The sequence below is a fragment of the Rattus norvegicus genome, chromosome 9 (assembly GCF_036323735.1).
Source record: "Rattus norvegicus strain BN/NHsdMcwi chromosome 9, GRCr8, whole genome shotgun sequence".
NCBI lineage: Eukaryota > Metazoa > Chordata > Mammalia > Rodentia > Muridae > Rattus > Rattus norvegicus.
The window spans coordinates 20541098-20653638 of NC_086027.1; the positions used below are offsets into that span (position 1 = coordinate 20541098).

Below are 112541 nucleotides of genomic sequence, written 5' to 3' on the forward strand. Positions count from 1 at the left end.
GCAGGCCTTGACCACGGTCATAGGCCTGACTGCAGGTGACTTCACCCCCTGAAACATCTCGTTGCCCAAAGACTTCAGAGCATCTCTGTGGTCTAACACATTCAGACTAGCCAGGCCACCTCAGCCATCCAACCTGGGGACAGCATAATAGTCTCACCACAAAGCCCGTGTCATGTCCAAAGCCTATGTCTCCAAATCCTCAGTAGTATCCCACACGATCTTGGGATCTTGGAATCCTTTCCTCTGAAAAGGGCTCAGCTACCCTTGCCTCTCCAACTTCACAGTGATGTGTCACCATGAAGGAGCCCCATGGCAACGGACTTCCTTTTCTAAAAACGAAATACCTTGGGCTGTCGGGGTGCTTGGGAGGTAAAGGTGCTTGCCTCTACATCTTGAATCTGGTGCCCAGGATCTACGTGGTGACAGGAAAGCATGGACCCTGGAAGTTCCAGAAATGAAGTAACAGATTCTGATTGCTACACTCACACCATGGCAAACACACACACACACACACACACACACACACACACACACCCGGACACCCCCCACCCACACACAAAATAAATAAAACTTTAAGAAGTCTTATAGACTGTCTGGCTTATGGGCTCTGACACCAACACCTCACCAAGACAGTCCCTTGCACTAAGACCCAGAGCTGCTGGGCCATCTGCATCACCAGAGAGATTTTCTTCACCCTTCCCCAGCTTCCACAGTGTCTTGCCTTATTCGGGGGTCTGCGGCCCCACAAACCGACTGTTTTTGTGTTTTATAGTTTGCCAGCTAAGCATTCACATTTAAGAGTTTTTATTTTACATATATACGTGCACATACACATGTGCACCACATATGGTGGTGCCTTCAGAGGCTAAAAGAGGGTGTCAGATCCCCTGAAACTGGAGTCACACACAGTCGTGAGCCACCATGTGGATGCTGTAAGCCAAACCTGAGTCCTCTGCAAAAGCAGCAAGTCCTTTCAGCTCCTGTGGCATCTCCCCAAGCCCCTAAGTGCATTCTGTGCCTGTCTGTGTTATGGCTGTGGGGACAAACCCAATGCCTCATGCATCCTGAGCAGACAGGGCTAAGACTACAGCCCCAGACCAGTTCTGTCTTCCTTAGCCCAGGTTAGCTTTGAACTCACTATAGAGCCGCACATGATACTGAACTCCTGAGTCTCCAGCATTTACTATCCCAAATGCTAGGATGGTCCGGATGAGCCACCAGGGTGTGTGTGTGTGAGAGTGTGTGTGTGTGTGTGTGTGTTCGCGCACGCGCGCATGTGTGCTCAAGTGCATGTGTGTTTTTTTTTTTCCTTTTCTTTTTTTTCGGAGCTGGGGACCGAACCCAGGGCCTTGCGCTTGCTAGGCAAGCGCTCTACCACTGAGCTAAATCCCCAACTCACATGTGTGTTTTGAAACAGTCTCCTATAACCCAGGCTTCTTCTGTAACTCGAGCTTCGGGACGGGGTTTCTTGGTGATGAGCTCAAACCTATCACCACACACTTACGAGGCAGGAGCTCTATCTATTGAGCTCCATGCCCAGTCCCAGCCTGGCTTTAATTGTAATAGGTAATTATTTACCATTGTTTTGATTATAGGAAGTTTAAGGTGTGAATCCAACTATGTGTTTCCTTTCCTCCCCCTCCTCTCTCTCTCCCTCCCCCTTCCCTCCTTCTCCCCTCCCCCTCCCTCCCTCCTTCTTTTTCTCTCTCTTTCCCTCTCCCCCCCCCCGCCCTTTTCTCTATTTGTTTGTTTAGACTAGATCTCTCTATGTAGCCCTGGCTGACCTAGAACTCCCCAAGTGTAGATCAGGCTGGCCTTGAAGTCACAGAGATCCACCTGTCTCTGCTGCCTGAGTGTTAGTATTAAAGGTGTGTGTCACTGTGTCTAGCTATCTGTGTTACTTTTGCAGTTCCCGGACCAGTTCTGGTAAAGGACAAAGCAGGGGCAGGGAGCTAAGATGGGAGTGCTGGGAGGGACAAAAGCAGGGGTTAATGTGGGCGGGGAAGGGGTGGGGTTAATGTGGGCGGGAATGGGTGGGGTTTAGGGGTAGGGGTAGGGGAAGGGGTGGGGTTAAGGTGGGCGGAGCAGGGGTGGATCACAGTTTCAGAGAGTCCATCATAGAGAAACAGACATGGAGGAACAGCCTAGACAATGGTGTCAAGAGCATGTGACAAATATTCTTTATACCATGGCCAACTAGGGAGCAGAGAACAAGACAGGAGGCAGGTCCAACCATCAAACAACCACCTGCCCCTACTGACCTACTTCCTCAAACCAGGCCCCACCTCTCCAAGGTTCCCAGAACTTTCCAAAATAGTGAACCCAGCTAGGGCCAAGCATTCAACTCATGAAAGGTCACTTCCGGTTCAAACCATATCATCATTTAAGAGACATGTTGGGACTGGTAAGATGGCAGACCAAACAGAGACAGGTGCCTGCCACCAAACCTGATGACCTCAGTTTGAAACCTGGGGTTCACACTGTGGAAAGGGAACAGAAGCCAGGCAATGTTGATGTGTGCCTTAATCCCAGATTTAGGAGGCAGAGGCAGGAGGATCTCTGTGAATTTCAAGGCCAGCCTCTAGCGAGAATTTTGGTTTCTTTAAAAACTGAGTTATGCTATGTGGATGGGATGTTTTGTTTTAACCCCGGGTACGAGTCACTGTCCATGGCCACAGCTATGATTCATCTCGTGTTCTAGGGAGGGTGTGACTTCTGCCAGCTGCAGACAGTTTGCGTTTGGAGTTCTGAGGACTCTGGAGAGGGTATAAAAGTGAGCGTCCCGGGAGGGCCTGTAGTGGCTGCTGCTCCTGGAGAGATTCCTGTGCTGCTTGGGGAGATTCCGCTGAGGAGAATCGGACTCGCCACAAGGAACTCAATGTTCCTCAGTAGCAGGAAGTAGTCTAAAGAGGTCTTCGCCTCCTCTCCCCCATAACCAACCTTCCTCTCCTACGTAGTGTCGTGGGGTTGGAAGGGATCGGGGTGAAGAAGTGTGGTATATACAAGAACCCAATAGAGTAGCCAAAAAATACAGCTACACCAGCCTGGGTTTTTCTAAGGCGGCAAAGACTGCACATTAAGGTCCCATCTCAAAAAACAAGAACAAAACAAGACAACAACAACAGCAAAAACCCAAAGGGCATTGCGTGTCTCTTTGATAGACCACTGCTACCAAAGAAATGGCTAATTATCCCCTTAATTTTTTCATCAATGACACATTTTATGAGTCCCTACATAACATCCTTAGTTTAACCTCTCAGGCTGCAAAGCCTAAAATATTTATTCTCTCTCACTACAGGGAGAAAAAAGTGTTCAGTCTCTGCTTCTGCGACTTGCCACTGTGTCACCCCTAAACAGCCCTGAGCTGCATAAACAGATGGGTGTGGTCAAGTCCCAGTGCAACTTTGCTTACAGAGAAGATAGTGGGCAGGATTCAGTCTTTCCAGCAGGACTCGGGAACCCTTGGCCATCTTGACTGTGTGATGGGCCGAGGTAAAGCCTCCATAAGGACCAGACGAGCTGGTGCTTACTTGAACAATTAATTCCCCTGGACCAAACTGGGCAGGGTGAGAACCTGGAGCCTACTGGAAGCCAGGACCTCTGAGAGGTAAGCAATAGGAGGGCCTACTGTGTTATTTTAAGCCCCAGAGCACACAGCAACTGCAGCAAACCTCAACCCTGGGTCCAGCAGTTCCAGGAACACTGCTGATCCGTTTCTATTGTTATTTAAGCCCCTTTGAAGTGGCTTTTCTGCTGCTTGCACAGATACAAGCTCACAAAAGGAGAGCGTGTAATCCAGCCCGGGGCATTCAGGGAAGACTTCCAAGGAGAGGTGTGTCAAGATGGGTCTTAGAGTCGTCAACAAAAGCAAACAGGAGAAAGGACATTCTGGATGGAAGACAGGGGTTGGTGGAAACGAAAGTGTCAGGTGACACAGCTGGGGGTGAACAGGATGGGATGGGAGGTTTTGAGAAAGCACACCCCACACCTTGGGTGTCTGGCCAGGGTGCTGAATTAAAAATACATCTATGAAATTATTAGTGTGTGTGTGTGTGTACGCGTGTGCACATGGGTGTACATGTGTGTGTGTGCGTGAGTATGAGTGTGTATAATGGGTATGACTGTGATACGGGTGCCCCAGTGCTATGGAACATGTGTGGAATGTGTGGGGGTCAGAGGACAGCTTTCAGGAGTTTCTTTTCTTTCTGCTATGGGTTCTAAGGATCCAATTCACATCATCAGGGTCACGTGGAAAGGTCTTTTACTCCCTGGAATGGGCCTTGGGCAGTACATGTTAAGTTCAGTCCGGCACTCTGAACTGAACCCATGGCTTCACGAAGGCGGGACAGTTAAACGTGAACTCACTTTTAAAAGGGTTTTTCCCCGGGCTGCAGGGAAGGCTCAGCAGCCAAGTGCATGCACTGTTCTTGAAGAGAAACGGAGTTCGACTGCAGCAGCCACATCAGGCAGGTACAACTGTTTGTAACCCCAACAATTAAGGGATGCCCCTAACTGTGGCACATGCACATACACACACACACACACACACACACACACACACACACATACATGTAAGTCAATAATAATAAAATATTTTTTAAAGTTTCTTGAACATATAACTCGTTTGTTTGTTTGTTTGTTTGTTTGTTTGTTTTTCGAGGCCGGTTTTCTGTGTAGCCCTAGCTGCCCCAGAACTTTCTCTGTAGACCAGGCTGGCCTCAAACTCACCTCTGCCTCCCAAGCGCTAGAATTAAAGGAGTTGGCCACCACCACCCGGCCCGACTTTTTCTTTTTTCTACAGGGTCAGATATATAACCCAGGCTGGCCTCAAACTCATTAAGGATGGCCTTGGACTTCTGATCTTCCAGCCTCTGCTTGAATACCAGGCTTATGGAGGTGCCATGATGCCTGTTCGCTCGGCACCGGGATTAAACCCAGAGTTTCACAAGTCTTAGACAAGGCTTCTTTCAACCACGCTCTATTCTCACCTGCTCAGTCCTCACTGTCCTTTAAGACGGGGTCTCGCCGTGTAGCCCCGGCTGAACTTCCGTCTATGGTGCACCTGCCTCAGCCTCCAGCTTGCCAGGGTTACGGGTGGTTACTATGGCTGTCCTAGAGCCTTTGCTTTTAAAATATCATCTACTTTTATGTGCATTGGTGTTCCGCTTGCGTATGTCTGTGAGGGCGTCAGATGGTTGTGAGCTGCCGTGTGGGTGCTAGGATTGAACCCAGGTCCTCTGGAAGAGTAGCCAGTGCCCTCAACTGCTGAGACATTTCCCCAGCCCTCGCCTAGAGCTCTTTGACCACTGCGGATGATGGATGCATTTGGCGGGGAGGTTCTCAGAGGGAGTCAGACGGGAAATACGGGTCCAGTTCAGAAACCACAGCGTTCCAAGTCACAAGTAACGAAGGTCCCGGAGGCAAGCAGTGTGAGGGCGGAGAGGCGGGAACGAATGGCTCCGAAAGCCACGCGGCAGGACAGGTGGCTGACTGGATGTGGAGAGGGAGAGCTGGGAGAACCCAGTGGCTCTCAGTGGACCCATGGGAGAAACGTGTTTGGAATGAAATCAGTGACTGTGAGGCTCGGGGCGTGCCTCAAACGGTGACGTGGTGACATGGTCACGCAGTACGCACAACCACATAAACCAGGCTTGGGGGTCCACACCTGTAATCGGAGCATTCAGAGGGTGGAGGCAGGAGGATCAGAAGTTCGGTGATGATGACCAGGGTTGGAGACATTTTGAGTGTGATAGCCTTCAAGGCCCACAGGAATGGGTGTCGAATAGAAATCCAAGGCAGGAAGGTACCGGAAGCCACCAACATAGGGTGTTAGCTAAATTCAAGAAAGTAAGGGGATGGAGAGATGGCTGGGTAGTTTAGAGCACTTGCTGCTCTCCCAAAGGACCAGATCTCAGTTCTTAGCACCCACACCAGACCACAGCCATCTGCATCTCCAGCTCCAGGAGATCTGAAGGCCTCGTCTGACCTCTGCGGGTGCGAGGTAAGCATGTACATACATATGTACATGTGCATACACGCAGGCAGGCAGGCAACATGCCCACACACATGAAACAAAAATAAACCTAGAGAGCCAGGCCAGGCTAGGTGGCATGGGGGTCAAAGGTGCTTGCGGACCAATGACACAAAGGAGCTGAGTTCAGTGCCCAGAACTCACAGAAGGTGGGAGGGGAGGAAGCCTCCACAAAGTTCTCTTCTCACCCCACATGCACCATAGCATGTATGGCCACTTACACACATACAGTATTGATAAGCAATATACAGTAACTTTAAACTAAAGCAAGCTATGCGAGTAGATGGGATTGCCCAAGAAGAGAAGTGTGAGCATAGCTCTGGGCTCAGCTCGGAAGTGTGAAAACCCCAAGTGCAGAGGAGGGGTCAGTGGGATGAAGTCACCGAACCCACACAAAGGCAGAGCTAAGGAGGGCAGAGTGTGGCAGGTGCCAGAACCCTTCCCTCGTCTCTCAGACTTTGATTATGAACTTAGAATGCCACACCTGTTCTCTGCTGGGGTGGGGAGGGTGGGTCTGGTCAAGGAAATACTCATTTCCCCAGCCTAGGCTAACATGGACCTGTGGGAAAGACAAGACATCTGCAAGCGTCTGCCTCAGTACCTGAGTGATGAAGGCTCCATCTCCCTGGCCCTCTGTGCAGGGACTTGGGGTGCATTCCACAAGGCTCCCTACATTAACACTGCGATCTCTCCTTCCTCTCAATCCCACTTCCCACCAATATTTTCTGACACTACGTCCTGAACAAAACATTGGAATTCTTATGGCTGCCCTGCCTCTGGGAGGATGTAAGACAAGAAGGTTCTATCACATTCTCTCCAGCTTTGAAGGCATCGCGTCATCCTGTCTGCAGTGCCAGCCTACACACCCATATTAATAAAAGGGGCTGACGGTGGGGGCTGGAGAGATGGCTCAGTGGTAAGAGCACTCATTTGCTCTTGCAGAGGTCCTGGACTTGGTTCCCAGAATCCACATGGCACTGTCTATACCTCTAGTTTCTGGGATACCATACCATCGTCTGACCACCATGGGCTGTTGTATGTGGTACACGTGTGTGCACGCATGTGCACACACACACACACACACACACACACACACATGCTCATGCATGTGAAAGAAATACGATTTGAAAGAAGCAGACTAAAGTCTCTTGTCCTAAGGTCTCAGCAGGGGCATCCCACATTCTGAGAATCCCACATTCAGTGAGAAATTCCTTCCTGGCCTGGGCATGTTGCACAGAGGTAGAACACTCACCCCGGCAGGTAAAAAGGGTTCTTGGTTCAATCCCTGGCACCACAAAGCAGCAAAATCTCCCTCTCCTCTATCAGACGCCCTTTTGTAGAGAATGCTGTTTAAGCAAAAACTTGGGAAGATGCTTCAGCTATCGTTCCTGGGTCCCAAACTCAGCCATCATCTGCCCCACCCTCCAGGTGACTTTCTTCTCCTCGTTTGCCCAGTCTCTGGCCCTGTAAGACTTTACTGTCCCTAGCTCTCAGCCTACGAGCCCAATTCTGACTAGAACTGACAGCCAGTGGCACCACAGGGAGGCACAGGTGATCAAATAGCTCAGAAATACGTTCTACACCCGGCCAGTGTCCACTGGACCTACCTTCTCCTCACGTTCTACCTTCGAGATGTGAATGCCAAGGGAGACTGAGCAATGGCAGTAGTAAGGGTTCCTACTGCTCTTCCAGAGGACATCCCAACACCCACATCAGGTGCTTCATAACCATCAGCACCAGAGGACCCAACACCCTCTTCTGACTTCCTTGCCCACCTGTACACACGTGGCACATGCTCACACATAAAAAAAAAAAAAAACATTTTCCAGCTGGAGAGATGGTTCAGTGGTTAAGAGCACTGACTGCTCTTCCAGAGGTCCTGAGTTCAAATCCCAGCAACCACATGGTGGCTCACAACCATCTGTAATGGGATCTGATGCCCTCTTCTGCTGTGTCTGACAGCTATGGTATACTCATAAAAATAAATAAATCTTTAAAAAATACATCTTCAAAATATCTTTATTTATTTGTATGTGTGTGTTTACTTTTATGTATGTATGTATGTGTGTGTGTCTGTGCACATGTATACAGGGGCCTTTGGAGATCGGAAAGAACATAGGATCCCCTGGAACTGGGGTTACAGGAGGTTGTGAAGCATCTGATATGTGTGCTGGGAACTGAACTCTGGTCCTCTTCAAGAACAGCAAGTGTTCCTAACCATTGAGCCCCAAGCTCAACATAATTTTTATCTCCCCCAGCCCAACATAATTTTTAAAATTTCTATTTTATGGTATGTATGAGTATTTTAGTTGGATGTATGTGTGCCACACGTGTGCTGGTGCCTTCAAAGGTCAGAAGAGGGCACCCGAAACCCCTCGGAACTGGAATACAAATAGGACCCCCCATGTGGGTACTGGGACCCACCGTTGAGTCATTTGCAAGAGCTGCCAGTGCTCTTACCTGCTGAGTCCCCCAAATAAAACCTAAAAGACTGGGAAACAGCCTTGAACCCCAACTCTCCGAGGGAAACACAGGAGACAGATGAGGAGGTCCCTGTTGTGTCAGAAGCCACCAACTGAACCCAGGCCATGCTCTTTGCAATCCTGAGACTGAGGTCAAGGTCCGCCGACCTTCTCGTCCTCATCCTGTCCAAAACTATCATGGCAGTGCCCACAGAAGCAGCCAGAGAGGACTGATCCCTTGCGCAGAGGGGACTTGCCGGAACCCCAGCAGAGGAGCAGGGAGATAAGACATGAATCGGGAGGAACGAAATGAATGATGTGCTTTCAAGTCAGCTGCCCATGGTGGTCCCAGTGCCACCAGCAACCCCTGGGTACAAGTAGTGCCCGTGCCTGAGAGTTACCTTTGTGGTGGTGGTCATTTCACTGAGACGGGGTCTTACTCTAGCCCAGGCTAACCTAATATTCACTCTGTAGCCCAGGCTGGCCTCTGATTCGCAGTGACCCTCCTACCTACCTCAGCATCTTTAGTGCTTTAACTACAAGTGTGAACTGCTATATACCACACTTCTGTGAGTCCTTCCTTCCTTTTCTCCTTCTCTTCTGAGGTGCTGGGAATCTGACCCAAGGCTGTACCCAGACTAAGCAAGTGGCCCACCACTGAGTGGCATCTCTGATCCATGCACTGCACGAGCAGATTTAAAAAACAAAACAGTATTTATACATCCAATGCTGTTACTGACAGAGGGGATTAACTCCCCACATTTATGTACTCCTCCCTGTGGAGCAGTCGGCCCTGATACTTGGAGGGAACCCTCAGGGAAGGGAGAAGCAGGCACTGGTTTATGGGAAGCTAAAGGGTGCGAATGGTCAGGGTGAGGACATAACAAGACAGCATCCGCACCATGCCCTGGGCGATGAAGTTGTGTGCAGAAGGCTTAGCACTCGGTCAGGGTGGTCAGGGTATCCGTCTGCTCCACGGACATCCAGCCTCGCCCAAGCCTTCGGCTGCTGACTCTAGGAATCTCCAGCTACCTGGCAACTAAGAGAATCATGGGTAAAAAGGCCAGAGGTCAAATGAAGACGAGACTGGGAAAGAATGGGTCCTAAGTGATAAGAGGGAGGCCAGAAAGAAGAGGGAATCAATGAACTAGGGAGGGGATCCTGGGGTTCAGGCCTGCCATAGAATATGGCTCAGGGCAGTGTAAGGAAACCTAAGCGACAGGTCAGCTCATACACCATATCCAATAGGGAGGTAGAAAGGCTCTTCTTCTCTTTTCTTATGTCTACTTTACATCCACTGCCTATTTGGGTGGGTGGATAGGGCTGGTGAGACAGCTCAGTGATACGGACTCATATAGCACACACGAGGCCTTGTTTACCATTTTCACTGCTATATGTGATAGGATGTGAGAGTCAGGAAGGCTGGTTACGTCACAGTGGGTAGATGGTATGGTGGAACACTGAGGAAAGAGGGCTGTCATAATCCCGGCCCTGGGCCAGCCTGGGCAAAGGCAATAGTGAGCTATTCTCTCTCTCTCTCTCTCTCTCTCTCTCTCTCTCTCTCTCTCTCTCTCTCTCTCTCCCCCCCCCCCAACATGGTGTCCCTACATAGCCCTATGCACTTGAATCTCACTACATAGACCAGGCTAGCCTCAAAACCACAGAGATCTGCCTGCCCCTGCCACCTGAGTGTTGGAACTAAAGACGCATACTGAGATTGCCTCTCAACTTCACCAGCCTCACTCGGGACTGAGAGAGAGGAAAAGCTTAGGTACCAGGGCTGCTCTCCTGGGTCCTGCTCTGCCCCACTCACTTTCCCCACACAGAAACCTCTCTGTGCTGGAGCTCTCATGTGACCCATTGATGCTGTTCTCTAATTAATGGAAATGCTCACGGCTTGCTGTGCTAGTGTTCATTTCCTGATCTTTAATGAGAGATTTCCCACCAATCAGCCCAAAGTCCCCGTGTCCACCGCCACCGCAGACACAAATCTAAGTGTCTGTGTTCTTTAAAGTAACTTTCAGGGCTGCTACAAGCCTCTTCCAGGGCTCTGGCACATAGATCCGTGGCCTCAATTCCACCACCGTGCCAGGGACCTAGCCCCTCAGCCTGGTCTTCTATTCGGGCCAATATGGTAAACTGATAAGCTTTCTGCAGGGGCTGGAGCCCCCTCTTAGTGTAAGGGGGAGTCTACAGAGTGCCTGGAAGGATCCTGGCACAGCTCATTAAGATATCAACCCTTAATGAAATATTTCTTTGTTTAAATTGTCATTTATCTTGGGGAACAGAGGCCTTTGTGGGAAGAAAAAAAGCTGCCCTCGCATCCCTCCCCCACCTCAAGCAGCACAGATCTTTCTGAAAGACAGCAAATGGTAGATGGGGAGGGGAGAAAATTCCAGAGAAGGAGGGACCCGGGGGTGAGGAAAGACAGGAGGAACAACTCTGCACAAGGGAAATGGGGGTCACAAAAAGAAAGGAGCTGAAGTGAGACCATGCTGGGCAAACCTCCAGAGTCTAACTGTCTGTCAGTGACAGGGAGGCGGGAAAGAAACAGACACATATACGGTGGAACGGTATCCAGAGACCAACGTGTCTTAGAGATTCATGTGTATAGCAGGCTAGCTTTGAATTTGCTGTCAGGACACTGGATGCATGCTTCTGCCTCAGCCTCCCGTGTGCTGGGGAAAAGGAGGAACCAGAGAGGTGACAGTCGTGAGCAGATGATGCTCTTTCAGAGAATCAGAGTTAGGTTCTAAGTGACCACACCAGGTGAGTCACAACTACCTGTAACTCCAGCTTCAGGGCATTTGACACCCTCTTCTGTCTTTCTCAGGCACCCAATGGCACTTGTGTGTCACACACACACACACACACACACACACACACACACACACATGTATATATTTTTTAAAAATCTTTCAGAAACAAGTAGAGACTTGAGAAATGGTTCAGGCTTTAGGAACATCTCTTGCAGAGGACCTGGGATCAGTTCCCAGCACACAAAAGGAGGCTCCCAACCATCTGTAACTCCACTTTTAGGGGGATGGATCTGACGCCCTCTTCTGTCTCCCTTGAGCACTGCACTTATGTGGTGCACAGATACAGATGCAGGCGAAGCACTCCTATACACACAAAAATAAATCTAAAAAGATAAAATTATTGAAAACTTTTGAGGAGAAAAAGAAAGATAAGTTCCCTAGCAGCCAGATGAGTTGAAACAAAATATCTGGGTGTGTTTGCAGTGTGGGATTAGATACACTGTTTCTAAATTCATACTCACCATCATGGCCTCTAAAGTGATTTCAGGCCTCCTGCTGGCCAGCTCGATTGGCCAACTCATGCCCTGGAAAGTCTGTTTCCCCGCTCAAAGGAGACTTGATAGCAAGCACTTGTTGGGCAACCTCTTTCGCTAATCCGAAACAAATTATTCAACCTCTAGGAGCCATCTTTGCTTGAAGAATGGGGAGAAGATTCCTTCTGCTGCAGATGGCCTAGCAGACTCCAGGATTTCCGAACTGGCAGGCAGCTCTCATGATTTGGTCCTTCTGAGGTCACCTTAAGAAAACTGAGGCTGGCACCAGGCAGGTGTGTTGGCTCATGCCTTTAATCCCAGCACTCAGGAGGCAGAGACAAGCAGATCTCTGTGAGTTTGAGATTAACCTAGTCTACAAATCAAATCCAGGACAACCAGAGCTAGTATACAGAGAAACTCTGCCTCAAAAAACAAACGAACAAACAATGAAAGGGAGGAAAAAAGGAAAGGAAAACCAGGTCTCACAAAAGAAAAGTTAAGGGTTTAAGGAAAACGCTTTGGCCACAGGTCACTAAGTTTTGTACAAACTTTCTTCATGCTATCCCCCCTAAAGAAGGCATCCTTACGATTTTGTGACTGAAGTGAAGGAGGCTGAGACCTATAATCTGCCCAGGTCAAACATCTGTAGATAACCAGGATACCACTCAACCTAAGACTGCCTGACTCCAGCCCTCATGGTCCTAACTTTGCCTCTGTCTTCCAGTCAGGCCTGCAGGTACCACTTGGGCTTTTTCTGCACTTGCCTTGCATGCTGGGATAGGAGGAGGCACAGTGATTCCCTCGGGGAACTTAGAGCTCCTGTAGGAACCCTTCAAACTCTGACACTGATAGAAAGGACTCTGAACTGGCTCCTGTGACTAAGACATTGTCTGTTCTGTTGCCTTCTTTCAAGAGGTCTGTTTTCTCCCCTGAATTGCCTCAATTAGGACAAGATGGGGTCTTCTGACTCCCTTGGGCTTCCCACTGTGACTCACAAGTCCCACAGTCCCACAGGGGACTGACTGGGCCCAAGTTAGAGGGGTAAACTGAAACGAAAGAAAAACAAAAGTCATTTTCCCAGCATGCCCTGGGGGAGTGAGGAAGGGGCTGTTGTCACAAGGCAAGGGGGCAGAGTTCTGTAACAGCCCACACCTCCTCCACAGAAATACCTTGTCTTTCCTATTCAGTTTCCCATTGCTATTTCACCCTTAGCCTCTATTGTAGACAGGATAGGAAGGGAAAGGTGGAGCAGGGTCACCAGACCAGCAGTCGTCTGGACACCATGATGCCCACCCAGCTACTTCTCCTCAAAAGGTAATACAAAGACCCTCAGGTTAAAGAGCTCCAGCGTGACGCCCTGTCCAAGACAAACTGCTGTATCCCTAGTTCCCTGTGTAAACTTATACATGGTGAGTGCCCTCCTCTCTAAACCAGAGCTACTGAAGTATCTTCCCCATGGGACAATCAAAAAGATTCAAAGTCAGCATACCTCACCCTCATTCGAGGCGACATTCATTCATTAGTTATCATCAAATCCTTGACTTTTACTGTTTGTTTTTGGATTAAAAAAGACATTTTAAAAATAAAAATAATTTATTTTATATGTGTGAAGTCAGAAGAACACTTTCAAGATGTGGGTCCCAGGGTCCAACTTGGGGAAGTCATCGGAGGTGTCTCTACCCACTGAGCAATCTGGCCAGCACTTTTTCCGGATTTTTGAAACAGGGTCTCTTGTAGCCCCAGCTGGCCTGGAACCCCATCTGTAGGTGAGGACCTTGAACTGCTGAACCTTCTGCCCTTACCACCCAAGAGCTGGCCACTACACCTACTGTCATTTGAGTCTCATTTCTACTAGAAAGGTCCCTGTGAAGTCCAAATATAAATGAGCTGGGCTGTGGGTGTGGCTAAGTGGGAGAGCATGCGTTTAGCATTTATGAGGCCCGGTTTCCTCTCTAACAGCACAAATATCTAAACAATGGCATAGCAGCCCTCTTCAACCTAACACCTTGCAAAACTTTAGCGGGTTCTCTGTGTATCTGCTGTGTCTGTCCACTTGGGCAAACAGATGCTTCAGACCTGGGTTGCTACTACCACCCTTCAACTCCTGGCTGCCTCGCCCAAAGGGGCAAAATAGGTGAGCGGAAACCGCTTAAGCTAACTGTAATCTCAAAGGCCCATGGTGTTTGTTTGTTTGTCTGTTTTGTAAGTTTTCTCCAAAATATGTTTTCCCCACTTAACCAGTTCATCCTCCATGGGGTCTGCCTGCCCTTGGTCACCTGTCTCAAGGTAGCCCGAAACCAAGGGTTACTGCCTTCCTGTGCTCAACCCATAGCAGGGGTCTGGGTACCTGGCTTCGCTGGGGCGAGTGGGCCAAACACGGAGGGTCCCTGAGGCGCCCTTCACCTTCACGCACCCACAAAGGGAAGATGTTTGGGGTAGAGAGTGGGAGGATTTTTTTTTTCAGCTCTTCACCAGTCTGAGCCTGGCTCCTGTTACCCAACTTAGCCCTCCCCCTCGGAACGTGGGCCTTTCCGTGCCCGGACTTCCCCCTCCCAACCCAAACACACACCAGCGTCCCCAACCCCAACCTCCCATCCTCCCAGTCCCCTTGGGCACAAGTGGTATTCAGGGACGCGAGTTTTGTTTACAATCTAATTTGTTCAGATAATTGCCTCGATTTTGCTCTGTGCTTGGCCCGCGTGGATCCAGCCTGAAGCCCCTTCTCCATTGGTTCTCACAGCACTTTATAGGAAATTCCCCTTTGCAGACCGAGGCGGCAGCGCGTGCGCGCCGGGTTGGGAGAAAGACTGTTCACAAAGCCCAGAAAGAGCCTCCCCAGCCCCAGCCCCCACACAGTGGGGAGTCAGAGGGAGGCGCGGCAGGGCCCGCGCTGGACGTCGGCTTCGGACTCGGGGGGCCCCCTGACCACTCCCCGCGCCAGGCGCAGCCCGCCCGAAACCAGTGAACCGTGTGCCAGCAGGACTTGGCCGTACCTCCAGGCTCTTGGAAAAGGCCAGAGTTAATAAAGCGTCCCATCGGATGGGTCCCCAGTCCACCGAGAACCTCTACGGCCTATCGACTCTGGCAGATCTGTAGCCCCACGTCCCCATTTTTTCCTTCCCCAAAGTTTGGTCCACGTGGTCCTCTTCGGCTTGCCGCTGGCCGTCTCGCAGGGGGGGGAAAAGTGGCTGCACCTGCTTTAGGCGAATTATGGTAGCACTAGAAGTTAGTCTCCCCTCCCTCCGCCGCTCGCTGGTTCGCTCCCTCCTCCCCGTCGCTCGGCGCGCTCCCTCCTTCCCTCCACCCCTCCGGTCCCCCGCCCGGTGCGCCCCGCCCGCGCGCCGATCGCTCGCAGCCACTCGCAGCCGGGGCTCAGTCGCAGCCCCTCGGAGTCCGGAGCCGGTCGCCCCTGCGGACCGGACAGTGCCACCGGCTGCCGGGACGGAGCCCCCCAGCACGCGATCAGGGCGCGGCGCAGGCGGCCGCGGCGCGGCGGGGAGGAGCCCGGGCCGGAACCAGGGCTGGGCCGGGGGCGGGGACGCCGGGGTCCCGGAGCCCCGGAGCCGGAGCGAGCTCAGGAGCGTCGCCGGAGCCCGGGGAAGGGCGATCGGAAGCCGGAGAGAGCTAAGCCATCCTACAAAGTGCGATGCCCCCAAGGGGCTGAGGCGCGCGGCGATCGGCGCTAGAAAGATCGCTTCGGAGCGGCGCGGCGCGCAGGGGCAGCCCCGGCGAGTGGCGGCGGGCCCGGGCTGCGACCCGAGCGAGCCCCATGCCCCGTGCTGGCTGACGGGCCGGAGCCCGCACTGAGCGGCCGGGCCGGACAGGTAGGTGGCCGATTCAGGGACCCCAGGGACCCGGATGGGGGCTGGGCCAGCGACTCGTCCAACTCCCCAGCTCGCTCACTCTCTCGCCTGTTCCCTGGCTCACTTTGTGTTTGCAAACTGCCCGCCCGAGGCGCGTCGGGCGCCGGGAGGAGCCGGGCCCGGGGCCGGAGCACTTTGTTCCAGCTGGGCCGGCCGCGGCGCACTGACCCTGGTGAGTTGCGAGACCCTGCCCCCGGCCCGGGCCCCTAGCGGATCGGAGCTGTCTGGGGAACAGGTGGGGGCTGCGGAGCCGGGCTGGGGGGCAGCGGGAAGCCGGCCGGGAGTGGGGGACAGCTTGGAGAGGCCACTGAGGCCCGCCCTGCCCCAAGAATCTGGGCTCCGCCCCCTCCTGGCCTCGCTGCTGGGAATGGGGTGTTAGGGGGCGCGACCCCCCCTCCCGGAGTGAGACAAAGAATACTTCCCGGCCCGGACTTTCCTGAGCCGGGAAGGGAAGTGGTGAACTGGGATCCCCCCCAAGTCCAGTCTGCCCGGGACTCCCCAGGACAAACAGAAAGACGAGTGTGTGTGTTGGGGGGGTGGGAAACAATCTCAAACACCTCGTCGCCTTGGTTTGCGGAGGTCACACTTCGGAAGTGCCGAGACTAGTCAACCCCCTTTCCTCGCATCCCTTAATCAGATCTGAGATAAAGCGGAAAACTTCTTGGGGGACTTGTGAGAGACTGGTAATGGCCCCTGTGATTTTTTTTTTTTTTTTTTTTTTTTTTGTGCGCCGGAGCTGGTCTGTGGGGGACTGATCTAGTGGATACCCTCCTCATTCGGACACAGCTCCTGCGGGAATAAGGGAATAAGGTAACAGAGAGTGGGCCCAAGGCCAACAGAGATGAGGCTGCCGGAGTGACCAATCTGGACTCCATTCCCCCAGACCGAGGACTCTAGTGCCTCGCTAGACGTCTGTCTCTCCAGCACCCCTCTGGCCCGCGGCCATCCTCCGCGGCGCTCAAACCTTGCACTTTGCTTCTCCGTAAAACTTCTACTTCTTGGGCTTCACCGGAGCAGAACCCGGTGGCGCCCGGTGGTGAGGTGTCCTAAGAAACCTGGGGCCGAGGCCACCTGTGTGAAGGAACGTGTGATTTCGTGGGACGCGGATTCGAGGCTCTAACCATCACGGATTACCCCCCCCACACACACACACACACACACACTCCCCAATACTGAAGCGACCTCGTGAACGCTCTGATATTGCATCCGGCGACTCTAGGTTGGGAGGGCGGGATATTAGCGGGGATCCTTTCTCTCAGACAGTGACCCTATTTTTTGCACCCTGAGCCTCTTGCGCCAACACTGCCCCGTGGGTTTCCACGTTCCCTTGTTTCGCACCTGAGATCTCAGCTATCTGGAGATCAGCGCTTGTGGCGTGCCCCCTTGCACCGGTCTCCTTACCCGGAGGACCGCGGCGCTCTGATTCGACCTGGGTAGATTTGGGGGCCGGGAGGAACAAACCTGAGTCCGGAGCCATCCGTTTGGCGGTTCCGGAGCAATCCCAGAATTTTGGCTAATGCGGGATTTTTACCTCGAACTTAAAGCGTCGTTGCCCGAGTTGGAGAGCACCCGCCTAGACTGGCAACCGACGGCGTTGGGTCTGTAATTCAGGGTCGGGAGAGAGAACGCAGTTTCAGCGACAGTCGCTGTGGTTTGCTCGAGTGTCCCACGAATAAAGGAAAGAGTGGTCCTCGCTGTTCCACCGCTACCTGGAGAAGCTTAACCCTCCACCATCCCCTTCCCATCCCCACCCACGTGAACCTCAGTGGGTTGGCCCCTTGGCCTAGGTACCCTGCGGCACCGGCATTTTAAGTCCCTGGTTGATTTCTACAGAGAAGCCAGGAGGAGCCTCCTGAAGGGGAGCGGTCGGCCTCAGACGACCTCTGCCCGCCCCCGCGGAAAACCGCTGTGGGGAAGTCTGCAAGCTTTTCTTCTTTCTTTCTTTCTTTCTTTCTTTCTTTCTTTCTTTCTTTCCTTCCTTCTTTCTTTCTTTCTTTCTTTCTTTCTTTCTTTCATTTCCTTTCTTTTTCTTTTTCTTTCTTTTTCTCTCTCTCCTTAAACTTAAGAAACTTCTCCCTTGCTGGCTCTGAGGTGCCCTGAGAACAGAGAGTGTGAAGACTGCAGTGGACCACCAGTCTAGGCTGTTGGGCAAGGTGGCCTGGAGTATCGGGGATGTTGTGCCCCCCACTCCCCACTTGCTGCAGATCCTGTGATATCCGAATCTCAGCTTGTGGAGATCCTTAAGTGCCTCACTGGTTTCTTGTCCTTCCTGTTGTGTTGTTTTATTTGTTTTCTGGGCCTGGAGGGGAGACTTGAGACAGTGTCTCTTATGTTGCCTAGGCTGGCCTCACACCCAGTGTGCTTCTTTCCAAGTAGCCTCTGGGATGCTGGGATTACAGGTGTGCCACACACACCCCACCAAGGCGCCTACTTCATTTTATCCTAGTTCAACCTTGGCAATGAGACGGAGGAGACTGTGGCTACAGTCTCTTCTGGCGCTAAGGCTGGGCCCCTGGAAGGGGATTGGAACTGAGGAACCTCTGAACATAGGGGAGCCTGACTGGTCAGGCTAAACTTGCTGGAGAACCTGCTCTCTTTCCTTCCTAGATTGCCCACCCCTTTCCTCTACCTTTGGATAGAAACTTCCTTTCTGTCTGTCTGGCAGGCCGTTCCCTTTTGGCCAGGAATGTGTATATCCTGCTGGGCCCTGGCTCCAAACACACCTTTTCTTAGCAGGGCAGGGCCCCCAGAGGAGTGGAAGACGGTGGCTTTCTTTGATCTGGTGATCTGGACTCAGTGTTTGCTGAGTCCCTACCCTGTCTAGGCAGATCCCAGGCTGGGTACTAGGGTCCCCTTGTGCTGCCATCAGAATCCTGGAAGAGAAAAAGATATGATTGGGGGGTGGTGGCATGGAAGGGGTTTGGTTTCAGAGGACTGGAAGGACTCAGAAGGACTGAGGCAACGAAAGGGCATCTCCCCCTGAAGCCATCCTTTCTGCTCTGCATTTTAACCCTTTACTGCCCGTGGTACTTTTTGGAAGGTCTCCTTTCCGAACACAATATGCTCCAGCCTGAGCCTTTATTCTTATTCCCTAAACAACACAAAATACTTCCTTCCATTCACGGGGCTTCTCGGTTTCTCTGCCCCCCATCCGCCCTCTCAGCTGCTCTCAGCCTCCCCAGGCCCAAGGCAGCCATGGGCCCATCTTTTTTTGGTCAGGCTTCTGTGCCTCCATTGGCCAAAATAGCTTCCTCTGAGGTGGTTCCAGAGCCCTAGAACCCAAGGCACAGAACTCATGCGTCCCTAGGGCCATCCGTGTGTCAGAGTGAAAAGGGCTTTGGAACTTGGCACTAGAGATAGGGCTCTAGGGAACTTCATTGAGCTGCTGGAACCTCTATTTTCTTAGCTTATAAGTAGGTCAGCGGTGCCTGGAGTAAAAGCAGCTTTAGAGTTGAAGCAGAGGTAAAGTGTCTGGCCAGCCTAGTGCCGTCACCGATGGTCCTTGATACATTTTCTTTCTTTTTAAAATTAGTTTGCCAGCACTGCCAGGCCACTTGTTGGGCCGAATGCTGGAAACGTTGGAGTATAAAACCTTCATTTTACAGGCTGGGAAATGGAGTTAGAGAGAGGTGGCAACATCTGTGAAGTTTTCTCCTGCACCGGCACAGAGCTGGGACTAAATTGCCCGGCTCCAGAGAAACCAGAGGCTGGAGCCTCTGCTGTGGGTAAGGGAGAAGTGTGGGAATCGAGGGGCTGGCCACTCCTTTCTGCAGCCTTCTCTCTCCCTGGTGTGTCTGGGCTGTATTTCCTGCTTGCTTTTAGTAAAGGTCTGCACTCCCTACATCCACCTACCCTGGCTTGTGCCTTAGGCCTTCTTAAGTCTCTAATAGAAGCAGATTTTGGAGATAGACTTCTCCAGAAAGCTGAAAAGGAAAAAATTACTGGAAGCCTGGTGTCTTTTCTTTTCAAGAGGGAGATTCCTAGTGTTTGGGAGTAGATGCTCCTGTTCTCGTAGAAAACTGTCAGGCTGGGAGTCTCAGATTTAGGAACTACCACTGAAGGGTTGGGGATTTAGCTCAGTGGTAGAGCACTTGCCTAGGAAGCGCAAGGCCCTGGGTTCGGTCCCCAGGAACCAAAAAAAAAAAAAAAAAAAAAAAAGGAACTACCACTGAATGGTCATCTCAAAGAGGCAAGAACCTTTCTTGCTAGGAACCTGAACTTGTTGGCTGTCCTTCCCGTCCTCTGTGGAAATGAAAACACCTTTGCTTGCTCCTGGGGGAACCCTGCTTCCATGGCCTCTGACTCTGTGCTTACTCAGAGGGATTGGGGGACGCTGATGGGCTGGAAAAGGAGCACTCTACACAAAAGGTCTTCTGCATAGAACCACAGGACCGCAAGTCATTCAGTCTTCCTTGTTGGGTGGCCCTCCTTGGTTCCAGGACAGATGGACACACACACACACACACACACACACACACACACACACACACACGTATCCACTTACCTGCAGTAAATCTATGAATTACCCGCCCCCTACCCCCAGCCCTATTAGGCCTGTGTCTTCATCCCCAGAGGTCACCTCATCACCTGAGTTCCTTCTTTACCACTGCCTCAGCCTCAGGATAGCTGGGCTGCATGTGTGATGCCAGATAGCAGTGAGGGGGATTTGCTCCCACTGTGGTTGGTTCTGACGGATCTGACCCCAAGCACTACTGTGAAAATAAATGTGCAGGGAAGTCCATGGTGGGTTTCCACATAATAGTAGGCCAGTGTGCAGAGAAACTGAAGTAGGGAGTGGGGCAAAAGAAACCCAAATTTATCTGTCTGTCTGTCTGTCTATCTATCTATCTATCTATCTATCTATCTATCTATCTATCTATCATGATGTGGAGCATGGCACATCTCAGAATTCTGAGAGGCAGCAGGCAGAGAGGGAGAAGTGATGGCTGCCCGGCTTGGACAGGACTCCAGAAATACAGATAGACTTTGCAGCATGTCCGGTCTCTGAACCCATCCATCCTGTGTGCTACAGACACACTGGAAAGACCCAGAGAAGAGAGGAAATGAGAGGGGCTCTCTTGCAACTCAGAAAACCCAAAATTGAGCAAGTAGGGGAATGTGGATCATGGAGATGATTGCTAGGGACAAGAGAGGCCAGCTGGGGTTCTGACGGGGTGCATGTGTGGGGGTAGAGTTCTTGCCTTACTCCTATCCCACCCCAGCGTGAGGGGCTAAGTGGAGGGGTGGGCAGGTAAGGAAGCTTCGTTCTGCTTTTTTCAACCCTGCTCAAATGGAGCTGGTTCCTGGGATACAGTTCTAGCTGGCCTGCATTTCTGGGAGTTCGTACTTCTGGTAGACCTTAGCCTAAAGAAGTCACTCCCAAGAGAGTGACTTTCTCCTTTTCTGCAGGAATTCCCTGAGTGAGGAAAGGAAAAGGCCCTGCCATGGAGAGTTTAAGGGGAATAATGAAACATCAAGATATACCCAGGGTCCACTGAAGGGCAGCTGCTGGAAATGCTGGGGGCGAGGGGAGCCAGGGGCTAATGGCACTCAGGGGCAGTAGGCTGTGTTCAGGGTCTTATCTTTGGTCCCCTGGGACAGTCTCTCCTGCTTTACTCCAGAGACCACAGCTACCTGCCCTTCCCAATTGGAATACAATGGAGGTTCTGAATGCCTTCCGCAGACCCCACCCCATCTTCTCCCATCCCCAAGAGCATCAAGCATCCTTGCCCCTTGATGGGAGGTCACATATAACTAAGACCTACCTGGGCCTAGGGACGGAACTGTGCATTGTGGGTGCTCAGACTTTACCACATACACTTTGCTCTGGAGCGCCGCTCAGCGCCATGCTCCGAGTGCTGAAGGGTGATTTTGTGGCTCCTTCAGGTACTCCCCGGAGGGTCCCGCAAGGCATTGTTACAGAGTTTCTAACTCACAGCCTGGACTTTGGCCTGCTGTTCTCTGCCGATATCAGGTTTCCTACTGTGCAGTTGGTGATCGGACAGCCTCCTGTCTCTGGCCTAACCTTCTTAAGGATGTGCACAATGTTTGTCCCAACCGTGTATCCCTGGCCTACTGCCCTTGAAGGGACTTCCTGAAGGGGGCGCTGTGGAGTTCAGGGCAAGAAACCCTGTGACTCTTGAAAGCCTCCTTTTTGCCAGTTAGGCAGAGCCTGACTCAAAGGAGTTCTGTCCGCCTCCTCCTGCCTGATCCCCATCGACGAGATTTCCCTTCATCAGAATCTCACATCCTCCAGAAATTAATTTGATGTCTCTTGTTATCAATTAATTGAATCTCGTTGGGAGAGAGAGCTCCAAGAGGCAGGCTACAGCTTGGCCCTTATGTGTTTCTGTCCCCCCACCCCCAACACCCACCACTTAACAGGTCAGCCTAACCCTCCCTCCCCCAAACTCTTTCTTTCTGCTCTTAATTTCATATATATATATATATATATATATATATATATATATATATATATATATATATTTTTTTTTTTAAATGAAAGCGCTGCTGTGAGCCTCTCAGCCAGGTTTGACTTGAACGGCTCCCTCCGGCGGGGTCCTAGTTGGACCCACCTTTACAGACAGTCTTTCTCTCTCTTTGGTTTCTCCTTAAACAAACAAAGTCTCACCCTTCCGGGTTTGTCTCTGACCCTGATCCTGAGTGCTCCACGGGCTAGAACTTGGGAGGGGTTGGGACAGCTACATCCTAGTTAGGGAAAGAGACACTTTAAAAAAAAAACATTTTGTGTGTGTACACATGATCATGTGCCATGGCAAACATGTAGAAGTCCAAGGACAACTTTCGGGAGTCAGTTCTCTCCTACGACACGGGTTCTGGGACTCAAAACTCAGGTTGTTAGGCTTGGTGACATCCTTTACCTGCCGAGCCACCTCACTAACCCATCCTCCCGCCATCTTGTTCCAGCCCCTTTAGGAGTCATTTAGAGGTTGTTGCCCTTAGTAGGGCAAAAGGCACCGGTATGGACCCCCTCCCCCAGCTTCCTAATAGCCAGGGTAACCATTGGCAGGAACCAGATCTCAACTTCATTCAGAAACATGTGGAATGACTGGATCCATCCCTTGAATGAAAGATGGTGGAGGGAAGGCTCCATAAGATGCTCCCCGTTCTCGAACTTACAAGGAAAGACGTGCTTTTCGGGAGTTCTCAACCGGACACCCTGCACATGAGATATTTACCTTACTGTTCACAGCAGTAGCAAAATCACAGTCACGAAGTAGGAAGAAAATGATGTTACAGTTGGGATTGCCACAGCACGAGGCGCTGTATGGTGCGGGTCGCCACAACATGGGTTTGCAGCTTCGGGAAGGTCGAGAAGCTCTGCTTTCCAGGTTCATCCTGATCTGCCCCACATCCTGGAATGACCCCCAAGGTGTGGTTATTATTGTCATGACAGCTCAAGGACCCAGGTCCAGAGAGGTGCTCTGACGTAGCTGGAATCTCCCGTCCCCTGGGACGCATCTCTTGAAATGCTTCATTATTGCAGGGGGAGGGGGGTATCACCTGGTGACCCCTGGCGACTTCCGTGGATTCCCACATAATCCAACCCATTGTAAGTGTCACATGAAATATTCCCCGCTTGGGCTTCCTTGGGACAATCACAACCTGCCTTTCTGTGCAGGGAGGACATGTTGAAATTGAGTGACAGATGCTTCTCCCCTGGCCTCTTCAGAAGCCATCATAGCTACTGGGGGCATATCACTTAGCATCTTTTTTTTCTTTTTCTTTTATGTGTATGGGTGTTTTGCCTGCATATATGTCTGTATACCACATGTGTGCCTGGCTCCAACAGGATCCCTTGAAAGAGAGGCCATTGCTCTTAACCACTAAGCCATCTCTCCAACCTGGACCCCACCCCCACCCCCCTCCTTCCCTCTCTCTCCTTCCCTCCCTCCCCCTCTCTCTTTCCTTTATTCCTTCCTTTCTTTTTTTAAAAGATTTTATTTATTTTATGTATGTGAGTATACTGTCACTGTCTTCAGACACACCAGAAAAGGGCATTGGATCCCATTACAGATGGTTGTGAGCCACCATGTGGTTGCTGGGAATTGAACTCAGGACCTCTGGGAGAGCAGTAAGAGCTCTTAACCACTGAGCCATCTCTCCAGCCCCTTTTCCTTCCTTTCTTTTTCCTTCCTTTCTTTTTTTTTTTTTTTTTCCAAAACAGGCTCTTTCTGTGTATCTGGGGCTGGCCTTTTTTTATAAATTTATTTTTTTTAAGATTTTATTTTATTGTATGTGAGTACACTGTAGCTGTCTTCAGACACACCAGAAGAGGGCATCGGATCTCATTACAGATGGTTGTGAGCCACCGTGTGGTTGCTGGGATTTGAACTCAGGACCTCAGGAAGAGCAGTCAGTGCTCTTAACCGCTGAGCCATCTCTCCAGCCCCCGGGGCTGGTCTTTAAGTTCATATATATTCTGTCTCTGCCTCCCAATCCCAATTCTGAGATTCTAGAAATTAAAGCTGGCTAGCATCTTCCACATGGATGTAATTAGCTGCTCTCCGTATTCTTTAAGGAGTCTTGGGGTCAGGGCTGGTTAGGGAGAAGCTGCCTCGAAGACTCAAAAGAGATGTGTCAGAGAAGATGATAAAGACCCTCTGACCAGATCAAACTCCCCATGCTGCTGCCTAAGAATTGACGATGGCGTGCAATTCTTGTTGGATTTTGGCGGTACTAGGGGTTGAACCAGAAACCATTAAACTGAATCATTTCAAGTAAGTCTATCCCCCCTTTCTCCTGTGAAGTGAATTGTAAGGCTCATGCCTCCAGAGGCTGTGCAAGTTCAAAAGGAGCCACCAATCCCTGTCCGGGTAAGGCTCTCCACTGCAGAAATTCTTAGCATTTCTCTTCTTCCCACCCAAAACGTATCCTTCTTGTGTGGGCAGGAGCCCCCACCTCCTACCATTCCCCAGGGTTGAGATTTCCCCCTCACCAGAATCTCACATCCTCATGAAAATAATCTGATGTCTCGTTATCACTTAATGGAATGGGGGGAGCAGTCCTCTAAGAATGGGACCACGAGTGGGTTCTGGCCTATGGAGGCCTAGGGAGAACCGAGCACTTCTGAAACCAATTGGCACGGGGACAGAGAGGTGGTGCAGGGGCGTCGAGCCTTTGTGTGTTTGCATGTTGCTGTTATAGATGTCTTTGAATTGATGCCTAAGATCCTTCTGAATGCCGTGCTTAGAAATCTTCTGGGGAGAGAGAGAGGGGCCAGGGCCAGGTCAAGGGTCCATGGAGCACCAGACCAGGTGGTCTGCTGCAGGCCTACAGGAGCCCTTGGTGCCAAGGGCACCACCAGAACCAGACTCCAGACAGGTTCCAGATGGTCACTTGGGCCCTGAATGAGTTGCCCCTACCCCTGAACCGGCAGGCCCCCCACGTAAGACGTCACTATTTAATTAGCTGTGTCTGATTAACCAAACTTGGCATTAGACTCCTCTTGCCCTCATCTTTCCCAGCTCCGAATCAATGGCTTTGATATGCTAATTAGGGAGTAATTTAATTTCAAAAGGCCGCAATTAACAAGGGTGTTGTGGACATGCTGTAGTTAAGCGGAGTAATCTAATTTGCATTAGTAACAAGCAGGGACTAATTAGAAGCTTAATTAGACACTTAGATGGCTCTTATGTTTACCTTCTTAATGAGATGGAGTGGGCTCTTTGGTTCTCTCCGTCTCTCTGTCTCTGCCTCTCTGTTAATCCTTCCTTTTGGTCATGGTAATAGGAAGGCGCATTGAATGAGGCTTCCTTGCCAGGGCCTGGTGGAAGCATTGTGATGTCCCCATTCTCCTGGTAAAAGGTGAAATGGAGAAAAAGTGTCGTGCGTAGTGTCTCAGGTCTGTGGATTTGTCACCGCTGGGGTGGGATGCTGGGAAAGGTCTGGGGCTAGACGACCCTGTCTAGTTTGCTGTCTTTGAAGACTGGTTCCTCTTTCAGAGTAAGCCCCAGGCGTGTGGGGAAGAGAAAAGGATCTGAGTGAGGTGGAGGCGGGCAGGGACTGGGAGTGGAATGGCTGTCGTTAAGAAGCACAAGATGCACTTGGAGGTCTAGACCTATAATCAAGGCTAGTCAGGAGGCTGGGGCAGGACAGGCACACATTTAAGATCTGTCTAGTTATAGAGTGGGTTCAAGGCTAGTCTTGGCTCCCTTGGGGAAACCCTGTCTCCTACTTTAGGGGGGAAATGTGTTTTGAAGGGTTGATGTGGTAATAATACCCTTGTCTGACATACATAAGAATCAAGACTCAGTCTCCAGTACCGTATGGAAAGGAAAAGAGACACACAGAATGACAGACACACAGAGGAGGTCTTTCCAGAACACCACACCCTGTTGGGGCACCCATCCTTCTTCCTTTCAGTGCCTAACATAACATTTGCAGAATGGAGGGTGTGTGTGTGTGTGTGTGTGTGTGTGTGTGTGTGTGTGTGTGTGTGTGTGAGAGAGAGAGAGAGAGAGAGAGAGAGAGAGAGAGAGAGAGAGTATGCTTTTCCACCCTGGCTGCAAAACTGTTGGAGGTACCCACTCGTGCCTGCATCCCACTCTGCAGGGTCTGATTTAACTGACCATGGGTAAAGAGGAGGAGCGGTTTATTTTTAAGGCACCATCCGTCCCTCGGAAGAGCCTTAAACACCTTTGTTTGCTTAGGATTCTTTTCACTCTGCCAGAAGCCAGGGCTGTGTTTTCTTCACCTCTGTTTGCCAAGATTACCACTGCAGAACAAGGCCCACTCCCACCTCTGTTCTGGGGTTTGAGCACGCTGCACAGACTTAGGGTTGGGTCCTTATGTGGGGCTGAGACTGTCTGGCAGAATGAGCTGTAAGGATTGGAGGGAAATGGCCCCAGACGTTTCCGAGCCTTCAGGATGAAAGGTCAAATCAGTGGACACATGAAATCAAGAGCTTTAAAGATACACAGTTAAAGAAGCTGGGCGGGGACGCCACAGGTGGGAGATCTGAACACCTGGGCAGTGGAAGCAGAAGAATCAAGGGTTCAAGGTCATCCTCGGCAGAATCGCCAGTTTGAGGTCAGTAGGATTTTGCAGGACTGTGTCTTTGTAGTCAGGAGATTCTCGGGAGTTCCAGGCCATCCTGGTCTATCCAATAAGATCATGTCTCAGGAAACAACAAAACCAAAATGAAGGACAGAGAAGGTGAAGAAGAAGAAGTGATTGTACCTTCTTCTAAGCGAACTGTAGCGGATCCTGTTTTCCTAAGTGAAGGTAGGTGATGTTCAGGTCTCAGACTCTGGGGCTAACGAAATAAACTCTGAGGGCTTGAGAGATAGAACTTGTTAGGTAGACCGGGCTGACCCCAAGTTCCCAGTGACCCTCTTGCCTCTGCCTTCTAAGGGCTTGGATTACAGGCTTATGAAGCCAGACCTGGGTTTTTGCTTTTTTTAAGACAGGATCTAACTGTGCAGCCTGAAACCTCATCCTCTGGCTCAGCCTCCCCAGAGCTGTGATTATAGGCATGGACTACCATACCCAGCATGCATCCTTCCCTCCCAGAATACTATACCAAGATGTATGTCTGTTGCTTTTAGCATTAGAAAATAAAAGTTTCAAAACTTAGTGGAGGACCCTCCTCCAGGAGATAGACCCTCCTCCCCCTCAATGCTTCCCAGTCAAAGGCTGTGTGGGTAAGGTAAACTTTTTAATGGGTCATCCTTGCCCTGCCCCTGAGAGGCCTAGAGTTGGGGGCAGGTAGCTCTTAAAGTGCCACACATCATTTAGGGAGGGTCTTTGGATTGGTGCTCAGCCATAGGCGAATGGAGAAGCTGAGATGTGGGCCTCTGATCCACAGATGGGAAGGTTCCCGTGTTCCAGGAAGAAAGGAACTTGGGGACAGGTTTGTTTTGGAGATGAAACCCAGGGCTTTGCTCACTGTGGACAACTGCTATGTACTGAGCTGGGTCCTCAGCCCTGAGTGGCATTATACTTGTGGGTCCTACCTTAACTTTTCTCAAAAGCTGAACAGAGAGCTGGAAGAAAGGGACCGGGCGAACCTTTAAACTGCTACAGGCCCTTTGGGAGTCTGGAACTGCTTTTCTCTGATGGTCTCCTTTGTGCTCGACGTCTTATTTGATCCTTGGAGGGGAAAGTTTACCCGTCCCAAATTGAAGATCTGGACACCAAGGTTCAGACTGGTGACCGCTCTGTCCCATGTCATGAATCGTGCCAGGAAAGGGTTAGCAGTAGGATGGCTGCTTGTTGAGGTGGCTGTCCTGCTGAATCCTCCCTACTCCTGGTAGCCTGCAGCCTGTGAAGGTCAGAGCTGCACTGAGAGAGGCCGTGCCTGGGTCCTTGACTTGAGATGCACACTCAACTGCCTGTAGGACCAAGGTCGATGGCTCCGAAGAGCTATTTGCTGTCTGTTTCTTACTAAAGATCCGTTAGCGGGATACTCGGAAAGGACTAGACCGCTAAGGGCTCCACACGTCACCCCATGTCGTGCGCATGCGTGTCTTTGTATGTGCCTAGGAAATGTCACCGCGTCAGAGACCCGTAGCGCTAGAAAGGTCTGAACCCAGTAGGCTCTCTTTTGGGAGATGAAGGCCTTTGCGTGTGCTTTTGGAGCAGACAAGCTAGAGTGTGCCTGACCAGGCCTAGTCATCCATCACCGTTTAGCCTACGCATGGTTCAGCAAACGAAGCTTGCCCTTACATTTGAGGCAGAGCCCCACAAGCGGTTTTATATGCTCCAAAGACACTGTGCGTATATATGAAAGTCTCGAGGATTAAAACCATCATGTGTCTATTTAAATTAGAGCCCCATTTATTCTGTGTACTCACGTCAGACAGAATTCATCTCAGGTGAGAAGGGCTATGTATCATTTCTCTCCCCCTCTGGGAATGTGAGCTCCAGAACTGCAGGTTGAAGCCTACTCTAGGCATACCCAGCCCGGTACACTGTCATGGCCTAAATGCTGTTTGAGACTATGGGTGAAGTACCATTGTTAGTCCAACACCCTTACTTCTGGCTGGCTAGCCGAACACAAGGAGAGACACCCCACACACACACACACACACACAAGCGGCCACACTTCAGAGACAGACACTCAGGAAGACAGGAGAGGTCTTGTTGCCACCAGTTGCCTTGGCTGAGCTGAGTCCTTTCGGACTGTTCAGAAAGAACTGCCCTTCAGGCTCTTGTGGCTAGATCTAAGTTTTTAGCTTAATTGGACCCTAAGTGCTTGTTGAGTGAATTCATGACCTTAGTGGCCCATCAGATTGGACCACGGGAAATCTCTTCGCTGAAGTTTGCTCTGGTCCTCGGAGCTCTACTGCCTTAGACAAGCAGGTCAGCATCACTGGGGATATTCAGGCAATACAGATTAACCATCGTATTCAGACCAATAGAATTAGCCTCTCTGATGGAGTTCAATACAAGCACGCTGAAGTTGTGGCTGATTCCCGGGCTCCTTCTCCTCTATGGCATTAGGTTTTAGGACCGTCTCTGTACCCTTGGCAATCAGTTTCCTCGGCTCCTTTTGGAGTTTTAAGTAGACAACATTCACTTTTACTGACCTCAAGTGCGTTCAGCAAGTTTTTGTGACCCACAGGGCTGCAGCTAGACTTAAGTATCAGGCTATCCTCAGGGCCACGATCTGCTTCGGGGGGGGGGGGGCACCAGGACTCCGGGTACAGGTGACTCATGGCCACGCCCCCATCTGCCCCCTCGCCAGCTGCCCGTGCGCGCGCTGCTTCCCCGCGGACGTGCGCCCCGAGAGCGCGCTGAAGCTGCGCGGTTCCCTCCCTCCTTCCCTCCCCCGCGGGTAAACTCCGGGCATCCATCAGTCTGTTAATTGCACTAATTAGAGATCGCGGAGGTGTTAATTGGAAAACCCTGGTATTGTGCCTGTTTGGGGGACGAAAACGTCAATAAAAATTAATTGATGAGTTGGCAGGGCGGGCGGCGCGGGTTCGCGGCGAGGCGCAGTGTGTCGTGGCAAATGTTACGGCTCAGATTAAGCGACTGTTAATTAAAACGCGGTGGTAATTAATACTCCCCACGCCATATGGGCCCGCGAAAAGGCACAAAAGGTTTGTCCACGTGTGGGGCTCTGGTGTCTTCCTCTCCTCTTCCTCAAAGCACCTCAGTGCCCGGAGTGCCCTTTTGGCCCCTAGCTAGGTGCAACTCGTCACTTCCGGCAGGGAGGGGACAGGGCGGACCCTGGCTGGTTCAGAGAAGGCATTGCTGTCTTCGTTCCCGCTGGGGTGCGTCACAGAGGCAAAAGCCTCAGGGAAAGTGGGAGCCTCAGATGGCCACAGAGTTCCCCAAAGTGAACGAAGGGTCTGTGGCTTTGACCTAGCTTTCGGACGATGCCTGCTGGAGCCTCGGCCTGGCTATGGCTCCTTACGTGGCCGGACTTTACCAAGGGAATCTGAAAAATGGGAGACTAGGGGGCCTCCAATTCCTGGAGCACACCCACACCATCTAAATTGTCCTCCACTACCCAAAACGACGTATAGTGGGAGAGTAATCTGGGAATGCTCTGGTGAGAGAGCCTAGTCTTAGCAAACTTTAGGGAAATTTTAAAAGATTTGGTGTCCACTCCTTATTGGCTTTTTGAGGGAGGGAAAGGCAGAGCCTGTTGGCTGCTAACTTACCATTCAGCTGGGGTTGGACTTGAACTCCTGATCCTCCCTGCTGACCCTTCTTGAGTGCTGAGATTTGGTAGCACACACCAAGCTCTGGGGGTGGGTGTGTGATTATTGTATGAGGAGTAGCACAGTGGTGTGTGTGTGTGATTATTGTATGAGGAGTAGCCCAGTGACTTGCCCAGGCCACACAACTGGGGCTAAATAATTTAGTCTCGTCTTTACTTTCTCTTCAGCTGCAGATGTTGAGTTACGGATTGTTGCGGGAAGGGATGACTGTGTATTTAGAGGGAACAGGAATATGTAAGGTGGGAGTGTAGGAATGAAGGGGTGGCCAGAGCAGCCAACTAGGATCCATGTTGGGTGGAGCCTTTAGGATAAGGGACTGCGTCTGTGCACTTAGTGGCATCCTGGTGGCTCCCAGCAGCACCCAAATACCACTAGTTTCATATCCACCAATTGCCCTAGGGACTTTTGCCACTCCCCTACCCCCAAATCTTAGGAGCTTCCGAAACCACTTTCTTAAGGAGAGAAGGGAAACTGAGGTCCAGAGATGTAGGAAGGCAAAGGGCTCTTGGCTGACTTGTGACTGAGTTTAGGCTGCCATCTCTCCTAGTTCCTAGGCATTGTAACAAGTCACATCCCAGCACCCCATCCCACTGAACCCTCTAGTTGGCTGGGCCCCAGACACCAGTGCCTGTTCACCCACAGAACAGCCAACTTTGTTACAGCATCCTGCAGAGAGGTGGGTAGGAGGCCTGAGGCTGTTGGCTGTCCGCCTCAGCCTTAGAGAGCAGGTGAGGATTCCTAGAGGGGCTGGTGCTCGTGGGTGGGTGGAAACCTGGAAGCAGGTACATTAGGTGTGTGTCAGCAGGCAAAGGCCACGAGAGAAGGCAGAGCCCTCCATAGGAATGGCTGCTATTCATCCACAGCGCAGAAATGACTTTTTCAAATGCATATAATCTCAAGCATGCAAATGAGAGGTTTGCTTCACCCTGTTCAATTCGAATGATCGGCCCTTGAATAGCTATTATTACACGGTACACGGCCACCATTATGTTGTTCACTTGGTTTTGCTATAGTCCTCCTGCTCCCAGAAACAACGGGCTGGAGGGGACAGGTCTGTTGGCATCCTCTCTTGCAGTCTCCCTTTTCAAAACTTGCTGTTAGAGCTACAACTTCGCTGTGTTCCTGCGAAGGTTGGAAGGGGACCACTTTCCCTTCCCTGGGGGAAGTAGCTGCCAGATTCTCTTTGCTTTCTCCTCTGCGTGCTTACACCCCTGAGGCGCTAGTCTTTGTCCCCTGGGGCCCAGGAGTTCTCAGATCTCAGAGCAGCTAGTCTGGGATGCTGAGCTGGCAGCTGCTTTCTACCCCAGCAGGGCTGGAATCAGAGGAGCCGGAGAGCTGAGTGGGCAGTGGGCTCCCTGCTGTCTTCCTATTTCCTCACACCCAGCTGAGGCACAGGCCTGAGTGGGGGAAGTTGCTCCTGTAGTTTGAGGGGTGGGTGGTTTCAGGGGAGGGGGCTGAAGCCCTGGGCTGTGGTGGGTGGAGGCCAGAGCCCACCCCATCCATCAATTGGTAGCTACCAGCCCTGGGGCTGACACTGCCATTAAAGGCTTGGAACCAAGTGCTTAATCTCTTCCAAACCATCGCCCCCATACCCTAACCCTGCTCTAGCTCCCCTCAGAACTCAGGAGTGGGAGCCACTGACAGGAGAACACAGTGAGACTAAGGCCACTTCAGCTGTATGAGGATTCCCTCTCCCAACCCTTACAAGAGACAGTTCAGAGTCAGAAACTGAGAAGACACCCAGAGCAGTGGCGTGGCCTCTCTGCACCCCCAACCCCCTCCCACTCTGCCTCCAGCAGGGATAAAGACTGAGCAAGTGGTCCAGGGGGGCAAAAGAAAGGCTTAAATGTAGGGACGAGAGGCAGAAGCTACTGGGAGGCAGAAGCTACCCTGGGAAGAGGAGTAATTCAGCTCCCTCCTACAGGTTCCCTAATTTGAAGGGCCTCCTCCAATTGGCTGAGAGAGACAGTGGGCTCAAGGGGCTTGATTGCTGTGTGATGTCAGACAGACCTTTAACTTCTCTGAACTCATCATCTCTGCCCTCACAATTAGGTAGATGGAGAGTGGTTTGGGGGGGGGGGGGTTAGGGAGGGTGTTCCTTAGGCAGGTGCTCTGAGTGTCTTGAAAGAACTCCAAGAGACTAGGACTAAATACTTTTGACAGACAAGGAAACTGAGATTTAGAGAATTTGAGACGTATGTTAAACCAGAATCCATAGTGGGTACCAACTGTTCCCTTTAGGGTGATTATTCATGGGGTAATAGAATATAGAACTGGAGAAGTGCTTTGTGTCTGTGTGCCCGTGTACGTACGTACGTACGTGTGTGTGTGTGTGTGTGTGTGTGTGTGTGTCTGTCTGTCTGTCTGTCTGTGTGTGTGTGAATGTGTGTGTGTGTCACTAGTTGTGTGTCACTAGTTAGTGCTGGTTAGGGGTGTAGCTGAGGCAGTCTTACTGTAGAGCTCTGGCTAGTTAGGAATTTGTAATGCTTCTGGGTCGGTTGCAGGCATGCACCTGGGGTCAAAGGTATACACACTTCTAGCCTCAGAGTGGCTTTTTATGCTAAACGTCCCCCATCTGAGGTCTGTATGTCGAGCTGGTGAGAGGTTAGACTTCTACAACTAAGGGAAGGGAACTGAGCTCTCCCTGTGCCTCCCTGCTCCAAGCACACCTCTCTGGAGAATTCACAGCCACTCCATGTCACCCATACCTCAGGAGAGGGATTTAGGCCTTCACACTCAAGCTTTGAGTAAAGGGATGATGGCTTTTAATTAATTCATTTGGACTTTTTATTTTTCAGATTGTGTGTGTGTGTGTGTGTGTATGTGTGTGTATGAGTGTGTGTGTGTGTGTGTGTGTGTGTGTGTGTGTAGATGCTCACTTGTGTGGGTGTCTGAGGAGGCCAGAGAGGTCGTCAGATGGCCTGAAGCTGGAGTGATGACAGGCAGTTATGAACACTCCTTTGTGGGTGCTGGGAACTGAAAGCAAGAGCTGTTACCCTCTAAGCCATCTTTCCAGCCCTGTGTTTCTATGTTTGAGGCACAGTCTACAGTAGCCCAGGTTGGCCTGGAAATCCTCCCACCACACCTCCCAAACTGAGATTATACACAGGTTTTTTTTTTCCTTCTTTCTTCTCCCCCAACCCCACTTATATAGACCGCTGGATGGGAATGGAAGGCAAACCCATACTCTATCCTTAAATTACATGGGGCAGGGCTTGCTAGGACTTGATCTAGGGAATCCAGCCTGCCGAGCCTTTACCTAAGCCTATACCCTCAGCCTCCGTTTTCCCATCCGTGAAATGGGTGTTAAGTACAGACCTCACTGCGCTGGCGAGGACGACTCCCGTGCTGTGTGTAGTAAGAAATAAGATAGAACAGCTGCTTTGGTAGCTAGGCTAAGGGCTTAAGACTTGATGGAAGGTGAGAGCTGGCGCTGAGGACAGCTGGTCTCCTGTGTCGTCTATGTCTAGGGACTTCTGTGACCTGGGGAAAGCAGTTCCTGCCCCCAGGGGACTCCATATCTATGTAGGAACAGAAGCAAGGGCCATTTACTGGTGGAAAAGGAAGAGATTTGTTAGGTCCCAGCTATGAGGAGAGACTGAAACAGGTTTAGGACCCCGAGGGAAGAAACAAGGGCTCACCTCCTACCCTCCCCCATTTAGTCTTACTGGAAAGGGGAAATGGGAGATTGCAGGGAAGAAGCCTCGGCTTCAGTGTGTTGCTGGCTGCCCCTCATCCAGGTTCCTAAGGAAGGGATGGCACTAAGAGGGTCTCAGGAGGAGCTCCTGGGAAGTTGAGGAAGAGACACCCCAGAACGGGAGTGGGGGAGGTGGCTGGTGGTGGTGGGGCAGCTTTCAGTTGCAGTCCCAGGTAGAACCTGCTCTGCCCAGCTCTTCTTGAGCCTCAGCCCCTCCCCCATGTCTCCACTCCAGGTCCCGATAGAGCGGCAATGATGGTGGAGTCTGCATCGGAGACAATCAGGTCGGCTCCGTCTGGTCAGAACGGCGTGGGCAGCCTCTCTGCGCAGGCTGATGGCGGCGGTGGGGCCGGGACCGCAGGCACGGCCCCGGCTGCGGGCAGGGACGCCTCAGGCAGGGAAGCGGCCAGCGGAGCTGACAGCAACGGCGAGATGAGCCCCGCGGAGCTTCTGCACTTCCAACAGCAACAGGTAGGAGCAGGCTGACCTCCCCAGGCCTTTATCCCCGCACCCTCTGGGGTCAATCATTGCTCTGTCTCGCCCAGCAGCCTGGCTTTCGTAAGAAGGGCCAGCCTCCAGGGCCTTCCCTATGTGTTTCCTGTTCTGATGGCTAGCCTGGGCCTGAGGAGCTCTAAGTGGTACTGGGAGCCCAAGTTTATGGAGTTTGAAATAGTCCCAGCAAAGCCATAAGGACCGACAGCCGCCTGGCCAGCAGGCTTTGAAAGTCTGTTTTGAGTGTGTGGGTGTCTTGGCTCTTGTAGGCGTGTGGCTGGGAAAGTGGCTATATTAGCAGGGTTGGGAGAGGTGCTGTGCACACTGGAATGTCTTTATTTCTACTTTGAGCCATCCGCTATTCCGAGTCTACTTAGGTCCCTGAACCGTGCTGTGAAGAGGTTGAACTTAAGGCACCGATGGCCAAAGCATCTAGAAGAGGTACTAGGAAAGCAGGAGAGAGGCAGTCGCATGCATACATACATGCATGCATGCATACATACATGTGTATATACTACATACATACATACTACATACTATATACATGCATACATACATACATTCTTATTAAGATTTATTTTTATATCTTTAATTATGTGTATGTCTGCATTTTGCACACTTGTGAGTTTGGATGCCTGCAAAGGCCTGAAGTGTCAGGTATCAAGAAGCTGGAGTTATAAATGGTTGTGAGCAACCTGATAGGGGTTCTGGGAATCGAACTCAGGTCTGCTGGTTGAACAACAAATATTCTTAATATTTGTTGCCACCTCTGCGGCCTGGGCTTGTTTTAAAGGCTCACACTAGGACCCCAGTGTGTGTTCCCTTTCCTCTTCTATGACTGAAATGTCCGCCCTGAAGGGCAGCCCCGAGAGTTCAGGCCCGGCCTCTCTGAAGCTGTGGGGGCATTAGGTGGAGAACACAGTTATGGATGAACATGGCCCCTTGGTCCCAGCTCCACCCAGGGGTTAGAGTGGAAGGGGTCACACTTAAAGAGTTCAGAAGAACCAGCCCAGCCAGCCCAGCCTTGGGGTCTTTTCTGATTTTGCCCTGGCACTTAGGGGCTCAGGGGGGAGGGTGGAACAGGAGAACCCCAGATGTACCTCACACCACCCTTCTCTGCTCTGTAACCAGGGCCTTCATGCCTCCTCCAGCCTTCTCTCCAACCCAGGCTCCTAAACCACACCACACCACATCCCCATAACACCCAAGGCTTCAGGCTTTAACTGAAGGTTACTGGTACTGCAACTGATGAGAGGGCTTCAAAGCAGGGACAGAAAGAACCCGTCCTCGGTCTCAGCAGGATCAGAAGCAGACAGGTATGACACTCATTCAAGTAGGTGTGAACAGGTTGAGGACTTACAGGGTTCTGTGAGGGTTGCTTGCATATGTGCGTTCCTGCGTGTGGAGGTCAGCGATGGATTTAGGGTGCCTGTGGGGTTTTTGGTTTGTTTCTGTTTGTTGGTTTTGTTTTGAGACAAGGTCTCACTCTGTAGCATGGCTGGCCTGGAACTCAGAATTCCTGCCTCTGCTGAGATTAAAGGAGTAAGCCACCGTACCTGGCATCTTTTTTTTTTTTATGTTACATTTGTGAGTATGTGTGTGTGTCTGTCTCTGTGTGTGTGTCTGTCTGTGTGTGTGTGTGTGTTTGTGTGTGTGTCTGTGTGTGTGTTCATGAGTGTGTGTCCATGTGTGTGTGTATTTGTGAGTGTGTGTGAGTGTGTGTATATCTGTGTGTGTCCGTGAGTGTGTGTCTGTGTGTGTGTCTGTGTGTGTGTGAGTGTGTGTATATCTGTGTGTGTCCGTGAGTGTGTGTGTATCTGTGTGTGTGTATATCTGTGTGTGTGTCCGTGAGTGTGTGTGTGTCTGTGTGTGTGTGTCTCTGTATGTGTGAGTGTGTGTATCTGTGTGTGTGTCCGTGTATGTGTGTCTGTGTGTGTATATTTGTGTGTGTGTCTCTGTGTGTGTGTGTCTGTGTTTGTGTGTGTGTGTCTGTCTGTGTGTCTTTGTGTCCGTGAGTGTGTCCGTGTGTGTCTGTGTGTCTGTGTGTGTCTGTGTCCGTGACTGTGTCCGTGTGTGTGTGTGTCCATGTGTGTGTCTGTGTGTGTGTCTCTGTGTGTGTGTATATTTGTGAGTGTGTGTCTGTATGTGTGTCTGTGTGTGTCTGTCTGTGTGTGTCTGTGTGTGTGTGTCTCTGTGTGTGTCTGTGTGTGTCTGTGTGTGTGTCTGTGTGTGTGTCTGTCTGTGTGTGTCTGTGTGTGTGTGTGTCTGTGTGTGTGTCCATGTGTGTATGTCTGTGTGTGTCTGTGTGTGTCCGTGAGTGTGTCCGTGTGTGTGTTCGTGTGTGTGTGTGTGTGTGTGTGTGTGTGTGTGTGTGTGTGTGGTGTTCACATGCCACAGTGCATTTATGAAGCTTTGGAGAGTTCTTTTCTACCATGTGCGACCGAGGGATCAAACAGTCTTCAGGGATCTATGGTCCTTGGGAGTTGGTGGTCAATCTCCTCTCCCTTCCTAAGCAGTCTCTGTGGGAAGAGACCCACTGAGTCTGTGCTTTCTGATGGAGCAGAATCCTATTTTTTTAAATATCAAAACCTAACCAAACCTGGGCTGGAGCAGTGACCCAACAGTTAACACCACTTGTTGCTCCTGCAGAGGCCTTAGGCTTGGTTCACAGTACCCATGTGCAGCTCAACTCCAGCCTCGGGGATTTGGTGCCCTCTTCTGGCCTCTGTAGGTACCTGCACTCATAATTTAAAATAGACATAATTAAAAATAATTCTTAAAAACTGTACTCCTAGAAGTTTCCAGAGGCCACGTGTTTCATATGACTGTTTTGGGCCCCACTACATCTCTTTGCAAAGAGAACTATTCAAAATTTCAGTTGTGGCCAGGGGTCAGAGCATCCGCCTAAAATAAAAACAACATAGGACCAGCAAAATGACTCAGAGGCTTGCCACCAAGCCTGACAACCTGAGTTCAATCTGTAGGACCCACAAGGTAGAAGGAACTCACTGATTCCAACAGGCTGCCTCCTGACCTCCACATATGCACTGTGGCTCCTGTATGCATATACATCCTCACAAAATAAATAAATGAAATGTAATTTTCAAAAGCAAAATAGAAGGCTTGCCACGAGGCATAAACACAGGCCTCTGGGTAATGGGGGAGATGTTTGGGTGGGAGAAGGAAGGACCATCTGTGCCAATCAAGTTTCTGGGCTCTGCCCTATACACAGGCCACGACTTCCCATCACAATTCCATGGTCCAGTTGTTCCCGTTTGTTTTAAGTACCATCCCAAAGTCCTGGAAAATCCTGTATCGCCTTCACAAATAAACCGGGATGGGGATATGGAGGCGGGCAGAGACCTGTTTTATCCATTTGGGCTCACCCTGGGGGAAGTGCCCAGGGCCAAGGAAAATATGTGAGACTTAAAAAAGGAAGGTTTCATTGGCTCTAAGACTGACATTTTTAACCAAAGTGAAACCACAGTGTGAGGGTCGTTCTCCCACTTCTAACAGACAAATGGGGGCTGTGTCCCTACCCACCCCTCCACACACACAGATGTTATGTTATTATTGGTAGGGTAAGCAAGATGGAGAAAAGGAAGTTGCTCTGTTGGGTCTACCCGCCTTTCAGCCACAAGCAGGAAGTCTGCAGAAGACAGCTTTTGGATTTGCCCTGTGTTAAAATGTCATTAAGTTACCTTGCCCTCCCTGGGGCGGGGGCCATGTCATTCCCACATCACAGAAGAGGCAGCACAGACAGCTCCCGGCTGCCTCCTGGCTCAGCACTCCCTCCTTGTGGCTCCCACTACAGGTACCCAGTCACCTACATGATGTGGAAGGAAGAGCTCCTCACACACAGTAGGTGCTAAACCAGCGTGTGCGTGCTTGGCGAGTGTGAATACTTCTTGCCTGACTGTAAGGGTCTCTCTCTTTTTTTTTTTTTTTTTCTGGAGCTGAGGACCGAACCCAGGGCCTTGTGCTTGCTAGGCAAGTGCTCTACCACTGAGCTAAATCCCCAAACCCTAAGGGCCTCTTAAAACAAGAAAAAGAGACAAGACCCACTGGGTCATTAGCTGAGTGAACGCAAGCTCCTGAGGGCCATAGTGGATGAAGAAACGCAGCAGTGGAAAGTTGTCCCCAGGCTCACAGCGTAGCGCTGGGGCACCGGTGTGCACCTACATACACACTAATAAAAACATTAACTAAAGAATGCAGAGGGTTGGGGATTTAGCTCAGTGGTAGAGCGCTTGCCTAGCAAGCGCAAGGCCCTGGGTTCGGTCCCCAGCTCCGAAAAAAAGAAAAGAAAAAAAAAAAAAGAATGCAGGAAACAAAAGCAAATTTAAAGCCAAGTGTAGTTACACACGCCAGTAATCCCAGCACCAGGAAGCTGAGGCCAGAGCACCTCAAGTTTAAGAACCGTCTGGGCTACTTGGTGAGACCCTGATCAAACCTCAGTGGTCCTGGGGCTCTGGAGATGGCTGAGTGAAGACGGTGCGTACGTGAGAACCTGAGCTTGGATCCCTGGCACCCACATAAAAGTTGGATGTCATGGGACAAACCTATAATCCCAGCATAGCGTGTCTGGGTGACAGGGAGAGAGAGGAATCCCCCGATATGGCTGGCCACTTAGTCTAGTTTAAACTCTAAGCCCCAGGTTCAGTGAGAGACACTGTCTCAGTAAGGTGGGAATCTGCGCCTGCAGGGCGAGGTGTGTGTGTGTGTGTGTGTGTGTGTGTGTGTGTGTGTTACAATTTAAATACATTGCACACATGTCCATAACCCTTGAAGCGTAAATAATTAAAAAAACAGTAATGTGATAAAGCAACGGAGGAAGATATCCCACTGTCAGTTGCTGACCTCGACACATGCACCTGCACAGGTGAGCATGCTGGCACACACGTGTGAACATACACACACACGTGTGAACACACATGCACACACATGCATCCCTGCGGAACATGGTAGTACAAGAAAACACAGAGGCTGGATGCCAAGAAAGTCAAGTTCGTCCTCAGGCACCCAGAGTTGGAGGCTTACATGAATCCCTATGTCAGAAAAAGGGACACAGGGAGGACTCTGCCCGCTGCCCTAAGTGGCCACTCTTGGTGCCTGCTTAGAGGCAGAGAGGTTTGACAGAATAAGTCTGCAGGTCACATTTTGCCCTCTTGCCTTCCAGGGTGTCCCAGCCCAGATCCCTTTGTCTGTGGGTCCCTGTCTGTCTGCTGTGGGTAAACAAATTGAGTCCTGGCCTTTGGGAGTAATGAGTTGAGAGACAGCTAGACAGGGCTGGTCAGACGGCAGGCAGGCAGGCGGGCGGGCGGGCGGGCGGTGACAGGACCTTAGGCTGGAGCAAACAGTAAGGAAGAGGGCAACCACATCACTTCAGAACAAGAGCGGGTGCTCCTGTTTCCATTGCAACCCCAGGCTGTGACCTTGTTTAAACAGAGGTGAAGGGACATCCCGGCTTAGCTGCCAGGTAAGTTCTGGCTGCACTGAGTCTCTTGCTGTCCCAGTTCAGTATTTCCCAGAGCCTTTATTAGTAACAGAGTCACTGGGGTGCCAAGCTCTGTTGTTAACTCTAGGGCTTTCCTCACATCAGTTGCTACACTCTCTGCGGAGACTCGATCCTCTGATGGTGGTGTGGGAGGACTTTCAGATGCTTTAGCAGAAACACTAGGGCAGGGGGTGAGGCTCAGTCGGTAGAGTGCTTGCCCTACATACACAGTGCCTCGGGTTCGAGCCCCAGCGTAAACTGGGCACGATGTCACAGGCCTGTAGCACTCATACTTGGAAGGTGGAGACAGAAACGTAAGAAGGTCAAGTTCATCCGCCACCTTATGGAGTTGGAGGCCACCCTGAGCGAGGGACAGTGGAGCCTTATTTTGCCTCTGCTACTGAAAATGCTGTGTGGACCCACAGATACCCTTTGGGTTTAGGCTGTGAGAGGTGGGCCCCTGGTTTTGGAAGAAGGTCTTAGACCTTCTTGGTTTGCTGTCAGCCAGCTGGACTTGGAGCCAGGAAGGCTGGACTGGCAGGATGGGGATATGCAGAGCCTCTGGCCATCGAGCTGAAAGGCTCCTGGGCCCCTGGACCCAGCGGTTCCCATTGTCCTTGGGTTGCAGGGGTGACAGGTCAGGGAGGGTCACCAGAGGGTTGCCTAGCGGCTGGGAACTCCCACTGCAGTTGCCACAGCAACCGGGCCAAATCCCACCCTGGTCACATCCTGTGAGGGAGATTCAAAAGGGTGGGGGGGCTCAGCACAGTAATGGGCTTTTAACTCACCCCCTCTGAAGAGAAAGAGGTGGGGGTTGGGGAGGCAGGGGGTTGGGGGAGGGGAGGAGAAGACTAGAAAGAGTCTTTCCCCCATCTGGCCCTCTTCTGCCCAAGCTACTTAGAAGGGCTGGGTGGAGAGGGAGCGTCCAGAGGGGATCAGCCCCGCCCCACTGCACACAGGCAGCCAACAGTTGTCTGAAGGCTTCCTGCTGGTCAGGGGCCCCCGTGTCTTCTGTACTCCAGCCTCATGCCCTGGATTCCTCTGTGTCAGCCTGGCCCCTGTACCCAACTTCTCTTTGTCCAACTGGGGATGGACTTCCTCCCCAGAGGAGCTGGGGTATAGGGACAGAGACTGCCCAGGGCGAGGAGCGCTTCGGAATTGTACTTCAGCGCAGAAGTATATGGGGAAAGACTGCCCTCCGTTTCCTGAATTAGTAAGCCAAAGGTCATCCTCTTGCCAAGAGGTAGCCCCTTTAGGAGAGAGGAAAGGGCCCAAGGCCTGGGTGAGGGCCCCCCTTTCACGGCAGAGGGTTTGTCCCCATTGAGGAGGATTGAGGGGCTAGAGGAGGATTTGTGGGATCTTTTTTTCACCTGAAAGCAAAGGGCTTAGGGTAGGGTTGTATCCTAGCCACCCATAGGGCTCCCCTAAAACCTTCAATGGGAGCTAGTGTTGCTCTGAGATGCTCTTATAGGAGTCCTGGGGAAGGAAGGGATCTGCCAGTTTGTAGTCTAAACCCAGCCCCCTGTAGAATTAGCTGGGGCGAGGCAGTGCAGACAGACCTGCTTCCAGAGAATTCTACAGCTAAGACAGAGAGAGGACCTGACTGTGAACTACGCTCTCCACCTCTGCACTGTCCTTGTCAGTGGCCGGATAGCATCCCTTCAAACGCTGAGAATGCTGTCCTGTCTCTCGCAATACTGCAGCACCTTGCCAAGCTGGCTGTGGCTGGCACAGGGAGCTAGGCTGTCGAAGCTCACCTGTGTTGGTGTCTGCAAGGGAAGGATGGAGGAACCTTCCAAGGACAGAGTCCTTTCTGTGCTGCAGACCCTCCTTTGCTCTGCACCTGCAGAGGCCAGCCTCTTCACGAGGAGGGAGCCCTCTGTAGAGTTGGCAGGGAGAATCTGCGACTGTACCAGGATGTCTTCCACCCTCCGGGGCCTGTCTGCGTGTGCTTCGCTGGGTTTCATTTTAATGGTTCTAATTTGAGAATGTGCCGATGTCATTTTTACGAGGTTGGTGTAAAAAAAAAATTTACAGCCTTTTCCCAAAAAGCTTTCTTGAGAGAGAGAGAGAGAGAGAGAGAGAGAGAGAGAGAGAGAGAGAGAGAGATCCAAAGGAAGAAAAGTAGAATCACTTTGGGAGTTTTATAGTCTCCCCCACCACACAGTTTTTGCCTCCCCCTTCCTGTGTGATTTCCTCTTTATGTCTCTTCATTGGAGGACAAAGCCTTACTAGTCAAGAACCTGTGTCTTTTCCTGAGGTTAGTTCCCTCCGTGCTGCTTGACACTGACCTCAGGCCTCTGACCCCCTCTCCCTGCCACCCCCTCCTATCTGTCCAAAAAGAGTTCTAAGGAGTGAATGAGTGTGTATGAACGCTTATTAGACGCCTGCTGTTTACTAGCTGGGGGTTAGGTATCACTTTCTGCTCAGAGTCTTCGGATGTTGAATGAGGTAACCTTCATCAGACCATGCCAGTAGTCCACGCGCCAAGAGGCTGAGGGAGAAAAGTCATACGCTTAAGGTTAGCCCACAAATAGCAAGATCGCCTTAAGAAACAGAAATAGATGGGGCTAGAGAGATGGTGGAGTGTTTTAAGAGCACTGATCCCCAGCACCTACCTGTCTTCTCACAACTGTCGGTAATCTGATGGCCTCTTCTGATCTCTGTGGGCACCAGGCACGTATGTGGTATATAGACACACGTGCAGGCAAGAACAAACAAAAAGATCATACATACTAAAAGAAAAAAATATTAAAGACAGGATGGAGAGATGGCTCAGCGGTTAAGGGCACTGACTGCTCTTCCAGAGGTCCTGAGTTCAATTCCCAGCAACCACATGGTGGCTCACAACCATCTGTAATGGGATCTGATGCCCTCTTCTGCTGTGTCTGAAGACAGCTACAGTATGTATAAATAAATAAATAAATAAATAAATAAATAAATAAATAAATGCATACATACATAATAAACCTTTTTTTTAAAAAGTATTTAAAAATTATATTCAAGACAAAAACCAACAGATGAGGAATGTAACTCAGTCAAGTAAAGTGCTTGGTGAGCAGGCATGAAGACCTGAGTTCTAGTCCCTGTGCCCATTTAAAAGGTCTGGAATCCCAGTGCTGGAAAGGCGGAGACCAGCAGTTGGCCAGCTGGCTCAGCCAAATGGGCAAACTCATGAGAGATGCTATCTCAGAAAAGCAAAGGGAGCCCTGTTGAGGAAGATACCCGGTGCTGATCATCGGCATCCACATGCAGATTCGCACAGTAGGCCTCCAGTTTTGCCTTTTCTACCCCCCCACCCCCCCTGGCCTTTGCACTGGCTGTTTCTCAGCCTTGAATACTCTCCCTGGGAAGGGTTCGGGGCCTCTATGGTGAGGAGTTTCCTCAGAAGTCTCCATGCAGTGTTTAATGTGGCTCTCCTTTCTCAGCGTAGGACTTAGCTGCCTCAGGATTCGTTTGTCTGGTGGTCATTCTGCCCGCTAAACTGGGTAGCCCAGGTCATTAAAAGTTGTTCCTTGAACTTGACAGTGGCTCCTGGGACAGTAGGCCATTGACTGAGTTGTCAGGGGCCTGAAGCTGAGAGCTTAAGAAGGCTTCTCCGATGTGAGACTCTGGGAGGGGCCGGGTGTAATTAGTATCCCTACAGGCCTTCTGGGTTTCTCTTTACCTAAATCCAACCTGCCCCCAGACACATCGACGATCAGCACAAGACCAATATGGTGGCTTAGGGGCTAAAGTTGCTTGTCCTGCATGCTTAGTGATCTGAGTTTAATCAGCTCACATAGCTATCGACACAATATGGATGGGACTGAATTCCAGTTTTGACAAATATTTCCAGAGGCACACGAGAAAGTGTGGCATTTACGGTTTGGGGCTGCCCTCAGCACCACCCGTGATCATAGTTTGTTGGTGTGGAGTCTCCCATTACCTGCAGCAGGCTCGTGCTCCTCTTCCCTGAAGGGCCCAGCTTTAGGTCTGGAGGATGCTGGTCTGGGTGAGTGCTGAGTCCCTTTCTGGCCTCACCGTGTTCTTTGCTGACCTAACATTCCTTTACTGATAGGATATTCAGACCAATCATTGGGTTATAACCAACCATTTGGACCCCACTTGATTGGATACTCTCCAACACTCAAGGCTCCCAGGCAGAGGATAAAACAGTGTGTTCTTCTAGCTTATCCCTAGGTTCCCACACACACATGGAGGGGGTGGGGAAGGGCCAACACAAACTGGGGTCCTCAGCCTCTGAACATCTCTGTACCCATCTTTAACCACATAGCCCAGAGGTGGGAGATCCCTCTTCCCTGAGACTTGTTCTTTCCTTTTTTAAGATTTGTTTATTTTTGTTTTCTGTAAGTTGGTGTTTTGCCTGCATGCATGAGGGAGATGGATCTCCTGAACAGGAGTTACAGACAGTTGTGAGCTGCAGTATGGGCGCCGGGAACTGAAAGCCAGTCCTCTGGAAGAGCATCTCGGAGCCATTTCTCCAGTCCCCAGACTTGTTCTTTTCAATGCAGCCAACCCTGTTCTCAGCTCGCAGCTTCTGTTCTAGACCCTTGCTGGTTGCTTTCTGATTCTATCCACCGCCATGGGTGCGTGTGGAGGTTCTGCTGATGACTTAGGGGTGCAGGAAGGGCGTTCAGCTCCCTTAGGGAGTTCTCAAACGTGAGGAGGTACATGGGAGGTTGTGAACCAGGAAAGGTGAGGCAAGCCAGGTACTATGCAATGGCCACAAGGACTCAGTGGAAGTTCAGCGATTATGAGAATACTTTGGCTCTGCGTGCCAGGTGCTGAACTAAGTCCTCTTTGTATGTTGTCCTATGTGTTTCTACACGGGTTCCATGTGAAAGAGAGTCAGCTCACTCCAGCTTTTCAGAGGAACAGATTGAATGAGGGTCAGGCTTTGCTAAGGTCACTCAGCATAAAGGGAGAGGGGAGAGGTCTCTGTCTCCTCCCTTTTGCCAGGGTCTGTGTGCTGACCTAGAGGAGGCCTTGTCCCACAAACATGGCATAGTGTGTGTTGGGTTTTTTTTTTTTTTTTTTTTGTTTTGTTTTTTTTTTTTGTTTTTTGGTTCTTTTTTTCGGAGCTGGAGACCGAACCCAGGGCCTTGCGCTTCCTAAGCAATCGCTCTACCACTGAGCTAAATCCCCAACCCCGTTTTGTTTTGTTTTGAGATTAGGTTTCACGTAGCTCAGGCTAGCCTCAAACTCACTATGTATTTAAGGATGGCCCTGAACTTACTTTTCCTCTTCTTCCTCCTCCTCTTCCTCCTCTTCCTCCTCCTCCTCTTCCTCTTCTTCCTCCTCCTGCTCACCCTCCTCCTCCTCCTCCTCCTCTTCTTCCTCCTCCTGCTCACCCTCCTTCTCCTTCTACCTCTTCTTTGGTTTTGGTTTTGGCTATCCTGGAATTCCCTCTGTAGACCATGCTAGCCTCTGAACTTGGAGATCCACCTGCCTCTGTCTCCCAAGTGCTGGGATTAGACATGTGCACCGCCATTGTCGTGGTCCTGAACTTTTTTTTTTTTTGGTTCTTTTTTTCGGAGCTGGGGACCGAACCCAGGGCCTTGCGCTTCCTAGGTAAGCGCTCTACCACTGAGCTAAATCCCCAGCCCCGGTCCTGAACTTTTAATCCTGTGCATCTACTTCCAGAGCTGAGGTTACGGGCACTTGCCACCTAGACTGGTTTTATGTCATACAGGAGATGAACAGGTTTCATCCTGTTTCATGACTAGAGCTTTGTGCACGCCAGTCAGTCTGCTACTTTAGGTGTAAGTGGTATACAGTATATACGGTAAGCTGCATGGTATACAGTATATATGGTATACAGTATATACAGTAAGCTGCCTCCCCAACCCACGCTTGCTTTTCAGTTCGAAGACTGGGAAGAGAACAAGAGGGCTGGGGGGCAGGGTTGTTCCTAATTTTCAGTCCCATCAACCTTCTTTCCCCCTCAAGATTTCCCTGATGACACAGGCCTTTAACTCCAGCACTCAGGAGTCAGAAGCAGCCAGGTCTCTGAGTTTGAGGCTAGCCTGGTCTACACAATGAGCTCCAGGGCAGCCAAGACTGCATAGTGAGACCCTGTCTCAAAAAACAAACAAACAAAAAACAAAAACAAAAAACAACAAAAAAAAAACCAAACCCAGAAACAAACCCCAAAAGATTTCCCTAGTGGCTTGTCACATGTTGGGCATCTGACTAGCTTTCCTTCTCAGGGGCCATGCTGAAGAAACTCTGGGATAGCCCTGGTCTCCTTCCCCACCTCAGCCTGCTTCACCCACCCTGCCTGTTCAGAGTGCTAGAAGCTTGGACCTCACAGTTTTGCTTACAGCCTTGTGCTCACTCCTGAGGCCCTGTTACTATGGGCTGTTTCCTTGTCTTTAAAGTGAACAAAGATTTGTTTGTTTTTTGTTTGTTTGTTTGTTTGTTTGTTTGTATATGAGTGATCTGTCTTCACACACACCCAGAAGAGGGCATCGGATCCCATTACAGATGGTTGTGAGCCACCATGTACTTGCTTGGAATTGAACTGAGGACCTCTGGAAAGGCAGCCGGTGCTCTTAACCACTGAGCCATCCCTTTGTCCCTAAAGTGAACATAGTTACACCTGCCTGGCCTAGCTGAGTTCAGGGAGGGCTCCTGCTGAGTTTTTTCAGTGTCCACAGAAGTACTTTGGCTCTAGCACTGTGGGCCTCTGAGCTACCCTGACATTCTCCAGATGTTGGAGACTTCGAGGCTTGAACTACAATCAGCCTGTGCCAGCCTTCCACACTTAGTCTAGACCCACACGGACTTTGTGTGCAGGGATAATGACTTCTGTGAGCTGTGAACTGTGAACTGCGAGCTCACCGCTGCAGTTGACAACATCTGTGCTCCTAAGTGGCTTCTGATCCAGTGAGGTGACTTAGTCAGTAAAGGGCTTGCTGTGTAAACCTGACCCGAGTTCAGACCCTAGAATCCATGTAAATTTGAAAGGGGAAAACTGACTCTACAAAGTTATCCTCTGATCCTTATGTACATACACGTGCATGCACACACGCGCTCACACACACTTACATGCACACAAACTTACATGCATAGGTACACATATGCACAGATGCACACACACTTACAAGCACAGGTGCACACCCATTTACATGCACAGGTGCACACATGCACACACACATGCACAGGTGCATACACATGCACACACATGCACAGGTGCACAAACATTTACATGCACAAGTGCACACATATGCATACACATATAAGCACACATACATACATGCACATACACAAACGCACAAAATGGGTGGCTCCAGTCTGGTCAGCATCATTAAAATAGGTGAGCCTGGCTGTGAGGTCAGTGCCTGTCGCTTCCATATCTCAGAGACTATGGGTCCAGTGGTTCAGGTAACCCTCAGTGGCAGGGCCAGAAAAGAACTTGACACTTGGTGGTCTACACTGAAAGATAAATGAAACTCAGATGAAACCTTGGTGTCTTAGACTTGCCTGATCCGTTAGACAAGGATTGTACAGAAAGACAGCCCAGGGTTGGGGGATGCCCCAGGCTCCAGAGCACTGCCCCTCAGCCGGAGCCCAGATGTGTGGACGGCAAAGCCCATGGCTTTAAATAGAGCCCAGAACAGCAGTCATTGCCCACTAGCAATGCGTGACGTGCCATGGCCATCCAAGGAAGGGAGTCTAGATCACAGCCCTGGAATCTGCCCACACGCATCACTTGACACCTGCAGCATATTCTTTAGGTGGTCTTAGGTTCCGGCTGGGTCAAGGCTGCCTCTAGGCAAGCATGAGAAAGGACCTTACTTTGTCCACTATCGGCTTCCCGATGTGGTGGGAAGAAAAGGGTGAGTAGTGAATGAATGAATGAATGAATGAATGAGTGAGTGGGTGGGTGACTGAGGTCCCTGGAGACACGATGCCCAGCTTCTGGTGCTCCTGGTTCCTTCTGCAGTCTTTTCTCTTGCCTCCCCAGCACAGTCAGCTTTCTGCCTGCTGTGGGAGTTATTTCCAGCCCCCCCTGCTCCTGCCACATGTCATTTCCTGTGTGCTGTCACACCAGAGAAACACCTCCTTCTCCTCCTTGTCCCCTTGATGAGCTGGTCCATCCTCCAGGACTCCCTGGGAGGCCTGCTCAGAGCTTCACAGCACATGAGGTCCTTCCATGTAGGGACAGGAGCCCCTACCACCTATCGTGACCTAGCACACAGTAGGCACTTTATGCTAATGAAGGTGGGAAAGAGAAGGAAGGCAAGAACAGACAGTTCTGTCAGGTAGAGTGGGAAGAATCTGACCCAAGCGGGAGATGCCTAGGGCAGGGTGGAGGGAGGGAGAGAAAGCTTGTGAGGTAGAACGGAGGGCCTGCCACCTCCAAAAAGTGAGATTGTAGGGCTCTGTCATGGCCCCCACACCCTGTAAATCTTGTAATTTCATGCTCCAGGGAACCACAAAGTAAGAGAGTGGGTAAGGAATGAATTCAACTCCCCTGGCTACTCTGAAGCTCCAGAGACTGGGCAAGCTCTTCCCCCCCCCCCACCCCACCATTTCCCCAGAAATCCCTCTGAGGATGCCCCCCCCATCAAGGGTCTGTCCCCTTCCCACTGACCAGTGTCTCTTTTGAATCCCCTGTGCTGGTCAGCTCTGGGGTCAACCCCCACTCCCACAAACCTCGTCTCTGGACCCGGCTGCCTTTCGTGTTCTCTCCAACTTTAGAGGACAAGAAGCATTATGTAAGGTTAGACCTGGAGGTCAGTAAACACTAGGCAACAGAGGCCAGAATGCCTTCCTGAGGGACCCTAGGCTACCTCCTCGCCTCTCCTCACCAGCTTCTTAGAGTCTCTTGACCCAGGAAGGTCAGATTTCTGCTCTCTAAAGAAAACCTGTTGGGAGATGGCAGCGTTCTGACTCCGCCTGGAAGTCTGGAACATTTAGGGCGGGGAGGAGCTGGGGTGGACAGGGTCCGGGGCTGCCAAGGAGCACACGTTCCCATAGATACACCAGTGCGTATTTAGATAGTGTCCTAAGGTAAACTAGACTGAAACCCCAGGAAGCCGTGCCAGTCAACACTGCGAACGGCCACGCAGGTGGATTGTATATATATAGTTACACTGGGTACACACTGGGTGCTCAGAGGGTGTTTGCTGAGCTCTGAGTGTCCACCACACACGGCCCTGGTACTGCTGGAGCTGGAGGCATGGCTCACTGGGAGAGCTCTTGCCTAAAGGTGTGTGGGAGGCCCTGGGCTTGATCAAATGGGGGAGCATAGGGAAGAGGGAGCAGGGGAAAGGAAAAGGTTTCATCCTAAAAGATTCTGGGGTAGAAGAACGGGACCCACGTGAGAAAGAAACAGGTGTGTGTGGCAGTGTGAGAGCCAGTCACAAGTTGGACGCCTTCAGCTAACCCGTGTGGGCCGATGGGGGCTGCTAAGTAGGCAGCCACCTGGGTATTAGAAAAGACAAAAACGTCCAGAATGCCAACAAGGTGGAGGCAAGCATTGGTCTTTTAATCCCTCTGAGTGATCCTGACGTGGGTCGTGTCCCAGTTTTACGGATAGCAAGAGGGATAAAGAGACAAGTAACCACTGAGACACAGATGACTTACCCAAGGTCACACACAGCACACAGCCAGGGAACTACGGAGCTGGGACTGCAGCCCATGTGTTCCTGGTGCCAGAGCCCTGCCTCCAGGGCCTGTATCCACGGCTTCCGTCAAGCTTCCAGGCCTTAAGGAACCTGGAACTGACTGGACAGGTCTCCACTGTCACCACCTCCACCTGAGTCTTAGGGACAAGGTCTTGGCTGGGCCCCTATTCCTGGCCCAGACCCATATCCTTGGGTCTCCTTCGTCTGAGGTCAGACTTACCACTCCCCACCTATCTCTGGCTGCACCCCACTCCACATCCTACTCCTGTGATCCCCTGAGCTATCCTTTGTCGCTGTGGCCGCCAAGCCCAGGCACCCATGTGACTAATCATTTAGACACAGCCTTCAAATATGATCAGTTTCCTTGTGACCAGGGACCCCTCCCCTCCCCCCACCTGTGCGCCCTAGCGGCACTGCTAGACCCGCTCGCCGCCCCTACCCCCACCACAACCTCATAGCTCCTTGATGGACACCCACCCTCTCCCCTCCTTAAATCAGACTTCCCGGACTGATCAGCTGATCTTGGGACAAGTTACTTACTTAACTTCCTAAGGATTTAGCGGCCTCATCTGGGAGAGGAAGCTGATACACGCTACCTCACGGCTTCATAAAGAAACACCAAGACCTTGCCTGCAGCCCCGAGTGATGGCAGTGGGTCTCTGAGTTCAAGGCCAGCCTGATCCCGAAACATAGTGAGTTCCAGAGCAGCTACAGTCTTTCTCTAAATAAATAAATAAACAAATAAATAGGTAAACAGATTGCTAAACAGATAGAAAAATATCTGTAAAACCCCAGTCACGTGAGTGCCCAACAAAAAGCAGCTCCTGTTCTACCCTGAGCTCACCCTCCTGCACTTTAACCTGGAGTCCTTTTGACCTTTGACTCTCTCATTTGTCGTCTCAATTGGAAGCCCATGGACTCTCCGAGCCCTGGGTCAGTCCTCGAAGGCTGCCCTGTGATCCTGTTCTTGGTGACTCCTACCTCCATCCTTACCCCCAAGGTCATAAGGACCGGCGATCCTCCCTGACGACCTTCTGCCTTCCTCCTCACTGCCTGAGCCCACCTCCCCACCCCCCACCCTGCTTCCGTGTACTCGTCCCTGATCCCAGCCACCTCTGAAGGCATTGCTGGGGCCTCTCACTGACTCAGCCCCTGTCTTACAGGCTCTCCAGGTGGCCCGGCAGTTCCTGTTGCAGCAAGCCTCCAGCCTGAACTCCCCGGGGAACAATGACAGTAAACAGTCGGCCTCTGCAGTGCAGGTGAGAAGGGGGGACCCACCCATGCTAGGCAGGAGTACAGGGCTGGGGGGGTATTCTTGGCAGGGTGGGGGGCTGTCAAAGACCACTCAGAGGGCCAGACTTTCTAAGCCCCACGCTCCTGAAAGACGTACAGTCATGCAGGGCGGGGTGGAGACACTAACACCTCTCTTGTCTCCACCTGGTCAGTCAGGGCTGGGTCTGCCCAGCTTCTTTGTCTGCACCTCTCTGGACCTGACTCACTGGGGTTCCTCCCACTGCGGCCCTCCTTCCTCCCCACGTGTTACCCTGTCCCTAAACTGAGTCTAGGCCCCGCTCAGGTTTCTCAGTTGAAGAATCACTAAGTCTCCCCTCCCCCAACTCTCCCAGTCTCTCCCCGTTTCCTGTCTCTTGACATCTCTCTGTCTCTTCTGTTTTCCTTTGCACAATCTGCCCTTTTTTTCCCTTCCCCCCTCCCCCCAGCCTGTCGGCCCATCTGGCTGGCTGGAGGGGGAGGGGGAATAAGAGGGGGTGGGGAAGCCTGGCCTTCTGTTTACCTTTTGTGTCACAAAGAACTTGGGAGAATTGCAGTCTGGGTCCCAGTGGGTCACTACTCTGGCAAACCGCCTTCCTCCCAGCATCCCCCCCCAACCCTCCCTCCCTGCTGTGGGGGGGAGAGCTGGGGAGGGCAGGAGAGAAGATTAAGACAGGCTCTGAAAGGAAGTTTATGTAAGGGGGAATGGGGTGGGCACTGTGCAGTGTTGATCCTGAGCCCTCTGGGGCCGTAGGGGACCTGGAGGACCTGGGAGAACAGAGACGTGAGGTAGGTTCAGGGTGCTATCCGGATGCAGGCCTGAGCGTGGTCCTGGGAGAGGATCCATCTCCCAGAGACAAGTTATCTGTGCTTGGGTTTTCTTTTTAAAGCTCGTGTTTGGGAAGGGTTTTGAAAAAGTTCATGGTGCCAGACAGCTGTGCGACCATGACCGCCAGTGGCCTCCTAGCAATCTAAGCCCTCCTAAGGTTCTCTAAGTTGGAAGCTGGCAAAGGGGTGTGGCTGAGGGGGGCACAAAGTCTGGAAGGGCAACAGAAGGAGGGAATGGGGACAGATCTCCAGGGTTGTCAGACTAGGTCTCATAGGATAAAGGGTCTCCCCTCAGATGTTCTCTGGGTCTACAGCTCTCCCCATGCTGCCCTGACTTAGGACCTCCTTGTACAACAGGGAGGGGTGAGCTGTGGAACACGGACACACACACCCCATCCACAGCTGCCTTGTGAACCCCAGCAGTACCAGAGGGGTTGGGTGGCTCTCGAGGAGAACCAGCATGGGGGACTTTCCAACTGGGGACTGGGAAGATGATCTGAAAGTCACTTCCCTTGTCAAAGCTGCTGGGTTGGGCTCTGAGAGCAGAAAGATGCCTCTTTCTTTACGTTCTTACTCCCGGGAATCTGCTTCTCCAAGCATTCAGCAGTTACCAGGTACTTCTTTTGTTCTTTCATGTGTGTGCACACGTGTGCATATCTGTGGGCACATATGAGCATGTGCGTGTGAAGGCCAGAAGGATAACCTCAGTGTCATCCCCACCACCTCCTCAGAGACGGTCTCTCAGTAGCGTCCTGGCTGGCCAGCAGGTCCCAGGAGTCGGTGCTGAAGTCCCAACTCCAGGATTTCTCAAGCATTTACCAGATGAGCCACCCTGCCCGTCCCACACCCGCCAGCTTCAATGCTTATCCAAGGCTGGCCCTCATACCCACGGGACAACTGCTATTATTAATCCATTCGCAAATGAGGAAAAAAAAAAACCAAGGCTCTGAGAGCATATCTAACTAGTCCAAAGTCACTCCGTGCCCTAATTTCTTTGCTGTGACAAAATACCCTGACAGAGAACAGTTTAGGGCAGGGAGGGTTTATTAGGCTCACAAGCCCAGCTAACATTCATTACAGGGAAGTCAAGGCAGGAACTCGGTGGCTACCCACATCACATCCGAGAGCGGAGAGAGCGAATGTGTGTGTGCCCGGGGTCGCTTGCCTTCGATCCTCTTAAGTGCAGGGAGAGATGGCAACAGGCTAAGTCCCACCCCTCCACACACCTGTCAGTTAAGGTTATCAAGACCATCCCTTACAGGCACTCTGACCGCACTCCGACCTGCCGGCCAAAATGATCTAGAGGGTCCCTCCCTCATCGGGACTCTCACCTCAAGTGATTCTAGGTTGTGTGGAGTTGACGATTAAAACCGTCGCACCCGACAGACAAGGGCAGAGAGCATGCTGAGCCCAAAGAACTGGCTTCAGAGCTCAGTTTTATGAGAAGTCCAGTGCCATCGAAGCCCCTGGGGTCCCAGGGACGTGGGGGTCCTTGGGGCTGGCTGAAGCTGAGCTTCCCCGGACTCCTGTTTATCCTGCAGCCAGCTTTGCTCTCTGTGTCTCCCACCCACATGTCATTTTCACTGTCCCTAAGGGGGTCCTCATAGGGCCGGGGCCTAGGAACCTAGAAATAACACTGGGCTCTGGACTAGTGGGGAAATGAGAGACTAAGGCTGGCCCCTTACCAAAAACCATGTGGGACTTGAGTGACATGGGTCACAGAGGGAGGTTGTTGGGGCCCCATGGGTTCATCTTGCCCCTGGATGGGCTACTTGTCCCCTTGTCTCATTTCCTATCCTCCTGCAGCCAGCATCAGTGAGCTTCCAAACACCACTAAGGCTGAGGTGTATCCATCACTGTAGACAGGGAGAAATCGATTTCTGGGGGTTGAGCGGGCACCAGGAATTTCGAGGAGATAACCAGGGTCAGGGTCATTGGCTTGTCCGCTCCACAGTTCCAAAAGGGGTGCCTTTTCTTTGTGTTTTATGGAGTTTTGCTTTTTGTTTTGTTTGAGATAGGGGGTAGAGCACGCTTTCAATCCCAGCACTCAGGAGGCAGAGGCAGGCGGATATCTGAGTTCAAGGCCAGCTTGGTCTACAGAGCATGTTGCAGGAAAGCCTGGGCTACACAGAGACAAACTGTCTCTAAAACAAAACAAAAACAAAAGATAGGGGGTTGGGGATTTAGCTCAGTGGTAGAGCGCTTGCCTAGGAAGCGCAAGGCCCTGGGTTCGGTCCCCAGCTCCGGGAAAAAAAGAACCAAAAAAAAAAAAAAAACAAAAACAAAAAAAACAAAAGATAGGGTCTTGTGTAGCCCAGGCTAGCCTCCAGTTCTGTATGTAGATAGAGAGGAAGAGGACCTTGAACTTCTGATCCTTCTCTCTCCACTTAGGACTATAGGCACACCCCCCCACCCCTGCACCCCCACCCTTGGTTTGTGTAATACAAGGAGTTAAAGCCAGAGCTCTGAGGGCGTTTTGATAAGTCTACCGCTAAGCTACATTCCTACTCTCCTTCCTATCCCCAATTTATTTAGTTCTTCGGAACAAGGTCTGATGGTTGTAGTCCTGATTGGCCTGGAATTCACTATATTGCCCAGGCTGGCCTCAGACTTGAGGTAATCCTCCTGCCTCAGACTCTATGTGCTGGGATCACAGACACTCCACTCAACTCCTGGCCACCACTGTCTTTATTGTATTCAAAGTGGGTCGAGGGCTAGGGCCCGAGCAGAGTTGGCTGGAAATTCAGCCAGCATTCTCCCACCATGGCACCATAGGCTATTAGCTGCCTAACCTGGTCTCTAGACAGGGGCTCACAGCTGTTGACCAGTGTCCATACTGACCCAGCCCAGCCCAGTGAGTCTGCAGGGACACCATGAGAGGGAGGGCCTCCACTCACTTCAGAGACCCACTGGGACAGCCCCCTGGAGACAGAACACAGAGTGAAGGCTGACTAGGTGTCCACTCACTGAGGTTTCTACAACCGTCAAGAGGCACAGGGACCAGAAATGCCTTTTACAATCATCTCTTCCATTCCCCTGCCTCCAAGTGAGAAAACCCCAAGGAAGAATAGGCCACATTGTCTGTCAGTCATTCACATCTTGGTGCCCAGAGGGACCCTATGGGTCTCCGTACTAGGCAGGACTCAGTGGTTGCTCTGGGTATTCCTGGAGAAATGGTCTTAAAGGGCTCAGCCACCAGCCTGGCACCTGCTTAAGTCAGCAGCATCTTCATTTGTCCTTTGTGAGGCTGAGAGGGGAAGGTGTTCAAATCCCAGGGGGCCAGGTAGGGACAATGATGCTTAGTGATTTCAAAAAGTGGGTAAAAGTGCCTGCCACACAAGCCTTGCTACCAGAGTTAGAATCCACGGTGGGAAGAGAACCAGTTCCCAAAAGTTGTCCTTTGTGGAGGTCTCTCTCCCTCCCCTCTCTCTCACGCACATACATACAACATTATTATTATTATTATTATTATTATTATTATTATTATTATTATTATTAAGTTATAGTTTTAAAAGTAAAAGAATAAACTAGGCAGTGGTGGCATACACCCATAAGCCCCAGCACTTGGAGACAGAGGTAGGCAGGCCTCTGAGTTAAATTCAAGGCCAGCCTGGTTTACAAAGGCAGTTCTAGGACAGCCAGGGCTATGCAGAGAGACCCAGAAAGGATCTCTCTAAGGCTGGGCTGCTGAGGCAAGACAGTGAAGCTAGGTCCTGGGCCTGCCGTTAGGTGCCTAAGAGCAGGTGGGTGGCAGCTCAGGAACTCAGGCAGAAAGCACCCCAACACTGAGCATATACTGTGGCTATCCTCCCCTTCCTCTTCTCATGGGGAGCCCCAGCTGAGAGGTTGACATTCTCATGCCCAAGTTCCTCAGTCAGGTGGCCTAGCTTCCTTGATCTGGTGGTGACTGTCTTCTTCTTTTCATTCGTTTATGTAATTTACTTATTTACTTTTGGGTTCTCAAGTCAGTGTTCCGCTATGTAGTCCTGGCTGTCCTGGAACTTGCTTTGTAGACCAGGCTGGCCTCAAACTCAGAGATCCACCTCCTGCGTGCTGGGATGAAAGGTATGTGCCACCCCCACTGACTGGCAAAGTTGTTGTTGTTGTTGTTGTTATGATTATTATTGTCAAAGATAACACGAACTCATGATTCACCTGCCTCTGCTTTCTAACGTTTAGTGCGATGGGTGTGCACACCACACCTGACTACAGGGCTGGGGTCAACCCCAAGACGTTTTGCATGCTAGACAAGTGTCCTACCAGCAGTGTCACATCCCCAGCCGTGGGATTAAAGCTTCAAAGCGGGGAGTCATCCTGAGAGCTGAGCCTCATGGCCACTTTAAGTAAGGCTAGCCCAGTCCCTGTCTGCCATCCTCTAGGCCTGCCTGTCCTTTGTAGACAAGAGCTCAAATCCCAGGGTTGTCTTAGCTATCTGACCTGTCCGGTTCACTTCCGGGTAAGAACGGGACCTAAAAACAAAAGTCCAAAAGGGCCCTGGAGGCTCTAAGCAAGGTCTTGTGTGTGCCTGAGATTAACTGCCGGATTGTTGTCACCCTTTGTGGGGACTTCAATACAGATCTAGGCTCGGAGTATTGGGGAAAGGTCAGGAGCAGAGCCCAGCTGCTGGTTATGGGTGGGAAAAGAAGGCTTAAGGACACTGAGATGGTGAGGGGGGTCAGTGGTGGTGGGTTTGTTCCTCTTGCTTGAGAGCTTTCTTATCTCTGGTTTAAGGGTTAGCTGACAGTTAAGGCCTGAGATGGGGCGTGGAGGGGAGGGAGGGCAACTCCTCCTCTCCCTCACAGGCCAGACTGGGGTTGAGGGAAGGGTCCCCTAGACACCTAGCCTGTCTCCACCCAGCAAGATTTGCTTGCTGACTTGTTTCCTGACAACTTATCCCCCTCCCCTCCCTCTAGATCCTAGGGCCTACCAAGAAACTTCTGGTCAGTTGGGAAAGGCCCTTCAGTTAGCTGAGAACCTGTACTAGGGCATGGGAGTAAAAAGTTAGTCACGGGGTTGGGGATTTAGCTCAGTGGTAGAGCGCTTGCCTAGGAAGCGCAAGGCCCTGGGTTCGGTCCCCAGCTCCAAAAAAAAAGAACCAAAAAAAAAGTTAGTCACCTGTGTGCCGGGCTCACCATGGCGAGGATACACACAGTTCCATGGGAGCACCCGGCTGCTACTATAGGACTGTGTGGTGGCTTAAACTCCATTGTTGTGGCTGAGGGAGCTCAGAGAGGATAGACCAATGGGAAGCTATGATGTCATCGTTTTCACTCGAGGCCACTTGACTGTAGGTGAATCCTGCACTTCCTAAAGAGTGCTAACTGCATCAGGAGACAGACAGCTCCTCTGTCTGGGCTTCAGGGATCCCAAGTTAGTTCATTTCTTGAAGCCCAACTACTGTGTTGGAGGACAGTGACCTTCCCAGAGAGGGCAGGTCTAGGCCTACTGGCCTACTATGCTGTGCACTCCTCTCACACGCACATCCACCAGAATGGCCTCAGGAGTTTGTGCTCACTGGGCCTCTGCTCTGGAGCACCAGGTGAGCTTATGTCAGGGGTGCTGCTCTGGGGAAGACAGGATCTCGCCGTATAGCTCTGGCTAGCCCGGAATTTGCTGTCTGCCAGACCAACGTTTAACTCACGAGATCTGCCTGCATGCTGGGGTTAGGCAATCATCACCGTGTCCAGCAGGAGGACGGCTTCTGACCATGCCTCAGCTGCCCTCCTGCGAAGGCTCACCTTGGCTAGTCATCCCAAACATGTGACATAAGAGCTGGAAGTGGCCCGGTAGCCCGGTGGCCTGTCCCAGTGCCATCCAATCTCCTACATCTGGAACCAGGCATCCCGCAATCACAGCCATTCAAGTAGGCGACAGCTACGAGCTAGCCTCTGACTGCTGTTCTTGTTAATGCTCTAGAAGCCTGAAGAGGTTGCCGCTGCTGCTGGTTACCTTTTATCAGAGAGCAGGGGAAATCATATGTCCAGAGCCAAAGCTCCGCCCTGCCGAATGTGTGGCTCATTCTGTAGTCGCAGCACTTGGAAGGCTGAGACAAGAGGAGTTCGAGACCAGCCTGGGCTACAGAATGAGAATGTCTTCAAATAGAACAAATGAAGGGTAGAGGCATAGACCTGTGATCCCAGCACTTGGGAAATAGGAAGATAGGACTTCAAGGCCAACCTGGGACATATGACAACACCCTATCTCATCGCTCCCTTAAAAAAAAAAAAAAAACAGAAAACAAAAAAAAAAAAAAACGATGACGACAACAACTATAATAGTAATATTAAATAACATGGAAAACAAAAAGTCAAAAGAGACACAGCCCCATAGGCGGCAGAACCAGACTATGAAGCCAGGCAGGTGCACTTGTGCTACTCTGCCATGCTGTAGGTGGGGACCTGGGTCCTGCCTCTGACTCATGGGGTGAATCCCACAGGTGCCTGTGTCTGTGGCCATGATGTCCCAGCAGATGCTTACCCCCCAGCAGATGCAGCAGATCCTGTCGCCACCTCAGCTGCAGGCCTTGCTGCAGCAGCAACAGGCTCTCATGCTCCAACAGGTGAGTCTAGCCCCAGGGCAGACACCCCCACACTCCCATGCCCACCCCACCCCCCGCCACTCCCTCCCTGAGCTGCACTGAGGACCTAGGCTGTGGCAGAAACCAGAGAGACTGCCCACACCAGATGGATCTACATTCCTCCGGGGCTCCTGGGCACCCCCCCCCCAGTATTTTCCACCCTTCTTTCTCATGCGCTGACCTCACTTTAGAACTCTGGGGGAGCAGGCTAAAGTCCTGGAACACCAACCTCCCTGTCGGTCCCCAAGGTCCCCAACACGCACACTCTGTGATGTGAGATTAGGTCTCTCTCCCTGCCTGGCTCTGTTCACTCCCCTGTCTTGGCTGCAAGGCAAGGCTGGTTTACTTCTAGCAGCTCCTGGAGCCACCCTCTCTTGCTCCCCCAGCTGCAGGAATATTACAAGAAGCAGCAGGAACAGCTCCACTTGCAGCTCCTCAGCCAGCAGCAGGCTGGGAAACAGCAGCCCAAAGAGGTGAGTTACTGCATGGGGGGGGGGGGGGGGGCCTCCGTCTGTGATGTCGCCTGAGGGCTGCAGTCCCAGCACCTAAGCCCAGCCTTCTCTAGCCTTGCAGGAATGGTAGAAAACAGAAGGAAAATAGAGTTGTAAGGAAAGGGTTCTAGAAAGAAGTTAGGGGTGAATACTCACATCTCCACGTATCCCCAACCCTCTTTTCTCTCCTTGCCTCAAACCGTATTGTCTCTGCACGTGTGTGTGAGGGTGTGTGCAGGCCATCAGATGTGTCTGATGGGCTTGGCTTAGATGCAGTGGATTCCTGTCATGTCGTGTCCCTGTTAACGTCCCTTGGAGAGTCAGCTGTCCCATCCTGAGGACTCGCAGCAGTACACCTCCTATACCTCAGGCTGCCCTAGCCTCTGTCCCATAATGCCTTGTGCGGCCCTCACCAGTTCATCCTTGTAACTCCTGAGCCCTGCCTTCTGCTCCACCTCCTGTAGCCCCGCTTCCCAGTTGCCCCCTCCCAGAAAGCTGCTCTTGCCCAGATGGTAGCCAGGTATTCCCCGCCCCCTCAGCCCTTCCGGCGTGCTTTCAACTGCCACAGATCTGGTTTTGATTCTCTAAGCTGTTTATCCTTTTGCCTCAATGAATTGCCACCCCAAATATATACCAGCCCACCCTCCAGGGCAGGCAGGCAGAGAGATGCTTGCCTCCCAAATATCCAGGACATGCTTGGCTCTCTGGGCTCAGGAAACTTGCTGACAGCCTGACTTGTCAGTGCCTGTATGAAGAACTGAATGGGGGGGGGGGGGACACATATATTGCAGGAGCTTGTGCCTGGGCAACAGTGACATCACTGTTCCAGGACTCAGCTGAGGCTGGTCATGTCCCGTCCACTCCTTTAGCACTGTATCTAAACTAGGACGGGATGGGGGTGTGAAGTCTCCCCCACTCCGAAGAAGGGGGCCCTGAGCAAGTGGGAAGGGTCTCCTCTAGGTGGGAGTGGTCCCCAGATCTGCCAGGCTCATCCATCGAACACTGTGATGAGAGAGAGACCCCCCACCATCACCATCACCACCACCACCCACCCTCCCCAGCACACAGCTGCGGCATGCATAGCAGAAGCTGCCGCCAAGGAGGAGGAGGGAGGAGGGAGGGCGTCGTGCTGCGTGTCTGGGTCTGGCTGTGTGTGTTTGCGCCTGTGCGTGCGTGCGTGCATGCGTGTGTTTACTGCGAGAAGGCATGCAGCCCTATGGAAGCTGGGCCGGGAGCAGAGAAGCTGCTGCTGCAGACGCTACCACGACAGCTCCAGGGGCTGACAGGCCCTGGGAGGGGGTGGCCGCAGCGTGGGGGCCAGATGGCACGGCTGAGGCCAACGGCACCCCTCTCTGCCCACCCCCTCGGGCTCCCTCCCAGGCTCTGGGGAACAAACAGCTGGCCTTCCAGCAGCAGCTCCTGCAGATGCAACAGTTGCAGCAACAGCACTTGCTCAACCTACAGAGGCAGGGGCTGGTCAGCCTGCAGCCTAGCCAAGCCTCAGGGCCCCTCCAGGCCCTCCCGCAAGGTGAGCAATGCCCAACCCCGCCCCCAACCCCACAGCCTTCACTAAGCCCTGAATAGGGCCCAGGCCCTACGTTGTGCTCCCAGCCAGCCAGCCTCTATCTCCCGCAGCAGCCGTGTGCCCGACAGACCTGCCCCAGCTGTGGAAAGGCGAGGGTGCCCCGGGGCAGCCTGCTGAGGATGGCGGCAGGCAGGAGGGGCTGGACCTCGCCAGCCCAGCTGCTACTGCTACCTCGTTCGCCAGCCCTCCCAAGGTCTCCCCGCCCCTCTCCCACCACCCCTTACCCAACGGACAACCCACTGTGCTCACATCTCGGAGAGACAGGTATGGATGGCCTTGGGGGTAGCACGTGGCAAGGCTCTGCTCTGGGTTGCACTTGGAACCCCGAGGGTGGCACTGTGGTGCGGACCCAGAGGGGGCGAGGGGCTGGAGCTCGGGGACCCAGGAGTCTGCCTTTTCTCCCAGGGTGTACAGAATGCTAAACCAGTAGTAGAAACAAAAGCTGGGCCCAGGGCTGCCTCCGCGGCTCTGACCACTACCCTTTCCCTCCTCTACCAGCTCCTCCCATGAGGAGACCCCCAGTTCCCACCCTCTTTATGGACATGGAGAATGCAAGTGGCCCGGCTGTGAGACCCTGTGTGAAGACCTGGGCCAGTTTATCAAGTAGGTGTCACCCAGCCTTCTCCCTGCAGGAACCCTCTCTGCCCAGCCTGCTCTTGTCAGGGGTCCTAATGTCGGAGCAGAGCTGAGCCAAGCAGAGCGGTGGGGTAGCCTAGCTCTTCCCCTGCTCTCCCCCTCCCCCATATTCCTGCTGGCAGCTTCTCCCCCAGCTCTCTCCCACTCCAGATCAGGGGTGTCAGAGGAGGAAGTCTATCTCTCCACATCCTGAAGAGTGATGGCCTAAGACGGCCAGCCGAGGACAGGCAGGGTGGGAGGCAGACAGGCGGCTGGCAGCAGGCGGCCAGCTGCCACCACAGTGCCAAGCTCTGTCACTGACTGATTAACTCCGCTGTCTCCCGGACCCTTGCAGCATCAGGGTCAAACAAATTGTTTTCACGCTCCGTCAGAGGTTTACTTAATTAGTTCATTTGCAATTAGATCTCTCTGTAGCCTGGTTTTAGCTAAGACATCAAAGGAGGCTGAGGAGAAAGCTTCCTCCACGGCCGCACCCCCCTCTTTGTTCCACCCTTCTCTTCTTTGTATCTCTTCTTCTGTCTGCTTCTCTGGCTAAGGGCTGGCTGACAGACTGGGGGGGGTTGGAGGACGGGTTAGAGAGGTAAAGTAGGAAAACCCAGAGCTCATTCTCTTCCCTGCCCTCCTCCTCTCTAAGACACCTCAACACAGAGCATGCTTTGGATGACCGGAGCACGGCCCAGTGCCGCGTGCAGATGCAGGTGGTCCAACAGCTGGAGATCCAGGTGTGGCACAAGGGTGTGCAGGGAGGGTGCCGGGAGGGCCCCTGGGTCAGAGCCACCGGTGAGGATGGCTGAGCGGTGAGGGTGAGCGAGGCTGGGGCCCCACATGCAGGGAGCTGCTTCTAATGTGAATGGCTAATGTACAGGCCCGCTGTGTGGTTTGCTTCTGCAGCCATCTAGGTAGCTCGAGGCATCCTCAGAGTAGTCTGCCTGCAGGATAGTGTCATCCCCATATAACACAGGCCTTGGGAGCCCAAATAACTTTCAAGTAGCCAGTCAGGGAGTGGAGGGACTGGGATTAGAACCCTTGCTCCAGTATCAGCATGGAGTTCTTAAGAAAGTCACCGAGTCAGCCATCTATGTTTAACCCTCTCTGACTCCTCCCAAGGTGGAGAGAGGGTAGTTCTAAGAGATGCATCGAGTTTCTGAATGGAGGAAGTGAATCGTTTATCCGTTCCCACATTCGTCCTCAGTAGTGAGCCAGCAGGCACTGGGTGCTGTTCAGCCTTGGATTCTGCCTTCTGTGGGGAGAAGGGAAACATTGCTGACTGAGAGAAGTGTGTCAGGTGCTGTGAGCCTAGGACACCTGTGGAGAAGGGAGAGCTTCACATCCTGGTCCTGAGGAGATGAGAGTCCAGAGGGGCAAAGAGTGGCCAAGGCCTTTAGCAAGTTTTCAGAAGTGAGGCATAGAGGAAACAGATGCCTCTGGGGGGAGGGGAGGGGTGTGGGTCTGTGTGTGAGAAAGGAAAGAGGTAGGGAAAGGGAGGTAGGTGTGTGTGTGAGCCTCTGTGTGTGTGTGTGTGTGTGTGTGTGTGTGTGTGCATGTGCTTGTGACAGAGAGGAGAGAGAGGGGAGGGGTGTGTGTGTGTGTGTGTGTGTGAGAGAGAGAGAGAGAGAGAGATGGGAGAAGGAAGGTAGGTATGTGCATGTGCGTGAGCAAGTATGCGTGTGTGTATGTGTGGTGTGTGTGTGTGAGAGAGAGGTGGGGTGGGGAGAGGGAGGTGTGTGTATGTGTGACAGAGAGATGGGGGAGGGGTGTGTGTATCTGTGTGAGAGAGTGGTAAGGAAAGGGCAGTAGGGGTGTGTGTCCATTTGTGTGCATGTGTGTGTGTGTGCGTGTGTGTGTGTGTGTGTGTGTGTGTGTGTGTGTGTGTGTGTGTTTTGGGACTTTCCAAGGGGTCCTCCCGGGCCAGTGACAGGTAGCCTGTAGGGACCCATTGCCACCCTCACTGTGCCCCTCCTTGCCTATGCCTTTTCACAGCTGGCCAAGGAGAGTGAGAGGCTGCAGGCCATGATGGCACATCTGCATATGCGACCTTCCGAGCCCAAGCCCTTCAGCCAGCCAGTGAGTACCCTGCCCCCACTTCCCTGCAACCCCCCCCCCCAAGCCCTTCCACAGCGCAGCCCTGGCCCTCAGGGAGCAGCCACTTTTGGTGCTTTTCTCAGCACCTACCCCGTTGCTCACAGCTGAACCCAGTCCCTGGCTCCTCCTCATTCTCCAAGGTGACCGTCTCCGCAGACCCATTCCCAGATGGCCTCGTGCACCCCCCAACTTCAGCCGCTGCCCCTGTCACACCCCTGCGTCCCCCTGGCCTGGGCTCTGCCTCTTTGCACGGTGGGGGCCCTGCCCGCAGGAGAAGCAACGACAAATTCTGCTCCCCCATCTCCTCAGGTGAGGCTGCTATGGGAGGGATGTGCCTCCCCCCATGTGGGTTCCCCATCTGGCTGCCTCACCTTCTGCCTGTCTCCCCCAGAGCTGGCCCAGAATCATGAGTTCTACAAGAACGCAGACGTCAGGCCCCCCTTCACCTATGCCTCCCTTATCCGCCAGGTAAGCATGGAAGGCAAGTTAGCTGCACGCAGGCCTCCCGATACCTGACCCGTAAGGTCCCTTCCTCCTGGGGCCGTCTCTTCCTCCCGCAGGCTGTGGCTTAGGCTGCCTGAGCTCACTGGGTATTTTCCCATCCAGTCGTACTGACCATATCCACAGTGTGACGCTCGATTCTACATATGCCCCCTTCTTCTGTTCCTTCGCTCCTGTCCACAGTCCTCGTGATCTGATGCTCACACTCGCTATTCATAAACGCACGGACATACTCTTACACACGTGGCTATTCTGTGGTACTTCCTACAGGTGTCCATTCTCTCACACTCTCGGGGCACACTTTGCCCAAATAAAGGAAATTCCCAACCCCCTCAAAACTGGTGCTTACGTGCTTCCTCAGGGTAGGGCTCATGGAGCCCTGTTTCTCCCCTCACCCCCAACCCAAAGAACACCCCCAGGTCCCTTGTGCACATGTGCAGCCACTGGACGCCGGGCTCCCAATACCCTCAGCTCTCTTAGCTCATTCACTCCCAACTTGCCCTCAAAAGACTCTACCCATCTGGTTCACATACACTGCCATTGGTTCCTGTCCTTATGAGTGAGTCGGGGGCTACCTAGAAGGGTGGAAACACAGGGCCGTGAGGCCTCCAGATCCAGGCTGAGGGTCTCTTTGCCCTTTCCTTGCCTGCAGGCCATTTTGGAGACTCCAGATAGGCAGCTGACCCTAAATGAGATATATAACTGGTTCACCAGGATGTTCGCCTATTTTCGAAGAAACACGGCCACCTGGAAGGTAAGGCCTGCCCTATCTCCCTCATCCTGACTTTCTTCTCTACACTGCCACATCCTACTGAGACCAAGGCTACCTAACACTCTGTCCCCTCAACACTTCTGCAGAAATAGCCCCCCCCCGGGGGAGGGCACAAACAGCCCTCACCCCGATCCTCTCAGGAATGCCAGTGTTCCTAACTCCCTTTTTGTCAATCAAGGGCTTGGTGTATTGTCTCAGCTGGTCTTAAAACCCTGGGTTCAAATGATCACCCTGCCTCTACGTCCCTGAGTGCCAAGATTTCAAGTGAGCATCACCACACCCAGTTAGGCAGTTGCTGGGCATGGAAACCAGCCCTTTGTGTGCTAGGCATGTACAGTGCCTTCCTTTTAATGACCTTGGCCGGCCTTCTGATGTTGCTTTAGTGGGAGGAATTACTTCTCTCTTGTATGGTACGAAGAATCCAGCCCCCTGAGACAGGGCCTCGGGAGGGTTGACAGTCAGGTTAGTGGCAGGTCCTGGGGTAAATTCATGGGTCTAAATTCCATAACTAATTAAGTCCAGGAGGAGGCTGAAGGTGTATGCTGGCCACAATACATGGGTAGACTGAGGCTCATAGACCATACCCAGGGACACAAATGTATCGATACACACACCATCCAGCTACACCAGTGGCAGGGAGATAACTGTTTCTATTCAATTAGTCATGTAACACTTTCAGCCATAAGCATTTTCCTAGGAGACCGGAGGAATGCAGGGCCCTAGGAAAATGGGCCAAGGGCTGGGACGCCAAACCGTTCTGTGGTTGAGATAGGGTGTGCGCGCACACCGCGTGTGTGTCTTACACTGTGCAGCGGGATGGGAAGGTGGTATCTAAAGTAAGGTGGAGTTGGAGGGGGCGTTGGAGTAAGGAGGAGGAGGTGGGGGTGGAGTATTGGCCCTTTCAGGAAGTCTAGATACAGGAGAGGGCAGCTCTCTCAGAAACCTAATTGTATCCCTGGCTCTTGAGTCCCCCTGCTGGCTAGTGAAAAAACTACAAACAGATCACCTCCTGCAACGTGATGGGTCTCTCTTAACTGTGTCCTCCGGCACCGCCCGACCACTGGGTGGGATCTGCAGTTGCCCAGCCTTTTCTACCGTGGTAATGTACAAAGGACCACTAGAAGGGCCTATCGCGCCATCTTTCTTTTCTATGCCAAGCTCCCAAAGCTTAGAGAGACTGTGTAGCTGGGGCAGCCACTCTGATTGGCTATGAGTGATGTCACTTCCTGGCAACCATGGCCCTGCCCTCTTTTTGAGGCAGCATCATGTTTTAGGAGCCACCTGGTCCAACGTCTAGGCCAAGTCAGATGGCAGACTTTACAGAAGATACAACCCCATCACCTAAAGTTATTCAATAGTGTAGATAGCGCTGGTTCAGGTGGTTTTTATAGTTTCTCAGTGGCCGTGCCGACAGCCTCCTCTTGGTCTCTGGTTCATCCCGCACACACAACCCTAATCTGATTCTGATACAGTGTAGCTTGTTGCTACCTGCACCACCCAGGGGTGCCACACTGCCCTGTCAGGTTAGTATGTTGGCTTGAGATCCACACCGACTGAGAGTTCTTTTCAGCCAGCCAACTTCATTTATGCTACTGGGGAAAATGTAGCCTGTGGTTTCTTCCCTCTGCCTCTGCCCTGCTTCTGCACCTTCTCCAGGTCACCTCTCTCTACATCATTTGGGTTTCTTGATCCCCACCCCCACCCCTTCTGGTCGCCTTCCATAGGCTATGCCGGCTGCATTAGACCTAGAGCATCCAGGCTCGGGAGTGGGCGTGTGCCAAGCCAGCTGCCATTTCTTAGGGACAGAGCTACCATCTGCCAAGTCGACGGTCCTCAGCAGCCCTCCCATGTCCGTCCCCTCCTAGGGCCTGTGTTGTGGGCCCATCCTTTTGTTTACGCAGCCCTCGCCAGACCCCTTAAATTGCCGTTAATGTTTCAGCGTAACGAATTAGTCTCTCGTCACGAATCAGGCTTCGAAACGAGGGAAAAAAGCCCCGGCGAGGCCACCCTCGGAAATTGGGGTCATTCTCATTTGCAAGGTGGAGGATCGGAGCCCCGTAATGCGGGCAAATTTATTCCGAGGCAGGAGCCCCGGCGTGATTAGGCTCTTTGTAATTATCGCTCCGCGAGATTCCACTCCAGCCGCCCGCCTCCCTCGTGGATTAGCAAGCGAGTCGGAAAAATACACAGGATTTAATTAGAGGCAAATTAAAATTGGTAATGAAATCGGGCCAGTTGCAAGAGGCAAGAGTTGGATGGGAGAGAGGGAGAGGGGATCTCCAGGGGCACCCACTGCCCGCCCTGCCCGCTTTCTTCCCCGTTTAGAAATGTAAAGAGGAGACGGGCATAGGCGAATTGGAGGAGACTGGTGGGGGGGACAGGTAATGGGGACAGGGCTGGGGCTGCTGGCGAGAGACAGAAAAACTGAGAGCGGAGATATGGAGGTGGGACCAAGGGACCTGGGGACGGGTGATGGGTGGATCAGAGCCCTCACCCAGGCTTCCAGAGGGAAATGGGCCCAGCAGCCCCGCCCATGTGTCCTACCAACCAGGTGACCTCAATTTCTGAAGTTCGCTTTCCAGGAGGAGGTAGTGACAAGATGTCTTGTTGTCTCACCGTTGTGCGTTTAGGCTGTCTTTTTCAAGTCAGAACTTAGTTTCCAGGTGTATGTATTAGGCTCCACTCATACCTGTGCTCCCAGGAAGCTGTCTGTCCAGAGTCACAGCCCATAGCCTCGGCCCTCGGACTCCTAGGGGTTCGGTAAGGGTAGTGAGGTCTGTGAGTTAGCTGAAATGCTCCTTGTTTGCCTGAAGTACAGTGTCCCAACCTCTCCTAGCCACCAGGGTCGCTTTGCAATCTTAAAATCAGAAGTCAAGAATGATTTCTGCCAGTGCATTTGGTCAGTGAGAATGGAGAAAGGAACAATTTAATTTTGTTGATAATAGCATTTTCTTGAGACGGGGCCTCTATGTAGTCCAGGCTGGCCTGAATCCCCTATATAGACCAGGCTGGCCTCTGTCTCCTGAGTGCTCAGATTAAAGCATGTACCACCTCACCCTATCCGAGAACTTTACCTCTCAACTATCCCTGTGCCTGGAACGTGGTTGTTGTTCCTGGGACATGACATGTGGGACCACGGGAGGATTCTCCATGTGTGTTCACTGGAACGGAGGTGAATCCCATTCACTGCCTCCCCAGAATGCCGTGCGCCACAACCTCAGCCTGCACAAGTGTTTCGTCCGCGTGGAGAATGTCAAGGGGGCCGTGTGGACTGTGGATGAGCGGGAATATCAGAAACGGAGACCGCCAAAGATGACAGGGTATGTGGGCCCTAGCTGGGTGAGCGGCCCCCAGCCTGGCCTAAACCGGCTCAGCTCCTGCTTCTTGGGGACACCCTGGATTCCAAATGCCCCCCCCAGAAGAGAATGAGTGTGTCAAGGGTAGAGGAGACCCGCGTGCTTGGCAGGCCACATGGATGTAACTGACAACCCCGAGATGAGATGGGCACTGCCATCCTCCGTTCTCACTTCTGACTGAGAGAAGGAGTCACGGGGGACAGGGTACCAGAGGGATCCGCCCACAGTACTCATGGCTATAGCTGGGGTGTGAGCTGGGGTGACAGCTGCCGTTCCAAACTCTTCCTGCCATAGAATGAGAATCCTGGACCCCACATCTTTATTTCACTGTGGAAGAGTTGAGTGGAGGGGCCGGGGGCTGGCGGGAAGCCAGTGGGAAAGCAGGTTGGTGGCACAGCCAGGTCCATGACCAGGCCTCACACCAGGCCTCACACCAGGCCTCAGATGCTCTGTTTCAGCGCACAGTAGGTCAGAACCTTTCCTTATCACACCAGCAGCTGCTTTCTTGCCTACATACATTGCCCCCCGGCCCCGGGCTCAGGGGAGACCTGAAGAAGGCTAAGATACCTTTAGCACCCAATGTCTCTTCTCCCCAAGGACAGGCTTGCTGGGCAACTGCAGAGGAGCAGGGGAAGGGGTGAGATGGTGAAATGCCTTACCACACCCCACATTCCGGCCTCCACGCCTGGTAGTGTTCTCTCATTGCCAGCCTGGACTGCTCCTCCCCTCCTGTGCGACCTCTGAGAGGCCCTATGGGGGCAGGGGAGGGCCCTAGCCTTGGCTTCCCCGGTACCACTGGCTTCTGGAGCCTGCTCGGTATGTGGTGCTCCTGGGGTCATGACTCATCTGTTCTAAGTTCAAGAATTCCGGAAAGGGGACTTTGTGTAGAAGGAGTAACATACAGCCATAGATCAGGCTCCAGCTTGCCAAACGTCAGAAAACAGGCATGGTGGTGCGTGTCCGTGATCCCAGTCCTCGGGAGAAGGAAGCTGGAGGATCAGAAGTTCTCTGTTTTGTTTTGTTTTACCAGACAGGGTTTCTCTGTGTGGGCCTGGCTGTCATGACACTCATGCTGTAAACCAGGCTGGCCTCGAACTCAGAGATCCGCCTGCCTCTGCTTCCTGAGTGCTGGGGATGAAAGGCATGTGCCCTTGGGGGTAGGGACTAGGATATGAGAGAATGGTCAGAGAAACTGCTGGCCATGCCCTGTGAGAGGGGAATTCTGGGAGTCCTGCTCCTGCTTCCCAGCTCTCAGCCCCAGACAGCTCTAAGGCTGGAAGTCCCTGCTTTAAAAACAGATCAGAGAGGATGACAAGGATCCAGCTACAGACTCCATTAGCAACAGGGGAGCAAAGTGCATCTCCTCATCCCAGCTCTGGGTCAGGGGAAGGTCGCCTGTGGATGTGTGAGTTGACATTGCCTTCTCTCCCCTAGGAGCCCCACTCTGGTGAAGAACATGATCTCCGGCCTCAGTTATGGGGCACTTAACGCCAGCTACCAGGTGACTGAGCCCACCTGCTCCCTTCTGCATGGGCCTCAGGCTTTGCCTAGCCTCCTCCCCTAGAGGAGTAGGTGGGAAGGAGGGTAAAGACCATACCCCACTCTTGGCCTCCGCCCCACTCCAACTCCATACCAGCATGTATCTCTGATCTCAAGCCTGAGTTCAAGAAAGGGTGGGCATAGCACATACAGATTGACACAGACGACTGAGTCCTGTCCCTCATCCCCTCAGACTAGGGTCCTCTGTCCCTCGGTGGGAGGGGGTCATTGCTACGTTACAATTTTCCAGAGAAGCTGAGCAGTGGGCTGAAGAGTTCTTGCTGGGGTGTGTTGGGGTGTGTTGGTGGGGGTTGCTAAACTAGATCAGTCCGCCCCCTGCACGAGGGCTCTGACAACAGGGAAGGGTCTCTAGCCACTGACAGTCCCATCCTGTTTGCTCCAGGCTGCCCTGGCAGAGAGCAGCTTCCCTCTCCTCAGCAGCCCCGGCATGCTGAACCCTGGCTCAGCCAGCAGCCTTCTGCCCCTCAGCCAGGATGACATGGGCGCCCCTGGGGAACCACTACCCAGCAATGGGAGCAGCAGCCCCCCTCGCCTCTCCCCTCCTCAGTACAGGTGAGCACACACAAGCCCCTGGGCTCATTCATCACACAACGACTCTGTGGAGCAAGCAGTCTCCCCCATCTTCATAAGACAGCTGTGGGCCTCCTCACAATTCTCTGTCCTCCTTCTCTCCCCTACCCCCCCCCTCTCTCTCTCTCACTCTCTCTTTTTTTTTCCCTCTTCCTCTCCCTCTCTCTCTCTTCCCCCACCCACCCACAGAGACTGGGGAGAGATGGTGGGGTCTTAGCAGGGCTGTGGGCTTCTGGATTGATCTGTGGGAGGAAGGGGAGGCCCAGGCAACCCCATATCCACATCACCCTTTCCATGCAGTCACCAGATACAAGTCAAAGAGGAGCCTGCTGAGGCAGAGGAAGACCGACGGCCGGGACCTCCCCTGGGCGCCCCCAACCCCAGCACTGTGGGGCCTCCAGAAGACAGGGACCTGGAGGAGGACCTGGCAGGAGAGGACATGTCCTAAGGGCTGGGTGGGCAGGCAGGGCAGAACAAGACCCTGCCGCCCAGTCTGGACCCCGGCCCACCCACCCCACTTTACAGCCCCTCCAACCTCAAGGCACTTCGGGGACTTGGACAGGGGAGACCTGGGCCCCACGCCACCTGACTGACAGACGCCTGGGGGCAGGCACATCCCTGCCTCCCCAAGAGAACACAGAATCCTTGGACTGGGACCTATAGAGGACATGGAGGGCCCAGACCCTCTCAGCCCCTCCCTGTATTCCCAACCACCACCAGCAGCAGCAGGGCTCTCCCTCCCCACCAGCGCTCCCCTCCAGGGCCCCTTAGCACAGGGGAGACCCGCAGGCGGGGCTGAGCCACCCCCACAAACCCTACCTTCATCCCCTCTGCCCTGTCAGTGGCAGAGGTTTCTGGCCAGAGGACCCTTCCTGGTTCATCTTCCCTCACCTTCTTTTCCCAACTGTGAAAATTAGTTCTCCAGCCCCAGCTTCCCGTTCGATGGGGCGAGCAGGCTGGGGGTACACCTGCAGGCCAGCCCCTCAGCTGCTGGGGTGGAGCAAGTTGTGCCCTGCCCTCCCCTACCCCACCCCCGACCTGAGACAGGATCCAGACTAAGCAGGCCTCCACCCCACCCTGTTTGCTGGGTACTCCTGCGGCACCCCGACTTGAGGAAGCACTGAGGGACCCCCATGCTGGGCACCTTCAGAGCTGTGTGCATAGGTGGCCTCTGCCCAGAGCATCACAGCACGAAGTAAGCCAGGCTGGAACTACCCTCACCCCAGCCTAGGGGTCCCCTGAATTGGGGTCCTCTCACCCCCCTCAGCACCCCTTCCTGTCCCCCCTCCCCTCCCCTCCTCCCAGTTAAACGGATGACCAAAGACCTTTCTTATGCCGGAAGCAAAAACCAAAACTTTTTGTTGGCTTTTTCTTTTGCCGCCTCCCCGAGCATCCTGCCCTCCCAACCCTGCCTCCTGGCCCCAGGCTGGAAGCCCCTCCTTCACTTAAGTTATTGTTTTAAACCAAAGTTTACAGTGTCTGTTGGTGGCAAGACCCCCTTTCTTCCCTCCCCCCAAGGGTCCAGGGGTCCTATTCACTTCCCCCTCTGCTCTTACCTTGCCTACGGAGATAGGAGAGGGCAGAACCCTGCCCCAACCCTGGGCTGCTTTCTGAGGGGGCTCCTCAGATGCCTCCATAGGACCAAGTCCCCATCATGCCGGGAGTGTGGATTCTAGCAGAAGAGCTAGAAACGATGAGATTCCACAGACCCCCTATGGGGGACCCACAACCCAAGGCCACGCACGGACTGGGTGTAAGGGATGCCTAGAACACCCTGACCAGGCCCCTTCCCTTAGAAAGACTTCTTGGGTATTTCCCAGGAGAACCCCACATTCACCACCAACCCTCTATCCCTACCCTACACACAAGCTGCCCTCCTGAGAGGCAAGGGGCACCCCCCGGCCTTCCCCTATGTATCCCCACCTGTGTTCCGTTTGACCCAGCACAGAAATATTAAAATCCTCTATTTACCGGGCCCTGTGTGTGTCACCGAGGTGAGAAAGGAGAGGGCCTTTGGAACCAGATGACCTGCTGAAGGCAGGAACGGCAGGCGAGTCTGGCACAGGTGACCCTGGGTTCCTCCTCTCAGCTGTCACTGTGAATGCCAGGCCTCTGAGTCCTGAGTGTCAGGCCCTGGATTTGCAGCTCAGACTGGTGACAGGGTTTTTCTCTGCCAGGGCGCTCTGTTCCAGCTGGGAGAGTGTTACAGCTCATTCATTACCTTGGGGTCTGTCACTGTGGCTGTGCTGCTCCACACATGGTGCCCTGCTAAAGCCATCATGTCCCCTGGATGGGTATATGCGCATCATGACACTACAGGGTGGGTTTCCTGTTTGAGCTAAGGCGCGTGTGTCTGCAGAGGCACAGTGCAGGTGGCTCTGGGTTAAGACCAGATGGTTTAACCCGTTCGGGGAGACCCTGGGTAGTGAGGAGGAGGAAGAGAGAGGAGAGAAGTGGCCCAACTATTAGTCCCAAGGTGAGTTCTACCCATGGGCGACGTCACCTTTGAGTACTGCTCTCCCGGGGCACACACTAGGGTCTCACCTCTCATGCCAGTCGGTGTTGATTTGCCAGTGCTTGGGAGGTTGACGGGCTAGCGGGAATGGGGGATGGGGCGCAGGAAGAGAAGTAACAAACCTAAGTGCAATCTCCCTGCAAGCTACTGGCACTTTCCAGCCTCTGCAGCTGTGGCACGGAAGGCCTGCTGACCTCCTCTCGGCTCTAGTTAGCATCTAACCTAGGCTCACTGACCCCTCTCCCCAACCTTAGCGCCTCCACTCCTCCACCTGGTCCTCTATACACTTGGCAGGAGTCTTGAGATATAGCTCCTTGTGTCTGTCCATCCACCCCTACACACACACACACACACACACACACACACACACACACACACACACACACACACACACACACACACACACACACCATCTGGAGAGGAACCGGCTCCTTTTGTAAACCGGCAGACGGTCACGGGTGCGCATGCGCGCCAGCACACAGCCCACCCTGACAGGCGGCACTACCTTGATCTGCCCTCCCCTCTCTCCAAAGGGCAATATGGTGTCTGCTTACTCTCGACAGCACCTGCAGCTTGGTCTAACCTGACATGACCTCTTAACACCTTTGCCCTCCTTTTCCCTCCCAGACCCACAGAAGGCCCCAGGAGAACCCGGAGATGTTGGCTGCCAAGCACCTAACTCCCTTACCCTACCCCTGAAAAAAGAGGATCTGTTCGGATAGCAGTTCCCAGGGGCAGCCTGCTTACACAGACCCTAAAAGGGACAAGACGCCATCCTTTCCCTAACTCCCAGCTTTGTACTCAGGATAGTTCTCCCGGTAGTCTAACTTCAGTTTCTCCTGCTTCAACCAGAATTCTAGTGGGTTTTGTTTTCGTCTTTGCATTCCTCCATAGAGTGATGGAAATGTTTATCAGAAATATTAAACTACGTCGAGAAGAAGAGTGAAGATCTACTTGGATGTTGATGAAAACTCCATACAGTATATGACATAGGAAGTTGCTAGGATCGTTTGAGCTTAAGTCTTCGGCTTTGTTTCTGAATCAGGATCTTCCTATTCAGCCCTGGCTGTCCTGGGACTTAGTATGGAGACTGGGCTGGACTCAGACTCCGGCGAGCGGCCTGCCTCTGCCTCCCCAATACCAAAATGACAGATGTCTGCCGCCATGCACCAACAGTCTTTCTGTCACCTTCCCACCAGGAACTCCTCCATGCAGTCTAGCTTCCTACTCTTGTTTTATTTACAGAGTCCTGTTATTTATTTTTTAAAGGTTACTTTACCTGTATGAATTTCTTGCCTCCCTGTATGTAAGTGCATTATGTAAGTGCCCGGTGCTGCAGAGGCCAGAGAAGGGTATCACATGCCCTGGAACTGGAGTTAGAGATGGTTATTGAGCCACCATGTGGGTGCTGGGAACCAAACTCCAGCCCTCCACAGAAGCAGCCAGTGCTCTGAACTGCCGAACCTTCCCCCAGCCCGAGTCCTTTCCCCATTGCCTAGGCTGCGGCCAGCACCTGGTCCTGGTCTTAGCATGTCTGGCCCTGGTGGAGAAGCTCTCTGGAACCTTCCCTCCAGAGCTCACTCTGTCCCAGGGCTTGTTGTCCGGGGCCGGCAGAGGGCGCTTCAAACAAAGCGGACCTGCAACGCCGGCCGCTGCGAGCTCAGAGGGTGGAGCTAAGTCCTTTGAGAAGCCCTCGCCTCACCCAGGGTTTCTGTGGTTGTTTGTTGGGGCTTTCCAGATTCTTCCAGCATGTGGCTTATGAGACATTCTACAGAAAATCGGAAGGAAGGAAGAAGAGTGTGGGGACCCAAAGACCGCCCCACCTGCTCACTCGGGTCACAGGAGGGATGAAACCAGTTCTAACAGTAATTATTATCAATATTTAGCCTAGTGTGGTGTCCTGTACCTGGGATCTCAGCACGTGAGAGGCAGGAGGGTCAGGAGTCGAAAGGCATTCTGATTCATACAGACCTAGGCCAGACTGAACTACACAAGACCCAGTCTGAAAAATATCCCTCAAAAAGTATTAACATTTAATGAGACTCTACTGTGTGCTAGATGCTTCTAGAAGCTTTGCATTTCATTCCCCACAGCTCTGGGTTAGATATTGTATCCCCATTTCTCAGATAGGGAAATTGAGGCATGGTCTAAATAGCTAGCAGGTTAGTCTTCTGATAGCAGTGGCTCATACCTGCTGTCCCAGTATTCAAGAGGCTGAGTTGCAAGACCAGCATTAAGTTCAAGGCCAGCCTGGGCTACAGAGTGGGAAGGAGCCTAAATGTGCCCCCTGGGGGGAAAAGAGAGATGCTTGGTACCTGCTGCCTTGGAGATATTTAGCATGGAAATTGAGGTACAGAGAGCCTCAGAGGCTCAGTGGCTTTCCGAGCCCCCAGTTGATCTCTTCCCTAGGCAGAATGAGGTAAAGCCGGGTTTGCAGCGGAGCAAGGCTGAACCACCCTGAGGAAATAATCACACAGGGCCTGAATGCAGCACCTCCAGGCAAGGCAGACAAAGAGAGCCTTGTCCAGAGTGGGAGCCGATGGCCCCACATGTGCTTGCACACACGTCATTGATTGGTTTACACCCTGAGGCCCCATCCACAGGTCTCAGAGAAGTCCCACCACCACTTGGGCCTGGCCCCCTCCCTGGGCCTCGGGATCAAAAGTTTAGAAAACGGGGCTGAGATGCCAAGCCTCATGACCTGAGTCCAATCCCCAGGACCCACACGGTTTCTCTGAGCGGCGCACTTGAGTCCTCCCCTCCCCATAAAATAAATAAATGATGTAAAAAAAAAAAAAAGGCAGCCTGTCCCTGTGCCTGCCTGGCCTGAAAGGTTCATTGTCCTAGCGGGAGGGTCCAGGCAGGCATTGGGCTGGCCACCCTTGGTAGCTGAGCTAACTGGCAGTGTCAAGGTGGGATGGGTGTGTCCTCGCGCCAGTCCCACCCCCAGGACCTGGATTGACCCCAGACCCCAGGTTACGCTCTAGGGAGCAGGGTGGGTAGGACAGTGACAAAAACATCTGTCGGGGGACAGTTGCTTCTATGGCCCAGAAATAGATAGGGATGGGCAAAGTCCACGTCCTTCAGGGCAATAAGCTGGGTCTTGCAAAGTGTTGGGTCAAAAGATGGGCAGAACCCCAGGTGTGCTACAGTGGAATAGTCTGCAGCGAAGAAAAGGAATGAGCAAGAGGTCCCAGTAGCTCTTGGGACCTCTTGCTCATTAATGTAAGACTAATGTAAGAGAAGTGGTGATGACGATGATGATGGTGGTAGTGACAATGATGATGATGGAAGACGTAGAGAGTTCTTAGATTTATAGCATGTTTGAAACCATGTGTGGCAATGTTCTATCGGAGATATAAATGTGTGTGTGTGTGTGTGTGTGTGTGTGTGTGTGTGTGTGTGTGTGTGTGTATATATATATATATATATATAGAGAGAGAGAGAGAGAGAGAGATTTAGTGTACCTATAGGAGTGCTAAGCCCTCAGGATCCGGCTGTCCTCTGGGGAAGGGGATGTAAGAGGGGAGACCCCTCAGAGGGCTCTGATAGGCTACTGACGTCAAGTTTGAGCAGGGCAGAAAGAGGGTGAGTCATTCTGTTACCTAAGCTGGATGCTACATTTTTCAACAAAAGGAACCTGAGGCAGGAGGATGGAAAGTTCCAGGCCAGCTTGGGCTTGTCTCAACCTGTGTAACCCTGTCTCAAAACATAGACACAAATAAGAAAAAGAAGGGCTGGAGTCAGGGAGATGATAACGTTCCTTAGTGGAACCTGAGTCCAATCGCTGGGGCTCACTTGGTGGAAGAAGGAAGCAACTTCTAAAAGTTGTCCTCCCACCCCCGCATGCTTCCACAGCGCATGTGTGCACACACACAGTGAGTAAACAAATAAGGGTGGTCAGGATTTCAAAAAGAAGAGTGGCGCTGGACTGGTATGGCACTCATGCGTCTTAAGGGTGAAAACAGGAGAATCCAGGAATTTAAGGCCAGCCTTGGCTATATAGCAAGTCCGAGGCTAGCCTGGTGGAGGAGGGAGGGGCAAGGAGAAGCAGCTAGACATGGTGGTATATGCCTGTAATCTGACTACAAGCAAGGCTGAGGCAGAAAGCCTTAAGAACTTGAAGACAGGACTGGAGAGATAGCTCAGCTGTTGAGAGCGCTGACTGCTCTTCCAGAGGTCCTGAGTTCAATTCCCAGCAACAACATGGTGGCTCACAACCATCTGTAATGGGATCTGATGCCTTCTTCTGCTGTGTCTGAAGAAAACTACAGTGTATTCATATACATAAAATAAATCTAGAAGAAGAGGAAGAAGAGGAGGAGGAGGAAGAAGAGGAGGAGGAGGAAGAGGAAGAAGAGGAAGAAGAGGAAGAAGAAGTAGAGGAGGAAGAAGAGGAGGAGGAAGAAGAGGAGGAGGAGGAGGAACTTGAAGACAGTTTGGGCTAGAAGTAGTTTATCTCCAATACAATCAACAGGTGGTGGCAAGATGGCTCAGCAGGTAGAGACAGCTGCCGAGATCTGAGTTGGATCCCCAGGACCCTGTGGTCAAAAGAGAGTCGGCTCCCATAGGTTGCTAACATGCATTTAGTGGTTATACACCTTCCCCAGTAAATAAATAAGTCAGGAAAGATTTCCCCCAAGCCTGAGGTACAGCTCTGTGTTTGTGCTGATGCCTGAGGGGTCCGTTCTCTATGGAGGAGGAAGAGGAAGAGGAGGAGGAAGAGGGGATTATTCCAAGGTGTGAGGCCTATGTCCCAGAAAGAATCCCTACCCACTGAACTCAGGCCAGAACAAAGCAGCTTAAATCTCATCAAAGTATGGAGACACTAGAATGCCCGTGCCAGGCAAGTGAACCAATGAACATTAGTGAAGCACAGCACGTCTGGCTATGGAGTAAGAGGCGTGGCCACTGGGGGTTGGGGATTTAGCTCAGTGGTAGAGCGCTTGCCTAGCATGCGCAAGGCCCTGAGTTCGGTCCCCAGCTCCGATAAAAAGAACCAAAAAAAAAAAAAAAAAAGAGGCGTGGCCACAAAGGAAGCCTAAAATAAAGGTGGAGACTCTCAAAAGGTAGACCCAGGAGAGAGGGCCAGCCATGGCAGGGGCCCATAGAGGCAGAGGCCTGAGAATGCACCCTAAGACAGAACAGTTCCCAGAAGGACTATGTCAGAAGACATCTGGGGAGCAAGTGCAGGGGACTGGAGGCGCTGGGGGATGGGGTATCTAGAGCTGAGGCTCTGTTCCAGAGATTTTAGTCACAAGTGGGAGAGAGCAGACCTTCTGATGATGAGGGAAGGGGTCATGGCCTCGGACTGAGAGGTTCCAGTATGAACCTCACCTAGGATGACTTCGTTGCTTTTTAAAGTGAATAGAGGATTCTGAGATTGCACGGGGTCGGCCTCCATCTTCTCTGGACCACCTCTTTACCCCTCCCCCTCCAACCTTCCCCCTTACACACACACACACACACACACACACACACACACACACACACACACACAAAACCTAAAAGACTTTTCAAAAGAACCTCCTCTAGCTGGTTGCAGAGGCAGATTGATCACTGTGTGTTCTGGGCCCAGCCTGGTCTACATACTGACATCCTCCTTCCCCATCCCCACCGAAGGAAAGAATTTATTCCCATCCCTTCTGGTCTGAGCACTTTTCCATGGGGAGAGAGTCTCTGACACGCCCGCGTGCCTTAATTATTTAAGAGGACTCCAGTAAGGAGGGTTATTAATGTTTGGCAGTGAAAGGCAGCCTCAGAGAAGGAAGAGAGGTAAGTAATGAACTGGAATGGGCCAGTCACTCACACATTCAAAATTGATGGAGACTGTCCTGCATACAAGACCCTGATGGGATCTTAAAATATAGAATGTGTTAGACAGTCTCTCCCCTCAAAGACCTGGAGAGCCAGATGATGAGCAGAGGCAGGAGGAAGGGGGACATAGGAAAGGCTCTGACCCTGTAATTCCCCTGGGCATTCGAGTGGTGGGAGGCAACTAGGCAGAGGGAGGTACTGGGAAGGATGGATGGGCCCTGAGAGACTGAGGGAGGCTTCAGCCCAGAGCAGAGTCAGATGGAGGAAGCTACTGCTCACCCCAGAAACTTAGACTCTTGCTCTGGACAGCATCAACCATGGCAACAGCAAAGGCCTGGGGATGTAGCCCACTTTATGTGCGGTGGCTGTGACAATTCTTCCCCACCCCTCTGAATATTTTATCATTGCCGTTGTTGCTGGTGGATGTGTGTGTGTGTGAGAGAGTGTGTGTGTGTGCATGTGTGTCACTGTGTGTGAGTGCGTGCATGCATGAGCTCACCACAGCACACATGTGCAGATCAGAGACTCCCACCTGGCAGGCTCCCTTGTTTCTGCCTCTGTGCATTTATACACTCTGAGCTCTCTGACCCTTAGGTGTCCATGCCTTGCTCCAGGGTCCACCTCCCTCTGTAGCAGGAGCGTTGGGACAACAGGCGTTCATCAGAGCATTAGCTCTCTGTGTGCTGCAGAGATTAGACTCCGGTCTTCACCGCTGCCCCTCAAGAGCCCTTCCTGCTAAGCCTATCATTTCCTGGTTGGTTATGTTTTGCTGTTGTTAGTTTGGGTTTTGAAAAAGACTCTGGAGAGATGGCTCAGTGGTAAAGAGCACACTGGATGCTCTTCCAGAGGTCCCGAGTTCAATTCCCAGCAACCACAACGGTGGCTCACAACCATCTGTAATGGGATCTGATGCCCTCTTCTGGTGTGTCTGAAGACAGCTACGGTGGACTCATACATAAAATGAATGAATACGAAAGAAAGAAAAAAGAAAGGAAGGAAGGAGGGAAGGAAGAAAGAAAGAAAAAAGAAAGAGAGAGAGAGAGAGAGAGAGAGAGAGAGAAAGTAGTCCCGGCTGGCCTAGAACTCATTATGTAGACCAGACTATCCTTGCTGGAACTAAAGGCATACATCGCCATGACTGCTTTGTTAGTTTGTTTAATTTTTTTCTTTTCTTTTTTTCGGAGCTGGGAACCGAACCCAGGGCCTTGCGCTTGCTAGGCAAGCGCTCTACCACTAAGCTAAATCCCCAACCCCTTAATTTTTATTTTAAGCGTGTACCTTTATATTGCATGCATGCAGTGCCAGAGGAGGCCACAAGAGGGCGTTGGATTCTCCAGGACCTGGAGTTACAGGTAGCTAAGAACCATTATGTGGTTGCTAGGAATCAAACCCTGGCCCTTGGAAGAGCAGCCAATGTTCTTAATCACTGAGCCGTCTCTCCAGCCCGAGTCTTAAAAAGAAAAAAATATTTATTTTATTTCGCAATTATGAGTATGTGTATTGGGGTGTTGTGTGCATGTAAGTGCGGGTGTTGAGGCCCAGAATGTCCTGAAACTGGAGTTCTGGGCAGTTTGAAGCTGCCCGAGGTGGGTGCTGGGAACTGAATGCGGACGGTCTGAAGAGCAGTGCGTGCTCTGAACCCCCGAGCCACCTCTCCGGCCTCCTTCCTCTGTTTCTTAAACAGAATTGTTAGGGACACTGAGGTGGAAGGCATCATGAGTTTGAGGCCAACCTGGGCTACATAAGGAGACCCTGCCTAAAAAATACAAAACAACAAAAGCTAAACACGAACGGAAGGAAACCAAGACCAGACAGACATTTTCATTTTGTAGATCAGCTGTGAGGGCGAAGCCTTTCATTCCTGCCCTGTTGAGAGAAGACAGGTCTGGGCGGCAGCTGTGAACAGAGAGGAAGGGGGTGGGAGGGAGCCATGAGGAAGGAGAAAAGGGTGACCTTGTTCCACAAATAGGAGGCAAGGAAAACAAAGATACAAAAGGGACCCTATGGTTTTAAAGCTTGGGTAACAGTGGCGGAAACCAGGGGCGGGACCAAGGGTATGGGGGAGGAGCTTATTTTGTGGTGGAAGATGAAAGAGAGGCTCCGAGTCCAGGAGAATTTGAGGTGACAACAGAAAACCCAACTGGAGCAACTTCTAATTAAAGATGGAGGACGGACAGAGTTCATGCCCTTCCCCTCCTGCCTCCAGAAGCCGGAGACGCTACGGGAGACATTGTTTTATTTTAAGGACTAGAACCCAGAAGATGAACACAAGACAAGATGACAAGCTGGGGAAGTGGGAGGGAGGGTGGCTGAGGCAGCCAAGTCCTCAGCAGGGAAGGAGAGCAGCCAACCCTCCCTTCATGAAGGACTCACCGGTGCCTCAGCTCACGGCCACCTGCGCGCGCGCGCGCGCACACACACACACACACACACACACACACATGCATACACACACACGCTCACACACTCAGCTCACAGCCACCTGTACACACACACACGCACACATACACACACACGCACACACACACACGCTCACACACTCAGCTCACAACCACCTTCACACACACACACGCATACACACACATGCTCACACACTCGGCTCACAGCCACCTGTACACACACACGCACACACACACACACGCGCTCACACACTCAGCTCACACCCACTGATACAGGTGCCCACACATTCACACACTCAGCTCACGACCACCTTCACACACACACATGCAAACGCACAGAAACACACACTTAAATAAACCTTGAATAAACTTTTTCTCTTTTGCGATGGGATTTCTCTGTTTATCTCTGGCTGTCCTGGAAGTCTCTGTGTAGGTCAGGCTGGCCTTGAATTCTCGGAGATCCAAATACCTCTGCTTCCCAAGTGCTAGAATTAAAGATGTGTGCCAGGCTGGGGAGATAGCTCAGTGGTTAAGAGCACTGACTGCTCTTCCACAGGTCCTGGGTTCAATTTCCAGCAACCACATGGTGGCTCACAACCATTTGTAATGAGATGTGATGCCCTCTGCTGGTGTGTCTGAAGACAGCGACAGTGGACTTATAAATAATTAATTAAATTATTTATTCTGCTTGAGTAAACCTCTGCTTAATTTTTCGCTTCTTTTCTTTTCTTAGGCAGGGTCTTACTCTGGCCTCAAACTCACAGAGATCCACTGGCCTCGGCCTTCTGAGAGCTAGAATTAAAGGTGCATATTAATATATGCCTGGCCAAAAATAATCATTTATTCTAGATACCATGCTATATCCATAAAATACAGGTCATGTGATATAAATATAAGCATTCTTAGGACAAAATGAAGCCTTAGAAATTAAAAATATAATACATAGCAAAAATGAAAACCAAAGCCAGGAAGACTGGAAGTTAAAGAAAGGGTCTGGCCAGGCATGATGGTACAAACCTATAGTCTCAGCACTGAGAAGGCTGAGATAGGAGGGCCATCCTGGGCTATACAGCAAGATCATGTCCTTAAAAAAAAATAAGGCTGGGAGCCTGGCACTCCAAAGGCAGAGGCAGGCAGATCTTTGTAAGTTTGAGGCCAGTTTTGTCTACAAAGCAAGTTCCAAAACAGCCAGGGCTACACAGACAGAGAAACCCTGTCTCCAAAAACAAAAACAAACAAACAAACAAACAAACAAACCAAAAACAAAAACAACAAAAATAAAAAGCAAAAACATAGGTCCAGGGACGCAGTTCAGCCAATACAGTGCTTGCCTAGGATGCACAGGCCCCAGACTCAGTGTCTAACACTATATAAGTCAGGCAAATTTTTATGCCAGTGACTGAGGGGTTGAGCAAGGCAGGAGGATTGGAGTAGGAGCTCAAGAACAACTTCTGTTAACCAAGGAATTTGAACCCAGTCTGGGATATGAGAGATCCTATTCTCAAAATAGAACAAAGTAGGGGCTGGAGAGAGATGGCCCAGTGGTTAAGAACACACCATACACTTCCATTGGTAACCTAAGATAGCATCCGCATAGTGGCTCAGGACCATCCGTAAGTCCAGTTCTATGGGGGATCAGCGCCCTCTTCTGGTCTTCAGCAGCATTGCACACATGTAGTACACATACATAGGTGTAGACACCCATATAAATAGAATAAAAATAAATAAATCTGTAAAGTAAGTAAATATTTTAAAACTGGAGATAAATTATTACTTATTAAAGTATAACAATGATAAAACAAAGATGATATTAAAAGTAAACACACACACACACACACACACACACACACACGCACCCCGACCATAAAAGAATACAGAAACGACCCTGGTACCTGTCGGACCAGCCTCTAAGGAGGCCAAGGCAGGAGGCTTACCTCAGCCCAGTTCTTCAGGGCCAGCCCAGGCAACAGTGAGGAATTCTCATAAGAGGCAGGTGAGGGTGAGTTGGAGCGGGAACCGGGGAGGGAAAAAATGAGCAATTCAAGAGTTTTTCAACTTGAATTCCCAGGTCACATAAGCCAAAGAGCAAGTATAAACTTATCCCCCAAGAGCGCGGCCACGGGACTTCAGAACACAGGCAGGAAGAGCAGATCTCACCGACTCGCAGGCAGAAGGCGGCGGCACATCAAAAGCGTAGCGCTTGACTGTTCCACCACGCCAGTAAAAGAACCGCATTGCATTGCCTCTGACATTCTAAGGGGAAATTAGCCCCAACCTGAAACTCACCCCGCCTGACTACTAATTAAGCACAAGGGGGAACCGTAGAGACATGCAAATTCCCACCCAGAACTCCCGTTCTCCGTGTCTCACAGCAACAGGGTGGATCTATGGCTCCCACATACAAGGCAAGGAAAGCCCAGGGCCAACCTAAGAAGTGTGGAGACCTTGAGCCAGGGACAGAGCACGTCACACTGGAGAAGTCCGAGGCTTCCAGAAGGTCCAGCCTGACATTTTGGAGTCTAACCTTTGAATGCGTTGTAACGATATCTACCCTGTAGGTTTAGGGAGGGTCTTACCACTAATATATACAAAGAAGACAGGCACAGAAGAGGAGGCAGGAGTCCAAAGAGAGGGAAATGTCTAAGGAAAGTCATAGCAGCAGAAAGTCTGTTTGTGTGTAACACTTAGCCCTGATTGCAACAGCACCGACCCCAGGTAACCAGGGCCGATCTCACACTGGAGAGGAGACAGGCGCTCTGAGAGCTGTCACCCTGTGGATGAGGAATTTTAATCTGTGTTTTTCAGAGGAAGGCTTTAACTGATAGCTAAAGGGGAGGATGAAAGGATCACAGAGTCTCTTTTGTGTGTGTGTGTGAGTATGGATGTGTGTGTGTTAGTGTGTTTGTGAGTGTGAGTGTGCTTTTTATGGGTGAGCATTAAGTGTGCATGTTTGTGTGTGTTTGTGTTTGTGTATATGTTTTCATGTGTGAGTATGAGTGTGTGTTTGTATATAGTATAAGTGTGTTTGTGCGGGAATGTATGTTTATATTTGTATGTACATATATGCATTTGTGTGGTGTGTGCATGTGTGTGTGTGGTGTGTGTGTGTGGTTTGAGTGTGTATGTGTGTCTGTGGTGTGTGTGTGTGTGGTTTGAGTGTGTATTTGTGTCTGTGGTGTGTGTGTGTGGTTTAAGTGTGTATGTGTGTTTGTGGTGTGTGTGGGGTGTGTGTGTTTGTGTGTGTGTTTGTGTGTGTGTGTGTGTGTGTGTGTGTGTGTGTGTGTGTGTGTGTGTGAAGGATCAAGACCACACAGACACGGACCAGGCTCCATTCACCATGTTGCCTGAGCACCCAGCCCAGGCAGGACCTGTCCGACAGCAGGTCCTCACCTGATTATGGGGTGAGTCACAGAAGTTCCAGAGGGCAGACAACTTTTGCTCTGCCATATCACTGAAGGATTAGGAAACTGAGGCCCATGAAGAAATGAGGGGCAATTTCAAGGTTATAGTGTCAGACTCCTGACTCTGTCTGCAGTTCTGTGGCAGGCAGACGCTGCTGTAAGAGGCATACCAGCGATAGTATACAGGGAAACAGCTACCCTGGAGGCTTCCTTTTTCATTTATTGTCACACACACACACACACACACATTCACGTGTGTGTGTGTGTGTGTGTGAATGCAGCACCCACACAAGGCGTGTGTGAAGGTTAGAATACAAGCTGATGCCAATTCTCACCTTCCACCTTGTTTGAGGCAGGGCCTCTTTGTTTTCTGTTGTGAATGCCAGGCCAACTGCAACTTCCGAGATTCTCCTGTTTCTGCCTCCTTTCTCCCTGGAGGAGCTTACGTGGGTCCTGAGGATTTGAACTCAGATCTTCATGCTTGCACACCAAGTACTTTATCCATTGCACCATCTCTACCCGCCCCCGGAGGGAGGGAGGGGCTTTCCAAAAAGAACAAAAGGGAGAGAAAGAAGAAAGACTTGGCTGGAACTGAGCCGGGGTGTTCACCTAGCACACTGCCTGTCTTGCTTCCAATGTGGAATTCGGAATGTGGAAGAGGGGGGGCGAGGGGAGAAGGAAGGGGAAGGGGAGGGGGAGAAGAGGAGGGGGAGGAGAAGGGGGAGAAGGAGAAGGAGAAGGAGAAGGAGAAGGAGAAGGAGAAGGAGAAGGAGAAGGAGAAGGAGAAGAGGTTGCCATTCAGAAGGGCATACGGGAAGAGGCTTATGTGGTCCCTACCAGAATTTTGTCATGTTGCCAACAGGGACCTTCTTGTTTTAAGGCCACACATGAGTCCCAGAGGTAAAGGTTCTATCCACCAAGCTTGGCAACCTGAGTTTAATCTGTGAGAAGCACACAGTAGAAGAAGAGAACCAACTCCTTCAAATTGTCCTGATTTACACACACACACACACACACACACACACACACACACACAATTCAATCAATCATCCATCGATCAATCAATAATTTAAGTACAAAGCCATACTCCAGGCTGCAGTCAGGTACCAGGCAGCTACACAGCAGACCCCGATGTCCATTCAGTAGCTTCCAGAACATTTTTACTTTGCTATTAGCTCAGCTGTGGCAAAACCTGAGGCTGACTGACTCTACCCTCTGTCACACACACACACACACACACACACACACACACACACACACACACCTCTTCCCCAACAATTGCCCGGAAAAGTTCCTTTCTCCTCCCAGATTGCCAAAGAAATGCCCCTGCCTGGTGTGACAAACAGGTGGCCTTAGGAGCACCTGGCCAACCCATCCTGCAGAGCTGCACCCAGCAGGGTCTCCAGACTCACATGCTCACAGGTGCACAGTGTCATTAGCAGGCTACCTTGTCACCCTGTCCCTTCTGACTCGTCCATCAGAAGAAAGTCAATCCAGCTGCTCCAGGGGTACAAGGGTTTCAAGTTTGATTGGTGCCACGAGGAGAACATTAGGCAGTGTGTCACAAGCTGACAGAGAGAGGGAGGGGACAGAGAGTTCACGGAAAAGGATGTGAGTGAAGTGATTTGGAAAGAGAGTCCTGGGTGGCCCTCAGCTCGGGGACTCTCAATGTACCAAAGGAGTGCTCAGCACAGGCCGCTGTGATAGCCGTCCTGTATCAAGAGCAAGAGGCTGGTCACATGGGGCCACAGGCTGATGAACTGGCTGAGCCAGGGGACTTTGAGGAAATAGTGTTAAACCCTGTGACACCAGAGGATAGTTCACACAAGGTGAGGGGCAAGGAGGGTGCTGCCCCAGTCAGCTTGCATCAAGAAGCCTCCAGCCACAAAGAAACATTGGTCGCACAGATGCAGGGCCTGGTCGCCACTCCAGCTGGCCATTGTTTTTCCCTCACTCTGCACCTGCTATAGCCCAGGATAGCACGATGTAGGTAAGGGGCATGGAGAGCATGATTTCTCCTTTTCTAATGTCAGGTGACATAGTCTCCCCTGCCACCCTCTAGCGAGCCCTGCTTCCTTAGAGTGAGATAGACCTAGATCAAGAAGCAGGCTATAGGACTCCCCAACTGACAGAGTGAGGGATAGGCGAAGCTAGCCCCAAGCTTTAGTTTTCTCACCTGAAAACAGAACTAAAAATACCACCCTCAAGAATCATATCGTGATGGAATGATCTAGAAGGCTCTTCCCAGAGCTCTGAATGTCTGTCTCATATAAAATCCACTCCAAAGCTGATCAAGGCACGTGCTTTAATCTAGCACTAAGGAGGCCAGCCTGGTCTATGTAGCAAGTTCCAGGCCAGCCAGGACAACTACATGCTTTGACAGTGTGTGGACAACAGGAAAAACCACGCCAAAGTTTAAATGACTTAACATGGCCACCGCTTACAGTTACACTTGTGACGTAGACGTAAAGCTGGCCAATCCTGTTCCTCATCTGGTCGCATCCTGCTGGGGTGCTCGCAATCCGCACAAGCTGGCTGGATTTTCCCCCAGCAACATGTTCAGAGTCCGGGGAATCCAGATTAAAGCAGCTAGACGCATTTTAAGACTAGGTTTGAGAGCTGGGGATAGGGATGAGGGACACATCTATAATCCCACCCTTGGGAGGTTGAGTCAGGGGGATGAAGAGATCAAGGCTAGCCTGGGCTACACAGCAGAATAAACAAAAACAACCAAAGTCTGGGCTGGCGATGGTCCACTGTCGCTTGTGGAGTTTAATCTCTGCTTTTCAGACTGAGACCTTAACTGGTGTCTTAAAGGGACATGCACTGGGAGGGAGAGAGCTTGGCAGGAGCAGTCATGAGGTTGGAGGACTGGTAAACGGAGGACACAGTGCAGGGGCCTCTCTTGATTTAAGGGGCCAGTGTCTCTGGTGGGAAACCAGGCGTGGGAGCATGGTATTGGGGCACTAGGGGTCATTTGGGGACCTTCAGCACAGCGAGAAGTAATTTCACAACTGATTTTTTCCTTCCTTCCTGTCTGTCTCTGTCTGTCCTTTCTCTCTCTCTCTCTCTCTCTCTCTCTCTCTCTCTCTCTTTCTTTCTTTCTTTCTTTCTTCACCTAAATGCTGGGGGTCAAAGGACCGTGCCACCCACCACACTTGGTTTTCTGCGGTACTGGGTATTGAACCCAGGGCCTTATGAGTGCCAGGCAAGTTCTCTCCCAGTTGAGCCACATACCCAAGCCTTGAATTCTTTTGATACCATCAGATCACAACTTTTTGATTTATAAGGATCTCGGCTTAATGTGGCCAGCCAGGAAGCCCTGTGCAATTCTAGCTAGTCTCTGGCTCTGACCCAGCCTTGTCTCTATCTTTGTCTGGCCTGTGTTTATTTTTAGGACTGCCAAGTGGCACTGGCTTCTATTCACAGGGTGACAAGGAGCAATGGGAGTGAAGAAGCCATCTCAAAAACAGGGCTCAGAAGCCAGGCCTCAGGTGCAAGCGCTCTCCCTCTGACATTTCTGTCAACAAGTCTGTTGTCACCAGGGAGAGAACAGCCAGCATCCTCCAAACGTCTACCACCATTAATCTGTCTTCACCCCGGTCCATCAAATGTCCTCTACAACATTTCCTTCTGTTCTCCACTCTGTGGCATCCTTACAGACTTCTTCCAGAAACTTCTCCACCCCATGCCCATCCTCTTCTTCCAGGCCACATGGTGCAGAGAAAGGTAGAACTCTTAGCTCCTTCTCCAGCTCCATGTCTGCCTGGACGCTGCCATGTTTCTCACCAGGATGATACTGGAATGAACCTCTGGGCCCGTAAGCCAGCCTCAACTAAATGCTGACTTATAAGAGTTGCCTTGGTCATGGTGTCTGTGCACAGCAGTAAAACCCTAACATTCATATATACATATATACATTATACACATATACATATGTACATATATACATTATAACATATATGCACATATACATTATACATACATATAATTTCTTAGGAATATATACCATATATATACACACCATATATATACATATATATACACACACATATATACATATATATATATATACACACACACACACATATATATATATATATATATATATATATATATATATGAATTACATCCTCCCAGGAGGAACACTGGGCACCAGCATCTGGATGTACCTGCCACATGCAGGTGTGTGTATATATATGTGTATATGTGTGTGTGTGTGTGTGTGTGTGTGTGTGTGTGTGTGTGTGTGTGTAAGTATATATTCCTTACAAGACCAGCAAAAATCTTGGGCTGTCCTACATTTGTTTGTTTGTTTTAAGATTTATTTATTTTATTTTATTTATATGAGTACACTGTAGCTGTCTTCAGACACACCAGAAGAGGGCATCGGGTCCCATTACAGATGGTTGTGAGCCACCATGTGGGTGCTGGGATTTGAACTCAGGACCTCTGGAAGAGCAGGAAGTGTTCTTAACCACTGAGCCATCTGGCCCACAGAGTGTTAGAATCAAGATTTTCATGTACTAATTTTGGTAGCAGTGAATTGTAAGACTAAAATAAGATGTAACCTGGGCATGATAACTCATGCCTGTGATCCTGGAAGTTAGTTAGTAGGGAGTCTGAGGCAGGAGGATCACAGGTTTGAGGCCAGCGCGGGCTATGGAATGAGTTTAAGGATGCCTGGGCCACCTAGTGAAATCTTGTCTCAAAATAGAAGTGGTCTCAGGACATAGTCCAGCGGTAGAGAATTTGCCCAGCATAGTGAGGTCCCGAGTTCAGTTTCCAGTAAAACACACACACACACACACACACACACACACACACACAGAGGGGGGAGAGGAGAGGAGGGGAGAGGGAGGGGGAGGGGGAGAAATGGAGGTCATTGGTAGAGCACCTGTCTAACATGCCCAAGGCCCCAGATTCAACCCCTAGCACCAGAAAAAGTGAATGAATGAATGAATGAATGAATGAATGAATGAAGAATGAATAGAATCAACAAAACTTTAAGAGCAGAAAAGGTTGCTCGGTGGGTAAGAGCATTTGCTACACATGCATTTGAATTCTAGAACTCTCATGAAAAGAACTCACAGGACTAAGTTAGTATAGACTAAGGAGAATCCCCTCTGAGGACTGTGGGGATTCCATGCAATAGCCAATATAGATACTGTTTCTGCACTCTGTGTGAACAGCAGGCATTGGTCTAGCATGCGCTCTGTGTGAACAGCAGGCATTGGTCTAGCATGTGCCCTGTGTGAGCTCCAGGCCCTGGTCTAGCGTGCGCCCTGTATGAGCTCCAGGCCCTGGTCTAGCATGCGCCCTGTGTGAGCAGCAGGCACTGGTGTAGCATGTGCCCTGTGTGGGCTCCAGGCCCTGGTCTAGCATGCGCCCTGTGTGAGCTCCAGGCCCTGGTCTAGCATGTGCTCTGTGTGAACAGCAGGCATTGGTCTAGCATGTGCCCTGTGTGAGCTCAGGCCCTGGTCTAGCATGCGCTCTGTGTGAGCTCCAGGCACTGGTCTAGCATGCGCTCTGTGTGAGCAGCAGGCATTGGTCTGTCCTTGCTTCATGTGCTCCGCGTGATGCTGAGGCTCAGACTCCGGCCTCTTTGTGTTTTACTTTTTATGTGTGGGAGACTTTTATCTACATGTAAGACTGTGCATCGTGTGTGTATCTGCTGCCTCGTGAGGACAGAAAAGTGTCCCTGGATCCCCTGGAACTGAAGTTATCAGCAGTTCTGAGCTGCAGTGTGGGAACTGAGCAGTGGTCTTAACAGCTGAACTCTGTCCCCAGCTCCCTGTGCCTGGGTTCGGTTTGCTGCTGCCACTGCTGCTGTTCTTGCTGTTGCTGTAGTAGTAGTAGTAGTAGTAGTAGTAGTAGTAGTAGTAGTAGTAGTAGTAGTAGTAGTAGTAGTTGTTGTTATAGGGTCTCTTTCTATAACCTTGGCTGACCTGGAAGTTGCTTTGTAGACCAGGGTGGCCTCGACTCCATAGAGATCCACCTGTCTCTACCTCTCCACCACCCAACTTTATGTTCATTCTCTCTCTCTCTCTCTCTCTCTCTCTCTCTCTCTCTCTCTCTCACACACACACACACACACACACACACACACACACAAATAAAACAACAACAAAAATAAATACACATACATGCACACACACCAATAATCAAAATGAACGAGAAATAAGGAAAAAATGCCAAAGAAAAATGAGACCAAAAAAAAAAAAAAAAAAAACCAAACCCACACAATACTGTTGGGTTTGTTTTGTGCTGGCCAACTACTCCTGGTCAGGGGCCCTTCCCTGGGGTTTGGTTAATCCATCCAGTGAGACTCCACTAGAAAAAACGAAATTTTCCTTTGCAAGTGGGTCTCAATTACAAATAGCTCAAGGATAGGAGCCCATGTCAGGACCCTGTGTAGCTTGAACCTGGGCAGACCGTGTGTGCGCTGCCGCTGCCTCTGTGAGTTCACACAGGTACCATTCCTGCTGTGTCTGGAAGGTTGTTAACTTGGAGTCACCAGTACCCTCTGGCTCTTACAATCTCCCCATCTCTCTTCTGCATAAGTTCCTGATCCTTGAGGGAAGGGAATTGATAACATCCCTTTTAGGACTCAGTGCTCCCAAGCCTCTCACTCTCTGAACATTGTCCATTGTGTGAGTTCCCATATGCTACAAGGAGAAGCTTCTCTGATCGAGGCCGAGTGTGGCATTGATCTGTGAGTACAGCAACATGTCGTTGTGTTATTTTATTGATAGGTTCCTCTGGAAGAATAACAGTGTTAGGCTCTCCCTTAGACCTATGACCTTTCCAGTGTCAGGTTCTTGAACACTTTGACAGTGTCAGGTGTGGTTTTTAACTCATAGAGTGGACCTTAAATCTAGTTAGACAGCGGTTGGTTGCCCTGGCAACATCTGGACCATTGTGCGTCAATGTATCTTGCAGACAGGTCACTGTTAACGATTACATTGATTCTGATGACTACCTCTGTCCTCTAATAGCATGCAGAGTACATTCTAGTGTCTTAGTGGGAGTTAGTAGAGGTGAACTTCTGGTTAGGCCCCAGCCCAGCTTCTCCACATTTGATGGCAATCCTTAGTGCTGTCTTCAGCAGCAGGGTCTTGGCGTGAGGATATGGAGAGCCATAGCCTATGATGTTTGGGGGTTTCAATGGGACCCCTGTGACCAATGGCTCAACAAGATGCAACCCATTCATGGCACTGGAGGTTTTACTTGGCAACATAAGATGTCCTGTGGGGGCATAGTCTCACCCGATATTTGGTAACTCCATTTAGATTCTTTGGGGTTTTTTTTGTTTTTTTTTTTAAAGATTTATTTATTTATTTATCTTCAGACACACCAGAAGGGGGCATTGTATCCCATTACACATGGTCGTGAGCTGGGATTTGAACTCAGGACCTCTGGAAGAGCAGTCAATGCTCTTAAGCACTGAGCCATCTCTCCAGCCCAGATTCTTTCTTTTAAATATTTATATATTTTAGGACATTTCTTTTTTTCTTTTTTCTTTCTTTTTTTTTTTTTTTTCCGGAGCTGGGGACCGAACCCAGGGCCTGGCGCTTGCTAGGCATGCGCTCTACCACTGAGCTAAATTCCCAACCCCTAGGACATTTCTACAATAGTACGTTTCTCTGTGACTTCTCAGATGGCTGTTACTGTTGGTTGTCCCTCCCTGTATCCCCTCCTTAGCCTTCTCTTCCATCTCTGTCCCCAACAACCTCTTTTTCTTATTTTCTCTTTGTCTTTCTAAACAATACACTCTATTTCCCCTGCCTTGGGAGTTTCTCTCCTTCCCCCTAGTCCATTCCTGGGTAGCTAACCTCTGTGGTTGCTCAGATTAGAGCACACATAGGCTTTAAGGCTAGCATCTACATGTAAGAGAAGATGTATTTGTCTCTTAGGGTCTGGGGTCCCTTGCTTGGGATGATTTTTTTTCTAGGTCCATTCCTTAATCTGTGAATTTCATTTTTCTTAATACCTGTCTGGTCTATTGTTGTTATTGGTGGTGGTGGTAATGGTGGTGGTGGTGGTGATGGTGGTGGTAATGGTGGTGGTGGTGGTGGTGGTGGTAATGGTGGTGGTAATGGTGGTGGTGGTGGTGGTGGTGGTGGTAATGGTGATGTAATGGTGGTGGTGGTAATGGTGGTGGTGGTGGTGATGGTGGTAATGGTGGTGGTGGTGGTAGTGGTGATGTAATGGTGGTGGTGGTAATGGTGGTGGTGGTGGTGATGGTGGTAATGGTGGTGGTGGTGGTAGTGGTAGTGTTTGTTTGTTTGGCCGCCCTAGAATTTGCTAGGCAGTCCAGGCTGGCCTCAAACTCATAGAGAACCAATTGCCTCTCAAGTACCGGGATGAAAGACAAGTGTCACCACACCCATTCTAGCACCCCTGGTTTTTATTTATTTATTTTTTTTCGAAGCTGGGGACTGAACCCAGGGCCTTGCGCTTGCTAGGCAAGTGCTCTACCACTGAGCTAAATCCCCAACCCTGCACCCCTGGTTTTTAAGCGGATGCTTGTGATTCAAACTCAGGTCCTCATGCTTGCCCCACAAACACTTTCCGGACTGAGCTATCTCCCTACCACTGCCCCTTTCATTGAGATAGAGTCTCTTATAGCCAAGGTTGGCCTTGAACTACCTAAGTAGCTGAGCGTGACCTTGAACTTCTCATCCTCCTGTCCTCTGCCTCTCACGGTCTGGGATGACAGGCATGTACCACTGTACCTGGTCTATAGGTGCTGAGGATGCTGAGGACCAAACTCAGAACTCTGTGCATGCTAGGCAAGAACGCTAATAAGCTGCACCCTAGCCTGGAGTTGTAGTTTTTGAAGGCAGAAGAGTAAATCTGCTCTCTGGTACTTCTCTATGGCCAGAGACTGTCATCTGGTTAACACATTTCTTTCTTTTGTGTGGCTGTGACATATAGAACCTTCCAGAGAACAGAGGGAGGCTCTGAGCTCTTCTGCCTGAGTTTAAAAGCAGGGCTAACTATGGTGTCATTTCATGCCCATTATCCACCTGTCTGTGCCTCAGTTTTCCTACTGGCAAACAGAGGGTACCACATTAGTATTGACCCAGACGTCCTTATAAGAGAGACAGGAATAGACATTGAATGTTCGGCTTGGCCTAGGTCCCCAGGGGTCATTCCTTTGTCTAAAGTTGGGAGGGGGTATGAGGTAACCTCCTGTGTCCTCCCAACCCCCCTTTCCTTCTTCCCTCCCTCTGCCCTGGAAGTTCTCACCTCTCCCTCTTTCTCTCAGAGAATATGCTCTGGTCTGTGGCCCTCTAAACACAAACAGGGACGATCCTCTTCTCTCCTCCCTCAGGAGCTCTTTGACTCCTCTTCCATTCCCTTTCTCTGCCAACTGCTCTGAAAGAGCTCTCTGTGCCATCCACTCCCCACCCCTCGCTCTGCCCCTACAGGACCCCTCCACTGTGCAGGCTGCCCTCCTCCCGGCCCCCTGTGACATGACTACACCTACAAAGCCCCTTCTAGTGCTTCCATGAGCTGGCAGGGCCTCCTCTGCTTGGCCTTTTCCTTTTTCTTCTTTTGGAAGGAGGTGGTGTGTGGAGGGCGGGCCAGGGCAAATGTTCTACCCCGGGATCTGGAGATGTTTGTCTGATTGAACAGATGATTATTTTTTTTTTGGTAACAGTTTATTAAGATGTAAGTCACACGCCACATAATTCACCCATCTAAATCCCCCAAATATGTAATTCAAAGGCTTTTAATATAGAGTTGGGCAGCCATCACCACCAATTAATAATGTAATTTAGTTAGCTTTTAAAGGGTTTAATTTATTTTTAAGTGTGTGTGTGCATGCGCGCGCGCGCGCGCACGCACACACACACACACACACACACACACACACACACACACACACGGAGAACTACCGACATGGTCTCTTCAGTGAAGCCTGCCTGTTCAAGGCCAACACGCCACTTCCAGAAAGCCTCCCAGACTCTCCTGGTTTAGTGTCCCTTGCCCAGTCACAGAACCACGACATGCTTCCTGAAGGCCACTGTTCTATCCTGCTCTGGGCCACATTCATATCAGTCAGTCTCTCACTCACCTCTGGAACCCGAGGCTGAGGGCCAGGGCTCTGTGGCTGGTGACTTGTACGAATGGTGGCTTGAATTAGGATGCTCCCTGCAGGTGCAGGCGTTTGAACACTTGGTCCTCAGTTTAAGATGCTGTTTGGTGGCGGGTAGGGGGGGTTAGAAAGTGATACTTTCCTTGGCTTGACAGTTCAGAGTCCCCCGCACCCTGTCTCTCTCTCTCATCTCGTGGTAAAGATGTGATCTTTTAGCTCTCTGCTCCCTTCCTGACATGCCTTCCCTGTGCCACGGAAGACTCACCTCTCTGGAGTCATAAGCCAAAATGAACTCAATTCTTCCTTAATTCCCTTGGCTGAGGTGGGGTATACGTCCCTTTGTCTTTTTGTGTTTTTTGTTTGTTTTGTCTTATTTTATGCCTGTGAACACTTTGCCTACATGTATGTGTGTGCACCGTGTGCGAGCCTGGCGCCCTCGGGGGCCAGAAGACGGCGTTTCACCTCCTGCAACTGGAGTGACAGATGGCTGTGAGCCAACACGTAGGTGCTGGGAGTAGAACCTGAGTCTTCGGCAAGAATGGCCAGGGCTCTTAAACCCTGAGCGCTCGCTCCAGTCCTGTGGTCATAAAGCTTTATCACAGCAACCAAAAAAGCAACGAGTACGGCGAGCATTGCATGAACGGACGGACAAAGGAATGAATGAGTTCGTGCCTGCGAGGAACTCCGGAAGGTCTGCAGTGACCGTAGTGGGGCGCTGTTTCAGCCACTTTGCTGGTTGAGTAACGGTTTGAAGTGAATCCATCTTGGCAGCGGAGGCGTGGTGGCGTCCGAGTAGCCCCCAGCTCGTGGCCGCTGTGGCTGGCGCATCAGTCTGCTGGCTCACATCTCTGTGAATCAGGACGCGGAGATGCAGCATGAAGTAGGGTCAGACTATAAACCTCAAAGCCCACCCGGTGGAGATTCATTTTCCTGCCGCTGGGACCCACATTCCCGCAACCTCCCGGAATGTCCGTACTAATTGGGGACCGAGTTTTAGGGGTGTTTCACAGTCATACCTTCACAGGGAGTCTTCACCGGAGGCAGAATAGCAAGCACATCTCCATCGACTAAGGTTCTAGACTGCAAAGGACTTCGGTGGCCTGAAGAAACTCAATTGACTCATTACAAGCTAATGATCAACGCAACCCGCATATGTCCCGACTGCAGACATAAACGACTATGTCTGGCTCTCGTTGAGCCTTAAAACAGTATTACTATCATTACTCCATGTGTACGGCGTCTGTGGGGGGATGGGGGGGGACATGTCTCAGCGTCCTTGTGGAGATCCTGGAACAACTTAGTGTACCCAGTTCTCTCTCTCTCTCTCTCTCTCTCTCTCTCTCTCTCTCTCTCTCTCTCTCTCTCTCTCTCTCTCTCTCTGCACCTGTACTCACTGAGCCACCTCGGTGACCCTTGTTTTGCTGGCTTGCTTGTTTGTTTTGTCCTAACATGTAGCCCTGGCTGTCCTGAAACATCCTATTGTCCTTCAACTAACAGATGTCTACCTGCCTCTGTCTCGGCCTCATCGGCGACGGAAATGTTTGACACAAGGTTCTTACTCTGTAGAGCAGGATAGCCTGGTACCTGGAAGGATTATTATTATTGTTGTTGTTGTTGTTGTTGTTGTTGTTATCATTGCTATTATTGTTTCTATTACTATTTTACACTTATTTCGGGGGCACGCACAAGTGGAGATCCGAGGACTTAAGTACTTGTAGGAGTCTGAGTCCCAGGAATTGAGGTCATGAGGCTTGGCCACAAGCCTCTTTACCCACAGAGCCACCTCACTGTAGCCTGGAACATATAATCCTCTTGCCTAGGGCTCCCGGGTGCTAGAAATAAAGGCATACAGTATGCACCACACCCAGGACAATGTTGTCTTGGTGATTGTTGTTAAAAGGACCGAACTTGTAGGTGGGGGGGGGGGCAGCTCGAGGGAAGGCAGTGAGCAGTCCTTTTTGCCCAGTGACTCCGTTTCCCACAACCAGCCTCGCTTGCCACCACATGCATCATTACATGCACAATCACTGTGACGTCAGCAGCATTAAGCCGCGTGAAGCTTTTATATTAACGTTCTTAGGTCAGAGGTTTAACTCAGGGCTGACAGGGCTAACCTGAAGGTGTTGTCAGGGCTAAGTCTTTCTAGGGTGCATCTAGGAGGGAAGATTGAGTCTCTTTGTTCCCTGCTTTGTTTCTCTGACCTTTAGTTACCCTGCCTCTCTGGTCTCAGCCAAAGGCTGAGGACTGTGTGATGCTTTACCAACGAGGTCATCCCACTTCAGGATGTATCCTTCTGTCCCTACAAAGCCATTTTGCTATGTAAGCAGTGTACCCGTGTATTCCTATGATGTCTTTAGAGGACATTGCTCTGCCTGCCACAGTTGTGTCACCTCACGTGCGCTGTTCTTGGGTTTTGTTTTGGGGAGAGTTTTTTGTTTTTGTGGGGTTTTTTTTCCTTTTCTCTTGTTTTTCTTTCTTTTTTTTTTTTTCCCCCAGGGCCTTGCGCTTGCTAGGCAAGCACTCTACCACTGAGCTAAATCCCCAACTCCTTGTTTTGTTTTTTTATTTTAAACATTTAAGCTCTATGTGTTTGTGTGCGGGCTCACATCTGTCATGGCTGTCAGAGGACAAAGAGAAGGAGCTGGGTCATCCCTTCTACCGCTGTGTGCTGGCTGGTTTTATGCCAACTTGACACAAGCTATGGTCATCTGAGAGAATGCCTCCATGAGTTCCGGCTGTGGGCAAGCCTGTAGGGAATTTTCTTAGTTAGTGATTGATGGGGAGGGCCCAGCCCATTGTGGGTGGGGCTATCCCTGGGCTGGTGGTCCTGGGTTCTATAAGGAAGCAGGCTGAGCAAATCATGAGGAGCAAGCCAGTAGGCAGCATCCCTCCATGGCCTCTGCACCAGCTCCTGCCTTCGGGTTCCTGCCCTGACTGAGTTCCTGTCCTCACTGCTTCTGATGATGGAACGGTGAGTGAAATCAACCCTGTCCTCCCCAAGTTGCTTTTGGTCACGGTGTTTCATCACAGTAACAATACCCTAACCAGGACAGAAGTTCACAACCATTTCTAACTTTGGTTCCAGGAAATCTGACCTCCATGGACATTGGCCATGAACATGGTACATAGACATACAGGAAGGCAAAACATTCGTATGCAAAAAATAAAGAGAGAGAGAGAGAGAGAGAGAGAGAGAGAGAGAGAGAGAGAGAGCATTTTGACAGTTAAATATAAGATGTCTTGGATAGGATCCTGGCTCTGGGAAAAGATATTAGGTCAAAACAGAGGAAACCTGAATTAATGGGGACTCTGGTTACTAATGACCAAGGAAACCTGAATTAACGGGGACTCCGGTTACTAATGACGTGTCAGTGTTGGTTTATTCATTCTTACAAAGGTCAATGAGAGGACTGGTGGGGACATGTGAATGGGATCTCTCCGGGCCTCTCCTTTTTTCTCTTTTCCTTTTTCCTTTCCCAGCGTTGGGGACAGAACCTTGGCGCTTAGTAAGCAAGTGTTCTACCTCTGAACTAAGTCTCCTAAACACTTTGTTCTTTTGTTGTCATTTTTCGAATTAAAATCTCTTATTAATTTTTTTTTCTGCAGGAGAGCGTGCACCCATGTGCGGAAGCCAGAGGATGAAACCCAAGACATCAGGCTCAATGCTCTTTGCCCACTGAACCATCCTACCAGCCTCATAAAACCAAGCCTGGGTGGCCAAGGATGGCCCAAGCCTCACTGCAAACTCCCTATGTAGCTAAGGATGACTCTGAACTTCTGATCCTTTGGCCTTTTACCTCCCCAATGCTAGGACTGAACACAACCACAACATCCTGATTTAGGTGTATCCCTGGCTGTTCTGAACTTACTTTGTAGTCCAGGCTGGCCTTGAACCTGCCTCTGCCTTTGTAGAACAAGGTCTCACTCTGCATGTCCCTGTGTAATTCAAGCTGACCTGCCTGGCACTCACTCTGGAGACTGAGCTAAACTCCATCTTGTGATTTGCCCAGCTCTGCCTCCTGAGTTCTAGCATCCGCATGCATGGACCACCAAGCCTAACCTCACTTTTTATCTAGACATCTGCGTGAAACTAGCCATGGGGCTGGGCAGCGCACGACCTCCTCTAACTCCAGCTCCAGGGAGTCTAGCGCACTCTTCTGGCCCCCGAGGGCACTGCACTCATGCGTACATACCCACACCCAGACACACTTAAAACCCATCACTTAAGATGAAATAAATAGGGGCTGGAGAGATGGCTCAGAGGTTAAGAGCACTGTCTGCTCTTCCAGAGGTCCTGAGTTTAATTCCCAGCAATCACATGGTGGCTCACAACCACCTATAATCAGGTCTGGTGCCCTCTTCTGGCCTGTAGTTGCATACATGCAGGCAGAAAGCTGTATGATGTATACATAATAAATAAATAAATGTTTTTAAAAAAAAGATGAAATAAATATTTAAAAACAAAGAAACCAGTGTGGTCTAAAACCAAAATACTGTATAAAGAGAAATAATTAAAAGTTTAATTACATCCTGCAACAGGTACAATTAGAATGTCATTTTGTAGGTAAGGAAACAAAACCATGAAGAGATGGCTTCTCCCATGAAGGACTTGAGTGGGACCTGGACAGTCTAACAGTCTAGATACAAGGTCTGGGTCTTCTTCTTCTTCTTCTTCTTCTTCTTCTTCTTCTTCTTCTTCTTCTTCTTCTTCTTCTTCTTCTCCTTCTCCTTCTCCTTCTCCTTCTCCTTCTCCTTCTCCTCCTTCTCCTTCTCCTTCTTCTTTCTTTTCTTCTCCTCTGCTCTGCTCTCCTCTCCCCCCTCTTCCTTTCTCCCTAGGGCCTTCTCTGTTCATGCTCCCTCCCGTAGTCCAAAAGTTCTTGGAGTGAGGCTGTCTTTTTCCCCCAGCCTAGTGGCAGGATCTTACACTTTGAGGTTTGAATTTCTCTGCCACGCTCTCCTAGACACTGAACATCTTCAGTGCATTCATGTCCTGTGTTCTGGGATCAGGAATCACCAACCAAGAGTGCTTTAGTCACTGCTTCCCCTGAGACATTTGGTCATGTCTGGGGACATTAAGGAGTCAGTCAGCTCTGTCCTTCTTCCCAGGGATTGAACTCAGCTTGTCAATCCTGGCAGCTTGTCCCTTTACCTGGTGGCCTTCTCGCCAGCCTGGAGGCATTTTTAATTTCCATGATTAGAGGGTTTCTGGGTAAATGCTACTGGCATTGCCAAGCAGAGATCCTGTGTGCTGTAGAGTACTCTTCTCTCAGAAGTCAATAAGGCTGCTAAGGCTGAGAAATGTTATGGTGACTTCCCTAGGATTGTTGTCCTGGGAAAGAGGACATCCTGTAGGTCTGCCGAGAGACGACCCAACAGATGTCAAGTCTAGTGACTAAGTGAAGACAGGACCAGGGTCCTACTCTGATAAACCCCGAGACAAGCCCTGTTTCTAATCTTCTCTCCCATCTTCTCTGGAGGAAAATTGCATGTGCCTAACCACAGGTTAAGAATTTTGAGTTTGGAGAATATGGTCAGGACAGCGTTGCCGCGACTCTGAGCCTCAGAACCCCACCCTGGGGAATAAGATTTTCCCGACCCAGACCTCAGTTGCTAAACTCCTTGACCTTTCTTGTGGTCTTCTTGGCAGAGACGCAGGATGCCCTATTTCCTGGCACAGGAGGAAGTCGCAGGCCTTGCAGGGGTCATGTCTGAGTCAGCTTTTCTTGGCCTCGGATCCCAAAACTCACAGAAACAAGAAAGAGATCGTGGCTGGGAGCCACGGCACCAGCTGGGGAGGCGTGGCAGGGAGCAGGCAGTGCTGAGTCAGCTTTCCTAAGGCTGGCCAGCCCGGCAAGTCACGGCAGCTGTATTGATTGGGGTAAGTCCAGGTTCTCTGGACTCTGGCATCTCTGGATACAGAAGGCGGAGAACACTGGCCCTCTCTGTTGGAGAGAGGCCGGAGCTGGAGCTGTCAGACAGCATCTCTAGTGGGGACTGACTCAGGCCTGGGCGTAGCTGTGGGAGAATGGAGCGGGTGAGACAGCACCTTGCCTCCCAAAATGCCGTGCTTTATGCTTATAAACCATGAATCTATTCTAGCGAGGCGCTGGGAAGCAGTCAATTCCAAGCACAGTTTCTGAAAGGGATGAGAGAGACCTGGGCAGGGCGTGTTGTAGCTTTGCCCGCGAGCGCTCAGTTTCATCCCTCTCCTTCTGGGTTTTATGTGGAGCTAAAAAGCCAACAAACTGCATTCCCAATACTCTGATCCCCGTGGGAGGAGCTACTGAAGGATGGGAAGGCCCGAGGAGGTGGGGGATGGGGGTAGGGAGTCGGGGCGGGGGCAGCCTTCTCTGCTTTGGGAAGTGACTTTTGATGCCGGACAGTGGCAGTCTCATGAAGGAGGAGGTCAGCAGCAGCAGACAGCCACCCAGTTCCTGGATTTGGCTGTCTACCCAGCCAGTGTGTCCCTGTGCTCTGGCCTAGGGTTGCCATCAGTTGCCTAGCCCAGAACACATCCATCGTTTGCCCTCTGGGACAGTTGCAAATCAGCTCCTCCTTGCTTGACACAGCCTCCCCTTGAAGGTTCGATTTTCTTAACCATCAAGATAGAAAACACCGCATGATGGAAGTGAGAATCTACTGCTACTTATAACGAGATCCAAAGCAGAAAGGAACCCAAACTCGTGGCGATCTTCCCATTACTGGAAGGCTGACTCCACACATCAGCCTGACTACTTCAGGGTAAACCAACAGGCAACCCCCAACAGGAGTCCATGGATACACAGGAATACACCCAGTTTCTTCCCAATTCTATAACCTCCCTTGGCACCGGAAGTCCTGCCTTAGTCTCTCTGTTATCAGGGGGTGATTTCGTCTCACTGCCAAACTCAGCCTACTTCCCATATATTTGTATATTGTCAACTTTTATCATTGATGTCAAATAATCAGCTGACAAGGGACAGGGCCACAGAGGTGGCCATGTGCTCTCTCCTCAGCCACTAATGTCTCTCCATGGAGCTTTCTGGGGCTCAAGAATCTCCCAAGATTGTATTAGAAATTCTGTTTACATGTGGAGTAAGTTTTTGGAAAGGGAGCCTAAAGCTACCATAAGATCGTCAAAGGAACACAGGATCTAGAAAAGCAATAACCAGGAGGTTAGGCAAGACTGTCTGTGGAACATTCATTCCTTTGGGCAGAGCAACTCACTGGTGTCTTGGCCCTTACCTGGCAGGGGACCTCATGACGGTGAAGTAGTGGCTTTTCCAGGATGAGGCTCATCCAGTCCGCTCTGCATGTGCTGACCCATGTGGTTTTCCCCAGTGTGGGAAACTTGACCTCCCTGGCAATGGGAGACTGTGTTTGTGCTCTCCCCTGAATTAGGGGGTGGATTGGGGTACACCATTGTTTCTGCCACCATGGAATTCAGGAAGATCTACTAGATTTGCTTGTATTTTTATGCTACATTATTTTGTGATGACAAACGTGGATTCCAGCCTGTCCAGAGGGATAAACAACTCAAAGTACGAGTCAGAGTGAGGGGTCCACAAGTCAAGAAACTTAAGATTGATGGACTAGGATCTATCTGTCTGTCTACTTATCTATCTATCTATCTATCTATCTATCTATCTATCTATCTATCAATCAATCTAATTCAGGAAGATATAGCTTAATACTTAAAGAGTTTCTGTGTGGGGCTGGAGAGATGGCTCAGCGGTTAAGAGCACCGACTGCTCTTCCAGAGGTCATGAGTTCAATTCCCAGCAACCACATAGAGGCTCACAACCATCTGTAATGGAATCTGATGCCCTCTTCTGGTGTGTCTGAAGACAGCTACAGTGCACTTATATATAATAAATAAATCTTTTAAAAATACATTTAAAAGTTATTTTTATCTATTTATATTTTTTACATCCAGACCAGTATTTTCTTTTTTTTCTTTTCTTTTTTTAAATTTCATGTATTTTTTCCATCTTTATTAAATTGGGTATTTCTTATTTACATTTCAAATGTTATTCCCTTTCCCGGTTTCCAGGCAAACATCCTCAAACCCCTCCAGCTCCCCTTCTATATGGGTGTTCCCCTCCCCCATCCACCTCCATTACCACCCTCCCCCCAACAATCACGTTCACTGGGGGTTCAGTCTTAGCAGGACCAAGGGCTTCCCCTTCCACTGGTGCTCTTACTAGGCTATTCATGAAGTTGGAGCCCAGGTTCAGTCCATGTATAGTCTTTGGGTAGTGGCTTAGTCCCTGGAAGCTCTGGTTGGTTGGCATTGTTGTTCATATGGGGTCTCAAGTCCCTTCAAGCTCTTCCAGTCCTTTCTCTGATTCCTTCAACGGGGGTCCCGTTCTCAGTTCAGTGGTTTGCTGCTGGCATTCGCCTATGTATTTGCGGTATTCTGGCTGTGTCTCTCAGGAGAGATCTACATCCAGTTCCTGTCAGCCTGCACTTCTTTGCTTCATCCATCTTATCTAGTTTGGTGGCTGTATATGTATGGGCCACATGTGGGGCAGGCTCTGAATGGGCGTTCCTTCAGCCTCAGTTCTAAACTTTGCCTCCCTATTCTCTCCCAAGGGTATTCTTGTTCCCCTTTTAAAGAAGGAGTGAAGCATCCGCATTTTGGTCATCCTTCTTCAGTTTCATGTGTTCTGTGCATCTAGGGTAATTCAAGCATTTGGGCTAATATCCACTTATCAATGAGTGCATACCATGTGTGTTTTTCTGTGATTGGGTTACCTCACTCAGGATGATATTTTCCAGTTCCATCCATTTGCCTATGAACTTCATAAAGTCATTGTTTTTGATAGCTGAGTAATATTCCATTGTGTAGATGTACCACATTTTCTGTATCCATTCCTCTGTTGAAGGGCATCTGGGTTCTTTCCAGTTTCTGGCTATTATAAATAAGGCTGCTATGAACATAGTGGAGCACGTGTCTTTGTTGTATGTTAGAGCATCTTTTGGGTATATGCCCAAGAGAGGTATAGCTGGGTCCTCAGGTAATGCAATGTCCAATTATCTGGGGAACCTCCAGACTAATTTCCAGAATGGTTGTACTAGTCTGCAATCCCACCAACAATGGAAGAATGTTCCTCTTTTTCACATCCTCTCCAGCATCTGCTGTCACCTGAGTTTTTGAACATAGCCATCTGACTGTTGTGAGGTGGAATCCCAGGGTTGTTTTGATTTGCATTTCCCTTATGACTAAGGATGTTGAACATGCTAAGTCATTCGACATTCCTCAGCTGTGAATTCTTTGTTTAGCTCTAAACCCCATTTTTAATAGGGCTATTTGTCTCCCCGCAGTCTAACTTAGTGAGTTCTTTGTATATTTTGGATATTAGCCCTCTATCAGTTGTAGGATTGGTAAAGATCTTTTCCCAATCTATTGGTTGCCGTTTTGTCCTAACAACACTGTCCTTTGCCTTACAGAAGCTTTGCAGTTTTATGAGATCCCATTTGTCAATTCTTGATCTTAGAGCATAAGCCATTGGTGTTTTGTTCAGGAAATTTTCTCCAGTGCCCATGTGTTCAAGATTCTTCCCCACTTTTTCTTCTATTAGTTTGAGTGTATCTGGTTTGATGTGGAGGTCCTTGATCCACTTGTACTTAAGCTTTGTACAGGGTGATGAGCATGGATCGATCTGCATTCTTCTACATGCTGACCTCCAGTTGAACCAGCACCATTTGCTGAAAAATGCTATCTTTTTCCATTGGATGGTTTTGGCTCCTTTGTCAAAAATCAAGTGACCATAGGTGTTTGGGTCTATTTCTGGGTCTTCAATTCTATTCCACTGGTCTATCTGTCTGTCTCTGTATCAATACCATGCAGTTTTTATCACTATTGCTCTGTAATACTGCTTGAGTTCAGGGATAGTGATTCCCCCCAGAAGTCCTTTAATTGCTGAGGATAGTTTTAGCTATTCTGGGTTTTTTGTTATTTCAGATGAATTTGTAAATTGTTCTGTCTAGCTTTATGAAGAATTAGATTGGAATTTTGATGGGGATTGCATTGAATCTGTAGATCGCTTTTGGTAAAAATGGCCATTTTTACTATATTAATCCTGTCAATTCACAAGCTTGGGAGATCTTTCCATCTTCTGAGGTCTTCTTCAATTTCTTACTTCAGAGGCTTGAAGTTCTTATCACACAGATCTTTCATTTGCTTGGTTAAAGTCACACTGAGGTATTTTATATTATTTGGGACTATTATGAAGGGTGTCGTTTCCCTAATTTCTTTCTCAGCTTGTTTCTCTTTTATGTAGAGGAAGGCTACTGATTTATTTGAGTTACTTTTATAACCAGCCACTTTGCTGAAGGTGTTTATCAGGTTTAGTAGTTCTCTGGTGGAACTTTGGATCGCTTAAATATACTATCATATCATCTGCAAATAGTGATATTTTGACTTCTTCTCTTCTGATCTGTATCCCTTTGATCTCCTTTTGTTGTCTGATTGCTCTGGCTAGGACTTCGAGAACTATATTGAATAAGTAGGGAGAGAGTGGGAAGCCTTGTCTAGTCTCTTATTTTAGTGGAATTGCTTCAAGTTTCTCTCCATTTAGTTTAATGTTAGCTACTGGTTTGCTCTATATGGTTTTTACTATGTTTAGGTATGGGCCTTGAATTCCTGTTCTTTCCAGGACTTTTATCATGAAGGGGTGTTGAATTTTGTCAAATGCTTTCTCAGTATCTAATGAAATGATCATGTGGTTTTTACCTTTCAGTTTGTTTATATAATGGATCACGTTGATGGTTTTCCGTATATTAAACCATCCCTGCATCCCTGGGTTGAAGCCTACTTGGTCATGATGGATGATTGTTTTGATGTGTTCTTGGATTTGGTTTGCAAGAATTTTATTGAGTATTTTTGCATCAATATTCATAAGGGAAATTGGTCTGAAGTTCTCTTTCTTTATTGGGTCTTTGTGTGGTTTAGGTATAAGAGTAATTGTGGCTTCATAGAAGGAATTCGGTAGCGCTCTGTCTGTTTCTATTTTGTGGAATAGTTTGGATAGTATTGGTATGAAGTCTTCTATGAAGGTCTGATAGAATTCTGCACTAAACCCGTCTGGACCTGAGCTCTTTTTGTTTGGGAGACCTTTAATGACTGCTTCTATTTCTTTAGGAGTTATGGGGTTGTTTAACTGGTTTATCTGTTCCTGATTTAACTTCAGTACCTGGTATCTGTCTAGGAAATTGTCCATTTCCTCCAGATTTTCAATTTTTGTTGAAAATAGGCTTTTGTAGTAGGATCTGATGCTTTTTTGAATTTCCTCTGATTCTGTTGTTATGTCTCCCTTTTCATTTTGATTTTTGTTAATTTGGACACACTCTCTGTGTCCTCTGGTTAGTCTGGCTAAGGGTTTATGTATCTTGTTGATTTTCTCAAAGAACCAGCTTTTGGTTCTGTTGATTCTTTGTATAGTCCTTTTTTTGTTTCTACTTGGTTGATTTCAGCTCTGAGTTTGATCATTTCCTGCCTTCTACTCCTCCTGGGTGTATTTGCTTCTTTTTGTTCTAGAGCTTTTAGGTGTGCTGTCAAGCTGGTGACATATGCTCTTTCCTGTTTCTTTCTCCAGGCACTCAGAGCTATGAGTTTTCCTCCTTAGCACAGCTGTCATTGTATCCCATGAGTTTGGGTATGTTGTACCTTCATTTTCATTAAATTCTAAGAAGTCTTTAATTTCTTTCTTTATTTCTTCCTTGACCAGGTTATCATTGAATAGAGCATTATTCAACTTCCATGTATATGTGGGCATTCTTTCCTTATTGTTATTGAAGACCAGCGTTAGCCCGTGGTGGTCTGATAGGACACATGGGATTATTTCTATCTTTCTGTATCTGTTGAGGCCTGTTTTGTCCCTGATTATATGGTCAATTTTGAAAGTACCATGAGGTGGTGAGAAGAAGGTATATCCTTTTGTTTTAGGATAGAATGTTCTATAAATATCTGTTAAGTCCATTTGGTTCATAACTTCTGTTAGTCTGATATGTCTCTGTTTAATGTCTGTTTCCATTATCTATCTATTGATGAGAGTGGGGTGTTGAAATCTCCTACTCTTATTGTGTGAGGTGCAATGTGTGTTTTGAGCTTTAGTAAGGTTTCTTTTATGAATGTAGGTGCCCTTGTATTTGGAGTATAGATATTTAGGATTGAGAGTTCATCTTGGTGGATTTTTCCTTTGATGAATATGAAGTGTCCTTACTTATCTTTTTTGATGACTTTTGGTTGAAAATCCATTTTATTCGAATTAGAATGGCTACTCCAGCTTGTTTCTTCAGACCATTTGCTTGGAACATTGTTTTCCAGCCTTTTACTCTGAGGCAGTGTCTGTCTTTGTCTTTGAGGTATGTTTCCTGTAGGCAGCAGAATGCTGGATCCTCGTTGCGTATCCAGTTTGTTAATGTGTGTCTTTTTATTGGAAAATTGAGTCCATTGATGTTGAGAGATATTAAGGAATAGTGATTGTTGCCTCCTGTTTTCTTCGTATTTGGAGGTGAGATTATGTTTGTATGCTTGTCTTCTCTTTGTTTTGTTGCAAAATGATTAGTTTCTTGCTTTTTCTAGGGTGTACTTTGTCTCCTGGTGTTGGGCGTTACCATTTATTATCCTTTGTAGGGCTGGATTTGTAGAAAGATATTGTGTAAATTTGGTTTTGTCAATTTGGTTTTATCATGGAATATCTTGGTTTCTCCCTCTATGTTAATTGAGAATTTTGCTGGATGCAGTAACCTGGGCTGGCATTTGTGTTCTCTAAGGGTCTGAATGACATCTGTCCAGGATCTTCTGGCTTTCATAATCTCTGGTGAGAAGTCTGGTGTAATTCTGATAGGTCTGCCTTTATATGTTACTTGACCTTTTTCCCTTACTGCTTTTAATATTCTTTGTTTTGTGCCTTTGGTGTTTTGACTATTATGTGACGGGAGGAGTTTCTTTTCTGGTCCAATCTATTTGGAGTTCTGTAGGCTTCTTGTATGTTTATGGGCATCTCTTTCTTTAGGTTAGGCAAGTTTTCTTCTATTATTTTGTTGAAGATATTTACTGGTTCTTTGAGTTGGGAGTCTTCACTCTCTTCTACACCTATTATCCTTAGGTTTGATCTTCCATTGTGTCCTGGATTTCCTGTATGTTTTGGGCCAGTATTTTTTTCTGTTTTATATTATCTTTGACAGTTGTGTCAATGATTTCTATGGAATCTTCTGCTCCTGAGATTCTCTCTTCTATCTCTTGTATTCTGTTGATGATGCTTGTATCTACGGCTCCTTGTCTCTTCCTTTGGTTTTCCATATCCAGGGTTGTCTCCCTTTGTGCTTTCTTTATTGTTTCTATTTCCATTTTTAATTCCTTCACCTGTTTGATTGTGTTTTCCTATAATTCTTTCAGGGATTTTTGTGTTTCTTCTCTAAGGGCTTCTACTTGTTTACTTGTTTTCCTGCATTTCTCTAAGGGAGTTCTTTATGTCTTTCTTAAAGGGCTCCATTATTATGATCAAATGTGATTTTAAATCTAGATTTTGCTTTTCTGGTGTGTTTGGATATTCAGTGTTTGCTTTGGTGGGAGAATTGGGCTCTAATGATGCCGTGCAGTCTTGGTTTCTGTTGCTTGGGTTCCTGTGCTTGCCTCTCGCCATCAAGTTGTCTCTGGTGTTACCTTGTTCTGCTATTTCTGACAGTGGCTTGACCGTCCTATAGGCCTGTGTGTCAGGAGTGCTGTAGACCTACTTTTCTGTTCTCTTTCAGTCAGTTATGGGAACAGAGTGTTCTGCTTTCAGGTGTGTAGTTGTTCCTGTCCACTGGCTTTCAGCTGTTCCTGTGGGCATGTGTCCTGAGTCCACCAGGCAGGTCACTTGGAGCAGAAAAGTTGGTCTTACCTCTGGTCTCCGGCCTGAAGTCATTCCTTGGGGCTAGGTTTCAGCTCTCTGTGAGGGCAGCAACCAGAAGGGCCTGTCCCGCCTTCACTCGGGACCCTGTGTGCAGGGGACCCTGATGGTGGTAGGTATTTTCCTCTAGAGTCAGAAATGTGGGCAGAGAGTAGTCTCCTCTGGCTTCCCAGGCATGTCTGCCCCTCTGAAGGTCTAGCTCTCCCTCCAACAGGGTTTGGGTACAGGGAGCTGTTTGACCAGGTCTATTCAGATCCAGGTCAGTCTGGACCACAGGGGTCCTGCATCTTGATTGCTGCAATCTTCCCATGCCCAGAGGCCCTATACAGTTTCCTCTTGGGCCAAGGATGTGGGCAAAGGTGGGCAGAAGTGGCGGTCTCTCCAGCCCTGCAGTCTCAGGATTGCCCACAGGTCTGGGTGATGAGCTCTCTCTCCCTTGGGGTTTGGGAGCAGGGAGCTGTGAGCTGGGATCAGCAAGGTTGGGGCCCAGACCAGTATTTTCACTCCCTTCTCCCCTCCCCCTCTCCCTTCCCCCTTCTTCCCTACCCCTCTTCATCCCCCTTCCCCTTCCCCCTCTCCCACCATATCCACATCTCCTTCTTTCTCTTCAGAATAGGTTAGGCCTTCCTCAGGTATCAACCAGGCATGGCATATCAAGTTGCAGCAAGACTAGGCACCTCTTCTCCTATTAATGCTAGGAGGAAAGGGTCCCAAAGGCAGGCAACAGAGTCAGAGACAGGCCCTGCTCCCGCTGTGAGGAGTCCCACAGAAGAGCAAGCTGCACAACTGTAACATTATGTGCAGAGGACCTAGGTCAGTCCCATGCAGGTTCCCTATAAAAAGGTTACTTGACATCAAGTGTTAGCAGAAAAATACAAACCAGGGCTGGAATTATAGCTGTGCACCCTCACAAACAGCTTATGTATGTGCCGGGGACTCCCAGTTCAGGGCTCTGTGCGTGCCAAATTAGCCCTTTACCAAATGGCTCACACATCTCATGCTGACTCCTTGTAAGACAGATGTAGATAGCATCAAGGGAGGGTTGGGAGGAAACTAGGTTGGAGGGGGTGTGTTCTCTTGGTGGCATTCATTTTATTTATTTATTTAATATGTGTATGCGCCTGTACACAAAAGTGTGAACGCACTGGGGAGGTACATATGCCACGGTGCACATGGGAGGTCAGAGGACCACTTGATGGAGCGGATTCCCTCCTTCCACCTTGACACTGATGAACTCAGACTGCCAGGCTGGCCTGAAAATTACTATGTAGCTTAGGCTGGCCTTGAACTCCTAACCCCAATGTACTTCTTCCTCCCAATGCAGAAATTACAGACACTCAAGACCATGCTCCGTTTGCTTTTTTTTTTTTTTTTTAAACATATAGTCTCTCTATGTACTCCAGGCTGGTCCGGAAGTTGCTGTGTAGCCCAGGCTAACCTGGATCTCACCATCCTCCTGCCTTGGTATCTGAATGCTGGAATTACAAGCAGACACCTGTAGTGTGCCTAGTTAGAGCCAAAAAGTGATACTTGATTCCTCTAGAGCAGGCTCCCCTTACTACACACAATATCTCCTCTCCTGCCGGATGTTGTGGCACAGGCCTCTAGTCCCAGCTAAGCAGGGGCCGAGACAGGAGCGATCAGCTGAGGTGAGAATTTGGAGGTCAGTCTAGGCAACAGGCTGAGACCTCAACTCAAACAAAAGACACACTACCCTTTACACGACCCTCACCCGGGAGAGTCTTACCTCACAGAGACCAGAGACCACGTCCTATCTTTGGTTTCTAGTAGGGCCCCGAGACTACAGCTGTGGTCCAGCTGCAGCATCCAGCCCAGCTGACTGGCCCCTGTCCAAGACAGGAAGTGGGGAAGACTGGCACATGGGGCGGGACTCAGGGTTTGTGGGTGTGCACCACTGCAGCAGTCAGGCTTCGTGAGCACACTGAGAGAGATTTAGAGGGGGAAAGGCTTGCTCAACTCTGGAAGGTCTTGGGGCTACAGGGCCTGTGTGGTGGCTTATTGTCACCGTGGTTATTAGAGGGCTCCAGATAGCAAAACACTGGACTGAGAGGCTCTGCTCCGTACCCTTGTGACTTGTATGAAGCCCCTTCCCTTCTTGGTGTCTCGTCCCCACCTATATGATTGGTTTTTGCAGTGTTCCCAGTACAGACACTCTGCCAGGGAACACACGAGTAGGCAGGCAAAGTCCTCTGAAACTGTAAGCCAGCCTCAACTAAATGTTTTCCTTTATAAGAGTTGCCTTGGTCATGGTGTCTCTTCACAGCAATGGGATTCAAACTAAGATACTCTCCAAGAACATGCACTTGTGTGTGTGTGTGTGTGTGTGTGTGTGTGTGTGTATACATGTGTGAGCAGACAAATACACATACATGTAACTAAAAATAACAAAAAGGGGCTGAAGAGATGGCTCAGTGGTTAAGAGCACTGACTGCTCTTCCGGAGGTCCTGAGTTCAAATCCCAGCAACCACATGGTGGCTGACAACCATCTGTAATGGGATCTGATGCCCTCTTCTGGTGTGTCTGAAGACAGCAACATATACTCATATACAAAATAAATAAATAAATCTTTAAAAAATAACAAAAAAGATATCTTTTTTAAGAGGAAATATAGAAAGAATTATAGGCTGGGGAGATGGGAGGAGTTAATGCGTGAGGACTGGAGTTTGGCTCCCCAGAGTCCACGTAAATGCTGGTTGGGGCCCAGAAGCCTACCTTGGGCTTCGGCCACTGAAGGCAGAGTCCAGGGATCCCTGACACCAGCTGGCTAGCAAGACTCGCCACATCTGCGGGCTCTGGGTGTGATGGAGAAGAGACCTTTCCTCAGTGAACAAAATGGAAAAGGAAAGCCCAGGTCAAACTTGGGTCTCAGCACACATGGGATGCACAACAATGCATGCTTGTGCACCCCAACACACGTATGCATACTGTATACAAGCATGAAAAGCGGGGAAAAATAATAAATAAAAAGAGAAACCAGGCAGGTGCCACAAGCCTTTAATCCCAGCACTTGCGAGGCAGAGGCAGATGGATATCAGTGAGTTGAGGGTCAGCCTGGTCTACATAGGAAGAGGAAGTTGCCCAGCTGTTGGGGAACGTGTGCAGGCAGACAGTGTTGCCAGTTCCTGAAGCTGAACTTTCCTCTGTTCGTAACAGTTGGTTTCGAGAAAGCTGGGTGGTGGTGACACACACCTTTAATCCCAGCACTGGGATGGCAGAGGCAGGTGGATATCAATGAGTTCTAGGCTAGCCTGGTCTACATAGTGAATTCCAGGACAACCAGAAAACAAAACAAAACAAAATTAAAAGAAGGAAGGAAGGAAGGAAGGAAGGAAGGAAGGAAGGAAGGAGTTGGAGAGGTGGCTCAGTGGTTAAGAGCACTGACTGCTTTCCCTGAGGTCCCAAGTTCAATTCCCAAAAACCGCATGGTGGCTCACAATCATCTGTAATGGGATCTGACGCCCTCTTCTGGTGTGTCTGAAGACAGTGACAGTGTACTCACATACATACAATAAATAAAATCTTTAAAAAAAAAAGAAAGAAAGAAGGAAAAAAAGGGGAGAGAGAGAGAGAGAGAGAGAGAGAGAGAGAGAGAGCGCTGTACCTGGGTGCAAAGTCATTCGGAGTGCAACTTAGGCAGGCTAGCCAAGTCCCTCGGGAAGGGACAGTGCCAGGGAAAGACTAGGAGGAACGTTTGGCTCAGATGCAGACTTAGAAAGGGCATCCAGCCTTGTTCATCTCACTCCAGTAGGAAGAGCTGTCATCAAGGGGGGTGGGGGAAGCTACTAATGCAGGCTAGGTGCCTGTATCTGCTGTCAGTGGGAGTGCACACCTGTACCAGATGGAAATCCATACGGAGGTTCCTCAAAAACAAAACCCGAAAACAAGCTTCTGCTAGCATATAACCCAGCTATACCGCTCCTGGTACACCCCCGAAGGACTTTAAGTCAGCATAGCACGGAGACATTTGCTCACCCATGTTACTGCTGTGCCGTTCATAGCAGGAAACAACCAGCACTGATGCTTGTCAACAGATAAATGGACTTCGAAAACGCGGTGGTTCACATACACGATGGAATTCTATGCAGCCCCAGAGAAACATGGAACCATGACATTTGCGGGGGGAAATGGCCGAAACTGGAAACTATGTTAAGCAAAACAAGTCAGGCTCCAATGAACAAAGACTGCATGACTTCTCTTAGCTGTGGAGCCTTGATTCAAGATTATGCATGTGGGTATGACCAGGTACGTGTATGTGTCCTTAGGTATGTGTGTGCATGGGATAAAACTGTAGGAACGGGGCTCAAGAGAGGATAGAGAGAGATCTGAAGGGAGTTAGAGAAAAGGGAGAGTCACAGAATAAATATAATAGAGAGACGACCAGCTAAAAGGGCAAAGGAGATGGCACTGGGCGAAGGGAACAAGTCGGAAGTATGACACACGATGAAACTCATTATTTCATATGATAATCTAAAAATTAACGGTACTAGTCATAGTGGGGCCTGGT

General features: G+C 50.6%; 1 protein-coding gene across 8 annotated transcripts; it reads left to right on the forward strand.

Annotated features, from left to right (window-relative positions):
* Window positions 1–15172: 15172 nt before the first annotated feature.
* Window positions 15173–71870, forward strand: Foxp4 (forkhead box P4). 8 transcript variants are annotated; one of them, NM_001389210.1, is made up of 17 exons: window positions 15173–15609; window positions 34277–34512; window positions 50832–50927; window positions 58202–58324; window positions 58729–58815; window positions 60214–60361; window positions 60469–60682; window positions 60917–61021; window positions 61689–61776; window positions 63035–63118; window positions 63277–63445; window positions 63528–63604; window positions 64290–64391; window positions 67608–67729; window positions 69200–69266; window positions 69708–69877; window positions 70196–71870. In NM_001389210.1, exons 2-17 carry the CDS (start codon window positions 34294–34296, stop codon window positions 70341–70343), a joined length of 2019 nt encoding a protein of 672 aa, NP_001376139.1. In that variant the 5' UTR covers window positions 15173–15609; window positions 34277–34293; the 3' UTR covers window positions 70344–71870. The 8 variants fall into 8 exon arrangements, with proteins under 8 accessions (NP_001376139.1, XP_038939738.1, XP_008765090.1 ...); XM_039083810.2 differs by having other exon boundaries at window positions 15470–15609; window positions 63220–63445; XM_008766868.4 differs by having other exon boundaries at window positions 15470–15609; window positions 63241–63445.
* The last annotated feature ends 40671 nt before the right edge of the window (window positions 71871–112541 follow it).

What these genes read in the sequence shown, in the direction of transcription:
- Foxp4 (XM_039083810.2), top strand. Translation starts at nt 34,294, where the DNA reads ATGATGGTGGAGTCTGCATCGGAGACAATCAGGTCGGCTCCGTCTGGT. An exon ending in AGGCTCTCATGCTCCAACAG is followed by an intron (nt 58,325 to 58,728) that starts GTGAGTCTAGCC and finishes TTGCTCCCCCAG; the next exon opens with CTGCAGGAATATTACAAGAA. An exon ending in GAAACACGGCCACCTGGAAG is followed by an intron (nt 64,392 to 67,607) that starts GTAAGGCCTGCC and finishes CTGCCTCCCCAG; the next exon opens with AATGCCGTGCGCCACAACCT.